At 48.3% G+C, this 144179-nt stretch overlaps 1 protein-coding gene and 1 long non-coding RNA gene across 3 annotated transcripts; one reads left to right on the forward strand and one right to left on the reverse strand.

Moving 5' to 3' along the window:
* Positions 1-20737: 20737 nt before the first annotated feature.
* Positions 20738-94550, reverse strand: LOC138516952 (uncharacterized). Of its 2 annotated transcripts, none has more exons than XM_069632431.1 (9): positions 94226-94550; positions 81667-81990; positions 74382-74639; positions 71281-71400; positions 66000-66098; positions 65729-65845; positions 30732-30815; positions 30139-30267; positions 20738-23523 (listed from the first exon to the last, which is right to left on the reverse strand). In XM_069632431.1, the coding sequence occupies exons 1-9, from the start codon at positions 94299-94301 to the stop codon at positions 23471-23473; spliced, it is 1260 nt and encodes a 419-aa protein (XP_069488532.1). In that variant the 5' UTR covers positions 94302-94550; the 3' UTR covers positions 20738-23470. The 2 variants fall into 2 exon arrangements, 1 of the variants encoding a protein (XP_069488532.1); XR_011282332.1 differs by lacking the exon at positions 20738-23523 and adding an exon at positions 61182-61279 and having other exon boundaries at positions 30239-30267.
* A 1-nt stretch (position 94551) lies between these two features.
* LOC138516953 (uncharacterized) lies at positions 94552-102228 on the forward strand. Its single transcript, XR_011282333.1, has 2 exons — positions 94552-94773; positions 101736-102228. It is a non-coding gene; the product is annotated as an uncharacterized lncRNA (long non-coding RNA).
* The last annotated feature ends 41951 nt before the right edge of the window (positions 102229-144179 follow it).

Genomic DNA, 144179 nt, shown 5'->3' on the forward strand with positions numbered 1-144179 from the left:
TAAGCGATGTGTCCTGTCCTGCCTGACTTGTCAGGCTTCTGGCAAGTCAGGTGGTGCCACAAAGGCCCACTTAATTCCACTGCCCATGGTTGGCCGGCCTTTCGAGAGAATCGTGGGTCCTTTGGATCCTCAAACTATCTCAGGGAACAGATACATCTTGGTGATCGTAGACAACACCACAAGGTACCCTGAGGCTGTCACTCTAAAGAGAATCAAAGCCCACATGGTTGTGAATACTCCGATTTGGATATTCTCCCGTGTTGGATTCCCCAAGGAAGTCATTTCTGACAGGGGATCAAACTTCATATCAGTGCATATGAAGGCCATGTGGGAAGATAGTGGAGTCACCTACCAGTTCTCTAGCTCCTATAATCCACAAACCAATGGGCTTGTTGAGCGGTTCAACAAGACCCTGAAAGGCATAATAGGTGGCTTGGAAGAGCACATGAGGAGAAAATGGGGTATTCTCCTATGCCTTCTGTTCGCCTAAAGGGAGGTGCCACAGAACAGAGTAGGGTTTAGCCCCTTTGAGCTTCTGTTAGGACTGTCAGGTTTCCTTCCCCTATTCAGGCTATTTTCCTTTATTCAAGTTTCTTTCTCTTTATTTCTCTTTTATTATCCTTTTTTAGTTTAGCCTTGTGTGGGTGGGAAGTTTTCTATTGTAGTTGGTTTGGCCTTAACTTCCTGATTCAGAATCCTGGTTCTGACCCAAGGCAAAATGGAGTTTCACAGTGACAGCTCTGATTGGTTAGAAGACACTGCAGAACAACAATGAACATTCTAAACTGTCACTCTTTGCCTTTCATCATCTAAACCCCAGCTGAGAGGACGTGTGTAGTGGCTGCTCCTGCTTAAGACTTGGGCCTGGTGGATTTTATCCTTCAGGCGCTAGCAGTTGAGCGGCTACTTTCTTGGGGGTTTCAGGAGAAGTTCTCAGCTGTCAGGAATGCAATTTGAAGACAGGAAACTCTGAAGATCTTTAGGAAATCGTTCTGGAAATAAGTGACTTTGTTTAGAGATTGTTAGACTGCCGCTCTGTTTATCTTAAAGACATTTAAGTGAGAACTCGTAAAATGTTTTCCTTGAATTTATATTTTGAACTGTTTGAGTGCGCTTGAAATTTAGCGTGAGGTTAACGGGTGAACGCTATTTGTTAAACACGAACTACGTGTAATCAGAAACTAACCATTGAACCTTTGCGCGTGTGAGTTTCAGCGCGTGTGCTTCCTGGCAAGAGAATTCAACTGCGCGTGTGAGTTCCAGCGTGTGTGCTTCCTAGCGCGAGAATCTGTTCGCCGCGTGAGAACTCTATTGCGCGTGCGTTTTCAAGCGTGTGTGTTTCTGCGCGAGAACTCAATAGCGCGTGTGATTTCCAGCACGTGTGCTTTCTTAAGCGAAATTCAGTCCGCGTGTGAACTCTTTGGCACGAGGTTTATAAGGCGCGTGTGAATAGGCGCGGGAGTTCAACAGCGCGGGTGAATACTAGCACGGGTGTTTCTGCGCGAGAACTCAACAGCGCGTGTGCTTTCTTACGCGAAATTCAGTCCACGTGTGAACCTTTTTGGCGAGAGGTTTATAAGGCGCATGTGAATAGGCGCGGGAGTTCAACAGCGCGGGTGAATACTAGCGCGTGTGTTTTCTGCGCGAGAATCCGTTTGCGCATGAATTTTGCTTCGCGTGTGTTACAAGCGTGTGTGTTTTCTGCACGTGGACTTTTCTTACAGTGCGCGTGTTCTTCTGCGCGGGAAGTTTTCAACGTGCAAATCTTCTGCATTGAGATCATCGGCGTGTGTGCTTTTGCACGTGTTTCTTCAAGAATTCTCAAACTCTATTGAATTGTAAAAAGGTTTTCGAAACTAAAGACAAGTTTGAAAGAAAAAGAGAAAATATTAAAGACAATTTAACTGGACAATTAGTTAACTTTGGAAAAAGGCAAAGAGCAATACTTTCCAGGTTTGCCCAAAATAAGAAGTTTTTGTGAATTTCAACAGACTCAAGTAAGAGAGATTTTCAGCTTCTTAACAAGCTTCTCTAAGAAATTTAAAGAGAAGAACCAGGTATGATTCTTACTTATTAGTTAAGGATTTAAAGTCTTTCCAACTATAAAGGTTAAGTAAGTAATAAAAGGATTTGTACCTGCTTTTCTTGTATCCTCTGCAGGTTTAGCCTTGGTTAGCCTTGACACAGTCAGCCTGGTGTTGTTATGTTATCCACTTCCCCCTTTCCCTTTGGGGTGTAGTTTACAGAGCTGAATTAATATCTAGTTCTGGGAATTACATCTCAGGGGCATTGTCGGGGGTTCAGCAGCTTCCGCGGACACAGGACCTCTCAGCCTGACAAGGACACCCTGTACAAAGTACCCTCAGTCTAGTGAAGGAGGGATGGGAAAGCAAACCCTCATCCCCTACACAAGATGTGGTGAACTATGTACTCGTCCTTTGGTCTAGAATGGCAAAGTACATGGAACAGTCAACCAAGAACCTAAAGGCCAGTCAGGAGCTGATGAAGCACTCGCACAACCAGAAGGCCACAGTGACAGACTATTCTCCAGGCCAGTTGGTGTGGATTGTGGAGCCTGTCAAACCCAGAGCCCTTCAGGACAAGTGAACTGGGCTTTACTGTGTGCTAGAAAAGGTCATTGAGGTGAATTATTTGACGTGAAAGGACCTAAACAGATGTGCAGGGTCTTTCACGTCAAACAGCTAAAACCACATTTTAGCTGGGATGCCTTTGTCATGGGATTAGTGACAGACAGCAAGACTGAGGAGGAGACCGATCCCCTCCCAGCACTCCTGCACACTGAAACCACAGGTGGGATAGTTGAAGGTGTCAACCTTGAAACAGACCTGTTAGAACAGCAACTGACAGACTGTTGCAGTTTACTGGAACAGTTTGCTGGCCTTTTTTCACTGACTCCAGGTCGCACAGATTAGTGCGCCCATGATATGGACACTGGAGACAGTAAGCCGGTGAAAAGCAGGATTTACTGGATGTCTGATAAGGTCAGAGACACAATCAAAGATGATGTCTCCAAGATGATGTCCCTAGGAGTGATAGAGCCATCCCACAACCCCTGGGTTAACCCAGTGGTGCGGGTTCCTAAAAAGACCAGTGGTGGTAAGACTGGAGTCTGCTTTTGTGTGGACTACAGTAGGCTCAATTCTGTCACACAGACAGATGCTCACCCCACTCCTCAGGCAGATGAGCTCATTGACAAGCTCAGTGCTGCCAAGCACCCGAGTACCATTGACCTCACAGCAGGGTAATGGCAGGTCGGCCTGACAGACATAGTGAGAGAAGTTAGCATTCTCAACCCAAGAAGGACATTAGCAATTAACTGTGATGCCCTTAGGATTGCAGAATGCCTGCACCACTTTTCAGAGGATGGTTAACCAGGTATTTGTCTGGACTGGAACACTTCAGTGTCCCCTAGACAGCATTGCTGTGTTCAGCAACACAGATCACTTATCCCAGCTAATACAAGTGCTTCATGTACTGCAGAATGCAGGTATGACTATCAAGGCCACGAAGTGCCAGATAGCGCAGGGCACTGTGACTTACCCAGGGCACTGTGACTTACCTAGTCAGTGAAGGTAAGAAACATCATCACGAAGCAAAGGTACAGGCTGTGAAGGAGTGGAATATCCGCAACACAGACACACAGGTGAGAGCCCCAACAGTTCTCACTGGGTACTACCGGTCATTCATCAAGGGTAGGGACATTGCCATGCTCCTGAATAATGTAACTGCCAAGAAGATGTCAAAGAATGTATCTTGGAGCCCCGTCTGTCAAACCTCCTTTCAAGATTTGAAGGATGGATTGTGCAGGGTGCCAGTTCTGAAAGTGCCAGACTATGGTCAGCAGTTAATTTCCAGACGGACACCTGTGAGATTGGAGCAGTGTCAGCACAGCTGAACTCTCAAGGGGTAGAGCAACCAGTCGCCTACATTAGCAGGGGATTAAAGGGAAAGGAACTGGGCCATTGTTGAAGAGGAGCCCTACGCAGTCGTGTAGGCAGTAGAGAAGCTGAAACCCTACATCTTTGGGTCACACTTTACTATCCAAACAGACCAGCAGCCTCTTCGATGGTTAATGGCCATGCAATGGGAGGACGCAAAGCTTTTGTGTTTGGCCACATCCCTACAGGGATTAGATATGGACATCCAGCACAAGTCAGACCCCCAGCAATGAAATGCAGATGGCCTCAGCTGGTATATTCACCCAGATGACGAACCAGACCCTCAGTACGGTGGTGGTTCACATTGTGAGGCTGAGGAGGCATTTTAGGAATTTGACCATTCACACGGTAGGTGTGCACTCGCCTGGGCTTTAAAAACATGTTTTACTTGAATAGAATGATAGTCGACCGACCTCAAGAAAATGTGTGGGGGCTAATCCACACACATTTTCCTATCCTGACAGTACGACAAACGCATGGCCACAGCGTACAGGCACAGTACACCTGTCATATTTAGATGGGATATGACAGCCACAATGCATCTCCAGAAGGGGGAGGACCAAATCTTCCCCCTGCCATAGCCAGCCTGATTAACTAACAAAGGCACATGGTTCCACCCGGCCCTTTTGTTGATCCCTGCAGCTGTTGTCAGTGATTAGCATACCAATTAGAGGGTACTTCAAACAGGCCAACATGGGGCCTGGCTGCAGAGGTTAGCAAAGGAGACAGAAAACCCCAACAATGTTTCATATGTAACTGTCAACCTGAAGCCATCTCCCAGCATATATGACAGTGAGCTGTCATGTCTGGGACTGTGTGTTTACTGCAGTTCACCCCGCAGGGGGACCCGTTTCTTAAGGTACAAGATTGTGGTTTGTAGGAGCCAGAGAGTCTGGTCTCACTGCAGCTTCAAGGGAGACCTGCCACTTTAATTGGGAACCACAGAGATCCATTAACCAGAGAGACCCTTTAATCCACAACAGAAAGGAAGATGGGTGGGACCCACACCTTTACCTTTCCTGTTGCAAAACACTCTGGCTAGGACCTCAAGCATACAGGAGATTGTTGGTGGGGACCACATGATTGGTGCATTAAGGTAGGCTTAGCCTACACTAATCGCTGTGGCTCATTTCGCTTTAAAAGAGGGTTGAGCCCCTCTTTTGGCAGATCATCTGAAGACTTTGCAAGGAGTAGCTAAAATAACTCCTAATTGCACCTTGGCTGAAGGTTCAGTCTGCCTTTCATCATCCTCCAGAGAAGGACGGCCAGGACCTCCAAAGAGGAAAGCAAGATCCCTTCCCTAAACATCTCCCAGGGAACAGAGGGAGATAAAGACCTCAGGAGGAACCTCCAGCTGCTCCAGAACTGGTACCCAGCTAGCACACAGTGTGCCCTGTTGGGCTATGCAGCAAGCTTCCTAGGTAAGAAGAGTCAGAAGGTGTCTAAACCTACAACAATGGACAAGGCAGCTGCCTGCAACACATTCCTCAGCTTTGGGCTATCTGCCTTAAAGGAAGACACAAGCCCATTGAAGACCCTGTTAGAAGATCCTCGAAGAGCATCTACAGACGTCCTCCTTAAAGGACATTTTCGAAGCCAGTCGAGTTCCTCGAGCTGAAACCGACTGCAACGCAGACCGTTGTCAAGCTGCAATCAATTAGAGACATCTAATATGTCTCAACCAGTGCTTCAGAACCGCCTACCAGCACAGACAATTCCTGACCCTGAGCCGCTGTGTAAGTCTGCCTGCAGCCAGCTGACTCCCATCTTGTACTCTGTCAGATGCCAGCAAAGTGCCCAGAAGCTGACTCCACTCCGTTGAGCATCAACAACGCCTACAGCACAAGGTACATTGTGGTTCTGTCCCCCTGCTCTGTCCCGGAAGGCCCCTAGAGACATATTAAGCCCCATTGCGCTCTTTCTGCTGAAGCCAAATAACTTTCAACTGTTGTGGGTATTAGCCATACCTACCCTCCTGTTGGTATCCAGAGTTCATTCCATTTCATTCTTTGAAACTGTCCTCTTAATTCCTTTACAGCGTGGGTTGTATTTTGTAGTTTTGCCAGAATTGTTTGTTGCGTATAAATAAAGTAGATATGTTTGATAAAAGGGACTGTGCAGTCTACGTTGTATCATTGGGTACTAAATTGTATTTTCGCTGTGTTGCAACTAAGTAACGATTCACTAGCTAAGCCTGCCATTCCGTCCATGTTACCAAAATTGGACAAGGTGGTTTATAATTTGCTTGTTATTCCAATCTGTTCCGATCCTGATGGATGTACTAGAGGTGTGGAGCTAATTGATGGTTTAGAAACCGATATTCAACCCTGGGCCACTAGTGCCCTGGAGGTTGATTCGTCACACCGAGTATAGTGTATGTATCAGCGATAATTGTGTTGGTTGAAGTTGGCATGTTTGGGACGTTCATAAGGACGTTTCTGTAGGTCTATGACAGATTTGTGGAATAGATTGATGGTGGGATTGGTAACAGTAGGGATAAAGGTACTCTGTTGCCTAAAAGTGCTTTCTTCTCAGAAATGAAAAAAAAAACATTTTTTTTCTCTCGATTTGATAGATTATTACAAGTTAGCAGAAAACGAAAAGTGGCAACATTGCCATTTGGAGGAGAGAAAAGGATGAAATGGCATCAGGCTAGGAAGTGGGGAGGGAGAAGGAGGACACGATGTGAAATTAAATAGAGGATCATCTCACTTTCTGGAAGGCACTGAAGACTTGGCTCTTTCCTTCTGCATCCTTATTGGGTGGGGTCACCAGATGAACCTCCTGAGGAGACAAGACAGCACCTCGCCTGCACAGGAAGGAGTTCACTCAATGCATATAATAAGATCTGCATAACTTCACTGTAACTAGATATAAGCCTTGATTCACTGGTAAATATGGCAATGGGACATAGCTGTGCCCTCCCCGGGCATGGTCTCACACACACACACCTGCACTCATCTGCAATAACCACTGCCCGTCTTCACAACACACGCCAGTAGACAGCAACTGAGTCCCAGGAAGAATGCGGTCCAGCTGTGCACAGGACTAGTCATTCTCCTTGACTCGTTTCTCTCCTGAGAGTCCATCACAGCACCCATTCACTTTCCAGCTATCCATGGTTCACTATCAGGGCCTTAGCCGTCGCCTACCTATCTTAGTACTGGCTAGAAACGCCCATCACAGCACCCATTCACTTTCCAGATCTCCATGGTTCACTATCAGGGACTTAGCCGTCGCCTACCTACCTTAGTACTGGCTAGAAACGCCCATCACAGCACCCATTCACTTTCCAGATCCCCATGGTTCACTATCAGGGACTTAGCCGTCGCCTACCTACCTTAGTACTAGCTAGAAACGCAGATCACAGCACCCATTCACTTTCCAGCTCTCCATGGTTCACTATCAGGGACTTAGGTAGGTAGGCGATGGCTTAGTACTGGCTAGAAACGCCCATCACAGCACCCATTCACTTTCCAGCTCTCCATGGTTCACTATCAGGGACTTAGCCATCGCCTACCTACCTTAGTACTGGCTAGAAACACACAGGCCTTCTAGAGTCCTTCCTCAAATTTCACATCTCGACCTTCAGTCCTCAGGGGCATTCACCCCACATCGCTTTGAGGCCATACCAATTGCAGTAGGCGCTATACAAAAGCCATGTAACATAAATGCAAGCTCTCCATTATACTGTTGAAATCCCTACTTAACAGATAAAAGCAATGAAAATCATGGGTTGGTGTAACCGAGTGCCTTGCCCGACTGGACTGCTAGGCTAGTGGCACAGGGGGCGAGCCTTGCCGGACTGTGGGAAACCTGGCAGAGGGGGCATGCCTTGCCGACTGTGGGAAGCCTGGCAGAGGGGGGGCGAGCCTTGCCGGACTGTGGGAAACCTGGCAGAGGGGGCATGCCTTGCCGGACTGTGGGAAACCTTGCACAGGGGGCATGCCTTGCTGGACTGTGGGAAACCTGGCACAGGGGGCATGCCTTGCCGGACTGTGGGAAACCTGGCACAGGGGGCATGCCTTGCCAGACTGTGGGAAACCTGGCAGAGGGGGCATGCCTTGCCAGACTGTGGGAAGCCTGGCACAGGGGGCATGCCTTGCCAGACTGTGGGAAGCCTGGCACAGGGGGGCATGCCTTGGCCGACTGTGGGAAACCTGGCAGAGGGGGCATGCCTTGCCCGACTGTGGGAAGCCTGGCGCAGGGGGCATGCCTTGCCAGACTGTGGGAAGCCTGGCAGAGGAGGCATGCCTTGCCAGACTGTGGGAAACCTGGCAGAGGAGGCATGCCTTGCCGGACTGTGGGAAGCCTGGCACAGGGGGCATGCCTTGCCAGACTGTGGAAAACGTGGCAGAGGGGGCCAGGTATCAGCCCAAGCGTATGCAGGATCGGTCCGGGGTAGAATGGGGAGGAAGCCCGGCTCACTTTCACTGTGTCTGCATTGCTTTGCTAGAGAGTGCAGGAACCCACCCTCCACCTATGAAGATGCCAGGAGACTGCAGCATCAGGTTTTGGAGGGGTTCATGACGTTCTCAATCCTGACCCAGAAGTCTGAACCGCTAAATGAAAACATGCAAGTATCATAGCGATCCTAAAGATAACACCATGCTTGGTTACCCTCCAGTTTTCCCGGGCAAGTAGCTACCTCTCCCTGATACACCAACCGTACACCCCAATCCAAGATGGCCACCAGGGGTGAAATGGACAATGCACGTGAAGTGGGGCGGGGTGGGGGAGGGTTGTACATCTATTTATAAAAGGCACAGCCCAGTTCAGCAGAGTTGGGTGCAGGAACAGGAGACTCGTGTTTGAAAAAGGTTGGAGAGGAAAAGATGAGTTGGCTAGAGAGACTTTGGTGAAGGCTGGAGAGGGACAGCGAAGGTGGTGGCCAAATCGAGCTGGATAAGTGACAGCAGGAGAGAGGAGGTGGAGGTGGTGGTCTCTACAGAAGGGAAGGAAAAAGGTGGTAAGATCAGTAGGGCCAGAAGCGGTAGTAGTAACAGGAGTATCACAGCTGAGGAATTGGTATAAGAAGGCGAAATACTTGGAAGATGGTGTGGTGAGGAAAATAGCTCAAGGTTACTGAGAAGCAGTGGTAGTGGCAAGAGCTTCCCAAGTGGGTAAAGGTAGTTTGGTGGCAAAAAGAAAAACAGCTTAAGGCGTATCAGTAGGAGGACTGAGTTGGGTTGTGCAAGGATGAAGGTTGCTGTAACAAGAGGAGTGGTGATGCCAGTGACCGTGAGGAGGTTGAGCTGGTTGACAAAGCCATCATGAAAGTGAATAATCCGAAAGTGGATAGCTGTGCCTGGTATGAGGAAGAGACTATTATGGCACAAAGTAGTAGTGATAGTGATGAGGATGACTGGCTCCAGAAGGAACTTGCTAAAGGGGATGGCAGGGGGGAGAAATGGCAAGGGAGCTTAAGAGGAGAAATCCAGAGTTTAGAGAAGAGCCATTGAGTGGTGAAGGTCTGCAGAGTGCTTATGGGGAATCCTATCTGCAGGCCAAGAACACATGCAGAAGAAGCAATGACACCAGAGGCCGCGGGCAAGCGAGCCAGCTCAGCCCTATGCTGGATCAGTGGGAGGGAAGAAGTAACGACAACAGAGGCCGTGGGCAAGCGAGCCAGCTCAGCCCTATGCTGGATCAGTGGGAGGGAAGAAGTAACGACACCAGAGGCCGCGGGCAAGCGAGCCAGCTCAGCCCTATGCTGGATCAGTGGGAGGGAAGAAGTAACGACACCAGAGGCTGCGGGCAAGCGAGCCAGCTCAGCCCTAGGCTGCATCAGAAGAGGGGAAGAAGTAAGGACACCAGAGGCCACGGGCAAGCGAGCCAGCTCAGCCATATGGTGGATCAGTGGGAGGGAAGAAGCAATGACACCAGAGCCAGCTCAACCATTTGGTGGATCAGTGGGAGGGAAGAAGCAATGACACCAGAGGCCGCGGGCAAGCGAGCCAGCTCAGCCATATGGTGGATCAGAAGAGGGGAAGAAGCAATGACACCAGAGGCCGCGGGCAATCAAGCCAGCTAAGCCATATGGTGGATCAGAAGAGGGGAAGAAGCAATGACACTAGAGGCCGCGGGCAAGCGAGCCAGCTCAGCCCTAGGGTGGATCAGTGGGAGGGAAGAAGCAATGACACCAGAGGCCGCGGGCAAGTGAGCCAGCTCAGCCATATGGTGGATCAGTGGGAGGGAAGAAGTAACGACACCAGAGGCCATGGGCAAGCGAGCCAGCTCAGCCCTAGGGTGGATCAGAAGAGGGGAAGAAGCAATGACACCAGAGGCCGCGGGCAATCAAGCCAGCTCAGCCATATGGTGGATCAGAAGAGGGGAAGAAGCAATGACACCAGAGGCCACAGGCAAGCGAGCCAGCTCAGCCCTAGGGTGGATCAGTGGGAGGGAAGAAGCAATGACACCAGAGGCCTCGGGCAAGCGAGCCAGCTCAGCCCTAGGGTGGATCAGTGGGAGGGAAGAAGTAACGACACCAGAGGCCGTGGGCAAGCAAGCCAGCTCAGCCCTAGGGTGGATCAGAAGAGGGGAAGAAGCAATGACACCAGAGGACGCGGGCAAGCGAGCCAGCTCAGCCCTAGGGTGGATCAGTGGGAGGGAAGAAGTAACGACACCAGAGGCCGTGGGTAAGCAAGCCAGCTCAGCCCTATGCTGGATCAGAAGAGGGGAAGAAGCAATGACACCAGAGGCCGCGGGCAAGCGAGCCAGCTCAGCCCTATGCTGGATCAGTGGGAGGGAAGAAGTAAGGACACCAGAGGCCACGGGCAAGCGAGCCAGCTCAGCCCTAGGTTGGATCAGAAGAGGGGAAGAAGCAATGACACCAGAGGACATGGGCATGCCAGCCAGCTCAGCCCTAGGTTGGATCAGTGGGAGGGAAGAAGTAAGGACACCAGAGGCCATGGGCATGCGAGGCAGCTCAGTCCTATGGTGGATCAGTGGGAGGGAAGAAGTAAGGACACCAGAGGCAGTGGGCAAGCGAGCCAGCTCAGCCCTAGGGTGGATCAGTGGGAGGGAAGAATTAACGACACCAGACGCCATGGGCATGTAAGCCAGCTCAGCCCTATGGTGGATCAGTGGGAGGGAAGTAGTAACGACACCAGAGGCCCTGGGCAAGCGAGCCAGCTCAGCCCTAGGCTGGATCAGTGGGAGGGAAGAAGTAAGGCAAGTGAGCCAGCCCAGCCTTAGGGTGGATCAGAAGAGGGGAAGAAGTAACGACACCAGAGGCCATGGGCATGTGAGCCAGCTCAGTCCTAGGGTGGATCAGAAAAGGGGAAGAAGTAACGGCACCAGAGGCCATGGGCATGCGAGCCAGCTCAGCCCTAGGTTGGATCAGTGGGAGGGAGGAAGTGTGGACATCAGAGGCCATGGGCATGCGAGCCAGCTCAGCTCTAGGTTGGATCAGTGGGAGGGAAGTAGTAAGGACACCAGAGGCAGTGGGCAAGCGAGCCAGCTCAGTCCTAGGGTGGATCAGAAGAGGGGACGAAGTAACGGCACCAGAGGCCATGGGCATGCGAGCCAGCTCAGCCCTAGGTTGGATCAGTGGGAGGGAAGAAGTAAGGACACCAGAGGCAGTGGGCAAGCGAGCCAGCTCAGTACTAGGGTGGATCAGTGGGAGGGAAGAAGTAAGGACACCAGAGGCAGTGGGCAAGCGAGCCAGCTCAATCCTCGGGTGGATCAGTGGGAGGGAAGAAGTAAGGACACCAGAGGCAGTGGGCAAGCAAGCCAGCTCAGCCCTAGGGTGGATCAGTGGGAGGGAAGAAGTAAGGACACCAGAGGCAGTGGGCAAGCAAGCCAGCTCAGCCCTAGGCTGGATCAGTAGGTGGGAAGAAGGAGCAACACCAGAGGCATGGGCAAGTGAGCCAGCCCAGCCCTAGGGTGGATCAGTAGGTGGGAAGTAGTAACAACACCAGAGGCCGTGGGCAAGCAAGCCAGCTCAGCCCTAGGTGGATCAGAAGAGGGGAAGAAGTAACGACACCAGAGGCCATGGGCATGCGAGCCAGCTCAGTCCTAGGGTGGATCAGTCGGAGGGAAGAAGTAAGGACACCAGAGGCAGCGGGCAAGTGAGCCAGCTCAGTCCTCGGGTGGATCAGTGGGATGGAAGAAGTAAGGACACCAGAGGCTGTGGGCAAGCGAGCCAGCTCAGTCCTCGGGTGGATCAGTGGGAGGGAAGAAGTAAGGACACCAGAGGCAGTGAGCAAGCGAGCCAGCTCAGCCCTAGGGTGGATCAGTGGGAGGGAAGTAGTAAGGACACCAGAGGCAGTGGGCAAGCGAGCCAGCCCAGCCCTAGGGTGGATCAGTAGGTGGGAAGTAGTAACAACCCCAGAGGCCGTGGGCAAGCAAGCCAGCTCAGCCATAGGCTGGATCAGTGAGTGGGAAGAAGTAGTGACACCAGAGGCTGTGGGCAAGCAAGCTCGCTCAGCCGTAGGCTGGATCTGTAGGTGGGAAGAAGTAACGACACCAGAAGCCCTGGGCAAGCGTGCCAGCTCAGCCATAGGCTGGATCAGTAGGTGGGAAGAGGTAAGAACACCAGAGGCCCTGGGCAAGTGAGCCAGCTCAGCCCTAGGGTGGATCAGTAGGTGGGAAGAAGTAACAACACCAGAGGCAGTGGGCAAGTGAGCCAGCCCAGCCCTAGGGTGGATCAGAAGAGGGGAAGAAGTAACGACACCAGAGGCCATGGGCATGCGAGCCAGCTCAGCCCTAGGTTGGATCAGTGGGAGGGAAGAAGTGACACCAGAGGCTGTGGCCAAGCGAACCAGCTCAGCCCTAGGGTCTATCAGCAGAGGGGAAGAAGGAATGAAACCAGAGGCAGTGGGCAAGTGAGCCAGCTCAGCCATAGGGTGGATCAGTAGGTGGGAAGAAGTAACGACACCAGAGGCCGTGAGCAAGCGAGCCAGCTCAGCCATAGGCTGGATCAATAGGTGGGAAGAAGGAGTGACACCAGAGGCCGTGGGCAAGCGAGGCAGCTCAGCCATAGGCTGGATCAGTAGGTGGGAAGAAGTAACACCACCAGAGGCCGTGGTCAAGTGAGCCAGCTCAGCCCTAGGCTGTATCAGGAGGTGGGAAGACATACTAGTGAAACCAGAGACCTTGGGAAGCTAGCCAGATCAGCCCTAGGCGGATCAGTAGCTGGGGAAAAGGAGTGACACCAGAGTTCATGAGCAAGCAAGCCAGCTCTGCCTTAAATTGGATCAGTAGGTGGGAAGGAGTGACAACAGAGGCCGTGGGCAAGTGAGGCAGCTGAGCCATACGCTGGATCAGTTAAGGGGAAGGAGGAGTGACACCAGAGGCCGTGGGCATGCGTGCCAGCTCAGCCCTAGGCTGGATCAGTAGGTGGGAAGAAGGAGTGACGCCAGAGGCCATGGGCAAGCGAGGCAGCTCAGCCATAGGCTGGATCAGTAGCTGGGAAGAAGTAGTAGTGAAACCAGAGACCTTGGGTAAGCTAGCCAGCTCAGCCCTGGGCTGGATCAGTTGCTGGGGAAAAGGAGTGACACCAGAGGCCGTGGGCAAGCTAGCCAGCTCAGCCCTAAGGTGGATCAGTAGGTGGAAAGTAAGAACACCAGAGGCCGTGGGCAAGCTAGCCAGCTCAGCCCTAGGGTAGATCAGTAGGTGGGAAGAAGTAACGACACCAGAGGCGTGGGCAAGTGAGCCAGCTCAGCCCTAGGGTGGATCAGTAGGTGGGAAGAAGGAACGACACCAGAGGCCGTGGGCAAGTGAGGCAGCTCAGCTCTAGGGTGGATCAGTAGGTGGGAAGGAGTGACACCAGAGGCCGTGGGTAAGCAAGCCTTTACTTGGTTGGATCAATAGTTGGGAAGAAGGAGCGACGCCAGAGGCCGTGGGCAAGCAAGCCAGCTCAGACCGAGGCTTGATCAGTAGGTGGGAAGAAGGAGTGACACCAGAGGCCATGAGCAAGTAACCCAGCTCAGCCATAGGCTGGATCAGTAGGTGGGAAGAAGTAACGACACCAGAAGCCGTGGGCAAGTGACGCAGCTCAGCTTTAGGGTGGATCAGTAGGTGGGAAGGAGTGACACCAGAGGCCGTGGGCAAGCAAGCCTTTGCTTGGTTGGATCAATAGGTGGGAAGAAGGAGTGACACCAGAGGCCGTGGGCAAGCAAGCCAGCTCAGCCCTAGCCTTGATCAGTAGGTGGGAAGAAGGAGTGACACCAGAGGCTGTGGGCAAGCGAGCCAGCTCAGCCCTAGAGTGGATGAGTAGATGGGAAGACTTAACGACACCAGAGGCCGTGGGCAAGTGAGTTAGCTCAGCTCTAGGGTGGATCAGTAGGTGGGAAGGAGTGACACCAGAGGCCGTGGGCAAGCGAGCCAGCTCAGCCCCAGGGTGGATCAGTAGATGGGAAGAAGTAACGACACCAGAGGCGTGGGCAATCGAGCCAGCTCAGCCCTAGGGCGAATCAGTAGGTGGTAAGAGGTAACTGTTGTGATTCTTTTCCCAAGTAGCAGGTAGCCTGCCTGTAGTAAATGCATGTAGAGAGAGCTCTCTGATGCATCATGTTCTATATGATGTCATAGAACCTCGCTTGCTGTGTTTCTTGTTTATGTTCTATTCATGTCAGTCGGAGAAGTTACAGACAGGAAGGGAACTTCTGCGTTTGCTGGGGGTCTTTTCCCATTTATTAGCTATAATAAATACTTCCATTGAACCTTACCTGTCTCCTCCTGCGTCTTCATAACAATAGCGACGAGGATGGGATCGGGAGGAGACAGGAGACCCCCAGCAGCACTGCTAGCAATCCACTCCGCCCCACCCCGGCGTTGAAGCGGCGGCCTGGAGAGAAGCAGAGCGGCCATCCCTGCGGCGTGAACGGCTGCCCCTGCGTTGTCCCTCGCGGGCTGCTCCGCTAATCCCCGGTGTCGAGCAGCCTGAAGAGCCCAAATAGCAGAGCCGCCGATAAGCTCTATTGTGCCCCTGCCGTTGAAACAGCGGTCCGGGGAGAGGAAGAGCGGCTGCCCCTGTGACGAGAGCAGCTGTCCCTGCGGTGTCCCTCACGGGCTGCTCCACCATTGCCCGGCGTCGAGCGGCCTGCTGCGAGAAGGTTGCTTCGTGGTTCTACGGCAGTCCTGAGAGCGGTTTCCCCGAGTGAGACATCGGTACGGGAGGAAGCAACCCAGTGTTCGGTAGGCAGCTCTGCTCTCCCATAGCGTCACGCGGCCGCCAAACTGACTTAGCAAGTGCCGGCGATTCTCACAAGTAAGTGTTGTCTCCCATATTTACGCCGCAACCTGCAGTCCATTCCCCAACCGCGTTTTGTGCCCTGCCCGGACACGGAAACCTGAGGACCCGAAGATCGTTTTCCTTCGCTAGAGTAGAGGGGAAGCCAGAGTGACGTCGCTTACCGTAAATAATCTTATAGAGGCGCAAAGCAAACAGAACTAAAGGACTTCATGTTCGGTAAAGCCACTTTCTGAGGCGCAAAGTGTACGCTTGGGAAGGCACGAAGTTTGCTGTGGTGTGCACACATATGGGAGCATGCGTCTTGGTCCAATGACATTCGCAAAGTATTATTGAGGAATTTATTACCACGAACCCTGTTGGAGGCGCAAGGCAAACATGGAGGGAAGCGTCTGAGTCACAGTGGTGTGCTAGCATATGAAAAGGGGAACTTGAAAGGAAGCATATAACGGATCCCAGTGAGTTGCAGTGGGACGCAGCGTGAACTTTGTATCAAAGGATCACGCCTACTGGATCCTACAAGCATAAAGCTATGGCAGCTCTACCAGGCATAGCGGGCCCACCTATATTCATGCCGACCCCAGGAGCAGCAAAGATAGCGTGGCCTCAATGGCACAAGGGGTTTATGCACTATATGAAAGCTGCCGGTGGAACGTCATATTCCAGCGAGAGAAAAGAGGCATTATTGTTACATTTCCTAGGATACGAGGGTCAAAGAATTTTTGAAACCTTTCCTCAGCAGACTGGTGATGGCAGCGGAATGAATTTGAATTGGCCTTAGTGAAGCTCGACAAGCACTTCACCCCAAAACCAGTACGATCCTGGAGCAATACAATTTCCGCATGCGAGTACAAGGCCATGGGGAATCCGTTGAAGATTACATGACAGCACTTCACCATCTGGCTCTGACATGTAAGTTCCAAGAGGCATTTGATGAAAACATCCGCGATCAGTTCATGACCCACTGTCGATCCAACAAAATACGGGAGGAACTTTGGTTAAGAGATGAGCCGAACTTGGACGAAGTGCTAGACCTGGCCAAGCGTGTAGAACATTCCCTGGCGTGTGTAGCCAAACTCTCGAAAACAGAGGGAGGAGAGCCAAAGGAAAATAAGTCAGAAATATTAAATGTGGGTGAAGCGAAAAACAAAAGAAGAGGAAGACACAAACAGACGGGTTGTAGTAACGCTGAAGAAAAGAGGAATCAAGAAACAACACAGAGAAATGAAAAGAGACGATAGAAAAGATGAGAGACTATGCTCTCGCTGCACTAGTGCATCACATTTTGCGTCTTCTGTAGTGTGTCCAGGGCGGAAAGCTGTATGTACCAAGTGCAAAAGGAGAGGACATTTCACGACGTGCTGCAAGAACTACCAATTTGGCCAGGCAGACCAAAGAAAGGTCCGCTATGTAAATGAAGAAGACGGAAGGTCGTCAGAAGACGATATAGTGATGCCGTTGCAGAATGTTATTGTCAATACTGTCAATGTTGCGACCAATGGTGAAAGCTCAGATGATTGTGAACGTCCCTATGCTGTGTTGACAGTGAATGGATGTAAGGTATTGATGATGGCTGACTCTGGGTCAGAAATTACTCTATTGTCCAGGAGTGCATTTGAGACTGAAATGAAGGGGGTGTTGTCAGCATTGTCAGAACCCAACATAAATCCTGGTGGTTATAACCAGGATAGAATTGAGTTACTGGGATATGTGTGGAGTAAATTCGAGTTCAAAGGACGCAAATGTGAAGGCAAAGTGTATGTTACCAAGAAGGGCCAATCATTTTTGGGATGGAGAGAACAAAAGAATCTTGGCATCAGACTTGATCCCAACCACCAAGAACAAGTGTAACAAGTATCAGAAATGTCCCCAGTTTCCAGCAAGTACGCTTCAGAGTATGGTAGGGTATTTGATAAGACGTTGGGAAAAGTGAAAGGTTTTCAACACCAAATAATATTAAGTAGGGGCAATACGCCCGTTGCGGCGAAGCTCAGACCGGTGCCTTTTGCCCTACGGGATAGTGTAAAGAAAGAATTAGAGAAGTTGTTGATGTCGGGTGTAATCGAAAGGGCTGGGGGGGTTGAGTGGGTCTCCCCAGTAGTGATTGTCAAAAAGAGTTCAGGAGATCTGAGGTTGTGCATAGAAATGCGCGAGTTAAACAAGTGTGTGATGGTGGACAGGCACCCTCTGCCCAACATGGGTGAGATGTTAACCATGGTGGGTGTGGGAAAGTATTTTTCGAAACTTGCTATGACATCAGCTTATCATCAGGTCGAATTGGAGGAAGCATGTAGGAAAGTCACGGCTTTTGTGACGCATGAAGGAGTGTTCCAATTTAGTAGGATACCTTTTGGGTTGGCGTCAGCCTCGTCAGTGTTTCAGAAAATCATGGATCGTCTTGTGAGAGGAGTGAAAGGTGTGTTCTGTTTCCAAGATGATGTGTTAATGAGTGGAGTGACATTGGAAGAGCATGATAGGAATTTATGTAGGGTGTTGAAGATATTTGAAGAGAGGGCCATTACATTGAGAGAAGAGAAATGTAAGTTTGCTGTGACAAAAGTGGATTATCTAGGTCACGAGGTATCGGGCGACGGTATTAGACCCAAAGAAGATATGATAAATTCTATAAAGAATATTGAAAAACCGAGTAAGAGTGAACTTCGCTCTTTTCTTGGTATGACTGAGTTTTACCAAAAATGTGTGGTGAACTATGCAGACAAGGTGCAGGAAATGAGAAAGATTTTGAGGAAGGGTGCCGACTTTGTATGGAATCAACAGTGTGACCTGGAATATGCCAGAATAAAGGAAGAGATAAATATGGCTCATCCTTTACGGTGCTTTGACACAAGAAAACCATTGATCATTACAGTAGATGCGAGTGAAGGTGGACTAGGTGCTGTGCTATCTCAGAAGCAGGAAGATGGGTCGGAAGAGGTAATAGCTCATGCATCAAGGGGTCTCAAGGGAGCGGAGTTGAGGTATTCGGTTCTCGAAAAGGAGGCCTTTGCATACTTTTGGGCTGTTGAACGCTTCAGAAATTTTGTGTGGGGCGTAGAGTTTGTGATCCGACGGATCACAAACCTTTGAAAGCGATCTTTGAAAATAAAGGCCTAGACAAGGTTTCGCGTAGAGTAGCAGGCTGGGTCACCAGGATGCAGACACATTGTTTTAGAATGGATGTTATACCCGGAAAGGACAACATACTAGCTGACAGTTTATCAAGGGTAAGAGTAATTGCTCCGGATGTTGTGGAAAATGAGGAGATGGAATTGGTGTTCGTGAACACTGATGGAATTGTATCCAAGCAAGAGTGGTTGGATGAGATGAAAAGAGATGATGCAATTAGCAGAGTAATTCCGTATGTATTGTCCACATCATGGCCCAATAAGTTGGAATTGGAGGAGGGGGTGAAGCCATATTGGGAGATGAAAAACGAATTATTTGTCGCCAATGACATTTTGTTCAGATGGGGAAGGGCAGTGGTTCCTGTTGGGTTGCCGAAAAATGTGATAGATCTAGCACATAGTGGTCACATTGGAGTTACCAAAACCAAGGGAGTATTTAGAGCCGATTATTGCTGGCCGGGTTTTGATAAGGAAATTGAAAAATGTTTAGCTGATTGTCAGCTGTATATTAAGAGTGGGAAGGGTGTTGTGGCTAAGAAACAGCCATTGGTGGATGTTGGTCTCCCATCAAGGATATGGAGTGATCTTGCCATGGACATACTAGGCCTGGTGGATTTAGGTTATGGACGTGAAAAGTTCATTGTTTTGGTTGTGGATCTGTTCTCCAGGTGGGTAGACTTTAAAATTGTGAGAGACATCACGGGAGAAAGCATGATTAAAGTATTGCAGGAACTATTTGCCAATGAGGGTTTGCCTGAAAGCGTGTTGACGGATAACGGTCCTCAGTTTGTAGGTGGAAGCTTTGTAAATTATTTAAGGAAGTGTGGGGTTGGCCACAAAAGGACTTCTTTATACCATCCAGAGACAAACGGAGTAGTTGAAAGGATGAACAGGTGTGTGATGTAGAACATCCGTATGGGAGAAGAGTGTGGATTTGATAAGCTAGCCACGATACAAAATAGGATGTGGGCTTTGAGGATGGCGCCACATTCCACAACTGGTATGTGCCCTTTTGAACTCATGAGGGGCCGAAAGCCATATTCCCTAGCGTTTCCGCCATGGCTTGGTAGGAGCAGGGAGACGGATGTAGTTATTGAAGAAGTGAGAAAGTCACTAGTGAAAAAGAAGACTGAATAGGTCATGCATGAAAACAGGAGGAGAGGAAGGAAAGAATTGCATGTGGTGTGTGGGGATTGGGTCAGGATAAAGAAGCGGGTTGTTAATAGGAAACGTGATTCTCTTTACTCAGATCCGGTCAGGGTTGTAGCAGTCATGAAAGGGTCTGTGCGCGTGGCCGGAGGGCAAGTGTGGAATAAAGACAGAATTGCCACGGTGAAGAGAGGTCATGTGTGAGGTGGTTCGAGAAGGAGAAGAGTGCTGTTGAATTAATTTGATGTTGAATTAATTTTAAAAAAAGGGGAAGATGTGTTGTGATGCTTTTCCCAAGTAGCAGGTAGCCTGCCTGTACTAAATGCATGTAGAGAGAGCTCTCTGATGCATCATGTTCTATATGATGTCATAGAATCTTACTTGCTGTGTTTCTTGTTTATGTTCTATTTATGTCAGTTGGAGAAGTTACAGAGAGGAAGGGGACCTCTGCGTTTGCTGGGGGTCTTTTCCCATTTATTAGCTATAATAAATACTTCCATTGAACCTTACCGGTCTCCTCCTGCGTCTTCATAACAGTAACGACACCAGAGGCTGTGGGCAAGCGAGCCAGCTCAGCCCTAGGGTGGATTGGTAGGTGGGAAGGAGTGACACCAGAGGCCGTGGGCAAGCGAGCCAGCTGAGACCAGTGTCCGGCATGATGGATAATGAAACCTCTGAGAGCTGCCCGTCCATGTAGACTAGACCAGTGTCAGCCAAGGAGGTTCAGGTGTACAAAAGACGTGAAAATATTACTTTGGAAGCAAAATTGCAGCTGCATGCATGTGGACACACTGGCGTGATGAGCAGCTGCTGCAAGCACATGCCTGGTTCACAGACCAGGCACAGAGCTATGTGGAATGCTGCCAGGTGCTTTCAGGTGCCTGGCAACATTACGCCACTCAAATAGAATGGCTCCTGCTTTAATTTAGGATGCGCTATGTCCCGCACAGAGATGGGAGTCACTTGCGCCCACCGACAACCCCTTCCTCAACGTGTAGGTTTTCTGGGTGAATCAGGGATAGCAACAGGCACAGGGGTGGAGGCCCAGACCCCCCTCACATCTCTGAGAGTTTGCGCCTGCATTTAACCCTATGTGGCCAGAACTGCTTCCAAATTCTCCATGGCGGGCCTATTAAGTGTGACTTGCGTGGACAGCGAGGTACGAGACTCACCTGCCGACTTATGGAGGTGGCGGTTGCATAACGACCCCCACAGCCAACCTTATTAACATACAAGAATAATCTCAGCATTCATTTCGGACACAGAATAAAATTGATCATTCAGTTTCTTTGTTTTACATAGAAAAATAGATTCAATATATTTTTTTTATTGTTGTTTTTGATGATACATCTTTACACCATAACAAAAAAAACTTTTTTTTGTCAAAAACAAGAAATATGCACACGTACAAAAAAACATTTTTACAAAATTTATATTAAAATTTAAAATGTTCTTGCTACAAACTTAGTTAAAACAAACAAGAGTATACTAATCTCTTGCAATATTTTTGTATTATGCATATTATGCATACAAATTTCTATAAATAAAAAAAAGCAGAAGAAATCTAATACAATAAGTTAAAGCCGTACAGTAAACAGCACCTGTGCATTTCTGGGGACTGGCTAGGACCGGCGAGAGAATTCTGTGCTCACATTACAGGTTTATGGTATTAAGATGTTCAGTTCTATCAGAAACCGTAAAGTCCAGCTTATAAAAATACAGATGCCTTCCATTTAAAATTGCCCTTTTTAAAATCCCATGGAAACATGGAGTGGAGGGGGGAGGTGGGAGGGTGGGGCAGGGGAGGGGAGGGACGGCAGTTTATTTATGCAGATCTGTTCGGTGGCCGGGGCAGTGAGAAGTGCAAAGTAGTGCAAACACATTCAGCAAGGTCACATGACCGGGGGTTCTGCACGACAAGAAGTAGTGGGTGGAGGACCAACGCGCAAGGAAGGACAAGAGTACATAGCAGTGTCATCTACAGTCATGGGAGGGGGGGGCTAAAGAGGCGCGCAGCGCTGCAAGAGGATGCCTAGTTATCAATATGGCGTGCGCCTGCAGAAGGGGGGGGCCTCAGGAGAAGCGGGTGGCCACTCACAAAGACAGAATGGAGCAAAAAAGTGCTTTACGACCCTCCACTCAAAATCGGGGAATCGTCGTTGGAGCTCTGTGGGAAGTAGAATATTTGGTCTTCGGTGGTGAGCCTCCCACCCCCGAAATTGTTGATTAAACGGAAAAACATGGGCGATTTCTGGCAGACTCAAATCGTTTCACATTTCATAATACTTTGGTCATTTTGAAGTGAGCCTTACATGGAAAATAAAATGCTGCAACCACACGGCTGTCAGGACTCTGCGGCACTGGTCATACTTTATAGGGGTGAAGCCAGGCAGGTGGTCCTGACAGCTGTGCAAAATGCCTGTCTTGGGTTGATTAAGCTATGCGTAAAGTAGCACTGACCTCGAAGACCAAGACCATTTCCCGGAGAAAAAGGGTCCCATTTCGGCTAATTTGCATACCCACGATGCCTTGCTGAAGGTTTGGGTCTATTTGACCTAAAACATTGGACCTAATCACATTTGATCTAATTCATTTGACCTTTTGTTCATTCTAAAATATGGGGTGGGAGACCACCCGCAAATCCCCCCCACTTCCCATAAACCTAATCTATACCCTTACCCAGCCACCTATATATATTTAACTAAATTTGACCGAAAAAAAAGATCAAAAAATAGTTATCAAATGTTTTAGGTCAAATGTTTTTTGGTCAATTATGCGAATACCTTGCCGAAATGGCTTGGAACTGGAGGTGGACTTCCAGCGATGGCTACTAGGTGGCGCTGTGGAGTGTGTGACTTGGCTCAAATGAACTAGCCTTTCAACAATACCTGCTACACAGATACAAATCCCTCTCTCCATCCACCAACAGTGCTCAACTATTGTATAAAATAGTAAGCTCAGTGCTGGTGCCATCCTGTTCTAGGATATGATATATGATATGGCATTTATAACGCGCCTAGACACAGGTGCTTCAAGGCGCGATGAGGCAAAGGAGGGGGAACAGAGGGAAGACAGAGACAACGATCTTACTAGGCCAGGTGACATTGAGATCCCCTAAGAGCGGGGGAAGGGGAAAAGTGCGAGGGCAAGGGGGCAGTGGGGTACATGGGATTGACAGTAAAATAAATAGAATACATAAAAGCAGTAACTAAAAAGTGTGGCCAGCTGGTGGCAAGTGCAAGTGCAGACAACGGGTGTCAAGTGCTGGGGGGGCTTTAGGGGTACAGAAAACAGTCCCCACGTGCAGGTTTAGCCAGGGGGGCAGAGCACGTGTGCAACTGGCAGGGGAAGAGGACCTGAGCCCGAGATCAGAGCCCAGGCCTTGAGCTAAGTTCACGCTAGAGGCGAAACAAATAAATGATAATAAATACATACACAATACTAATACATATGTGTACAGGTGAACATTCAAGCTTGAGAAGAATATTGCGTTGTGGAACATCCAAAGGTCGGGGCAAGGACTGGTTTCCAGAGGATCTGCGGACTGGGGGGCGGGGGGGAGCACTTCCCAGAACACTTCCAGGTTACTTGGTTTTCATGCAGTCTCTTACTATTGAGGGAGCTTTTGGGATGAACACCCACAGTTTGCATGATTTAGAGACCGAACACTCAGAATCCACGGTACTTATAATGCTTGAACGGGCGCAGCCCCACAGGCTCTCCACCAATAGGGTCCATGAATCGGTATCGGAGGGAATGCCTTGTATTCTGGGCCTTTACCATTAGCAGAGCACTCAGTCGGCAAAGTGATCCAAACAAGGACCTACTCCAAGTCCACTTCATAAGGCCGCCATTTGCGACGCCGCATTTACTGTCCAGCAAGGCATCCCAGGGAGAGTGGGCGAGAGGCAGTGTAGGAGCAGGGAGTCTCCAAAGTTTTAATGCTGTTGGCGTGATGCCATCCCCTGCAGGTGAGCTTACAAAGCTGTGTTGACAGTCCCCTTCAAAAGTTTCTCTCCCATCGCTACATCCTCCTGGTTTCAATCAGCTGGTGAGGGGTTAACAGGACCCTCGAGGAACACTTCTTTTAGCCCTTCGAGAGAGGAGAAACAGCAGAGTTAGTACCGGCCGCTAGGAAGGGCCTTGGAAGGCCGTAGCAAATGAAGGAATATGGTATCTACACAGAGCTGCAATGATCCAAGCTGAGAAGTGGGACTGAGAAGTGGGACTCGCACACTATGCTGGGAAGTTTGATCCCACACACATTGAGGTTTGGGTCTCTGAATTGTCCACAACTAGTCCACCTCTGACCCAAACGTTATCCATTAAGGTCACTTCATAACACCACCATAATCGGTATACACGCATTTCGCCGACCGATTTTTCATCGCCAGATTTTTCATCAGCAAAAACCCATCTTTTTTAATGATTATTAAAGTATGATTATTAAAATAAGAGGCGGGTTTGGGGGGGAACCCCCCGCCAAAAAATGAAAAAAAATAAAAAGATGGGTTTTTGGCGATGGAAAATCTGGCGATGAGAAGTCCCACGATGAAAAATAGGTCGGCGAAATAACGTAGAACCCCATAATCATATCACCACTCTCTGGGCAGGGTCATCGTAAGCACTTTTGGGGCCCTGAGCACGGACATCTTTGGGGCCTCCCTTCACCAAACCAAAGTAATTAATTGATCAAGAATATCTGCCTCCTACCCCCCCCCCTGTCGCAATAACAACCGATAGGTTGATATGCTGCCTCACAGCATTACAAATGAGGTTTACTCCTTTTAAGTCTCCTTACCCTCTTCATTCTTGCTCAAATCAGAATGATAACGAAGTACAGTTTGAAGGCCAACATTATCAGTCGACGAAGAGGTTACTTCTGTTCCAGCATAGATTCAGGAGACATTATCAATAGAATCCAGGAAGGTATGCAGCCTGTAGTATTAATGCAGGACTGTATGTAAAAGGTAAACGTAACCCAGAATAGACTGAGAACTCGCATTTGCTGCCTCACAGAACGCAAACGTGCTCAAGCATGGATAGAGGAGAGCAATTGGAAGGAAGGAGAAAGCTACACATCCCATAGCATGGATAGTGGATGTAGACTAGAAGCTACCAGGAAGGTGCTTTTCCAACAGTGTTGCCATTAGATATCAAAAGAAATAAAGTGCCTGTGGTGTGCAATATATCAATTCTCACTATTCTAGTGGAAGCAACACTACAGCCAGTGACACCACGAGTGAGGCTGTTTTGAAGATCATACCCGGAGAAGGAAATCACTCTGAAGGGCTGACAATTTTGAAAGGTTCAGGGACTGGCCATTTCGAGAGGCTAGGCAATACATGATTACATTAGATGCCCAGCATTACACACACTGGGTAAGGGGTGAATCTGGGATTTGTGCCAACTCTGCAATTACTGCATTTGAACACTTTCATTACCAATTATTACCATGAACTAAAATAATCTCATTTTATAAAACTGACTTGGAAAGTACACCAATCACATTGCCAAACATGACCATTTTTAAAAAACAAAATATTATAGAAGGGTGTAACGCCGAATGATTCATCCATCATCAAGAGATGTATATAAGTACCAGCACACCAATCAGTGTGATTTAACAGATTTAATCTGGGGTTGTCTTGCAGTTTAAAGCTTTACATAGTTCCAAAACACTGGCTTGTGAAATTGTCATTTATAAAAGTGCAGAAAAACCTTTGACTTTTACAAAAATGCCAAGTGTTTTTGTGTGTCAAATGAGCAGACTTTAAAATATGCTTGTCCGAGTCCTACAGCATCTGGTCCGCTCCCTTCTGTCTACCATCCCTTCCACTCAAATGGCCTACATAAGAAGAAAGATCAAGTGGCAGCAAGATGGCCGCCACCGCCGTGGCTCACGCTGCCTAGCAACTAAAGCAGCATACTCTAACGCTCTGATTGGTCCTTTGTGTGCATTTCCTACCGCCGGAAGAACCGGAGGCGCAAGCCGGTGGCCCGCCCACCAAGGCCCGGCTCCTAAGGCTGTCTGCGGGCTGTCCGCAGATGGAGGCGGTCATGTGAGTACTTTGGAGTTCATCCAAACAGGACTAACCTGTTTACTGTGACCTAGCCTAAAAACTTTTCGTTACAAACAATTAAGACTGCATAAAGTTCATCCGATTCATTTGATCCTCACAGGGAATGGCAGATGCAAGCTGTTTGTATGCTCTCACATTATCCTATCTTATTTGACGTTAAATACATAGCGCTGTAACAATCTATGTCCATTCGCCCACAATAACGTGACACAGTATGGATCACGTTACCATTACCCCACTTTTGCATGAGTAATTCTATCTTTGTATGTAACCAATCTATCACTGCGGAACGCCCCCGACAATAAGTATATGGTCATACTGAAACGTATTACTCTCGCTCTGCCTACCAAACTTACTACTATGCGAAGGAACTGTTCATCGCCATACCTGCCTTACCTGAATACGTGCTACATTGATTATTAATTATCCACCATTAGCCTCTCATGGCACGCACAGGATGTAAATACACTTGCTAGTCATCTTGCTCACAGCCATATTTCCTTTATCAGCCTACATATGACTAGGAACAACTAATATTGTACACTGCTTACTGCACCTATACCTGTATTGTGGACTGGGCTGTCTTGATCCTGCAATTTAATCATTGTGACACGTAGGCTGCCTGTTTGATCACTAATTATGTTCATAGACAGAGACTATGCTAACTAATTCTATTAACAATGCCGAGATTGTATGAAAATGCCTTCTGTGCTAGATAGTCACACTACCTTACTACACCTGTTCCTAGGTCCTAATCTACAAATAACCTATAGCGAGAATGTCACCTCAACTATTACTACTTTTAGGCCTCTATAACATTGTCTACGGCTGCACCACACTTAACTCAGTGGCCAGCACAACTATTGTCAAATATCCACATATGGATCACCAACATCATTCTAATACACCGATCATTAAGTTAACAATGACAACTAACCTACCATCTTCGATAGACATCCCACCAATAACGTTCTTAAAACCTTTCGTTGACATGTCACCCTAAGTCCACTTCACTCACCCTCTACTCAATACCAACTATAAATATTGCAATACTCCTCCTCATCAAAAAAGCTTTCATAAGGCTCACCCCATCGAATGTGTGCTATTTAAGTCTGGTGAACAAAGGAATCTTACTTCTTTAGATCAGGCAGCCTTGTGGGACCCCTCCAAGGTGGGGGCCCTGGGCAAGTGCCCCTTTTTCCCTCGCATAAAAACGTCTGTCTCTGCGATATAGCCAATTGACCACATGGGTGATCACATGGGAGAAAAACTACAATTCTGCGGATAGCCGGACCACACTCAATAATGCCTCGATGCCCACCTACCAATAATCTCCATTCAGAGGCGTTGCTAGGGGGGGGGCAGAGGGCACTATAGCCCAGGTCTTTTGGTTGTAACCTCGGATTGAAGCTCAGGGGCTAGAACCACAAGGCTAGCTAGACCCCAGTCCCGACATTAGTGTAGCCCCGGATAGAAGCTCAGGGGCTACAACCACAAGGCTAGCTAGCACCCAGTCCCAACAGTCCCGACATTAGTGTAGCCCCGGATAGAAGCTCAGGGGCTACAACCACAAGGCTAGCTAGACCCCAGTCCCAACAGTCCTGACATTAGTGTAGCCCCGGAGTGAAGCTCAGGGGCTAGAACCACAAGGCTAGCTAGCGACGAGTCCCAACAGTACCGACATTAGTGTAGCCCCGGAGTGAAGAGCATACAAACAGCTTGAACAGGGGCTAGAACCACAAGGCTAGCTAGACCCCAGTCCCAACAGTCCCGACATTAGTGTAGCCCCAGATTGAAGCTCAGGGGCTACAACCACAAGGCTAGCTAGCGACGAGTCCCAACAGTACCGACATTAGTGTAGCCCCGGAGTGAAGCTCAGGGGCTAGAACCACAAGGCTAGCTAGCCCCGAGTGCTGACATTAGTGTGGACCCGGATAGAAGCTCAGGGGCTAGAACCACAAGGCTAGCTAGCCCCGAGTGCTGACATTAGTGTGGACCCGCATCTTTTCCAGACCTAGCAACACACCCGTTTCCATTTAAGTAAATTGGTGATCCTTAAAGCAGAAAGGTTTCTTAACGTGCCCAAGACTTGATTGTTACCAACACTGCTTTCCTCTCCCCTTGTTATCGAAGGAATTTACTCCCAAATAAGCATATACAAGTGTAACTTTAATTGTGAAACTATATGTAACCATTGGAAACATGATCTCCTTTCCCGGATATGCCTTCTGCAGCTTATACACGCTCCCAGCTACCGCTTCAGCCAGAGGACCATGAAGGCATCAGGGAGAAGGTTTACCTTCATATTTTGCCTAACACAGGCTCATAAGAGAGGGGGAAATTTGGGAGGAGGTACGATCAGCAGCCAAGCTTAAGATGTGTGCAGCATTAATGTTCCTACAATCAATCCTTATCACCAATCTATTCCGCCTAACTTTCAGACTCCCCATGTGTCCAGCTCAGATTGGGGAGTTTGAGGTTCTGCTATACGTGGCTTTTCCAACCCTTGATCCGAAACCAGTATCTCCCTCCTGCATCAAGGGATGGCATTACGTGATGAGGGTACTATATGTAACCTGTATCCTCTGTCAAGGAATGGCATTACGTGTTGTGGGTACTATATGCAACCAGTATCCTCCTCCTGCATCAAGGGATGGCATTACATGATGTGGGTACTATATGCAATCAGTATCCTTCTCCTGCGTCAAGAAATGGCATTACGTGTTGTGGTACTATATGCAACCAGTATCCTCCTCCTGCGTCAAGGGATGGCATTACGTGATGAGGGTACTAAATGTAACCAGTATCCTCTGTCAAGGAATGGCATTACGTGTTGTGGGTACTATATGCAACCAGTATCCTCCTCCTGCGTCAAGGGATAGCATTATGTGATGAGGGTACTATATGTAACCAGTATCCTCTGTCAAGGGATGGCATTCCGTGTCGTGGGTACTATATGCAACCAGTATCCTCCTCCTGCATCAAGGGATGGCATTACATGATGTGGGTACTAAATGTAACCAGTATCCTCTGTCAAGGGATGGCATTACGTGTTGTGGGTACTATATGTAACCAGTATCCTCCTCCTGCGTCAAGGGATGGCATTACGTGATGAGGGTAGTATATGTAACCAGTATCCTCTGTCAAGGAATGGCATTACGTGTTGTGGGTACTATATGCAACCAGTATCCTCCTCCTGCGTCAAGGGATTGCATTACGTGATGTGTGTACTAAATGTAACCAGTATCCTTTGTCAAGGGATGGCATTACGTGTTGTGGGTACTATATGCAAGAGGGGTTATGCACGAGGTTTACAATTAGAGTCTTAGCAGTTAGAGGGTAATACCTCTGATATAGGTACTACATGCAACCAGTATCCTCCTCCTGCGTCAAGAGATGGCATTACGTGATGTGGGTACTAAATGTAACCAGTATCCTCTGTCAAGGGATGGCATTACGTGTTGTGGGTACTATATGCAACCAGTATCCTCCTCCTGCGTCAAGGGATGGCATTACGTGATGAGGGTACTATATGTAACCAGTATCCTCTGTCAAGGGATGGCATTACGTGTTGTGGGTACTATATGCAAAGCGTATCCTCCTCCTGCGTCAAGGGATGGCATTACGTGTTGTGGGTACTATATGCAAGAGGGGTTATGCACAAGGTTTACAATTAGAGGCTTAGCAGTTAGAGGGTTATACCTCACCCCCCAACTGTCGCAGGGAACAGTTTTTCAGTTGGCATTCGCGTTGGGTAGAGACATGGCATGACCATGGCATCTGGGAAGATAACTCCGCAATCTTTGTGCTGGATGCCAAGGCGGCTTGCAGTTGATGCAGTCACAATGGAGGAGGACATGGGAAGAAGTCTCACGGGCAGAACATGCCACCCACCACCACTGAGACCATGACCCTCCAATAGATGGGAAGGCAGGGTCGCTTCCAGGGGGTGCCTCTGTTATGAGATTAACCTGGCGCCTTAAATACATGAGCGAGGGGAGCAAGAGAAGCTTTGGCCCAGTAACTTTCATTACTGACTCCAACTAGGAGACCTGGGTTCAAATCTCAACTTCCTCTCTACACCACACTTGAGTGATCTTGAGGAGACCCCAACACATACCTGCCTGTTCTCTGGCCCTCCCAAAATGGGAGCACTCAAAAACATGCTGATTTTAACAAACAGCACAATGTTTTTACAAACCCCCATCATTTATGATGTGGTCATTTATGGTGTGGTGTTGTGCTAATCCGTTTCCCTAGTTGTACCATGAAGAGTAAAGTAATGGAATAAAAGGTTATTAAAATGTTTCTTTGCAATGGCGGTCATTGGCCTACAGGTCAAGCCAAACACAGCATGCAAGGCTTCCATTTGTGGAGTTGTGACTGGAATCTTGGAATCCTGACCTAATGCGCTTTCATTTGGAACACCCCCGGACCTAGGAAAAGCAAAAGCTACTTTAGAAGTAGGGTTTCCCAAACCAGCAGCAAACCATACATGAGATGACGCAGTGTGTCCGTTATGGGGCGCACGTGACATCACATATACCTGCATCTTGACTCATGGGGAGGGAGTATTAAGGGGGGGCGGACTGCCTACCCTAGAATGACCACTAAGCGGCACTTACTGTCATCACTCGGCGCGTGCGCCCTGCAGCAGCAGCAACACCACATCACAACACAGACGATCACTGGCACTGCAGCCGCCAGCCAGATGGCCCAAGCAAAGTGTGGGTGTCTTCCACAGGCACTGACGTCTGCAAAGATGAAATGGCAGGGGTTACTGATGCGCACACAAACACATTCCAGGGGCTCATTGGCTACACACAGCCTCGCTGCCAATCAAGCAAAACACGGTAGGAGTGGCTGGGCAGCGACACCTAACCTGCTAACCAGAGAAACAACTACCGCTGCAGGCTTTCCAGTGGGGGGATTCGGGACCCGGAGTAGCTGTGAAAAACGTGGAGTAATAGGCAGCCCATACTATATGTCCTATGCAGAGGTGGCACAGGGGATGCACGGGGGGGGGGGGGTGGAGGGGATGCACTTCATATTGCCCAGAACCGCAAAATATAAGACACTTCTGCTTCTAAAAATCAGGCAACGCCTCGGTTCTTCTGACTGTCTTCTCTAGCATGTTAATGACTGCAGATCTGCCAGGAAGCGCCTCGAAGCAGCATGCAGAGTGCAAGAGGTCCGCCCATGTGATCTTCGTACTTACAGTTAATAAAATAGTACAATAGGGTGAACCACGATCCACCCCAAACACTGAAATGCAGGATCATTCGGGGGGTCTTCAGCACATCTGAAAAAGGGGGCACAGACAACAATAAGGGCAAATAAAGGGAAAACATGACAAAGAGCATCAGTGAGAAGGTTCAAGGACAATCCCTCAAAAAGCAATCATGCGAGCAAGCAACTGAGCTAGAGTGAGAGCGTCAGGTAGCAGGCAGGCGTGTGAGAGAATGAGAAAGCAATAATAAAGTGTGAGTGGGCCGGCAAGCAAGCAATAGAGTGAGAAAGCATGTGAGAGCAAGGACAAGCGTGTGAGTGAATGGACAGGCAAGACTGAGCAAGCATGAGAGGGAATGAGCAAGCAATAATACAGTGTGAGAGTGGCCAAGCAAGCAAGCAAGCAATAGAGTGAGAAAGCATGCGAGAGCAAGGACAAGCGTGTGAGTGAATGGACAGGCAAGACTGAGCAAGCATGTGAGGGAATGAGCAAGCAATAATACAGTGTGAGAGTGGCCAAGCAAGCAAGCAAGCAATAGAGTGAGAAAGCATGCGAGAGCAAGGACAAGTGTGTGAGTGAATTGGCAGGCAAGACTGAGCAAGCATTTGAGGGAATGAGCTAGCAATAATAAATAGAGTGGGCAGGCAAGCAACAGACCGAGAAAGCAAGTGAGAGCAAGGACAAGCGTGTTCGGGAATGGGAAGGCAAGAGTGAGCAAGCATGCAAGGGAAGGAACAAGCAATAATAAAGCGTGAGATTGGGCAGGCAAGCAAGGAATAGAGTGAGAAAGCATGTGAGAGCAAGGAGAAGCATGTGAGTGAACGAGCAAGCAAAGTTTGAGAGTGGCAAGCAAGCAATAGATAGAGAAAGCATGTGAGCATAGATAAGCGTGAGAGTGAATGGGCAGGCAAGACTGAGCAAGCATGCGAGGGAAGGGGCAAGCAATTAAGTGCAAGTGTGGACGGGCAAGCAGGCAATAGAGTGGGAAAGCATGTGAGAGAATGGGCAAGCGTGTGAGTGAATGGGCAGGCAAGACTGAGTAGGCATGAGAGAGATTGAGCAAGCAATAATAAAGTAAGAATGGCGGGCAAGCAAGCAATAGATTGAGAAAGCATGCGAGAGCAAGGGCAAGCGTGTGAGTGAATAAGCAAGCAAAAAAAAGTGTGAGAGTGGGCAGGCAAGCAAGCAAGCAATAGAGTGAGAAAGCATGTGAGCATAGACAAGCGTGTGAGTGAATGGGCAAGGCAAGACTGAGCAAGCATGTGAGGGAATGAACAAGCAATAATAAAGTATGAGAGTGGACGGGCAAGCAGGCAATAGAGTGAGAAAGCATGTGAGAGAATGGGCAAGCGTGTGCAGGAATGGGAAAGTAAGAGTGACCAGCATGTGAGGGAATGGGCAAGCGGGTGAGTGAAGAGGCAGGCAAGATTGAGCAAGCATGCAAAGAAATAAGCAAGCATTCATTTTTTTTCTTTTTTTATTTATTGTGTTTTAGTCAAATTTTGCGGCTCTACACAACATAAAAACACATTCTTTCTAATTTACAATCTCTTAATAAAATATATAAATTATAACAGATTAGCACAGATTAAGCAAAGTTCACTATAAATCAATTAAATGAGGTCCAACCTAAGGTTCATAGTACTAGTACATTTAGGACTTAAATTGTTGGCGTCTCTCGTGTCCCGCAATTAGTCTTTCCCAAAAATGGTTTGTTGAGAGCCAGGCAAAATTATCCACAAAATTAACCAAACACTGTTCCCTACATGATATCAACAAGTGACGTAGGGCCTGAACCACATTCCCCCCCACACAGATTGCACCCAGCAGAACCTGTTGCAAGCCTATCTTCAATTGACTGAATCTCCCCCGTTTTCACAAAGTTGAGGTGGACTCTCAAAAATTCTATTCTTAATCTTTGATTAGGGAAACATTTCGGGTAATCCACAATTGACAGGGATCCATGGACCTTCAAACCCTACATTAGAGTCATCGTTGAAATCCGGTCCATTCTAGACATAGCTTGCTTAACACCAACCGGTCTCTCAAGCAGTTCAAGCATTGAATGATCACACTGGTCCAGGAGTGAACCACCATGTCCACATAATGTCAATAGAACCAAGTTTGCACCTCTATTTATCTCAACTCGTATATCTTCATAGAGAATTACCTTAGCAGATGTCATTATTGATCAGCAAAGTTTTGTAAGTTTCCAATCCATGCACAACTTCAGACACTGAAGTCCCCACTCATTTCGCAGACTTGCTATCGGACAGCTGCGAATGAGAGGTTGTTTCCAGGTCATACAGCAGGGACGGGATTACTTTTGCTTAATAGTAAGTAATCCAAGGGCATATTGGGAATTTACAAAAGGAACTATGAATCTTCTTCATTTGGGCTATGAGGGGAATTATTTTATAATTCAGCTCTGATTCCGGAGAACAACGGATTTGAATTTATCGTGCCTTAATACCCAGATACGTCAGTTCATTAACTATAGGGATCGCCTGTTTTTGAAGGGACCATTTAAATATAGGCCAGTTTTGCCTGGGTCTCTTAAAGACAATAATGTTTTTTTTTTAAATATATTTTTATTCTTTAAAAAAATAAAAAACATCAACTTACACACAGAAATAAAATGCCAGCCGGTATCCGACCACATAAATTACAACATATGCACAGTTATTGGCAGTGAATACAAAAAGCCCCAATCACTCTTAACCCTCACCCCCACCCCTTTATCAACCATTAACATTAGTACACACCAATTAAAATCATGAAGTCTAGTATAGCAAAAGAAACCTTCCCCAGATCTTCTCAAACAGAGATAGTCTCTTCTCTCCTATATATGACTTTCACAAGGTCTGCCAATCCATGCATCTCTTTCATCCACGCATTCATTTCAACAGATGTTTTAGACTTCCAACTAGCCAGAATTAGTTTCTTTCCAATCATCGCCTCACAGAAAAAACATTTCCTCCGACTCATCAGACCCCAACACCAAAGTTTTAAAGTCGTAGTCAATACTTTCCTCAAGCACCTTGCCACAAACCATACCAAACTGCGGCCAAAATCCTCCCTCTCAAGCAGTCCCACAACGTATGTTCCAATGTCCCTGTCTCATGAACACATACCCAACACTCATTACTATCAGACAATCCCCTTTTTCATGAACGTTCAGGCGTCCAATAGATACGATTCAGAATTATTATCTGGCATGACCTTACACCTAGGCTCAGTGAGCAGAGTTTTATATTCTGACATATATTCGACCACTGCTCAACTCGAGTTCGCATCAAATTCTGCTGCTCCAATCCACTCTCTGACCATCATTTCCTTTATACCCTGAAACAATTTGATGTTAAATTCTGCTGGCTAAACCCCCCCCTACCAGATTTGGGGTCATTGACAAAAAGATCTGTATCAAGCCTGTTCCTCAGCACTGCCAAGCCCACTGCTTTCCTAAGTCCTCGATAATCCATCATTGAGAAACCTGCAAAATTCAATTTTTCTTGAAACTCTCTGGCCGTCAGCCATTTCCCATCCATAAAAAGATCTGCAATCCACCTCACTCCACTCAAGAGCCACTCCGACCAAAAGATAGATTTACCCGCGATCTTGATTCTAGGATTCATCCAAATCGAAGACGAGGGATCCACGAGGGATCCATTAAGGCATCTACCTTCAACACCTCGCACAATTTCCTCCACAAAACTCTTAAAGCTTCAGTCAAAGGATACTTCACACTTCCAGGGCCACAAGCCGTCGTCAAAACTGCTCTAGGCGCTAGAGGGCCATTGCAGCTAGTCTGCGCATCCGCCCACTCATCTGAGCCGTCCTTAAAGGCATGGTCTAGTAAAATCTTTTATTGTCCCTACGGGTCGGCCATGTTTTTTTAAGCCTAAGTGGCTCAATTTTAGAACACTTTCCTATGGACCTTACCCGAGTTTTCGTCCATTAAACTCATGTGAAAACAGGCACCAGGGAGCCGCCATTTTGTGATAATCCTATCATTTCCCCCATCGCCCTGGCTGACCTGCTTTTGCAGCACTAAATCATATCCCCCACCCCTGAGTCTGTCATCAGCAGACTCGTACCGCCCATTTCCCAACGCCAAAGCACTTCTTGTGTCAACATTCGCTGCGCTTCAGCTAATGACGTGTCGCCATGGAAATGGCAGGACGCCTCTTTCCTCAATAAGTATAAACAGACCGATTCACAACACACAGCAGCAGATTTTCGATTCCATTTCTCTCTCTGGTTAAGAGTATTTTGTGACTCGTTTCTGTGCTCTGGTCAGCTACCTTCGCCGCTTGTAGCCCGTGTGAACACCTGTACCATCTCGGTAAATTATTTTACTTTGTTTACCACACAATGGCTACAATACTGGCCTACATGTACGAGCCCGAGTATACTGAGGAGGAACTACTGGAAATGGAAGCACGCGAAAACGATGGGGATTCGGACGGCAGTTGGCAGGACGAATCAACAGATGAAGAGCCTGGGCCTAGTCGCATGGACGGCGTCTCCACCTGGTGCACATGCAATCAGTGCGAACTAATGCCAACCGAGGAGGAGAACTGCCGCTGCCGAGAAAAATCGGGATGCCTGGCCTACATTTCGGAAGGCGAGCTACGACTGCAATGCATCACCGAGCTGCCAGACTTCAGGGCAGCCTGCCTCACACGGGCCGTGTTGAGGATAATGATGGTGCTTATGCACGAACTTCGCGCAACTGTTCGTCCTCGTAATCCGAGAAACGTGTAAGTATACTTGCTTGTCATGCCACTCCGATTTCATGTTCTTCTACTATATCCAAAATTACATCTACATATCATTGTAATGCATGTAAGTCGTTCAATAGTGTGCATTGTCTAGATAGCATTTGTCCGTGCAGAATGCCATTAGTTACAAGAATTGTCATTGACAACAAACGTTTATTAAACTTATCTTGGTCATTTAAAAACAGTTTGTTTCATTCCTTTTCACAGGTGGTACAGGCTGGTGGCCTATCGTTCCTTTACATGGTGGCTCCACGGGAGGCTCTGGCACCGCGTTCGAAGAGTGATACCTGCCTGTGCGTTCTTGCCATTAGAGAAACGTTCCCGAGTGACAGCGGTCAGTACAGGGGATTTTCTCTCGCTGTGCTGCAATCTGACCTGTATAATCTTTAAAGTCTTGTATTTTTGTGTCATGAAAATAAGATACAAAATAAAACACCACATATATTTTAACAACGGTTGTTTCGATTTTTTAAATGAATCAAGTGTGTCTCCATTCAAGGATGGACGTCAGACATCTGTGCTCCGAATGGGTGAAGGTCTGGTCGCTGTGAAGCAGGGTGGTCACTATCTATCTAAGCTAACATAACATATTCTCGATAATGCAAGCACTAAATAACACTTGTTCAAAGTCTTTCAGTAGGTTATGTCTCTATAAAAGTCACACATATATCTATACTAACAATTACCATTGGATTATACAGGCCTTAGGGTCTTGACCACTATAATACACCGGTTGAAGTGTGGGTCTGTGCTCACAAGAAACTCCGGTATGTGGCATTTGTTATTGATAAGCAACGATATACTATCAAAGGCGGTTCGCGCCAGTGGATGAGCGCTGGCATGGGGGGCTGTCAGGGGCGCGAAAGGCCAAGGTGCCAAACTGCATGTACACTTCAAAAGGTATCCCATGCCAAGGGGCCATCGGTCACATGGCCTCCTCAGACCCCGTGTCTCCAGCCAGGCCTCCCCTTGAAGCAGGCCGCCCCCCTAAGACCACGACATACATACGTCATTCATTCACAGACGCACCCCTGTTTCTAATACTTTATAAACCACTTGATATGTCTCATGAGAACATCTTTGTGCTTTGCAAGTCAACTCCTAAATGCGCTACCTGGCAACCACTGAGATCTACGCTAATCTGCTCGTCATCGTGCTATCCGTGAACTTCTGTGACCGCTTAGAGCAAACCCATCAGTGTGCTACCTGTGGACACCCACCTATTCTCCTGCAACATACTGCTCTGCTTGCTGAATCCAACTGTTTGTTGGTCAAGGTAAGGCCATGTATCCTAGTCATATTTCGCAGATTTTTAAATTTCTATCTATTTGTGAGTTGAGTACACAATAGTGCTAGGTTCATTGGTTTCATTGCTATTGACTTGAGTTTCCATTGCTATGCTATCAATAGATCTATTTATTTTCATCTGTGTCTATTGTCATCGAATTGCATCCTTCGGGGGTCCAGTCTATAATGTAAGCATGTTTCCTTCTCGTGCAAGACAGAACATCCAAGGGACGAGTCACATGTTCAGATTTTAGTAACATCATTTATACATTTCTGCAACTTATGCAAATACTAAGCCACACATAATGAACTGGCATAGTTCCTGCGACCAAAACAAACCTTGCATTGATCATTGTATGATTCATTTACTTTTGTATCAAATCTTTATTCTTGAAGATTGTATAAAAATGTCGATATTTACTTTTCAGATTTATCAACAATGCCTGCCTGTTTGATTAGCGGTTGCCCTTCGAAGACCCATGCTAAATCTGAAGGCACTACAATGCATGTATTCCCGAAAACTGTTGATCGAATAAGAGAATGGGTCAGACATTGCAGATATCCACTGGATGAGCTGGGAAGTAGAGTCCAACAAGTCTTACAGGACAAGAGGGGTGATCGATACCGCATCTGCAGCCGGCACTTTTCCTTGGACATGTACACAACATCTTGGGTAACAAAGAAGAATAAACAGCAAACGACACGGAAATTGCTCGAAAATGCTATTCCCACTCTTTTCGTCCACATTCCGCCACCGGTGAGTCAAGTGTCCGGATTTAGCTTTAGGTCTTGCGGTAGTGTGTAGGTAGCCGAATGGATTAATTGATATTGTAGGTGTTCTATCCTTGTAATAATTTCGATATTGACATGAGTGTATAGTTTTTTGAATAATAACATTTATCAATATATTATTTTTCGATTTCATAACCCACAAAGGCAATATATATATATATAGGAACAGGGAACTGTGCTGTATTGAGCATTTTTCAAGTATTCTGTCGCCTTACATGGCTATTTTTAATATTGGCATTTCATTATCAATCATTAATTGACCTTTACAACTTCTTGACTATCCCTTGAATCTGAAGCAAGAACATTCTACATCCTTGACGTGGTCGCAGTTATTAACCACTTTTAGCGCGTATCAGGTAATCTTACTAGGCTAATCAGCTACATACTTGTTTTATGCATGTCAAGTAATATTTTATTCTATCGTGTAATTATTTTACCGAATGTTTGGTTAGTGCTTTCCAATTGATATACACCTTAGTTATCGTCCACTGGTGTTTGTTTTCAGTTATAATTAGTGTTATCCATACTAATGCAAGTACTGTCTTTCAGGGAGATGCTGAAGCGTCCGCCACATCTACAACATTTCTAGATGTTCTTCACTAGCAGGAGGTATGGATACTGACAGCTCCATCGAGCGTCATCATCAGAGCTGGAATTCTTGTCGTTTGATTGTTCTACACAATGTTTCATTCGTGGTTAGCCGTTGATATGTACCTGTGCTGTTGACCCCAGGTGTGTTTTATGTTTTCACTATTGTAATCCTCACTAATGCAAGTACTATGTTTCAGGCAGTTGATGGAGCGTCAACCCTGCACTTGATGCAGAGCCTGACATTCAAGTAATTCCAGGGGAAGTGGAAGCGGGACCATGCGTATACGAATCGGTGCAACAGCTTTCGGAAGTGCGCACTACATTTGCAACATCCATAGATATTCTTCAGCAGCACGAGGTATGGATACGGACAGCTCCATCATGCGTGATCATATAACGTGATTCCATTTGCTATACTTTCTTCCCTATTAACGCAAGTGCTGTGTTTCAGGGAGACGACGAAGCTTCCACTACAATCGCAACATCCAATTTAGATATTTAGATTTTCCTTGATTCTTTTAGACAATGCATCATTTGTGGTCATCTCTTTATATGTACCTGTGCGTTCGACCCCAAGTGTGTGTTATGTTTCCAATATTGAAAACCATACTAATGCAAGTACTGTGTTTCTGGGAGATGCGGATGCCTCCTCTCCAATACAACCATTCATGGCAGTCCATGCAGAGCCATAGGTATGGATACTGACAGTTCCATCGAAATAGATCATCACTGTTCGAATACTTGTCGTTTGATTGTTGCACACAATGTTTAAATCGTGTTTGGCTATTGAGATGTACCCGTGTGTTCGTCCTCACGTGTGGTTTATGCTAACAATATTTTGATACATAGTAATGAAAGTACTATGTTTCAGGGAGACGATGGAGCCTCATTCCGTGCTGTCTATGCGGATACAGAAAATATAGTTGTTGCAGCGCAAGAGGAAGGGAGGACATTCGGAAACGAATCGGAGCTACAGTGTGCAGATATTGAAGGTCGGTTCAAAAAAGTTGCAAAGAAAAAAAAACAAAAAAAGTTAGTTACAAACAGTTCATAACTTTTTTTTAAAGTTTGTGCTGGGGACTATTTTATGTTTTTTTCCAGTCAATTGGACTACACTTTATCTTGTGTTTAAACTGAACATCCCTTTTCCAATCTCTCCTCCAGTTACCCGTGGGTGTCAGAACTATACATACACAGACAGTGAAGCGAATGAGAGATGTTGCTTGCCAGACCATGTACACTATGGAGGAACTATTAATTGAGGCGAGGCGTGTTCAGGCTCGAGATGCTCATGTCCAATGGCCAGAACATGAATTAACTGTGTTTGGAGACTACAGCAAAGTTGCATTGGACCATTGCTACTGTGCGACCGCACCACCACAAGAAGAGGTTATTGAATGTATTGATGATAGCTCTGAAGTAGTTGCAGATCAATTCACACAATCTGCACCCGCCAAAAATTTGCCACCCAAAACCCTGTCGACATTGTTGTGTTCTCCCATCAATGTCGAAGTAATAGATGTCGAAATGACAGAATGAACCAGCCGCAGCATCCATAGACGCATCAGAACTTGATATCAACGATATTACTTTCCAATGTGTTGAAATCTCCGCAACGTCACAGGCCGAAACAACATTGACGCAGGAAGACAGTCTAATGAAAGAGAGCAAATACATTGTATTCGACAGTTGTTTGATGGAAATTATAAGTATGCTGAAATGTGTGCATTCCATTAGAGGGAAAGTATGTGGGAAGCCATTGATTAATGTGACTCGTCAAATAAAAGGCAGTAACGTCAAAATAAATGCCGCCTGTAGATTAAATCATAGGTTCTCATGGTCTGCACAACCGATGCTGGGGAAACTGCCAGCAGGCAATCTACTGTGTGCAGCTGCATCACTTTTTAGTGGCTCCAGTTTTAGAAAGTTAGAGGCTTTCTTTCAGTTTGTGGGACTCCATTTCATTTCTAAAGCGCTGTACTACATATACCAACGTGATTATCTGTTTCCGGCCATAAGTGATGCTTGGAAAATTGAACAATTGTCTCTAGCAAGTACATTCGAAGGCAAACGATTCAGGCTAGCCGGTGATGGACAGTGCGACAGCCCTGTATTTTCTACCAAGTACTGCACCTACCACTTTCAGGACATGGATAGTAAGAAAATTGTGAGTTCGTTGGCCGTGCAGGTAACACAATGTACATCGTCAGTGGCCATGGAGAAACTAGGATTTATAAAATCAGTGGAATATCTACAATCAAGGGGAATGCACATCGACCTCATAGCCACGGACAGACACGTTTCAATTGCCAAGACAATGAGAGAGCAGTTCCCACATATTAAACATCAATTTGACGTATGGCATCTTGCTAAATCAATCAATAAGAAAATCTCGGCTGCAGGAAAAAAAAAAGGTTTTGAAAGTATTTTGCAGTGGTCCCATTCTATCACCAACCATCTTTGGTGGAGCTCAAAAACTTGTGAAGGGTCAGTGGAAATACTACTTGAAACATGGCGGTCACTGATGCACCACTGTACCAACGTTCACCGCTGGACAGCAAATCAACATTTCCACCAATGTGAACATGGCCCTTTGTCCCCATAGGAGGCACGGAAGAAGAAGTGATTGATTCCATCTTCACCGACACACAAAGCCATTGAGAAGATTGTTTTCGACAAAACTATCAAGAGATTTGAGAGGACTGACAGAATTCTGTCACACAGGAGATTTGGAGGTGTTCCACAATATGTGCCTAAAGTACAGGCCAAAGCGCTTGCATTTTAGCTTTCGGGGCATGAAACATCGCACTCTACTAGCGGTCTTGGCCCATAACAGCAATGTCGGACGTGAACAATCTAGGACTAGGGGTAAAGTAAGGATGCCTCGCTACACGAAGGTGTTTTCAAAACGAAGTAAGCAATGGGTGATCAAACCAGTCTATGATGAAATGCAGTTCGAGTTTGTGAAAGGCCTTATTGTTGCTGTGTTAGAGAAGCACAGATATGGAATTTTGGACGTTTCTGTGCAGAGCAGTGATCCATTGCCACCGAACATTGCCACTGTGCCATGCCCACCCGAAGCAGAGCTGGTTGTGAAGAACAAATCCCGGTTTAAATAATTGCAATACGATTGTCTTTTTGTAAATAAATATTATTGTACAGTGTACCTTACCCCTACCTTCACCATCATGGGTGGCGAACAAGCTGGGTATCATCTTTGAATTCTCTATATTCACCTCATATATGTGTATGTATATATTTTTCTTATGTCTCATCTCATGTAAATGTAAATGCTGCGCACTGCTGCGCACTGTTAACAGAGGGGAGGCTTGCGTATTGCAAATAATAAAAACAAACAATCAATAAATCTCACTTTTAACTCAACTCCTGTAGTACTTTATACTTTCCCTGACCTTCCGCCAAAAATTAAATGTCTCAATTTGGGCTGCAAAGCTCGCAGACAACGGGGACAAAATTGGGGCACTTAGAACGCGCCCGCCAAGCGGGCCGTGGCATTTGGGAGAGAAGCCAGTTCGCATTTGCACATTGAGGTGCACTACATAGAGCGATTCTAAACTTCAAGTTCTCACACATGCCATGATGTTGCAAATAATGAATGCGAAGGACAGCGGCTTTAATTTTCAGCTCGCGCCCAGACGAGGCCCACAAGTCGCACTGGAAGTATAAGGGTCTATTGTTTTTTGACAGGGACCAGGCCGAAAGAACTACATTTGAAGGGGGTGCGCAATAATGTAAGAGACGATAAGGCAGAAAATTCAGAAACTAGACCGAGTTTCATTTTAGTTTAGTATACGAAAAATCGTTGTCAAGAGCACGGTCCGTTTTACAGACTGCATTACGAAGAGACACAATGGAAATTTCAAATATAATGCAAGTAAATCTTTACACGCTTTTATACCGGAATGAAGATTTAATGAATGGATGCATGAATAAATGAATGAATGAAGAGCTAGGAAAAGCAAGGAAAAAGTCTTCGTAGTGGGCACATGGGCATGCAGGTCGACTGGTCTCACCGATGTTGGTTCTTGGCCCAGTCACTTTTCCCTGCACTGCCTACCTGCACTACGGGACTGTCTCTGTATCCTTCAGCCCCTTCTCCCGGCATTTACCTTGCGCTTGCCACCAGCTGGCCCCATCATTTAATTTGTATTCAACTAACCATGTACAGCACTTTTACCCCCGCTCCCCGTTCCCCATGCGCGATCAGAAAGACACCTGGCCTAGTAGGATCGTTGTCTGTCTGCCCTTGTTCCCCACCTGCCTCGTCGCGCCTTGAAACACTTGAGTATAGGCGTGTTACAAATGCCATATCATAGATCATATCTTTCCTCACGCATGTAGACTAACTGTCGTTTCTCATTGTGTGTTGGCCTCGATTTATTTCGTTACTTTTCACATTGATTTTAGAGCCATACTCCATTGAACTATCCTTGCAAGCAAATAGTTTCTGATCGGCTGTAATAAATAAAATGAGTAATATTAATGAAGATCGGCTGGCGAGACTAATTATAATTTTTTTTTTTCATAACAGGTATTTGCTCCCCTTCTGCTACTGCCATCGGTTTGAGACACCAGCAGATGGCTTTTACAGTAGACACCTGCAGCTTCGTGTGAACAACTGGAGCACACTGACAATTTTATGGGACGATCGCCAAGGGCCCACATGCCCTTACGCTGTACTAGTGGCTAGAAGCAACATATCAACCTTTACGATGGACTAGTGCCTAGTTGATGGAACAGCCTTGCGGTTCACCGTGCTTCCAAAGTGCTTCTTTTAACGAAAAGCAACACCCTGTGTACCATGGCGGATATAGATAAAAGAAAATAAATGGCTTTAGGAGTTCATATGGCAAATGCTGAATATTCTCTAAACATTTAATGTCAAATAAATGTACTTTAAAATCAAACAGCAACACGGTACATTTGGTAAAGTACAGTTTCATATTCCGAATTGTGGCGCGCTGTGTTGTGAGATGATCTGTGTTGGTTTCCGGGTTGTGTGGAGTCGCGTAGAAGACGACTGGGCGCGTTTGCCTACGCAGCACAGTAACGTCACGGAGAGAGGCGGGGAATATGAATGTTTGGATAATGTCAGGCTCAGGGGCGGGGGAATTGTTTTAGTGCCGCAGAAGGAGGTCAGCCAGGGCGATGCGGCAAGTGATAGGATTATCACAAAATGGCAGCGCCCTACTGCCTGTTTTCGCGTGCGTTTAATGGACGAAAACTCGGGTAAGGTCCATAGGAAAGTTTTCTAAAATCGAGCCACTTAGGCTTAAAAAAATATGGTCGAACCATAGGGACAATAAAAAATGTTACTAGACCATGCCTTTAATAAACCGTACAAAAATATGTGACCTGAACAGCAGATGATAAGCCCTAAAATTGAGAACTCCTAACCCCTGCTTCTCAAGTGGAAGTTGCAATTTCCATAGCTTCAATCTGGGCAGCTTATGGTCCCAAATGAACTCTTGTATCAGTCTATCTATTTGCTTCCAGAATTTTGGATGAATGCTCAGCACATAATTGATCCTTGGAGTCACAGTCATCTTCAAACCATTAACTTTCCCCCTAAATTCAGAACAAACTTCCCTCAAATTCTCGCTTGCATAATCCATAATATTGGGTGTCAACCAGACCACCAGATACCTCCTTCTTACGTCAAATTGTATTAGCAAGTGATTCCACATATCTCCTCCAACTAGAGCTCACCCTACATAACTGTAACCAAAACCATGATAGCTCCGGACCCGGATTGTTCATATAGAGTCAGTAGGTTAGGCCTTTTCCATGTACCACCCCCACCCCCCAAAAACTCCCCCCATCATAAGCCATCATACGTACATCATCAACAAAGAGCATCATTATATTGAGGCCTTAACTCGTCCATATCTGAAAATGCAGCTCAAAGCAAAAGCTGCCCTAGAGACGGTTCGAAAAGAATGCGAGTGATCTGACCGCGGCTAATTTGGCCGCGGTCGGAACATTCGCATGAAAAAGATGCGAACTACCAAAAGTTTGCATCCTTCTCATGCGAACACACGTACTACGAGGGCTGCAGGGGGTGTGAAATATAGTGAGCGAAGTGTTGCGAGGGACACCCCCACAGTCTTTTTTATGATACTTACCTGCAATGCTACCACCAAAAGGTACAAACTTTTGGTGGTAGCATTTTTAGAACTTTTGGTCATTATGACCATTTGGTCGCGGTAAAATCGACCTAAACTGGTCGAAAATTCTAAAGCCAGCCTCCCACCTCCCAGCTTCCCCCCTTGTCCATTGAAAAACCAAAGCAGCTAATGAGCGAGATTCTACCCAAAGAAACTGTCCGCACCACTGCAATGAAAAATATTAAATGAAAATATTAAATATTTGGGCAAACCGGTAACTAGCAGAAAACATCTCAATGCAACTCAGGTAGCATTTTGCAATACGTTGCATTCATCCACAATCAAGCTAGCAGAAAAAAGATGTTGTACCGAATTGTATATGAGCATGGTCCATAGCCCAAAACTATGTACATTATCAACATGCTCCAACAGCTACCTTAACTTGTCCAGTTCCCAAGAATGCAGCTCGCAAAGCAAATGCAACCTTGGATATGTTTAAAAGCTTCTGAAATCAACCTCCTGCCCCACTTTCCCCTTTTGACCATTGTTATACAAAGCAGCTAATTATCATGCTTTACCCAAAGTGACTTACTACATCTCGACATTGTAAACATTAAAAATATGGGCACAACTAATATTACCAACAAATAAACCATTCAGAGAAACTCGGTAAACATTTTGGTAAAACAAGTCGCCATTTAACGTTTCGCAAAACGTTACATGCAACCGTGTTCAGACTAGCACAAAAATGACATTGGAGCTTGATATAATTGGACCATGGTACATAGACCAAAAATAATGTACGTTTCATCATGTTCCATCAGCTACAAGTCAAAGACTATTCCCAGTAATTCTTATACAATTCACATCTCCCTCACCACCCCAAGATGTCAGACATGTATTAGCAATGTCAATGGGGCAGATGGGGAGCAGGTGCAAGTGGATCTAGGTCACCTGGCCCAAGCCCCGCCCACCTGGTGCCTTCCTGCCTGCTGCTCTTTTAACCCTACTTAAGGAGCCCTCCAGCCTCTTTTCCTATGCAGATGGGGAGCAGGTGCAAGTGGATCTAGGTCACCTGGCCTACGCCCCGCCCACCTGGTGCCTTCCTGCCTGCCGCTCTTTTTCCCCGACTTAGCAAACCCACCCACCTGGTGCCTTCCTGCCTGCCGCTCTTTTTCCCTACTTAAGGAGCCCTCCAGCCTCTTTTCCTTTACAGATGGGGAGCAGGTGCAAGTGGATCTAGGTCACCTGGCCTAAGCCCCGCCCACCTGGTGCCTTCCTGCCTGCCGCTCTTTTTCCCTACTTAAGGAGCCCTCCAGCCTCTTTTCCTATGCAGATGGGGAGCAGGTGCAAGTCGATCTAGGTCACCTGGCCTAAGCACCACCCACCTTCTTAACCCTGCCTCTTCCTTCCTGCTATTAACTATTAGATCAAGGGCGTCTCTCGCCCAAGGGTTGACGGGGAAAAGGGCAATTCCTGTTCGGACCAGGAGGACCCAGGGCCCGACCCCCTGCTTAGACACAGGTAAGCATGCACCAACATGTGTTACTCCCTCTGTCCCCACAGGCCATCCCCACCCCCTCTGGTCCCCCCGTGATGTTCCCTTGTGCCCCCACCCTTCTCACACACAGGTGTTGCCTGTTTTGCTCGATTCTTCTACCCTGCTCCTCCTCGCCCGCCTCCAGCCTACTTCTGCAGGAGTCTGTCCTGATACATTCTGGTTTCACCATCACCATCTCGTGGCCAATGTTGAATTTGAATTTTATGGACTTCATTGTTTCACTGTGCGTCACCCTTTCTGAACTCTCATGCTGGACTTCCTTTGCATCTTGTACTCATGGTGGCCATGAATCATGCTGTTCCCATCTTCATCTTGTATCCTGGCTTGCAACATTATGTGTTACTACTGACTTCTGCAATTGTATTCACTCTCCCCTCTTGCTTCTCCACTCTTTTTGACTGCTAACTCTCTGTTCGCTCCTCCTTTCCCTTCTCCCTTTTTCTATCGCCTCCCCTTAATTTCTTCTATGCACTTACTCTATCAGAAATGCCCCTGGACCCGGTATGATAGCAACCTCATCTGTCTCCTCCCCCCTCCCCTTACTGTTTTTTTCCTCTGCATCTCCCCCCCGTACTTTCTGAAATGTCGTCAGGTCTAGTATGATAGTCGCTTGTTTTGTTCCTCCCCTCCCTTTCTGCACCCCTCTCCCTCACCTCTTATTTTCTCCGGCTCTACCAGAAATGTCGTCAGGCCTAGTTCGGTAGTTGCCTGTCTGTTTCCGTTTCCTTCCCACTCTCCCCCTCCCTTCCTTATCTATGTCTTAGCTCTTGCGCTATCTGAAATGTCGTCCGGCCGAGTACGATAGTTAATTTCACGTCCTTACTGTTCATGGCCTGTAAGAATGTCATTGTATTTTCCCTTGTTCCCTCCCTTGCCTTGAAGCGCTTTGAAACACATTGTGATAGGTGCTATATAAATAAACTATCATATCATATCAATAAAAAAATTAAAAAAAACAGGGAAAAAATTATAATAAAAAATAAATTGAAAGTACTTCACAAAAAACCCATCGGAGGACGTCCGATGATTCGCGTCAGTATGCAGGAGAGGATTCAATCTCGAGCGACCAGTTCTGCGCCCATACCTCTGACCTTCAAAATTCGCTGGGCCGTCACGAGTGCTTGGGAAGCTATTGCCTACTCCCGAAAACTGCCAGGAGAAAGCCACCCATTTTCCCGACAACTGAACAATACGATAACACAGATATTCAACAAGTTCATCTCTTCCGGAACAGATACCAATGCACAGTACATAGATGTAAACTTCAGCAGCAACCTTCATATCATGGAAAATAATTCTGCTGATGTCATCACGACCATCCTCACGCTGTAGGGTCCTTTCTTCCAACTAACACATGCATTCTTCAGTCAGTATCCAATTCTTAAATAACATTAAAAAAGGCACATCTGCACATCATAAAAAAATAAAGAAAGAAAGTACCAGTGGAGGGGCCGGGGTGAGAGGGGAATGCACAAATAACTTAACTACCAGATTAAGGCTCCACATTGGATGATGTCTTCACAGAGTCCAGCCAGACCACTGCCTCATTAGGGTCTAAAGTAACTTTCACGCCCTCAGGCAGATACAAAGACAGGAGGTTGGCCCCATTTAGAGTCGCGTTAACCCCCAAAATCTGAGCCTTGTCCTTGGCATTTTTGAAAGCTCTCCTAATGGCAAGGGTTTCTTTCGGGTAGTCCGGATATAATGAGATAGGTTTACCATTAAAATAGGCATTCCCTTTGTTCCTTGCAGCTTTCAAAATATCTTCTTTCATCCTGGTGCTCATAAGAGTGATTAGGAGCTGCATAGCTTTTGGGCCTCCTTTTCTCCCAGCCCTGTACACCTGATCAATGTCAGCAATGGTGATATGTTCAAAACTGAAGCTCTCTCTCAAAAGGGCTATCACCAAGGTCGATAAATCCTCATTGGTTTTCTCACAAACCCCCACAAGTCTAACATGTTTGCCACTCAGTTTCAAATCCAACTCCAGAGTCCATCCTTTTTCTTTCTGCAGCTCCTCTCTCAAACTATTATATGCTCTAAAACTGCCAGCGCTTTCAGTGCCCATAGTGGTAGAGCCACTCTCTAAGACAGAAACTTGAGTGTCCATTTGAGAGACCTTCAAATTAAGCTCTGCCATAGTAGACTTCACCTCCACTACATTCTGGGGAACCTTCATCAGGAGAGAGTATATATCTTGAGGGCTTTCGATCTCATCCATCTCTGGAGTTTGTTTGGATTTCTTAGGGAATCGGGTTTTCAGCAGTCTCAATCTTCTTCTTTAGGTTCATAATCCCTTTATAATGGTAGATGCAGGAAAGGGCCAGGAGCTACAGGATTAATCTGTTGCCTGCATTCTGGAATTCCATCAAAAGACAAGAATTTTAGATTTGGCTGGATTTACCTGTAAGTCGTTCATCTCAGCATATAGGCCAAAAGCAGTCAGAAGATGTTGCAATCCTATGGGCGAGTAGTCCAAAAGGACAATATCGACCGCATATGCAATCCATTGAATGAACCTCTCACCAATTTTAGGACTCACCATGGATTGACCCCCAAGAGCCTTAGGTAAAGGTTAAAAGAGGCAGCGGGCCAAAATGCACTCCTGCCTCACACCTCTTTCCGTTTGACCCTCCATTGACAGATCTCCCTGTGCATTCAGTTGGACTTGAAAATAAGAATCTTCATGAAGGCTATTATGGCCACTAGGCCTTTTGGAATGACCCCAATGAGAGCTTGGCCCAGACACGTTCCCTATTGATTGTATTGAACACCTGGGACAAGTCGAGCCACGCTTCATACAGTATGCGCCCATTTTTCTCCACCGATGCTTGAGAGATAATTGATATTACTAACCCATTAAGGGACCTAGAGATACCTTTACGGAAGCCTGTTTGTAACTTAGGCACAATATTCTCTTTTTTTATCCACTCCAAGTGTTTTAGGACTACAGCAGCAAATATGTTCGCGTCCACATCTAAGAGGGTGATCGGGCGATAGTTAACCGGGTCAGCCCGATCGCTCGTCTTATAGATATGAATAACAATTGCAGTCTTCCACAATGAGGGAATAGTAGATGATATCAGAATGTCTCCAAAGAGAACCACAAGAATCGAAGCCCATAACTCGCTATTCGATTTTAGAATGGAGTTAGTAAGACCATTCGGTCCAGGGGCTCTCGAAGAGGAGGATTTTCCAATAAGATCTATCACCATGTCCTTGTTTGGGACTACTTGCCATTTGGGACTCGCTATTTCTTTGCCACACACCCCTTCCGTTCGCTTATATTTAGCCACGAAATAATTACACCATACAATGTCTGGGATCAGCAAGCAATAATAAAGTGTGAGTGGACAGGCAAGCAAGCAATAGAATGAGAAAGCATGTGAGATCAAGGACCAGCGTTTGCGGGAATGGGAAAGCAAGAGTGAGAAAGCATGCGCAGGAATGGGGAGGCAAGAGTGAGCAAGCATGCAAGGGAATGGGCAAGCAAGTGACAGTGAATGACTGTTAGCTAATGAGTACACAAGCGAGTAAGTAGGTGTATAAGCCAGTGAAGGAGTGATGTGAAAGGATGAACCAACACATGAGAGGGGTACGATACAACAACTTTTAATGACAAACACAAGTGTCTTGGTGGAATGAAGTCCATAGGTTATTACAAGGAGTACAAACAAACAGGATATACTTCTCAGAACGGTGTGTGTTAGGATGGGTCTACTATAGTTATGTATACTTTTATGAATAGCAATATGAGCCCTCCCTTAAGGTGGTTCCATGTAATGTCCCTACAAAAATATCGCCATGCAAAAAAAAAACAATTGCCGAAAAATGGCCGTTTTTTGTGGGGACATTATTACATGGAACATTGGGGGACACCCCGGCAACGCCCGTTGCCCCTGTCCCCATATATAAGGTCACCCAAATAATATCGCCACAACCTTTTCCGGGCAATATTATTTACGGCGACCATATATATGGTGATAATATCACCTGATACCCTTAAGGTCCTGTGCCAATTGTCCAGTCTCTGGACTACAGCTACTTGTCCAGCCCTTGGGAGATAATGGTAGAATGTCAATATATCCTAGTGTGCCAAGAAAGACGAAAGCGAACACTGTACTAAAGGTCTCACGATTGGTTTGCTCAGAATATCGTATGGACCTTGATGCACTTTGTGTTCTGGTGTAAACGAGTATCTAACATATTGCTGGCAGCTTTCCCTTTTTAAGCTTGCCTCAGTATGTGGCACGATACCCTATCCCCATATATGGGCTTAGAACAGTAACAATTTAGGGGCATAGCTTTCGTTTCATCTAGATTTAGCTTATACCCTGTGTTAGGTAAGATTTTCATATCAATGATAAATCTTTCTGACCTGTGTCGACCCCAGAACCTTCTGCTTTACTGGTGGATTATTTTTCCCTACCTCAGTGAGTGGGAACCTTTTTCCACACTCTTAGAATCATTTATATTTTTATGGGTGTCATTTTTAGACTCTCCATAGTGTCCTTTTAATTTTATTCACTTTGACAACTTTTGGTATATACCTTTTTATTGCTACAGGGTTGCCCTTTGGGCTCCCCTTTTACTTGCTCTGGCTATCCTTGCGAGAACTACAGTTCCCAAGGGTAGAAAGGATATGTCTATCCCTTCTACATTTTGTTAGGTGAAAACCAGCACACCTGAACTTATGTGGAGTGCTGAGGAGATACAATGTATCCCCTTTCTCACTAACTCTAACAATTCTGTTACAGGGACAAGCTTACCTTTAACGGCTTGTGGCAGAGAACCCTTTTACAAATTTGGTGTACTTTTACCGCGGGTTGTTTTCACAACTGCAGTAAAGTCACCCAAGGGGGCCCATTTTACCAGAATGGCCCCGGTCTTCTATCTTTTGCCATTTCAGTGTGCCTCGTCCTTTCTTGTTCCTTCTCCTGGCCTCCAGGGTGGGAAATTCCTTTGTGTGATTTTTATCTTCGTCAGGAGACCTTCGGTCAATCCCGCCCAGGCTCCAGAGTGTCTGAAGACAGGAAGTGAGGGAGGAGTCCAAAACTTTGCACCACTTTCTCTTCTGAACTGCCTGTGAGAATCCAGTTCAAACTGGGAGGCTTGAATGTTGCATGCCTGTGTGATTGACTGGGTTCCTGCATAAAAGTCAGATTCTGAAAGTTGGAGGGGGTAGTCGACCACTGGAACCAAATCCGAAGAGGAAGATGAAGAAACCATTTCCAGCGACTGCAGAGCCTGCTGTGGAACTGGAGCCAGCTGAAGCTCTTCCTTCCAATTGACCTGGGGACTCAAAACAACAAACCTGACCTAGTGCCTAGTGAGATCCACTAGACCTAAGAAATCCTCATTTTGAGCCATCCCACATCGTGCTGTGACCTTGCAGGGATGCAATACCGATATACCCGAGGACTTTGAGCCATTGTGCTATGCACGGTCTTCCGAATCGAGTTAAAACTTTGGTGGCATCTTGCTGGAACTCCAGACACGATTTGAGTCCTAAATGTCCCCTCACTGGGACGTTCAAAGTGACATGAATCCGACCAGCGATATTCAGTCTTCTTTTGGCTCCTGAAAAGGGCGCCAAAACCACTGAACCACATTGATCCTTGCTTCAAGAGTTTTTTCAGGGTCCTGTCTTCAGTCATCACGACAAGGAATTCAGTGTACAGGTGTTTGCCTGCAGATCCTGAAGTCCTCCTGCTGCAAACACTTCTCCTGTGTGGAGGTACTGTGATGGCTTTGGTATTACTTGCCTTAAGTCTCCTGTGATTCCTGTGTAGCTTTGGGGTGTTTCCTGTGATTGGGAGTCCTCTCGTCCAGTTCACCAGGACCTGCTGTAATCCATCTAGGGTGTCTTTTCAGAAGCCCCTGGACCTCCAACTAACTCTGAAGTGAAATACTTACTTGTTTGAACAGTCTTCCATAGAAACTCTGACTTTTGCAATTTAAGGACCTGTCCTGACCTGCCCGTTGGACACTAAACCCTAGTGATCCCCCTTTTGCCACTGAGAACACTCATGCTCCAACAATAGGGAAAGACTTCTAAGGAATGGCCCTTTTGCTTAGAAAAGAGAATACGTGTTTAAAAGTTTACTTACTTGTACAAGAGTTGGCTTGTAACTAACTCTGAGAGTGAAAAGTTACAAAAGTTCTTACTTACCTTGAACGTGTTCTTCCATTCTGAAAAGTACACGTAAGGTTATTTTACTCTGTTTACCCATCAGTCTGAAAAACAAAATAAAATGAATCCCAAAAGACGGAATGAAATTCTTTTCTGCCCCTTTGACTGTATATATATGCGTGGGGAAGAGCCCCCATCCCCGTTAACCCTCACCATTTTGTATTAACATTCCCCCCTACCCCACACATATATATGGTCAAATTGTGCATCCCAAATTCTGTCTTTTGGGGTTTGGTCTTTTCTTCCTCGATCTTTTTGCATAGTTGCCTTTTACTCACCTGTGAATTGTTTGTGCCTCTTCCCAATAGTAATGCTGTTGGCTTTACTTAACTATCTCTTTCAGAATATTAGTGTGTAAGATCACCAATTGGGTTTTGCTTTCCCTAGTCTGTTTTATACAGATTCTAAAATAATCTTAGGTCTATAGCTCCTTGGAAAAGTATATGGGTTTTACTTACCTGGGTCTGCCTTGTGCCATCCTAAATTAAGTTAAAGAGTTTTTGCTTACCTTAGTCTGTTTCCCACTGATCTGAAAAGAAACTGCAATAGTATATTACATGCTTAGGTTTTAGTTACCTTTAATAGCTGTGTACTATACTTAATAAGTTACTGAGGGTTTTACTAACCTACGTCTGCCTGGAGTCATCCCAAAGTAAGTAGAGTTATTGCTTACCGTAGTCTGTGTTCCACCAGTCTGAAAAGCAACTGTAATTGAATATTGCACCAAAAAGGTCTTACTCACCTGGTATATCCTGAATGTAGTTGGAGGTATATACTGTTCCTTGAATCTGTGTTGCACAAGTCAGAAAAGTAAACTGGGTGTCACTACATGGCTGACAGGGTCTACTACCCTCGACTTACTGTAAAGTAATCTAAACGTAACTAATGCTTTTACTCCCCCTGAATAGGTGTGGCCTATACTTAGTGTTTCACAAGGTCCGACTTCCCTAGAATTAATGTTAGGTGTTCTAAAGAAGGTTTATGCTTTGGTCTGTGTACCTTCAAGCATAGTGGTGTGTTTTTATAAATGTGTTTATGACTCTATGACCAGTACTTACCCCAAGACTTAACTTGTCCTAATAGCATTTGAAATAAACCTTTTATTTTTTATAATACTTCTGGTTGTAATTGTTACTATTGAACCCCATGGTATGCTTCAGGTTCTTTTGTACCTTCCTACAGCCTTCTCTCCCTCTAAAATTAGCCTGGCTGCTCTGTCTATGCTACCATGAACTCAGGTGGTACAGCCTTATACTAAGAGTGGAGTCTTGTACTGTCTCAGTTGAATGGTTTTACTAAGCCCTTAGTTGGACTTCAGTAAAACTGTCCTAACAACCCGATACTGCAGAATATTGAGTGATTTCTTCCAGAAAGGGCAGAAGAGATGTTACTTGATTTTCTATGTATGGCAGTATATCATCTGCATACGCCAATGTTTTGACTCTAAACTCTGGAGTTCCCAGCCCTTTCATTAAATCATTTAACTGAAGGCAGAGTACAGTCTCTGGAAATAAGACAAAAATAAGACAACCTTGTTTAGTAACTTCAGATATGAAGTATCTGGAGAATTTGCCATTCACGTATACTGAAACTTTGAGATGCTGGCTAGTGTGTCATGTATCCCAGTAGATCATCTGCATACGCCGATGTTTTGACTCTAAACTCTGGAGTTCTCCATGCCTTTCATATCATTTAACTGAATGGCTAGTGCGTTATGATAAACGCATCTTAGTGTGCGGCCAAATTCATGCCAACTCAACGCCTTCTCTAGAAACAGCCATCCAACACCATCAAATGCTTTCTCTACATCTAAGGTAACCACCGCCCATTGCTTGTCTACAGTTTTGGCTAGGTCTGACACATCTCAAAACAGGGTGTTGGCCGCAGATAATCTGCCTTTGACGGAGCCAGTTTGATCCTTATAGATCAGTTTGGGTCACACACAACAAGGCTCATCCCCTGCCCCGAGCCTCCTCAGTGTTGTGTGCCATCCATTGGAGGAGCAGGAGCCCCTCCACTGCAGGAGCAGTGCCCCCGCTCTCTAGGTGAGCCTGGGGTACCATCCGGAAGATTAAGGTAGGTCTTTGGGCTTATTTGCTGCTATCCGCTAAATGCAGCTTCATCCATCCGACAACTGCAGAAATACCACTTAAATCATGCTTTGTTCACCAGATTCCGTGAAATCAGTGTTCGCTTTTTATTTCTGATGAAAACACCACATTTTGCCTATATCCTTTCTGTGCCTCCATTGCAATCCACGTGGCACAACAACCAGCCTAAAATGGCCGATCGCAACTACGCCTCTGCAGCCTGGGTCGGACTTCTCCAGGTACTGCAACTTTTGCTGTGACTGGCCCGTAGCCCCTTTTTCACAGCCAAGCCTTCGCCGGCAGGCGTACACCGGCCCACCCACGAAGGCACACACAACAAGGCTCAACCCCTGTCCCGAGCCTGTCCAGAGCCAACAGAGGCCAGGGCCACGAACTCTGCCCGTTTGCCTTCAGATCAGCCACCACCATTCATCCAGACTACTAACATTCCTACTGGTAACCATCATGTCAGCTCCCGAACACAAAGATACTTAAGGCACTTCACATACGGTACTCCTTCCCCTGGGTGGCCCCCAACTGCTGAACTTTTGCTTCCTCTCTAGTTTTGTATCTCTGTGCATATCCACGCTACCATGCCCATTAATATTTGCCCCACTTGGGTCTCTGCCCTAACCTATACATAGTACAAGTCCAGCCTACATTGCACTATTTCACTTGCATTACTGTTTTACCCTGAGACTGGTTGTATTATCTGTTGCCTTTGGTTACTCATGGTCGCTATAACACTGCTCCCAACAACCAATGTATCCACTAACCTGTACAACAGCTGCATCGCCGCGCCTAGTCCGCTACGCTTAGCAACGGTATTTAAGTCTTAGTCAATAGCCTCTCAGGGATGCACCGCCTTGCTAATTAACCCAGCTTTATAGCGCCGTCACCATTCGACATGCCCGCAATATTTGTACTACTACCTGCCCACTACTATCTACTTTCGTCGGTATCTACCTTGTTTGCACTGCGTCTCTGCTGCGCTGACAAGGCTGGTTGCTGCATGATGTAAATACACGCAATAGCATTGTCGATCCTAACTATCTACGTCTACGCTGATCTTAGTCGCCTATGCCCACACTATAGTTAATATACTCACGTTGACCCTAACCTGTGATCTCTGCGACCACCTTGCTAACACTGCCCATTTTATGTTCAGCCTGATGCTTCTGTGGCTACTCTGCTAGCTTTTTCCTATATCATGCTTAGCCTGTGATTAATGTGACCTTTTCGCCAGCATTGTCCATATTACGCTCAGTTTGTGATTAGTGACCTTTTTTTGCTAGTTTTGCCCACATTATGCTCAGCCTGTGACCTGTGTGACTAGTCTGCCTGCATTGCCTATATCACGCTTAGCCTGAGACCATTCTGCCTGCATTGCCCACATTATGCTCAGCCTGTGATTTTTGTGACCACTCTGCCAGCTTTGCCTATATCATGCTCAGCCTGTTATTCATATGACCACTGTGCCAGCATTGCCTAATCCTTGCTAAACAAGAATCTTACAACTTGTGCATTACCCAAGCTAATTCCAATACTAAAGAACTGTTCATAATTCTTAAAGAAATAGAAACACCCACCCAAGCCCCTGACACGTGCCTTAAGGAAAAAAACTGGTGCACCAGCATTCAGAGCGCCCTAGTTAATAAAATAACGACCCTTTAGGCCACAATTCATAATAAAAAAAGAATCCCTCCTCCGCGCCTCCAATCCTAACAATATTACCACCTCCTTACCCCCGAACAACCTACCTCCTGCCCCCTCTGAACGGCCTACACCCCTCTTCAACTTCAAGAAAGTATCCACTCTAGAAGTTGAAAAAGTCATCCTAACTCTCAAACCGTCTAATTGCCACAGTGACCCTTGCCCAGCACAAATTATAAAGGATGCTGCACAGGACCTCTCCCTATTCATAACTAAGCTTATAAATGCCTCATTCTCTACCGGCACCATTCCCAACAACTTGAAACAGTCTTGGGTCCTCCCACTCCTAAAAAAACAAACTCTTGACCCGTCCATTCCCACTATCACCCCATTACTACAGTACCGTTCCTGCTTAAAATCCTAGATAAGGTAGCGTACCTCCAAATCCAACAATATCTGGAATGTAACCACCTCCTAGGAGTACGTCAGTCAGGTTTCAGACCGCAACACAGAACGGAAACTGCGCTGATCGACCTTAAAGCACAAATAGACACCCTTAGAGACAATGGTAACACAGCATTACTTCTGCTGCTCGACCTCTCAGCAGCGTTTGACTTGGTTGACCACAAGACTCTGTCACCACCTGGACTCTGCTACCCACTTCTCACAAGAAGCCATAGGTCGGATCCAATCCTTCCTAGACAATAGAACCATGCAGGTCTTTGCACCCTCAGCAGCTGCGGACCCTATACCCATTACCTGCAGTGTGCTCCAGGGCTCATGTGTTTCACCCACCCTGTACAACATCTTTACGAAGCCCCATTTTGATGATCTAGATGGCCTGGGTATCACCTACACTAACTATGCAGATGATACACAGATCCTCATCCCATTGATGGGAGATTAGAACAAGGATTTGGCCTTCGTAAATAGAGTGTACCTCATCATCCAGGCATGGATGGCATCTCATGGACTATGCCTGAATGATGACAAAACTCCTCATTGTCGGCACCACGGCAAATCTTAACAAATTGGGCCATCTCTCTTCTAATTTCATTATAGAAAACAACATCACAGTAGCCAAGGAAGTTAAAACTCTTGGTTTCTACCTAGATTCTACTCTCACTTAAAAAAAACAAGTAAATTCCATGGCATCGGCTACCGCTTACACTTGTAAGCTAATCAGAGCAGCTAAGCCATAGCTTACACCTAATAATTGCATTACTCTAGCAAGAGCTCTGGTATTATCTAAATTGGATTATTGCAATGCCCTTTATGTCGGGAGCATCAAATAAATCACTAACAAGATCCAGATCTTACAAAATAATGCTTTGAGAGCAGCTCTCAAAATTCCAAAGAAAGCACACATATCTGACTTCAGAAGATCCAACAACTGGCTCTCCACTAAAGATAAAATCTCCCTCAAATCAGATTCCCTGACTCATAAATGCCTACACTTGGCCGCCCCACTGTACCTCACCACTAGATTCTTGGCACAATCCACTAACCAGCTACTGCCAACCTACTTCGAGTGCCTAGATTTAAACGTATGAAGTCTGGCAGTAGTAGCTTCCCGGTCAAAGTTGCCCAAAATTGAAATTCACTCCCACCCTCCTTAAGGGAAGACATGCCCTACCTATGCTTCAGATCCAACATTATCCACTGGATCAAGGTACACGACATCTGACTCATCACTCTATGATCACACTACTGTCCGCCATTACTGTATAATAACTGTTGTTTGATGTTTACCGCCAGCACATGTTCATTTGTATGACAATTCTCAGTGCTGTTCTTAATGTATTGTAATGTAACACACAGCATTGTAACCCAAGCTGGACAATCCTCTTTTGCTTTCTGCGCCCCAATACCCTTGGGTCTGGTGCACATTATAAATAAATAAACAAACAAACAAACAAAGGGTTGAGTCTTAGAGCGAGCCCCGTGGCATGGATTTTTGCCTCTGTGGTTACCCACAAAACGGCCTGCCATTTTTTGGCATCAAAAGGTCTTTTCCAGGTTTAGGGAGAACAATAATCATGGCATAAGAAGGACCATTAGCACTAGACTTTGAAAACGGTTGGCAATTTCGGGACGAGCAGGTCAGCAAAGGTATATTCACAATCCATCAAAAGGCCATCTGGCCCTCTGGCTACCTCTCTCTTCAGTATATTTATGGCCGGTCTGATTCGGGCCAATTCGTCAAGAGATTACTCAAAGTACGCATCAAGATGCGCCGGGGGTGGGGTGCATATAACACTCCACAAATTTGTCTGCAATGTATTCATCTTTTACTAATGTGGAACCCTCCACTACCAATGCCGCTACTTTATTTTTCCGATTTATAGCATTAAGGTAGGATGCCAAAAAAAGTGCTTTCAATTTCCGAACCGAGGGGGATTTTATATAACCCCTTTCCAGCATTTTTATGGTTCCAGTGCTTCTTAGTGCATCTTACCTTGACACTTTGTTCTTTCGTGCCACACAGTCAATAATATTCACCCTAAGCGCAGCCCTGTAAGCATCCCAGCTTATCGTAAATTGAGTGGGCCAGACTTCTAAAGCAAAAAGAATTCCTTCATGAAGTGATCAAGTCTCTAAACTTCGGGACTCTTAGATGATCATTTGACGCTCCTAGAAGGGGATCCCCCAGTCTAGTGATGTGAATACTGGGGCATAGTCTGAGATTACAAGGGAAGAGATCTCCACTGTGCATACAAACTTTACTAACCCTCTGCTGAGGAATAGGTTATCTATCCTAGAGAATAAGGCAGGTCACTTGTGAATAAATTGTGTACTCCGTATCTGATGGATTACAGAATCTCCAGACGTCCACCAATGTATTCCTCTGAATAAATACCTCAAAGGACTTCTGCATCTTAGCGGGAAGGAATTTGCACAGACTTCCTGTCAAGTTGGGATCCACCGGGAGGTTGCAGTGCTCTCCCAGGAGTTTGCAATCCCCTCCCCTCCAGTTATTATAAATGAAGTTGTATTGCATTGGACACACTCATGCCAGGATTCTGGGTCAGCTTAGCTGGGCCCATAAATCTTTAGAAATATTAGAGTGTTGTTGACCAAGGCTTCCACCCACAGCCATGTACCGCATTCATCTGCTGTGGAGCGAATAATGAAAGAATGGCGACCCCAGCCTTGCGGCCCTTAGCCACAGAGACGCAAATCTGCCCCACCTATTGGCCCTTAAACTCATACAATCTTTTTTGGGGGAGATGATTCTCTATTGAAAGAGAACTATGGACGCATCACATTTATTCAAATGAGTGATAACCCACTGTCTTTTGATGGGTGCTCTTAGGGCTTTTACATTGCAAGTGACAATGTTAACCCTCTTTCAACGACAGTCCTAATGATTACTCACTATACTGCCTCCAGTAAATGGGGGTTACGTAAATGTATTAACCCCCTACCAGATGGTAGGTGAGCACTACCATACACATGTGTGAACCAGGTTGGCATTTCAGATTCCATGATCCACTGTAAGCAACTCGGAAAGTAGAAAGAGACTTTAAAAAGAAAACAGAAAGAGCGATTCGCAAGGTGGTAAAAGAGCGATAAGCAGTAACCACTAGCAGGTATGAACAGGATCTCTCCAATGTGTTTTCCCCAGGGAGGGATCTCACTATGTGGATCCTGGTAACTACTACCACACGACTGTAAACTCCTGGGACCAGAACCATGCCCGGGTAGGGCAGAGGAGCATGGAGGGGTGAGAAGGGAGCAGCACCTATTCTTGAGACACTAAGGTACAGTTTGCATGTAGCTCCAATCGACACGCCTCGGCTGGCTCATCTAGGTGTGGGCAGTTAGGCCAGCTCCCTTGGCTTGGCTCAGGTAGCAGGATTTTTTAAAACTTTTTTTATATCTTTCTTTATTGATTTTTAAATGAATACAACTTGACTGGTTACATCATTTCACACGTTTCCAAGCAGTATAGAAATATTCATTGCAACTACACCTCCCCAATACAACGCCCCCAGACGAAACCATTTAGCCTCCCTTCTCCCATGTCTCCAAATTTTATGCGCTTTCACGGACATCCCCTTGCTGTATATATTCTAGAGACATACAAATATCAATATCGGATATCCATTTCCTATATTTAGGCCGCTCAGGGATTCCCCAGTTCATAGCAATGTTACTCTCGAGGCCCAGTGTTATTAAGACATATTCCAGAAATGGCGGATTTGTGAACAACCCCACAGGTAATATAAAAATTTAAAATAATTCCCTCTTTCATCCCACACCTTAAACAATTATCATTTTCAGTACGACACTTGCACCGCAAGAGTGCAACACGGGGATAGTAGAGAGTCTAAATATAGCAGAAATTGCAATCTCTCTGGGGTACATCAGGGCCTCCAGCCAATCCTCCGTCTCAATGGGACCCACATCCACCTCTCATCGGTAGATAGCTCAGGAGTCGCAAAAGAGGATATGGCTTGGTATAGTGTAGACGCGTCTTTGCTTGTGATATGTTCCAGTAGGATATTCCTCCCTGGTGGGGAGCATTGCAGGTCTCCCAGTGTGTACATAAGGCATGGGATATCTGTATGTAGGGTTATCTTTCAGTATCAGGCAGTCCGTAAGTTCGTTCGAGCTCAGCAAAGGATTTAAGATTTCCCTCTCCCACCACGTTGTTCAGTGTCTGGATATTGGCAGTGATCCATACCGTGAACATTTCAAAATTTACTTATTTCTGGTATCTGTGCTTTTCCCCAAAGTTGTTGCACCAATGTCGGTTTGTTATCCCATCCAATATGTTTGGGAGTGTCCCTCCATATCTGTATCATGTGTTGGGTCATCTACATGAGGAAGGTTAGACCTAACCGCTTGAATAGGATGTACATGGGTTCCCCCCCCTCCATGCTCCGAAACTCTTCCCCAATGTGGGGCAGACGGGGGGGGTCCCCATGGAGCCAGTCATTGATAGTCGCCAATTAACAAGCCCAGTAATAGCTTTAGATATGTGGCAGCCCGATGCCTTCCTCCAATATTGAGCACTGTAGTGTACTGGGGGCCAGGCATGGTGGTCTACCTCCCCACAGTAGTTCTCTAAGGGCTCTGTCGATCCTATTGAACTGTTGCCTAGGGATCAGTAGGGTTTGCAAAATATACAAGTATTTGGGTAGTGTCAGCATCTTAAACAGGGCGGCTCTCCACAGCAGAGTGAGCGGGAGGGAGTTCCCATGTATAACATCTCACAGGAAACGTTCTGTAATAGGATGAAGATGATGTGATAGAAACCTTGCATGGTCTACACCGGTGTGAATGCTCAGATAGTGAAAGCCTTCCTTCTCTACCTGATATGGACAGCTGGGAGGGAATGCTCGATACTCACCTTATTTATTTTCATTTTTTTCATCTGTTACACGCCCAGACCCTGGGGTATCACGGCATGGTTACTGACAGCTTTGGCTTTGGTAATACATTGTACATCTAAAAGAATACATACATTATTTACAAGCAAGGATCATACATTATGCTTGTGAGCACGATTTACATATTCAGCAGATGGACATTATGCTAATATTGGTTAAATAACCAGGTTTTGAGCAATTTTTTTAAGCCTGTCAAGGAAGTCTCTTTTTTGATGTTGATGGGGTGGGAGTTCCATTGTCTAGGGGCAAGGACGAGGAAGCTACTGTCCAGTGCTCTAGTATTTTTGTAGCGGGGGATCACTATGAGATGATTGTCATTGCATCTGAGTGATCCGATAGGTTTTTTTTTCTGTAGGTCGTTGTTAAGGTAAAAAGTGTTTTAAAGATAATTCTGGCTTTGATGGGTAACCAATGAGTATCCTTCCTAATCTTAGAGATGTGAATTCCTAATGCTGCTCGTAAAACTTTATTTTGCATAAGTTGCAATTTGCTGAGATTGGTGTTGGAGGTGCCTAGTAGTAGTAGATTGCAGTAATCCAACTTGGATAAAACCAGAGCCCTAGCCACGGTGAGGCAATTAGTGGGTGCCAGAAATTGTCTGCTTAGTGAGATTAGTTTAGATGTATACGCAGTGGATGATGAGAGGGTGCTAATGTGTTTGGTCATGGTGAGGTTGGCGTCTAGGTATACACCTAAAGTTTTTACTTGCTTGACTACTGGGATCAATGTGTCGTCAATATTGATAGAAGAGTAGTCGGCATGGAGGGCGGATATTTTATATTGGGATCCCACAATGAGAACTTCTGCCTTCTCGTCGTTGAGACAGACTATTCAGAGCCATCCAATTTTGAATGATGGTGTATATTTTATTTTTGGTCAATGTGTCCTGATCATAGTTACCCGAGAGAGGTATAAGGATCTGGGTGTCATCTGCAAAATTAGTGTAGATGACACCCATATGGTCTAATGCCGAGAAGAGTAGCTTTGTGTAAGTATTATAGAGGGTTGGAGAGAGGCATGATCCTTGGGGTACCCCGATGGGGACTGGGATAGGATCAGCAGCTTCTTTATTTGTGGAGACTCTAGAGGTGCGTTCGGCTAGGAAGGATTTCACCCACATAGTGGCATCTTTACAGAAGTTGAAATCATTGGCTAATGAGCTACACAGTTTATCGTGATCCACAAGGTCAAATGCTGCGGATATGTCTAACAGCAAAAGTATGCAGAGTTTCCCTGAATCTCATAGTGTCCATCTGGATTTTAAAGTCCAGCAGGCATGTTTCCGTGCTAGGATTTGGCCTGCAACCAGATTGTCTGGTTCCAAGGAGCTGGTTTTGTTCGAGGTGGGTTTGGATTTGTGTGTATGCTAGTTTATCAATAATTTTGAGTAGAAATGGGACCGTTGTTATTGGGTGATAATTGGTAGGCTTCTTTGATGCTGGCTGGGACTGTGGTAGTGTTGGAAGAAGCGTTGACAAAATTGGTAATAGTGGGGGTGAGGGTGGAAGCACATGCTTGGATTATTTTAGCTGGGGCATTATCCCCTTTGTAGTTGGATGCTTTTAACTTGGGGATGGTATCAAGTACTAGTCCTCGGGTAACCGGGGCAAAGTAGACTAGGGCGTTAGTGTTTTTCATTGGGGGTGGTGTGGAGGTTAATGATTAGAGCATTTTTGTTTTGTAGCAGAGCGATTTTAGCAGCTAAGGCATCTTATATGGTGGTGCACCATTCTTAACTGGATTTGGCAAAGGCCGTGGCAGGGGTGGGATTTTCTTATTCTCTAAGGATAGAGAAGAGTTCTGTCGGATGAGGCATTGCTTATGCGAGTGTTATAGGCGTTGGCGTTGTGGGTGATAATAGCTGTTTTATAGATTTTGTTGGCATCCTTGAAGGCGTTGGCAGAGTCAGAGGTAGGACGTTTAATGTGGGCGTATACCTTTTATAGGGAAAAGTATAGACTTGCTCCAAATTACCCAGAGCCCCCTGAATGTTTCTTATTCCTGTAATCACTGTGTCATGATTGGCCAAGCGCGAGTTGTCGTACCTAAACATATCAAAGGGTCATCAGCATAGAGAGAAACCCTATCCTCCAATCCCAAAGGCCAACGAAAACGGACCCAATTTGGATTTGTTCCGAGTTGTGTGGCTAGCGGCTTGATGCCCAAAGTAAAAAATAGGGGGGGATAGCGGGCAGCCATGCCGTGTGCCCCTGCCCAATGAGAAGGCTCTGGAGTTTGTTCCATTTACTCAGTTATCCACCATCGGCAATGCATATAATAGGCAAAACCAACTGATTTTCCCTGAATCACATTCTGCCCATAATTTCACATATATTTTCCCACAATACAGAGTCAAATGCTTTTTCGAAGTCAACCAACAGGAATGCTAAGAGATCACTGATGAGAGGCATTTTCCATTGGCAAATGTAATCATCTGAGATTCATGCAAGTAGACTTATCCATCATGAATCCACATTGATCTGTGAGAACGAGAAACAAGATCACTGGTAGCAAGTGGCTCCCGAGCACCTTAGCCAGGATCTTGTACTATATTTCCAGAGTTCTGGGGTAAGATGCCTCTACTCTTGCGTTGATGGAATAAGTTATATAAGGGGGTGACTACGTTCGTGCTGAATGTCTTCCACACCATCATCGGCAACCCATTCGGGCCCAGCGTCTTCCCAGACTGGAGTTGTTTGATGATGGCTACGATTTTGTCTTCCATAACTTTGGCCTCCAATTGCAGTTGTTGTTCTGATAGACAGCGGAGAGTAAGGCTGTCAAGTATAGTAGTATCTCGCTGTCTGGGGACACCCCTTGAATCTCAAAATAACTACTCATAATAGTCAGCAAAGGTCTCTGCCAAGTTCACATCTTCACTGACCAGGTCTCCCCATTTATTTTCCAATTCTCCAACTTGCCTATGGCACTCACCTCTTTATTCAAGCCAGGCGAGCATTTTACTGTACTTATCCATTGCTTCAATAAGATGGCTATGCTTCTCCCAGTGAGCCGGTCTCGTGTTGTCCAATGAGACATTACGAAATATCGCCCTGGCCATTAGGAGTTATTGGCGAGTTTTGAGGGAGCCCGATACGAGGTACTCTGCTTCCAGCCATGTAGCCTCTCTCTCTGCATATGTAACCCTTTGCAGTTGGGATTTCCTTTTAGCAGAGATCCATAAGACCATGTCCCCTCTAAGTACCGTTTTGTATCCCTCCCATAGCGTTACTGGACTATCTACCGATCAAGTATTAATATCAAAGTACAAAGTGCTTCATTCAGGTACTTTTAACTTCTAGCATTAACAGTGCGTGATCTGATATACCTGTAGCTAGAAATCGCACAACACAAGATATATCCTGTTTGGGCAGGAAATAGTAATCCAGTCGTGACATGGAGGCATAAGCCTAGGAGTGAATTGAGAAACCGTGTTCCTGTGGCTGTAGTTCTCGCCAGGGTTCGCCCAGGCCCAGTGAAGTTGAGAAGGCCAATAATCATGTGGGTACACTGGGATTCCTACCCGGAGATGCGTGCGGTCTCGGGTCACATCCATCACGTAATCAAAATCCACGACAGGATCCACAGATCTGCATGGTGGAAGCATAATTTGTATGTCATCAACCAATTCAATGGACAAGAGTGCCCCACAATTCTCTGATCAATAAAACGAATCTAGGGGAACTCTCGTCCATTGATTTGGTTGATGACGTACAAATTATGCTTCCACCATGCAGATCTGTGGATTGTGTGGTGGATTTTAATTACGATCTGGGGAATAGTGTGCATTCCGATCCTGCCAGGTGTGTCTCTGTAAGGAGAGCTATATCCGTGGAGTGTCTGTTGAGGAATTGTCAATTTCCTGAGCTTAATACCAGAGACCAGGCCATTCACATTCCAGGTGAGGAACTTGAGCAGCCTCTCTGAAGTGCTATTTGCTTTGAGTTGCTGGGTATGACTGGGGACTGACAGCCTCATCCCTAAGGGAGGGGAGGTGTACGTGTGTGGGGACAGAGCCGAGGGCACCCACACTCTAGGGGACTGAAATAAGATTACTGCATACATGCTGCTAAACCTGAGCTTTTCAGCCTGTGTTTGTGGCTGCAGGTAACTGTGCATGGTCTCAAATCTCCCCAGAATACTGTATTTTGGTTTCAGGAGAGACACACTAAATCAAATGCACACCATTAAGCTTTTAATGTGCTTTATAGTGGAAGTCACTATGTGCATGCTTCAGCATTTCGTTTGTAAGAAATTTGAGGGACAGGGCGAACAAGTTATTTTCTTACATAATTATATTTTCTAGATCCCAAAATATGGTCAAATGCCGGAGCCGGGACTTTATGGTTAGTCTCCTGGGTCTACAGTGTGCATCTCATGCAGGAAGCGATGGTGCAGGAAACAGTGAGGCATGGGTTGTGGGGGGACATTTGGGTTGACATGCATGCTCTGTAATGGGTAGTGGAGGTTACAGGGTTGCCCCTTGTGTTGCTGCTGAAATCCTCACCTTCTGTGCAGCTGCACATCTCCTTAGGCTTCAGCTTTTGCCAAACGACGATCACCAACTCCACGAAAAGGCAGATCACCAGAGCCGACATGAAGATTGCATTGAACACTGGATGACCTACAAAAAAAAAGGATTGCTTTTGGGAAGAGGATCCAACTAAATCACCTAGACTGACAACCTAACGACACAACACCGTTTCTGCAACACAAATCATGGGCAGTTGCACGGTTCAATAAATAGCCACGTTCACCGGATAACAAAGTAAACACACCGTATGCAGCTGGAAAGGCATGTCCAACAATGGTGGAAATCAGGGAGCAGAACAAGTAGAGGGCCCAGCAGGCAACTGCACATACATCATTGACAGGACCTGTGACATGAAAAAAAAGAAAGCAAGAGGTTAATGTGTTTCTAACATTACCTAAAAGAAATAACTCTGCTCCCCATCAACCTGACCGCTAAGATTCACGTACATCAAACGTAAAGTGTACTAGGCCACATCTGGCTGTTCCAGCTGCAAATGTAATGCAAAGCTGTGAGACCTGTGGTCCCACCCAGCAATTCTGGGCCCAGGCCTCTGTATTTCACTGTTTCCTAGTATGTTTTATAGCCCCTCGTTTATATTTTGTCTTATTGTATTGCTTCATTCCATGGCTCTTCAGCTCGCACATCGCTATAAATGAAATGCATTAAACACCAATACACCATTCCGAGACAACAGCCAATAGGATCGCTCAGTGATCGAAGTGGGTGGGAGTGGTGCTCCTTTTTTTATGTTTTACTGATCCTGTACTTTTATTTTAAAAAGAAACCGTTCCGAAATGGTTTCGTTTTAAATTAAAAGTGTAGGAAGAAGTTGAAACTTGCACTTCAGTGTACTGCACTGAACATTTTGTTAAACAGCAGGTGTGTTTGTTTAGGGCAGGGGTGCACAACTGATTTTGAAAGAGGGCCGAAAGTACCTAACATGATGGCTATAGAGGGCAGCAAAGTAAATGTTGGTGTGGCGGTAGGGGAGATGGGGCGTGGCGTGGCAGGCGGATTTTGCCCCATAGCCCCCACCCCTCAAGCAAACACTATGCCCCATGGCTCCCACCCCTCGTGCAAACACTATGCCCCATGACACCCACCCCTCAAGCAAACACTATGCCCCATGGCTCCCACCCCTCATGCAAATACTATGCCCAAGGCACCCACCCCTCATGCAAACACTATGCCCCAAGACACCCACCCCTCATGCAAACACTATGCCCCAAGACACCCACCCCTCATGCAAACACTATGCCCCAAGACACCCACCCCTCATGCAAACACTATGCCCCAAGACACCCACCCCTCAAGCAACCACTATGCCCCAAGACACCCACCCCTCAAGCAACCACTATGCCCCATGCCACCAAGCATGCACCATGCATACATACTCATACAGACCCCAAACCCCCCACCCCTGCATACAAACTGACAAGCATACACCATGCACCCATACAGACCCAAACCCCCCACCCCAACTCAGCACACAAACCCACAAGCATACACCATGCACCCATACAGACCCGAACCCCTCACCCCCAACTCAGCACACAAACCCACAAGCATACACAATGCACCCATACAGAGCCGAACTCCCCACCCAAAACTCGGCACACAAACCCACAAGCATACACCATGCACCCATACAGACCCCACCCCCAACTCACCATACAAACTCACAAGCATACACTATGCATCCATACAGACCTGAACCCCTCACTCCCCAACTCACCAAACAAACTCACAAGCATGCACGCATACAGACCCGGACCCCCACCCCTACATCTCAACATACACTGAATGTGCACACAACAACAACAAACACTCAGGCAGACCCGACAACACCACCCCCCTGCCCCAGCATTTCAACATACACCTCACTTAGACACAAACACATTCAGGCAGACCCGACACTCACCCCACCCCCGCATCTCAATATGCACTGCACTTGCACACAAACACATTCAGGCAGACCCGACACACACCCCCCCCCCACCCCTGCATCTCAACATACACTGCAGACATACAAATACAAACATACAAACACACCCATACACACCCGACACACACCCCACCTCCACATCTTAACATACATACAAAAACAAAAAACAGTCAGGACCGACCGAGAGAGAGAGAGACACACACACACACACACACACACACATATCCCCCCCCCACCATGTACTTACCCAGACGTGCTGGAACGCTGGCAAGGCTTCTGGCACTACGGCTGGCGTGGGCGTGACAAGGCTGAAATGCCTTCCAGCATCAAGCCTTACTGGCCATGCCAGCCGTAGTGCTGGCACTCCATTGGTGCAGCACACACGCACTACGTGGCTCATAGGAGCTGCGTGGTTAGTGTGCACTGAACCAATGAGGGCCAGTGTTTTGTCTGGCCCGGAAGACAACAAAGACTTTCCTAATGGAGAGCGGCCGATGCTGCTTGCGGGCCGCCCTCCATTAGGAAAGTCTTTGTTGCTGGCGGGCCGGACAAAATGGCATGGCGTGCTGCAACTGGCCCGCGGGCCGTATGTTGTGCACCAATGGTTTAGCGGTATGTATGGCGGGTGAGAGGGGGCGTGGCGATGGGGTTTGTGGAGCGTGGAGGCAGGCCAGCAAGGAACATAGTTTCACTACTTTTTATACACTTCGACCACTGGTGCGATATTGTGAGGCCTAAAGCCATTAGGGCTGCAGCCACAGTAAATAAGCAGATTCTGCCCTAGGACCGTGATGCTGGGAAGCAGTGTGGTGGCACCCTGCTCTAACTCAAGAGGTTAGCACTTGGGATGCAGACAGGTGGAAAAATACTCTTGGGAGAGCAGCACGTAGCCCAGGTTACTGCAGAGGTTGGATATTATATGAAGGCCCTCAGTACACGATTATTGATGCGAGCAGCAGGTAGCCCCAGGTTACTGCAGGTGTTGAATATTATCGGAAGGTCCTCAGCACATGATTCATGATGCGGGCAGCAGGTAGCCCAAGGTTACTGCAGAGGTTGGATATTTCTGGAAGGTCCTCCGCATGCGATTCATGATGCAGACAGCAGGTAGCCAAAGGTTACTGCAGAGGTTGGATATTTCTGGAAGGTCCTCCGCATGCGATTCATGATGCAGACAACAGGTAGCCAAAGGTTACTGCAGAGGTTGGATATTTCTGGAAGGTCCTCCGCATGCGATTCATGATGCAGACAGCAGGTAGCCAAAGGTTACTGCAGAGGTTGGATATTTCTGGAAGGTCCTCCGCATGCGATTCATGATGCGGGCAGCAGGTAGCCCAAGGTTACTGCAGAGGTTGGATATTTCTGGAAGGTCCTCCGCATGCGATTCATGATGCGGGCAGCAGGTAGCCAAAGGTTACTGCAGAGGTTGGATATTTCTGGAAGGTCCTCCGCATGCGATTCATGATGCGGGCAGCAGGTAGCCAAAGGTTACTGCAGAGGTTGGATATTTCTGGAAGGTCCTCCGCTTGCGATTCATGATGCGGGCAGCAGGTAGCCCAAGGTTACTGCAGAGGTTGGATATTTCTGGAAGGTCCTCCGCATGCGATTCATGATGCAGACAGCAGGTAGCCAAAGGTTACTGCAGAGGTTGGATATTTCTGGAAGGTCCTCCGCATGCGATTCATGATGCAGACAGCAGGTAGCCCAAGGTTACTGCAGAGGTTGGATATTTCTGGAAGGTCCTCCGCATGCGATTCATGATGCAGACAGCAGGTAGCCAAAGGTTACTGCAGAGGTTGGATATTTCTGGAAGGTCCTCCGCATGCGATTCATGATGCGGGCAGCAGGTAGCCCCAGGTTACTGCAGAGGTTGGATATTTCTGGAAGGTCCTCCGCATGCGATTCATGATGCAGACAGCAGGTAGCCAAAGGTTACTGCAGAGGTTGGATATTTCTGGAAGGTCCTCCGCATGCGATTCATGATGCGGGCAGCAGGTAGCCCAAGGTTACTGCAGAGGTTGTATATTTCTGGAAGGTCCTCCGCATGCGATTCATGATGCAGACAGCAGGTAGCCCCAGGTTACTGCAGAGCTTGGATATTTCTGGAAGGTCCTCCGCATGCGATTCATGATGCAGACAGCAGGTAGCCAAAGGTTACTGCAGAGGTTGGATATTTCTGGAAGGTCCTCCGCATGCGATTCATGATGCGGGCAGCAGGTAGCCCAAGGTTACTGCAGAGGTTGGATATTTCTGGAAGGTCCTCCGCATGCGATTCATGATGCAGACAGCAGGTAGCCAAAGGTTACTGCAGAGGTTGGATATTTCTGGAAGGTCCTCCGCATGCGATTCATGATGCAGACAGCAGGTAGCCCCAGGTTACTGCAGAGGTTGGATATTTCTGGAAGGTCCTCCGCATGCGATTCATGATGCGGGCAGCAGGTAGCCCAAGGTTACTGCAGAGGTTGGATATTTCTGGAAGGTCCTCCGCATGCGATTCATGATGCAGACAGCAGGTAGCCCAAGGTTACTGCAGAGGTTGGATATTTCTGGAAGGTCCTCCGCATGCGATTCATGATGCGGGCAGCAGGTAGCCCAAGGTTACTGCAGAGGTTGGATATTTCTGGAAGGTCCTCCGCATGCGATTCATGATGCAGACAGCAGGTAGCCCCAGGTTACTGCAGAGGTTGGATATTTCTGGAAGGTCCTCCGCATGCGATTCATGATGCAGACAGCAGGTAGCCAAAGGTTACTGCAGAGGTTGGATATTTCTGGAAGGTCCTCCGCATGCGATTCATGATGCGGGCAGCAGGTAGCCAAAGGTTACTGCAGAGGTTGGATATTTCTGGAAGGTCCTCCGCATTCGATTCATGATGCAGACAGCAGGTAGCCCAAGGTTACTGCAGAGGTTGGATATTTCTGGAAGGTCCTCCGCATGCGATTCATGATGCGGGCAGCAGGTAGCCCAAGGTTACTGCAGAGGTTGGATATTGCTCCGCGATCCCACCAAATGGAATTACTATTACCGCCACTTGGTCCAGTGGTATTACTGCTGGATTAAAAGTGGTGGCGGTGATAGGCGGTGTTAGTCCCCATTCATTAGAGTCCACAGGGGACTTTGGCGAAAATTACAGCTGCTGATTTTGTTGGTTTTGTGGCGGATTTACCTCCAGATTTTAGCTGGAGGTGAATCTGCCAAACTCATAGTTGGGCAGTGCGGTAATGCAGCAGTCACGGAATTACTGCCAATGTTTAACGCAGTGGCCAACTTGTAATGAGGCCGCTTAGGTCAGGCCTTCAAAGTGAGACCAAGGAAGCGAGATCCCTAGAAATGGAAGAGGACTGTAAAGGATTGCGGTCACGTCTGATTTGTAGAAACTCGGTGTGTGCCCGCTTAATGGACACTGGTATGATCTATGTGTCCAGGGCTCTAATGCAAATGCTTGGAAGAAGAGAAAAGGCATTTTGGGCACCATCCATTCGGAATATGCCGAATTCCTTGCTTAGATTGAGCCAGGATAACATTGATCCTAAGACATTGAAGACACATCTGGCTGGAGTGTCGACATATAGACGAACTTACCAATTGGAGTACAGTTTCGTTCTATGCTCCCCGGACACATCATGGAGCAGCACTTGCTTATAGAAAGAGGGAGACTGAACACCAAGGCAGCGATGAGGAAACACACGACACAGAGGATGGCTGAGAAAAGAAACAAGATCAAAGATTACTAAGAAACTCCTTCCTCCCAAGTGTATGCTGCCATAATTGCACTGCTTCAAACATTGCCCTGATGAATTGGTACGCACCATGCTCTCGTCGCTGGAGGGTAGGCAATAGGAAAGAGAGCAGAGATGCATTAGAACAGTAAGGCTCAATGGACCTGCATGCTGAAAACTAAAAGGTCCCCTCCTGTTCTCTCCAGGTCATAACAGTGTGTCTAGACTCTAGTGCTACTAGCAGCACTAGACATTATCGCTCAAAGTCTCACATGAAAGACAAACTCTCAGATTAGTGGAGAGGGTGTAGGGACAGTGTAGCACCTTGAGGCAGGACTCAAGGACATGGGCAGACTGGGAGGCCTGAATTGCTAGTGACCCAGCTCACTTATGCCGCGATCATTTTAACCAGCTAGAGATCTTGGTTATCTTCTATCCATCTGATCCACCCAAACGCTTCCACCCCATCCATCTGATCCATCCCAACGCTTCCACCCCATCCATCTGACCCATCCCAACACATCCACCCACATCCATCTGATCCACCCCAACACATCCACCCACATCCATCTGATCCATCCCAATGCTTCCACCCCATCCATCTGATCCATCCCAACGCTTCCACCCCATCCATCTGATCCACCCAAATGCTTCCACCCCATCCATCTGATCCATCCCAACGCTTCCACCCACATCCATCTGATCCACCCCAACACATCCACCCACATCCATCTGATCCACCCAAATGCTTCCACCCCCATCCATCTGATCCACCCCAACACTTCCACCCCCATCCATCTGATCCACCCCAACACTTCCACCCCCATCCATCTGATCCACCCCAACACTTCCACCCCATCCATCTGATCCATCCCAACGCTTCCACCCACATCCATCTGATCCACCCCAACACATCCACCCACATCCATCTGATCCACCCAAAAGCTTCCACCCCCATCCATCTGATCCACCCCAACACTTCCACCCCCATCCATCTGATCCACCCAAATGCTTCCACCCCCATCCATCTGATCCACCCCAACGCTTCCACCCACATCCATCTGATCCACCCAAACGCTTCCACCCCATCCATCTGATCCATCCCAACGCTTCCACCCCATCCATCTGATCCACACCAACGCTTCCACCCCATCCATCTGATCCACCCCAACGCTTCCACCCCACCCAAATGCTTCACCCCAACACATCCACCCCATCCAAACGCTTCCACCCACATCCATCTGATCCATCCCAACGCTTCCACCCCCATCCATCTAATCCACCCCAACACATCCACCCCATCCAAACGCTTCCACCCCATCCATCTGATCCATCCCAATGCTTCCACCCACATCCATCTGATCCACCCCAACGCTTCCACCCACATCCATCTGATCCACCCCAACGCTTCCACCGCCTTCCATCTGATCCACCCCAACGCTTCCACCGCCTTCCATCTGATCCACCCCAACGCTTCCACCGCCTTCCATCTGATCCACCCCAACGCTTCCACCGCCTTCCATCTGATCCACCCCCATCCATCTGATCCACCCCAACGCTTCCACCGCCTTCCATCTGATCCACCCCCATCCATCTGATCCACCCCAACGCGTCTGCCCACATCCATCTGATCCACCCCAACGCGTCTGCCCACATCCATCTGATCTACCCCAATGCTTCCAACCCAGCCATCTGATCCACCCCAACGCTTCCACCGCCATCCATCTGATCCACCCCAACGCTTCCACCCACATCCATCTGATCCATCCCAACGCTTCCACCCCCATCCATCTAATCCACCCCAACACATCCACCCCATCCATCTGATCCATCCCAACGCTTCCACCCACATCCATCTGATCCACCCCAACGCTTCTACCCACATCCATCTGATCCACCCCAACGCTTCCACCGCCTTCCATCTGATCCACCCCAACGCTTCCACCGCCTTCCATCTGATCCACCCCAACGCTTCCACCGCCTTCCATCTGATCCACCCCAACGCTTCCACCGCCTTCCATCTGATCCACCCCCATCCATCTGATCCACCCCAACGCTTCCACCGCCTTCCATCTGATCCACCCCAACGCGTCTGCCCACATCCATCTGATCTACCCCAATGCTTCCAACCCAGCCATCTGATCCACACCAACACATCCACCCCACTCATCTGATCCACCCCAACACATCCACCCCATCATCTGACCCCACCCCAACGCTTCCACCCCATCGATCCGATCCACCCCAACACTTCCACCCCATCCACCTGTGGGCTCCCCCCGCCTCCCATGAGCTCTGCAAAATCAGCTCCTTTACCCAGGCCACCCGATTCACATTCCTGCCCTAAACACATTGTTTCCACCCATCTCATAGGCCAGAGTACCTGAAGAACCCCCAAAAGCACAAGCTTGCATTATATACGGTTCTATTACGCCCCAAAAGATCTCAAGCTATATTTGAGGAGGTCCGTGTGCTGACGTGAAGCACAGGAGACATGGGTCCCAAAAGCAGACTGATGCTTGCATGCCTTTCCTACACCACGGGCAACCAAGCTGCGGCCACAATATGCAATTATACGTCATTCATGTGCTTGGACTTCAAGCTTCTGAGATCAGGGACGACTACATCTACGCATGACAGGGATCCGGTGCATGCTGGGAATTAAAAGGTACCCACCCCGGCTCACGAGCTTCCAAGTACCTGTATTTCGGACTCCTCTGCCCGGCAGGTAACGTTTTCACATTCCTTAAGTTCGTGCATGGAAGCGAAGATCCCTCACATTGGTCAATATACAATGAGGGACATCTTATGATTAAATAAAAAAAACGGGCAAAAGCAACTCCCTCATCAGCAGCGAGTTGGAAGACCACTTTTGTTGCCAAAGGGCTTGATCACACATATGAAAACATGTAGTACCTACAGAAAAACATGTTTCTAACAACTCAAAAATAAGAAATAACTCACCGTAGCCATCATGTGCAACAGTGAACTGACTTTCACGTTTGCTTATTGGGTTACTAGCCACGCAGGTGTAGGTGCCCTGGGAGTCTGCAGAGATCTCTAGTACAGAGCAGTTACCCACATGGGTGAAATTCTGGGTCACTTCAACGCCATTGATCAACCAGGTGATGTTAGAGACGTCGCCGGAAGCTTCACACGTCATCCGGAGGCTGCAATCAAGACTGGATACGGTTTTCTGTGCATCAATTTTAGATATAGGATCTAAGATTGTGGAAGAAAAAGACACATTCAACAATCTACCCTAAAATGCCTCTTCAATTCTCATGTGGCGTATGTATATTTAGGGCAGAGGAGAGGCAAAACCCCCAAAATCAGGTCTGCTCCTACTCTTGTTAACCACGTGAGCAGTTGCAGGAATAGGGAGCAGGTTAAAGTGCTCCAATCAAAGTACAGCTAGACTGGGAACCTAAAGCAGCCCTGGAAATAAGGTCCCATATTGCAGCGAGCAAACCACACCACAAAGGTTAGCTTGGACGGGCGGTCGGGGTTGTGAGGTGAGAAGCAAATAAATAGTTCTTCCACAATATTTTTATTTCTGAAAAGACAAAAAACAGAAATTGCAAAAACAGGGTATTTTCCAACTCATTTTTATACATACATCATAACTATGTCAGGTCTGAACTGGACGGCCAATGTAACACACGAGGAGCAGGACCATCAATTTGGCTGGACGCTGCCCAACGGCACGGCATTGGGAACTGCAGAATCCAACCTCCCCAGTATCCAGTAGCGTGTCCCCATACATACAGCCTGTCCACCATGGTTCAAATCACCACCCCGCGCCTCCCAGGAGGGATGAGGCAATACGCCCTCTTTAACTCTATCCCAAACCCAGTAAACAGGATTAAGGAGTATTGCAAGCCGCCCCTTGAAGCACAGCAGGTTCTCAAGACCAATTCAGACACTTCCACTGGCAATCGGATACAAACAGAGATTTCCTGGTTTGGGACTGAGAGTTGAAACTGTATAGGGTGGGAGGGTTAGCTGTATATTTTATTGTTTATTTATATAACGCCTCTACACAGGCAAGTGTTTCAAAGCACTCAGGGAGGGTAGGAACACGGGGGAAAAACCAACAGCCAAGAGCCCATGAAACTCTGAGGTTGAGACTAGGGTACGTGCAGAGGGGGCCACTCAGTGTCTCCGTGCGTTGAGTGTGGCTGGGGTGTAGGGCACTGAGGCAAGTGCGAGAGAACTGGCGGGGGTGCCGGGGATCAGCGAGTCTCCGAGGTACACCAGGTAGCCAGTCAGCATGCTTTAAGGAATAGGAGTGAGAGAGGGAAAGGAGAGAGAACTTGGTTGGCAGGGTAGAGGGTGAGAGAAGGAGGAGGAGAAGAAGGTGGTCTTGAGGAGTTCCCAGCATTTCAGGAGATACGGTTCAAGAGGTAGGGCGGCAGAAAGGCTGTTCAAGATGGAGGCACCTGCTGAGGATAAGGATCTCCCACCCAATCTCTGCTTAAAGAAACGGCTCACTCGCAGAAGGTTGGAGGTAGATGAGCTGAGGGCTCGTGAGGGACAATATTTAGGTAGGCATTGTTGCAGGTAGGTTGGTCCCAGTCCCAGGAAATCCTTGTGGACAATGCAAAGGGTCTTTAATTTGATACTTGCAGCCACGGGGAGCCAGCACCGGAGAGATGTGCCCCTAGGCTCGAGGCTCAGAATACGTCTTGTGGTTTTGCTCTGGATGAGTTGCAAAGGGGGCAGGGCAGGAGAAGGTTGAGGAAGAGGCCACTGCAATAGTCCAGCCTGGAGAGAACCAGGGCTCTGGTGACAGCGACCCTCTGGGGGAAAGTGAGAAAGGGTAGAATACCCCTGAGGAGGTGTAGTTGATAGTTGGATTTTTTTGTGATGTCTGATATGTAAGAGGAGAAGGAGAGAGTGGAATCATAGATGCCCCAAGGTTTCTTGCTTCGCAGGTGGGTGTAGGTGCAGGTCCAACTGAGACCAGCCAGAGTGAAAGTAGGAAAGAAAGGAGCAGGGGTCCTAGTGCAAATGATCTCAGTCTTAGTGGTGTTGAGGCAGATGTCGTTTGCAGCACACCATGACTGAATAGCTGACAGTCAGATATGAGCGAAAAGGAGGAGGCGGCCGAGGGTAGCCTGAAAGATAGTTGCATGTCATCCGCCTAGCACTGAAAGTTAGATGCGAAGGTAGCAATCACGCATGCCAGGGCAGCCATTTAGACGTTCAAGAACCGGGGGGGATAGGTTAGATCCCTGGGGAACGCCACAGGTTGAGAGAGAGATAGTTGAGTGAAAGACACTGAGTTCCACCTTGGAAGGGCTGTCAGAGAGGAAGGAGGTTAACGACGTCAGAGCCTAACCTGTGATTCCCAGGGTGTCGTGGAGATGTGCGATCAGGATGTTATGGTTAATTGTGTCGAAAGCAGAGGAGAGGTCAAGGAGAGATATGAAGATATTGTCAAGATTTTAGAGCAGGTCTTCAGGAGTGTTCAGAAGAGCCGTTTCCTTGCCTCTGGATGCTCTAAAGCCAGAATGATGGTCATGGAGACAAGCAATGTTTCTCCAGGAGTTTTCCCAGGAAGGGAGTGATGGAGATAAGGCGGTAGTTTGCCAGAAAGGGTGTCGGCAGATGGTTTTTTGAGCAAAGGGCGCACAAGGGAGTGCTTAAGAGAAGTTGGGGAAACTCCAGTGGAAAAGGAAAGATTGCAGAGATTAGCCAAGGCTGGGGCGAGTGAGTCAATGTTGTCCTTAATGGTATTTTGAGGGGCAGCGGTCCACCTGTTTGGATGAAGCCGTCATAGATCGGAACCTGTCTGGTAACCTCATCCGGTGTGACAGGTGAAAGAGAAGAGAGGGTGGGGATGGGGGGCAAGGGAGACTGGTGTCTGTGAATGCTGTGGTGTGGAAGAGATGGTGGCAAGGACGTCTAGGGTTTTTGTAGTAAAGTGTGCAGCCAGGCCAGAGCAAAGGTCCTAGGTGGGTGTGATAGACAAAGATGCAACTGTAGAGTTTGACCTTGTTTGATCCGCGGAGATGCAGGCTTGCATAAAGACTCTTTTCTTGGTGTGGATGCAGAGTCGATAATGCTTTTCAAGGAGGCGGCTGGCCAGTTTATCAGATGGTTCGGCCAACGCATTCCATTTCCACTCAGCTTCCCTACATTTGCGCTTAAGGGCAGCCAGGTTGTACCAAGAGCACCACTTTTTGTAAGGATTCAGTCGGACCCTCATGATAGGGGTAAGAGTGTAAAGGGTTTTGGAGATAGAGCGATCGAGGTTAGTGAGGGTTGCGTCAGGGTGGAAGTTAGCCGAGGGAGTAGGTGGAGGAGAGTAGGAGGAGGCAAATGCAGCCACTGTCACTTTTTTTCATGGGTCTGGTAGCATTGAAGCCCATGGCTGTGCCGGATGTATTACTGCAAGATGAGAGGAGAGCTTAAGGTGTATAGAGAGAAGGGAGTGGTCAATCCAAGAAAGGGAGGTGTGACGGATAGAGAGAGGGATGTCAGTGGAGATGAGAGCATCCAAGGTGTGGCCCACGAGTGTTGAGAGTGGCAATGTGGAGCAGCTTGCCATCTTTGAGGGTCTTCCTTAGGGGGGGGCACAGGGAACAGTGGTCTCACCAGAGGGGGGCAAGAGGGCCAGAGGGACAGTGGAGGGTGGCGAAGGTTCCAAGGCCGACAAGGGAGCCAGGACAGTAAAGTAAGGCAAGGCCACCTGTACAGTGGAGGAGGAAGGCGCAGAAGGCAAGGGAGCCTGTGCAGAGGCGGAAGGCACAGAAGGCAAGGTAGCCTGTGCAGAGGAGGAAGAAGGTGCAGAAGGCAAGGTAGCCTGTGCAGAGGAGGAAGAAGGTGCAGAAGGCAAGGTAGCCTGTGCAGAGGAGGAAGAAGGTGCAGAAGGCAAGGTAGCCTGTGCAGAGGAGGAAGAAGGTGCAGAAGGCAAGGTAGCCTGTGCAGAGGGGGAAGGCACAGAAGGCAAGGAAGCCTGTGCAGAGGAGGGAAGCACAGAAGGCAAGGGACCATGTGCAGAGGAGGAAGAAGGCGTAGAAGGCAAGGGAGCCTGTGCAGAGGAGGAAGAAGGCGTAGAAGGCAAGGGAGCCTGTGCAGAGGAGGAAGAAGGCGCAGAAGGCAAGGGAGCCTGTGCAGAGGAGGAAGAAAGTGCAGAAGGCAAGGGAGCCTATGCAGAGGAGGAAGGCACAGAAGGCAAGAGAGCCTGTGCAGAGGAGGAAGGCACAGAAGGCAAGGTAGCCTGTGCAGAGGGGGAAGAAGGCGCAGAAGGCAAGGGAGCCTGTGCAGAGGAGGAAGAAAGCGCAGAAGGCAAGGGAGCCTATGCAGAGGAGGAAGGCACAGAAGGCAAGAGAGCCTGTGCAGAGGAGGAAGGCACAGAAGGCAAGGGAGCCAGAGGGGGAGGTAAGATTAGCGAGGAAGAACCCTGTGAAGAGAAGAAGGTTGGGTTGAGGACCCTTAACCATGATGGTTCTGTTAAAATAGACATCAATGATGACTCTGGAAATGACGAAGAGGTCAAGGAGGACCTCCCAGTGAGTGCCACTATTAATGGGAGAAGAGACGAAAGCAGAGAGAAAGCCGACCATGTAGCGAGTCCATAGGTCAGGTGCGTTACGAAGAAGAGGATGTCTGCAATAGGAAGGCCTGTATTGGAGGCCAGAGTGTCCTTCGTAAGTTTCTTCCGGTCAGATTTAGTGATAGGAGAAGGATAGGAGATAGTGAAGCCGTTGGACAGGAGATATAGATCGTGCCATGGTTGGCTGCAGTGAAGGTGCAGTATACAACTTATCAAGTGTCTAAAGGAGTAAAGAAAAGTTCTCTTACCTCGGGTCAACCTTCACAGCTCCATTTTAAAGAGCATTATTTTTGGTATGGTGGGTGATTCAGAAGCAGACACCCACTAGTGGCATTCTGCTGCTGAGCAGAATGTAAAGGACAGGGATGTAGGGTGTGGGCAGGGGAGGATAGAAAAGTCTGCCTTGGTAAAAAAAAAAAAAAAATTGAAAAAAAAAAAAGTGTGGTGTTTTTCCTCACATGCCTATGGAGAAGTCATGTTTCGGTTTTTATGGAAGCATGCCCTACTCTCCAGGTCTTCTGAAGTGTAGCCATGGTAAGCACTGCGCGGACTCAAAATAGTGCCTTTGATTAAATGAGAAGCGATCACAAGAAGGTTGGTACACTGAACCAGCAAGCAGTGTAATTCGACACAAGCAAACATGCAATTCGCTGGTCACTTTTCTTCAAAAGAAATGCTGTTCAAATTGACCAGAACTGATCTTATTCTGTGGCAATTAACAGAAAAATCTAATTGCTGAAAGGGGAACTCCGGTAAAGCATTGGTGTATCTTGCAAACGATGAAGCAGGCCTTAAAAACAAAAACATTCTTCACCACACAATAGAGCTTGCTATTTTGGCCAAGCATTTAAGAATCTTACAGGAAAGTCTTAATTCTTGGCTCTATGAAGACGATTGGGTTTAACCATGCTATCAAGGTGCAAAATGTAGGCTGTAAAACAACCCTAGAACCAGATATCCTTATAGAAATTTCAAAAACTGAGAGAAAACTCTAATGTGTGGTACCTGACTGACAAGGATCTCAAAATCGGTTTTCCTCGAGGTTGCCATAATACTAGGTGACAACTGCAACATGCCAGATATCAGCAAGAACGTAAAGGGCATATTGTTTCTTCATGAAAAGGATGCCGTTTATCTAAACTTCCTTGCCAGACTCTGGGAAAATATTATGAAGGCTTAAATTGAGGTGTATTACTTCGAAAGGCTTATCAGATCTTCAGCCAAACACGCTTGTGCCTCGAGTTTGCTGTAACGCTTTGAACTAGGACATGTCAATAAGTGAAAATGAAAAGACAGAGGTTTCATGCAAGCATTAGTTCTTCTTGGTGGCAGAACATTGGAAAACCTTTGGAGGTTCAGGAACCCAAGATGTCGGTCACACTGAACAAGTCCAGTGTTTCCGGCTCAGATTCTAAAACGGGTTTGCTAACTATTGCCTGCACAATACTCAATGCTTTCATATAGTTCAAAAGATCTTTTTTTATGCAAAGTGATTTACATTAAAACAAGGAAGGATGAGGTCCAAAGTTATTTGTAAACCAAAGCTAGTTTTCTATTTTGCAATACTGCACCACAATACCCACGGTACAAATGTCAACCATGTCACTTTTCCTCACTGGCCAGATGGGAGTAGTTTCTTACCTGTAACTCCATTTCTCCAGCGTTGGTATCTTTCATGGATTCACATGCTGTGAATATTCCCTGTCGTCACCCTGATGACGGGGGAGTATTTACAGTATGTGAATCTTTGAAAGATCCAATGCTGGAGAACAGGCACTCCAGCAGTAATGACGGTAGGGTCCCTTCACGGACGAGTGGCTGGACATCAGGTTCCATTGAGAGGCTCCTTACCGCCAAAATCATTTGCAGCTACTGCCAAGCTGTCTGGTGGCAACTTCTCCCGATTACAAGTGGCGGCAAGGTGTCCCAAGGCCAGCCTCATCCACAAAAGGGAGCATTTGATCCGCCTATTGACTTTATAGCGGTAGTGAAATTGCAACAATAAAGTGTTCTTGATAAATATAATAATACGCAAAATGCCTAACACATAAGGCATCAGCAATGACATTCCCTAATGGTATTTTCTTCTTTTATCCTGAATTCGGCTACAATTCGCAGAGTTCAGCTGCAAGATTTCCTTTTTCTTGCCATAAAATTTGAAATCATTGACACTTTAGCCAGAGGTGTCTGTGGTTTATTCGGAAGGGGACTGAGGGGGCGCTGCACTAGTTCCTAGTGCACAGCACAAGAGAAGATTGGCAGCGGCCAATGGACCAAGTGGTGTAGTGGGCGCCTCAAGTGGGACCATCAGAGACCCTGCTCCCCATTTAAGAAGGATGATCACCTAGGATAGATTGGTGGGTGTTAAAGCTTTACACTGGGGACGGAGCTGGTGAAAGCAGGCGAGGGTGATCTACGGGGTGGTTCAGGACTGAGGTTACTGTGTTCAGTGAAGCCAGGACCAAATGGAGGTGCATATTGTCATCCCAGCCAGGTGTTTCCAAAAGGGCACATCATTTTAGGTTTCACAAGAGACGTGGCTAGTTCGGTTCCCTTTTGGGCTCCATATAATGTTAGTTCGAGCCCTTCTAGGATTCATGCCCCAAGTGATGTCATGGCCAATCATGAACACTGAGCAGAAAGACCCCATGAACGCATGCGATGCCAGTAAACCACCCTACTTACCAAGAACAGTTACTCTGACGCGTTTCTCATCCTTTAATTTCAGTTGCAGAATGTACAGGCCGCTGTCCTCATGGGTGGCGTTGTGCAGCACAATCGAGGCGTTCTTGAAGAAGCGGACTCGCCTCTCATACTGGTGCTGTATTTCCGCCTCTGCGCTGCCATAATGGTAAGACAGGATGCTCTGGCGTTGCGTATGTCCCATCTTCACCATGTTCCACTCCAGATACCCGTGCCCTTCCAACGCCATCTCCACCCCTGGGATAAGGGTTTGCAATCCACGTTCAGCATAGACCTGCTGCTCCAAGACAGGCTTCTCTGCAGCATCTGGGGGTGGGGGCGGGGAAGAATTCAGAAGAATATGTTGTTGAGTTTCGAGGTGCAAATTGTTCATACTATTGGAAGCCTGCTTTCATTAGAAGGTAGCCTTGCTACTAGGCCTTGTGATATTCAGACATTCAAGTGCAGTGAAGAGATGTGTGGGAGATAGGGAAGGGTGGAAGGGTGGGGGAGGGTGCAGGGTAAGGATATGTGCTGGTGGGAGCCAGGGAGGGAACTGCCAAGGGGAGCCATGGGAGGAGGCCACTCGCTAAGTACTAGGTCGGAGGATCCCACGGGTGGGATGCGCAGCCGCCGGGCAGTGGGCCGGCAAGGGCAGTGCAGGTGTCGACTGGGTAAAGGGCTTGGTAACCTGTGAGATTCATGAAGGACCAGGCCGCCAGTCTCAGCTGCAGTGGGGTGATTAGCAGGGAAGGGAAAGAGGTGGAGAAAAGCAGAGAGTTTTTAGAAGTTTCCGGAACTTAAGAAGGACCGGCTCAAGTCTGAGAGGGGTAGGGAGGCTGTTCCAAAGAGAGGCAACAGCCGAGGAGAGAGACCTGCCCTCCACTCTCTGTTTGGAGAAGCGTATTGACAAGCAGAGAGTTTGAGTTAGCAGGGAAGTATTTACGAAAGGAAGGTTGGAGATAGCGTGGTCCCAGGCCCCAAAAAGCCGAGTGGATGCTGCAGAGGGTCTTGAATTTGATCCTCGCTGCCACCGGGAGCCAGTGGAGAGATTTCAGGGCTGGAGAGCTACGGTCCCAGGGCTTCAGGCCAGGATAAGTCTTGCAGCCCTATTCTGGATTAGTTGAAGGGGTGTAGGGAGGAAAGGGGGAGATATAAAGAGGCTGTGTCAGTAGTCCAGCCTAGAGAGGACCAGAGCTCCGAGGACGTTGAGCCTCTAGGGGGAAAGTGAGGAAAGAGAGAATGTCTCTAAGGAGGTGGAGACGGAAGTGGCCCTTCTTGGCAAGGTCCACGATGTGAGGGGTGAAGGAGAGAGTGGAGTTGAAGATGACCCCGAGGTTTTTGAGATAAGTTAGGGGTGGTGAGTGGTTTAATTTAGGGCTTACATTTTATCCTTACATACACCTATAATTTGTAAATAGCATGGAGTTTTGTCACCTCCAGGTGAAGGGGGATGGTAAGACAGGGGCACCCATTGCAGGACTGTAAATGAGGAATGGTGCAGCCGTACTAGCATGACAGACAATATTAATACACTAGGAAAAATCATTAAAAAACACATTTATTTCACTTCATTTTAAAAGTACAATAAAACGGTTTAGTTGAGCCTTGCACTGTTGATTAACGGGAGTATTCACTAACTCACAAAAAACAGCATTTAAAAGGTTTAACGTCCCCTCACCTGGATTATGATACGGATCCATTTTAACCCGTCTTTTGTAGGTTTAAGTTGGCTCACATCCCTATATTACACAGGCCTTATTCAAATAACCTCAAAGATTTGTTCTTCTTGTTGAAGAGTAGCACCAAACCTATAACATAAACCTTCCCATGTATCAAACTATGAGGGATTACTGTTAAAATTATTTACGAACCTGCGAAAGCAGGTGGATACATATTGGCCGGTTATCAGGGTAAAGAGGTCCAGGAAGGTCTTGGCTTGACAGAGATAGTGAGAGGTGATGGGGACAGTGAAGAGGGAACTTACAATAGGATGGGCTTTAAGGAGAGGCGGGTGATGGGGAGTGGATTTTATTTCAGCTCCGTGAAATGTGGAGTAATTAGATGCAGGGAAATCTGGGCACTGTTAGAGCAGTACTTTTAATCCTGCGGTCCCACAAGGCGGATGTGACTGATTAATTAAAAAGAGAAATTACTGCCGTTACTGAAATTAGTGCCATTACTGTTAAAAGATGACAAACCAAACGCTGGATACCCACACTTTGTACAGCGCTCGGCTGCCCTCAAGCTAGGTCTGCACTTTAAACAAAAATAAAAATAAGGTATTTAGAACTGTTTGAGTGCTCTGATGAGGTGTAGATACATTTATTCTGAAGGATGATAAGTCTGCGTTCAAACCCTAAGGGGACCCGGAGGACAGGGGGCGGATCCCCTACCTCCCCATGGGGCTGTTGTGAAGGCAGAAGGTAGGTGGGGCCTCGCTACCAGTGGATGATAACCATGGGCATACTTTTAGGGGGTTTTGGTGTTTGTTGTCCCCCCTCTCAACTGTAGTGGCACACCATTTTGTCCCACTAATTTGGCAGTGGACCCTTTCATTTAAATGTCATGTCCCACCCCACCCCCAACATTTTCAGTAAATTACTCCACTGGTGATAAACTGCAGACAGCATTGCAGGAGGGGCAGCCCCAGCATGCAATGATGAGAGAAGAAAGCCAGTGGGCAGGGTCTGGAGTGCAGCAAGCCCGGCTATCCCCAGCATGCAATGATCCGAGAAGAAAGCCAGTGGCCAGGGTCTGGAGTGCAGCAAACCTGGCTATCCCCAGCATGCAATGATGAGAGAAGAAAGCCGGTGGCCAGGGTCGGGGGTGAAGCAAGCCCGGCTATCCCCAGCATCCAATGATCCAAGAAGAAAGCCAGTGGCCAGGGTCTGGAGTGCAGCAAGCCCAGCTATCCCCAGCATGCAATGATGAGAGAAGAAAGCCGGTGGCCAGGGTCGGGGTGAAGCAAGCCCGGCTATCCCCAGCATGCAATGATGGGAGAAGAAAGCCGGTGGCCAGGGTCTGGAGTGCAGCAAGCCTGGCTATCCCCAGCATGCAATGATGAGAGAAGAAAGCCGGTGGCCAGGGTCGGGGGTGAAGCAAGCCCGGCTATCCCCAGCATGCAATGATCTGAGAAGAAAGCCAGTGGCCAGGGTCTGGAGTGAAGCAAGCCTGGCTATCCCCAGCATGCAATGATCCGAGAAGAAAGCCAGTGGCCAGGGTCTGGAGTGAAGCAAGCCCGGCTATCCCCAGCATGCAATGATGAGAGAAGAAAGCAAGTGGCCAGGGTCTGGAGTGAAGCAAGCCCGGCTATCCCCAGCATGCAATGATGAGAGAAGAAAGACAGTGGCCTGGATATTGAGTGAAGCAAGCCCGGCTATCCCCAGCATGCAATGATGAGAGAAGAAAGCCGGTGGCCAGGGTCGGGGGTGAAGCAAGCCCGGCTATCCCCAGCATGCAATGATCCGAGAAGAAAGCCAGTGGCCAGGGTCTGGAGTGAAGCAGGCCCGGCTATCCCCAGCATGCAATGATCCGAGAAGAAAGCCAGTGGCCAGGGTCTGGAGTGAAGCAAGCCTGGCTATCCCCAGCATGCAATGATGAGAGAAGAAAGCCAGTGGCCAGGGTCGGGAGTGAAGCAAGCCCAGCTATCCCCAGCATGCAATGATGAGAGAAGAAAGCCAGTGGCCTGGATATTGAGTGAAGCAAGCCCGGCTATCCCCAGCATGCAATGATGAGAGAAGAAAGCCGGTGGCCAGGGTCTGGAGTGCTGCAAGCCTGGCTATCCCCAGCATGCAATGATGAGAGAAGAAAGCCGGTGGCCAGGGTCGGGGGTGAAGCAAGACCGGCTATCCCCAGCATTCAATGATGAGAGAGGAAAGCCAGGGTCTGGGGTGAAGCATGCCCGGCTATCCCCAGCATGCAATGATCTGAGAAGAAAGCCAGAGATCAGGGTCTGGAGTGAAGCAAGCCTGGCTATCCCCAGCATGCAAAGACCTGAGAAGAAAGCCAGTGGCCAGGGACTGGAGTGAAGCAAGCCCGGCTATCCCCAGCATGCAAAGATCTGAGAAGAAAGCTGGTGGGCAGGATCTGGAGTGAAGCAAGCCCGGCTATCCCCAGCATTCAATGATGAGAGAAGAAAGCCAGTAGCCAGGGTCTGGAGTGAAGCAAGCCCGGCTATCCCCAGCATGCAATGATCCGAGAAGAAAGCCAATGGCCAGGGTCTGGAGTGAAGCAAGCCCGGCTATCCCCAGCATGCAATGATCTGAGACGAAAGCCAGTGGGCAGGGTCTGGAGTGAAGCAAACCCGGATATCCCCAGCACGCAATGATCCGAGAAGAAAGCCAATGGCCAGGGTCTGGAGTGAAGCAAACCTGGCTATCCACAGCATGCAATGACGAGAGAAGATCTGGAATTAAGCAAGCCAGGCTATCCCCAACATTCAATGATGAGAGAAGAATGCCGGTGGCCAGGGACTGCGGTGAAGCCAGCCTGGCTATCCTCAGCATGCAATGATGAGAGACGAAAGCCAGTGGCCAGGATATTGAGTGAAGCAAGCCTGGCTATCCCAAGCATGCAATGATGAGAGAAGAAAGCCAGTGGCCAGGGTCTGGAGTGAAGCAAGCGCGGCTATCCCCAGCATGCAATGATGAGAGAGGAAAGCCAGTGGCCAGGGTCTGGGGTGAAGCATGCCCGGCTATCCCCAGCATGCAATGATCTGAGAAGAAAGCCAGAGATCAGGGTCTGGAGTGAAGCAAGCCTGGCTATCCCCAGCATGCAAAGACCTGAGAAGAAAGCCAGTGGCCAGGGACTGGAGTGAAGCAAGCCCGGCTATCCCCAGCATGCAAAGATCTGAGAAGAAAGCTGGTGGGCAGGATCTGGAGTGAAGCAAGCCCGGCTATCCCCAGCATGCAAAGATCTGAGAAGAAAGCTGGTGGGCAGGATCTGGAGTGAAGCAAGCCCGGCTATCCCCAGCATTCAATGATGAGAGAAGAAAGCCAGTAGCCAGGGTCTGGAGTGAAGCAAGCCCGGCTATCCCCAGCATGCAATGATCCGAGAAGAAAGCCAGTAGCCAGGGTCTGGAGTGAAGCAAGCCCGGCTATCCCCAGCATGCAATGATCCGAGAAGAAAGCCAATGGCCAGGGTCTGGAGTGAAGCAAGCCCGGCTATCCCCAGCATGCAATGATCTGAGAAGAAAGCCAGTGGGCAGGGTCTGGAGTGAAGCAAACCCGGATATCCCCAGCACGCAATGATCCGAGAAGAAAGCCAGTGGCCAGGGTCTGGAGTGAAGCAAGCCTGGCTATCCACAGCATGCAATGAGGAGAGAAGATCTGGAATTAAGCAAGCCAGGCTATCCCCAACATTCAATGATGAGAGAAGAATGCCTGTGGCCAGGGACTGCGGTGAAGCCAGCCTGGCTATCCTCAGCATGCAATGATGAGAGACGAAAGCCAGTGGCCAGGATATTGAGTGAAGCAAGCCTGGCTATCCCAAGCATGCAATGATGAGAGAAGAAAGCCGGTGGCCAGGGTCTGGAGTGAAGCAAGCTTGGCTATCCCGAGCATGCAATGATGAGAGAAGAAAGCCAGTGGCCAGGGTCTGGAGTGAAGCAAGCCCGGCTATCCCCAGCATGCAATGATCCGAGAAGAAAGCCAGTGGACAGGGTCTGGAGTGAAGCAAGCCCGGCTATCCCCAGCATGCAATGATCCGAGAAGAAAGCCAGTGGCCAGGGTCTGGAGTGAAGCAAGCCCGGCTATCCCCAGCATGCAATGATGAGACAAGAAAGCCAGTGACCAGGGTCGGGGGTGAAGCAAGCCCGGCTATCCCCAGCATCCAATGATCCAAGAAGAAAGCCAGTGGGCAGGGTCTGGAGTGAAGCAAACCCGGATATCCCCAGCACGCAATGATCCGAGAAGAAAGCCAGTGGCCAGGGTCTGGAGTGAAGCAAGCCCGGCTATCCCCAGACTGCAATGATGAGACAAGAAAGCCAGTGACCAGGGTCTGGAGTGAGAGTGGCCTCAGGGCCACGGCTAAGTCCAGATAGTGGGAAAGGTGGGAGAACAGGGACGATAGTGGACGAAGTGGGGGGTAGGGGGATAAGCAGCTGTGAATGGTTCCGACAAGAGGACAGCAAAGGCATGAAAGCAGGCATCAAAGTGTACCAAAGAAAAACAAATAAAGGAACTCCGGTTCCCTCTACTGTCAGCCCCACCCCAAATCCAGACTAAAAGAAACACAGCAAAATGACCAACATTACTTTCAGCCATTTACCTCCACAACATTCAGCTTTATTCACCTCTCTTTTTCAAATCACCCACTGTTCATACCTCTAGAGCAGTGCTATGCACACTATGGGGAGTGGGACCCCAGCCGGGGAGGGGGAAAAAAAAAATAATGGGGACCAGGAGAAAAAGCTGGTATAGGATGGGACAGGCACGTTTGTGCATATCCCATCCTACCATGGCCTCAGTCACACATGCTCAGTGTGACAGGGCCAGGCCTAGGGTCAGTGGGAGTGGCTGAACCAGGAAATAGACATCCTGGAAGCGTGCGCTCTATCCCATTCCAGCGAGGGCGCTTCTAGAGTGTTTCAATCCAGTCGCAGGAACGAAATGGAACAGGATTATACGAGGTAAGGAGGGATACCCTTGGCTTGTTTGTGGAAAAGGTGGGGAGGTCTTCTGGGTTGTTTTTGAAGTGGGTGGGGTAGACCTGGGGTTATTTTTCTAGAGGGTCGGGGGAGCCCTGGGGTTATTTTGGAGCAGGTGGTGGCCCTGTTACGAACCATTCACAACAGTGGTCTTTTCTGCGCCGGTGGCGCTTCATGCCGTCTATTCACGCCGTTTCTCCCAAGATGGCATTGCAGGATCGAATGGAAGGCTGGATCCCTTTCCATCCATTGAGAAAACTACGCCTGGTGCTTTGATCACGTTACTTAAACCTCCGGAATAGAAGACTCAGCGCATTGCTACTGTTGTCGGTGGTCACGCTCCGTAAGTCTTCGCTTAGGGGAATTCCTGGTATTAGTATCCGAATTGGTTCTAAGCTTCCACCTCCTTACTTTATTGAAAACTGTCCGTCTATCCTCCTCTTTCTTTCGTAGACTGGCTGCTGCCAATCACCGTCACTCTATTAAGTTCAAGAGCTCTTTACCGTGGAAGTCGCCTTCAGACCTGCTTACAGTCCGTAGGTTACATCGCCTCACCATTAGATTCACATTTCTACACACAGGAATCCCCACGCAACACTTACCTCTTATTGTTTCTCTCTCATGTCTATTCATTAGGAATTCCCGAACTACATCTCCCATCATTCATCACGGGAATCTATCTTTAACATCCATTTTCGTACGCAGACTGGGTAGGTGGAATCAAAGCCCTTACATTTTCCTACAACCTGTCCTCTCTTTGTACATCACTGACCCTGTTTTCTTCCTCTCTCAAAGCTACCTCCGGTCCCGAACCTCTCAACAATCCCACTTCCGAGAAACGTCATCGCCATCGGCGAACTGCAGGATAGCTTCCTGGAGAGACCTGCTTGCTGATTTGTTTCCACATCGAGGCTGCGGCAGAAGTCTTGTCAAGCTCAATTTAATTCAGCGCTCTCAAGCCGCCCAGGGTTTTTTCCCTTAGCAAAGGGTTTCCCTGAAGCATCCTCCATTTGCCGAGTCGGAGGCGACTGGAGGGTGTAACAGGTTCATTCTTGCTAGCCACATCTCTCTACTGAAGACAAGGTAGGAAATCTCCAGTTGTTATGTTGTGGTGAAGAGAGCCAATGAGTTACCACAGTTACAATTAGCACGAAAGTTAACAGGCCGTGGGATTGTTTTTTTGAGTGGCACGGGGAGCCCTGGGGTTATTTTTGGAGAGGTGGGGTCCCTGGGACTATGCAGGCTGTGAGGGTAGGGGGAGCCCAGGGACTATGCAGGGAGTGAGGAAGGGAGGAGCGGTCCAGGGGGGAGATCCTGGCCAGCTCATCCAGGATGGGCGAGGGGGCGTCTACCCAGCGTCCCCCTCACTCATTATGGAAGAACCGAGGAGTCAGCCCAGTGAAACACCGAGCGCTCCCTCAGCTGCTTTTTCTAGCTGAGGGGGTGCTCCTGGGCTGGCTGAACTGTCAAAGGGAAATGCGGTTTCCCTTTGACAGTTCAGTTCCCCAGCTGCACATGCTTAATGGGCCATGCAAGGCTTGCAGCGTTTTGCTTTGCCAGCCTTTCATAGCTCATTGGAAATGTTGGCTGGGGAACTGCATATCTGTATGTGCGAGGGGGGGTGCTCCTGTACCTCCTCGCACATACAGACAGAGTAGGCTGGAGCTGGGTGTCAGCACCCATGCTCCGGCTCCTGCACGCATGTGCAGGAACCAGGAAGCTCTTGGTTCTCGATTCTTGGTCATGATGCAGGAGCGCTGGGGAGGAAACTTCAGGACCAGGGCAGAAGGTATATTTATGTTCATTTATTTTTTATTTATGTATGCTTGTGTTTTGAGTGAGTGTATGGTGATGGGTGCTCGTGTGAATGATAGAGTGCTTGCTGTGTTAATGTGTGTGTGTTGGTCCGTGGAGCTGATTTTGATGAGTGGGGCAGAGGGTGAGGGAGGGATGTAAAACAAAGGCATTTGTTGCACAATCCCCCTACCCACCAGCCAAAATGAGCTCTCCTTCTGAGGTGCTATGGAGCCAGGGATGGTATTTTTATTTTTTTTACTGGACATCTATCATAGATGTCCAGTACAAAATACCATGCCTGCCCTACTGTGCCCCCAGGCGCCAATTGCAAACTGTTTGGCTTTTTACCCAATGTTCTTTTTTTTCTTTTTAAAAAAAAAGTATTATGAAAAACCAGACTGTGTTTCATCACCTAGTCCCCTGGGATCCCGTACTCAGGTGGGCAGGGAAGAGCCATCGCTATTGGATCCCAAACATGGGGGTGGACAAGGGAGGGAGGATCACCTTGGTACGGGCTTCTGGGGGGGTGGAGGGGAGACACCCTATGGCGAGACAGGATATTCACTGCCTCAGTTGCTGTCCACATCCCGGTTTCAGCATTTAACCAAAGTGCGTGATCCTGGGCAAATCAATTAATCGCTCTGTATCTTATTTGCAGCTCTAAGTGTTTCACTTCATAGCTTATGTTAATATATCATGCAGTTTAAATTTAAATTAAAAAAAGCCTAATGACTGTAGAGTTTCTCCCTATATAATAATAGTGCAATTTAGGTATTTTGCACCACAAAGTTATTTGCCACTTGGCTTACTTATGGCAACTTATTCGAAAGTCACTTCGCTGGGGACTCCAAGTATCGAAAACTGTTGATGCTCCTTCGATGTCCTTTTCTGTAGTCATTTCTGTTGGTGCAATTCATATGCAAATTAGGAGGCTTGTATGCATTTTGCTCCAGAGCGCCTGGACAAGGCTCTAATAGACGAGTTTCCTGCATCTGTAATAATTCTAGAGTTTTATTTTTTTGTTGGGTTAAAATGCCACCTGCCACTAATGTTACCAAAAAAGTAGGTTGGGGCAGGGGTGGGCGGTTTGGGCGCGCGAATGAGACCGTATGAAATTGCATACACTGCATTTGGAGGGGAAGTAGCAGGACTTTTTTCGTGGCTCGCCCCCCATTCTTGCAAGGCTGGATACTCCCCTGATCCTCCTACCTGGGCCACTCTCTCTGCAGTGCTGCCTGGCGTTGGCCCACATGGCACACACCCAAAGGGCTGCAATACACAGGGCTGCAATGCTGCCGCCGGGGACCGCTACAGGCACAGCAAATGCAGTGAAGAACGCACTATAAAGGTGCACACAGGACAGCGGCACAGTGGTGAGGGTCAGCAGTCAGGGTCCAGGACTTGCCATTGCTACCGCATTCATACGCACGTATGCACAGCTGGGTGAAAAGGCAAGTCTTGCCCCATGCCCTGCCTGAGGGAGTGAGGGCACAGTGAAAAAAGACCCCAATTTGAATTTCAACAATCGGGCCGGGCGGCTGGAGATTGTTGAAATTCAAATTGGGGTCTTGGCGGAAAGCCCGCTCCGATAAAGGTTTCTCGGCCGAGCCCCACCAGCTTCGCCGAGGGAAGCAGGGGGCTTGGTGATCTAATCTGCTGTCCTCCTTTCCCCCCAGACCTGTCCCTTTGTTACGCTGGTGCAAGGAAATCATTTTGAGAATGTGGCACAGTCTCTATCAGAGGACAGATCACCACATCCAAGGTTCCCGACACCTGCTGTGAGCAGAATGGAAGCATTGCATGCCCATTGAATTGTTTGACAAGCAAAGAACATATATAAACGTTACACTGGGATAATAGACTAAAAGGAAGGGTTACAAAAGGTTGTGCTATTGTTTGAGGTAAGTCTGTAAAGTGCAAGACGCATTTCACTTGGAATAGTCTATTTTGTAGTTTTAGGGGAGATTGCATGCAGTAAGTTTAGCAAACAGGGTAGCAAGGGAATGTGGGGAGCCCCCTATTAACGTAAAATGGCCCATCTATTCCCATTCCTGGGCGCTGCTTCAGGTCACAAGAAAGGTCAGGATAAGCTTTGTCTTTTTGGTCAGCGCTCTATACGCCGCTCAACTGCCAGTAAGTCTTTATGCAACTTTATGCAGTCCACCGCCAGGGAGTAGAGTTCCTAAAGAAAAAAATAACCAACTATCACCCGACAAGATCACTCAGATCAAGCAACGACATGCGCACAATAGCAAAACCTTACAACAAAAGAAAACTCGGAGGATCATCTTTCACTCACCTGGCAACCTTATCCTGGAATAACCTACGCAACACAAGGGGTCATTTGGAGTTCAGAAAACTACTCAAAACCTGGCTCTTTGCTCCAGATTCAGGAGGAAGCAACCAGGAAGAAAGGACCACAACGAAACCGCGAATACCCGTAGGAAACCATAATCCCTAACCTGCCCCTCATTATAAAAGCGGGGGTAGGTGCGCACCGCCCACCCAGGCCTACACGCCACCAATCCTAAAGGTTACTTGGATAGGTAGGGACAACCCAGCAGGATGGGCAGTAAGGGACAAGTCCTGTGACCAAAACTACACCTGCCGCAGGGCAGGGGAAGTAGCGGAAATGAGTTGGATACACAAGCCACTGGGGCCACACAAAAGAGAGCCCCGACTACGCAACACGCCTGCCAACTAGGCTGTCAAAGTAGAGAACCAAACACACAGGATAATAGGAAATCGACGAACACTTGACCATTGATTGATTGGTATTTTTTTCTATTGCGCTCGTACACAAGTGTTTCAGAGCGCGACAAGGCAAGGGAGGGGAACAAGGGAGAACAAAACAGCGATCCTACTAGGACCAGTGACATTGAGAACGCGCAAGTGCATGGGAGAGGGGGAGGAGGAGAAAAGTGGATGGAAGGGGGAGAGGTGGAAAGTGCGAAGCAGAGGAGAAACAGATAAATAACAAAAATTTATAATAAAAGCAACATTATAACTGTACCTTAAAATGTCAACTTTCCGCATAATAAACATACAGAAACTCACACAACCACCTCTCTGCACAGCAATCCGCACGCACTTCACCACATTGCAACAACAGACTAACAACACATACCCCGCCACAACACATGGGAATTCCCGCACGATTAAAAACCGTATTTAAGCTCAGCGAATGGTGCAAACCGAACTGAAGCAGCCAAGAGGACATCACAACTTTCACTTGACTTTTCCCACTACACTCTAACCCCCCTCCCAGTCTCCCCCTGTCTTGACACCCTCCTTTTTAGATCCGCCAGAGCGACTGGGGACCACAGCAGTAGTGACGGTGCACGGTCCAAATACAATTAACATAACATAAGCACACGTGTGTACCTTTTATCACTGCTGTGCGAGTGTCCCTTACGTGTGGGGCGGGGAATAGGGTGCTGGGGCCCTCCTTCTCTCTCCTCCCCCCAAGAACTTGCATCATACCATGCGAGAAGGGCTTGGCCCACGGCCTGGTGTCAGCTGACTCGCACCACGTGCTCTGTGCTTACTAACATAGAAACGCCACCACACCAGGGTGCATGGCATACAAAAGTATCATTCACCCAAGGACCAGTGGCGTCGCCAGGAATCAAATTTAGGAGGGGCACAGAGGGGGCCAAAGACAAAAGTAGGGGGGCCGCCTAAGAAAGGTAATGTGTGACGTCACAGGCACTCCTGCAGAGAGGCCCCCCACCCATCAGAATGCAGGCACGAGACCATTCAGTGACTAATGGCCCAGGCAGTTTCATGGCTACGTTCTGATGGGGGGGGGGGGCTGCGAGCTGCTCATCACTGCTCTCTTTGAGACAAAAGGAGTATTGCCTTCTGATCTGCAGACATTGGCCTCAGTGAGTGTCACAAATAATAGCACTACCAGAGAACACAGTCACTGCTCGACTTAGGTAGGTGGGGCACATGATTTCAGGGGGGTGCCCCCCAGCCCCTACCCTCTAGCGACGCCACTGCCGAGGACCCCTCCTATGCAAGCGATGAAAGGAAGGAAGGAACTACACAAGGGTCACGCGTTGGTAATGAGGGCCAAATGCTGTACCCTGCACCCTACCCCTCGCCCAATACCTGCGGCGGGCCGGGTGAACAGGAACCCCGCCAGGAGGAGGAGGAGGCAGAGGGGGCCCTGCTGCTGGCTGCACATGGCTGGAAGCCCTCCGTGTACTCGACGCTGCTATCCTCAGACCCTCACGATTCCCGGCTGCTTGCGACTGATGCGACAGCTGAGATGATAAGTATGGGAAGCGCTCCTCACATGACTATCCGCGGATTGGCTGGACAGGTGTGTCGTGGTGGGGGCGGCAGGGGGGAGGGCAGGCCTGCTCTCATTGGCCAGGCGCCTCAGCCCACAGAAACCTGTTCCCGCGAGGAGTGTGCGAAGGACACTTTCCTTCTAGTTAGAAAGTCCCTAACAAGCTTTTCTCCGATCATGGGCCCCGGGCCCCAGGCCCCAGCCTCGTCCTCGTCCTCTGCTCGCTCCTGTGTCTTGCAGCCTTTACCGCTGGGGATGCTCTGGACTGCAACTCCCATCAACACTAGTCAGTGTTGTCATCCGTGAGAGCTCATGGGATTCGTAGTCCTACATATCTGGAGAGCTGCTGCAGGTTGCAGATAATGTAAGTGGTCCTATGCGCTCTCGTGCCCATCATGTTGGCCTCGCTGGGCATGGCTCTGTAAGAAAGGAGGGCAGGGGGTGTTAGGCGGGTAGCGGGAAGGCAGACGCAGAACCCTTTAGTGTTGATGGGTGCAGGGCGGGAGCACCCTTTGCCTGCGTGATGATATGATACATTGTTTGTGGTTGGTACTGATTGGGAAGGTTAGCCATATGGGCAGCCTCCAGATTGTGGAGTGCTAGATTCGTTATTTATAGAAGATGGGTAGAGTCTGTATCAGATAAGACCCAGGAGATCATCTATAGGAGTGTGGGAGGTGTAAGGATCCACCATTTTTTTAAATGTATAAAGCGCACAACGGCCCTTGGGCATCGTGGCGCTGTTACAGTATGCTTACTTAGTTGCGAGATGGGTAGACGATCATTTCAGTGGTGAGGACTTAGTTGAGGGATGATGGGGTGGAGGGTGGGGGCGAGGGACAGGCAGCTTGCACAATGGCCGACTGCCGCTTAACAAAATACATAAAGTAATCCTTTTTTTTAGCCCCTCCCCAGCAGACAGATGAGCACGCATCAGCCATGCGCACTCAAATAATGATTGGGACTGGTGAGGGAGAGGTCCCAGCTAACTAGCATCTTTTGGAGACTGGCAGGACTGTTCCCGGGTGAGCCCTGGCCCACTTAAAGCCTTGTTTCACTACCCTTTTATGGTGGCTCTTCTCCCTTTCATCTCATACCTACCGAGTATCTTGGGTACTTGACCCCCTCCCCTGTCTGCTGCTTGGTGTCTCCATCCATACTAACCCTCTGTCAACCATTAGGTCCTCCTTTATAATTTTATAAAAGCCTAAACTATGGACATGGGAATAGGAGATATGAAGAGCCTGGCATGTGAGGAGGGACACACAGCCTGCCTATGGTTGCTTATTTGTACCCACTGTCAACACCCATAGCAATGCTAAAGCCTGTGTGATATGTCACCCCCCCACCCCAGCCCACAATGCTGCCACTGCAGACTTACTGTGGTGTGCCTCACAGATTCACCAGCAAGCCTGGGCTGTGCAGCTGATTGGCACTAGAGGGAGCATGACATGTGACCTCACCGGGGTCAATGATTGGCTCCCCCTTTGAAGTCCCGCACACCACCACCGATCCCTGGGGGCCGTGCTGACAGGAGAAGTCCTTTTGGTTTCTTTCTTCGTTCGTTTTTTAAAAAATATTTATTGTTTAACCTTTTTTGTCCGTTTTTGGAGCTGGGTAGTTTGGGCCCTTTTTTCCTGAACTAATTACTGAGATATATGGAGCTTCCACAAAACACAGACACAGCACACTGCCCCTCCACATATCCACTTCACCACACACTGATTGCCACCCGCACAGATTGCGCACTCACTTCCACTACAAACAATGCTCCCCACACACATACTGTGGCACTGATCTTCCCGGACTCAGGCCTACTCCTCCTTCGAGTGCCTAGTCTCACTCTCTCCTAAATCTTCTCTCCTCTGTCTATCGGCCACCAGGACAGTCCACTCTCGTCCTCTCGGAATGGGCTGACCTGGCCTCCTCTCTACTTTCCTCCTTTTCCCAACTCCTCCTGCTAGGAGATCTCCACATCCATCTGGACTCTCCTGACTCATCAGGACATTGCCGCAACCTATGCGATTCTCTCTCCCTCTCCATCTTACCGTCTGGCTCCACACACACACAGCGGGCCACACTTTGGATGCTTTAATCTCTACCGACATCCCTCTCTCTAGCCCCCCCCACTTCCTCTCTCTCTTGGATGGACCACTCTCTCCTCTCCTATCGCATCGACACACCTGGCGCGACCACTCTGTTTCAAAGTCACCAGACCCATGAAAAGAGTGACAGCAGCTGCCTTTGCCTCCACGTACTCTCCTCCTCCTACCCCTACAGTGGACTCCCATCCTGACACATCCCTCACTAACTTCAATCTCTCTATCTCCAACACTCTCAATACTCTTGCCCCTGTCACGAGGGTCCGACTGAAGCCTTCCAAAAAGTGCAACTCTTGGTACGACTCTGATCTGGCTGCCCTTAAACGCAAGTGCAGAGCAGCGGAATGGAAATGGAATGCATCAGGCGGATCATATGACAGACAGGCCTGCCCCCTCCTTCAAAGGCAATAACTGACTCTGCATTCTTAAAACCCAAGACACCCTCTCCTCTCTCACTTCCACACCACATCATACACCAACACCTCTGGAGCCTCCCTCGGCCCCTCCACCACGTCTCCTCTCTTCTCTCACTCCCATCGCACCTGATAAGGTCGCCAGGCAAGTCCGGTCTATTATGGCTTCATCCAAACAGGTAGAGTCCTGCCCCTCTAAAACCACTAAGGACAAAATTGACTCTCTCGCTCCAGCCTTGGCTGATCTCGGCAATTTCTCTTTTTCCACTGGAGTTTTCCCAACCTCTCTTAAGCACTCCCTTGTGCACCCTCTGCTTAAGAAACCCTCTGCCGACCCCTCCATTCCGGCAAACTACCACCCAATCCCCATCACCCCTTTCCTGGGTAAACCCCTACAGAAGCTGGCTATCTCCCAGCTCACCCTCCACACTGAATCTGCTGGTTGCCTCCACAACCAGTCTGATTTTAGAGCATCCAGAGGCACGGAAACTGTTCTTCTGAACACCTGTGAAGACCTGCTCTCAAATCCTGACTCTAATTCTCCCTCTGTCCTCATTTTCTTGACTTCTCCTCTGCCTTTGACACAGTAAAGCACAACATCCTGATTGCACGTCTATGTGACACCCTGGGGATCACAGGTTAGGATTTGGCATGGGTAACCCTCCTTCCTTTCTGACCTCCGATCCCAGGTGGAACTTGGGTCCTTTCTCTCTACTATCACTCTTTCAACCTGTGGCGTTCCCCAGGGTTCTAACCTATCCTCCTGGTTCTTCAATGTCTACATGGCTACCCTGGCACGTGTGATTGCCACTTTCATCTCTAACTTACAGTGTTATGCGGAAGACATGCAGCTCTCCTTCAGGCTAGCCTCAGCCACCTCCTGTACCTCACTCATATCTGATTGTCCGCAATTCAGTCATGGTGTGTTGCAAATGACCTCTGCCTCAACACAAGATAGATTGGGATTGCTTGCATTGCGACTCCTGCTACAGCTTTCCCACTCTCACTCTGGCCGGCCTCCCTTGGCCCTGCGCCCGCACCCAGCTTCGAGGCAAAAAACATTGGGGTCATCTCCGATTCCACTCTCTCCTTCTCCACTCATATTTCGGACATTTCTAAAAAGTCCAACTACCAACTGCACTTCCTCAGAGGTATTCTTCCTTTTCTCACCTTCCCCCAGCGGCTCACTGTCTCCAGAGTCCTGGTTCTCTCAAGGCTTGACTACTTCAAAAGCCTCTTTCTCAACCTCCTTGCCTCTGCTCTGCGCCCTCTGCAACTCATCCAGAACAGAACCACACGACTTATCCTTGGCCTCAAGCCCAGGGAGCGCATCTCCCGGCACTGAAATCCCTCCACTGGCTCCCCGTGGCTGCAAGGATCAAATTCAAGACCCTCTGCATTGTCCACAATGTTTTCTGGGGCCTGGGACCTACCTATCTGCAGCAATGGCTACCTAAATATTGTCCTTCACGAGCCCTCCACTCATCTACCTCCAACCTTCTGCGAGTGAGCCGGTTCTCCAAGAAGAGATTTAGAGGGAGATCTTTATCCTCAGCAGGGGCCTCCCTATGGAATAGCCTCCCTGTCGCCCTCCGTCTTGAGCCTGATCTCCTTAAGTTCCGGAAACTCCTTAAGACATTCCTTCTCTCTCCCTCTACCCTGCTAACCTCTATCTCTGCTCTATCCCCCCCTCCCTCCTTTTCCGCACAGCATGCTGACTGGCCGCCGGGTGTACCTCAGAGTCTTACAGGTCCCTGGCACCCTTGCCAGTCCTCTCGCACTTGCCTCCGGGCCTTGCACTTGCCTCATTGTTGCTGCACTTGGTCAATGACCCATGAGAGGGGCATCTCTCAGCACTTACCCCAGCTTTTGACTGACTGGGTGCACTTGGACACCCCCCCCTGCACTTGTCCTCCCCCCTCCATTCTCCTGTACCGTCTGTGCACTTGCACGATCTGAATGTATGATGCCTTGAAGATCGTCTGTCTTCCCTTGCCCCCCCCCCCACCGAGTATTGTTGTCCCTCAGTCATCAGACCTATTTGCTGTTATCTCCACTGTTCATTGTATCATTTGCACTTACTCTGCCTGTGCAGATTTGTATCGTTCAGCAAGTCAAGGGCTCTGAATGATTGTTGTTTTTTCCCCCTTGTTCGTTCCCACCCTCCTTGTGCGCTTTGAAACACTTGCTTTGTGTATAGGCGCCTTACAAATAAACATTACATACCATACCTTCCCCACACACAAAGCTCCCCCCCCCATGGACTGCGCCACCACTCACACTGCCCACACTCATTTTCCACCCTTGCAAACACTGACCCTTTTTTCACACACATCACCCCAACCCTCCGACTGCCCCCTCCAAACTCATCCCACACATGCACCAACTCAGAAACTGACCACTGATGCTCCCTCCCACGCACACTGACCCCACTCCTACACACACTGACTGCCCGACATACATTGCCCTTACACACTGTAAACTGCTCCATGCACATACTGCCTCCACACTGTCCCCTCGAAAACTGGAAGAATGCCCCATATACACTACCATCATACACACACTTCCCCCACAAACACACACTGACTGTCCAATGCCTACTGCCCCAATACATGTATTGCACCACTACACAGTGACCTCTGCACACTGCCCACCCACACATACATTACCTGCACACACTTACACCCGGCTACACACACACAATGCCCAAACATACATGCACCGACTGCCCACTAACACAAACACTGGCCATACAACGAACACTGCCCCACCCACATACTGCTATCACCCACACAATACCCCAAACATACTGTCCCCACACATGCACACTCTCCCCCACATACACTGCCAACAGATATTCTCCAGAGACACACTGGCCACACAATGCATCTCCCCACCCTGTCTCCACAGCTTGCCCCTGCATACTTCTCCTCATACTCATTCACCAGCATCTCACATGTATGCATTGCCCACTAACACAGTCACATACACTGTCCAAATGCACTGCCCAACACATACTTCCTCAACAAATACAGACACACTTCACAATACACCCACTGACCCCCCACACACATTGTCCCCCACACTCACACTGTCCACCACACATTGACATGCACACACACTGCCCCCCACATACACTCACTGCTAGAACACACCAACACTACCACCACACACTACATCACCCCCAACCCCTCTCACAAACGGTTCACCCTTCACATACCACGGATCCCCACTGACACATTGCCCCCACATCAGGCACTGTGCCACAAGATCAATATCACAAAAAGGCAAATGGTTACCCCTTCCTCACCAACACACCTGCTAACAGTGGTACCCTTCCAAAGCACATGGAAGCATTACACTTGCAGCATTACATCATCCAAAAAGACCTTGTGGGTCATTACGAGCTTGGAGGTAATGGAAAAACGGTGCCGGTAAAGGATCACCGGCACCTCATACCGCTCTGGGCTATTCCAACCCAAGAACCTGTTATTAGAGGCGCCGCTAATAACATTGCCGCTCATAGCGGCATGGGCGGGGTCACGCAAGCCTTCAGGCCGGCAATACCGGGATGCCGCTAACAGGAGGACAGCACAAGTCAGGCGGACATGCAAATACTGGCATCATGAAGGCGCTAATACGGGATACCGGCATGCCGGCAATACCGGCATCGTGAAGCACCCGTAAACTGCTATGTTCAGTGTTCCCAACTGCCACAGGTGCACACAATCAGCACAGGTGGAGGCAATGGAGTCTGGGCCAGCACAAAAGGAGCACACCCACACATCCCACCCCTTCCCACACCAAAATGATTCCACTAGTAGTATCAATACTGGGGCTGGAGGACATGCTTGCATTGCCACACCAGCAACAACAACAGCAGGCACCACAGAGGAGATGCAGGAGGAGAAGGCGGGTGAGACAGGCCCAGCATGCACCACCAGTGCAGCCAGTGGTATCGCGCAAGCAGCCCCCAATCCCTCGCATCAGAGCCAGTCCATTCAACCTAACCCCTGAGCAGATCCACACCCTTTACCGTCTGGACCAGGACACCATCACCACCATTGTGCACATGATACACAACGACATTGTCAGCCTCATTGAAATACGCACCGCCATCCCCTCTCTACTGAAGGTAGTGTCGGTGCGCCACTTCCTTGCCACAGGCACCTACCAGCACACAGTGGGGCACATGCATGGCATATCACAACCCTTATTTTCTCGCATGCTGAACCAAGTGCTGGATGCCCTCCTCAAGCACACAAGGGACTACATATCCCTACCACGGACTCCCCAGGAGATTTCTGATACAAAAGTTGGCTTCCACGCACTGGCAGGCATGCCAAATTGCATAGGTGCCCTCGACTGCAACCACGTGGAGTTGGTGGTCTCGCATGCCATGGAGGTGGTGTACCGCAATCGCAAGCAATACCACTCCATCAATGTGCAGATGGTATGTGACGCCAGCAAGATCATCACACATTGTTGTGCCCGATATCCCGGATGAACTTATGACTCAATGGTCCTGCGGAACTCCACGCTACCACGCTACATGGAGCGACATGCAGGATGACGTGCCTGGCTGCTTGGTAAGTTGCATGAGCAACATCAAGGCAGTTTACAGCGTGTATCATCTTGAAGATGCAACCCACACCATAAGTCCATGGCACAGAACACATTGAGGGCATGAGAAATGTGTGCACACAACCAGGGACATGTGCATGTGACTATTAATTATCTGCAGGCATGTGTGACAAGTACAGCTGTCCATCATGAATCGACTAACATAACTTTTATTGCCTCTCATGCAGGTGATAGTGGCTATCCCTTGAAGCCGTAGCTCCTCACCCCTGTCCGAGACCCGCAGAACAGGCACGAGGAGGACTACAGTCGTTCCCATACCTGTACCCGTGTGGTCATCGAGCAGACCTTTGGCCTGTTGAAGGCACAGTTTCGCTGCCTTAGCCGGTCGGGTGAGGCACTCCTCTACAAGCATGAGAAGGTGGCCAAGATCATCATGGCATGTGTCATGCTGCACAACATGTGTATCCGACGGAATGTGCCCCTGCCCCCTGACATTGAACTGCAACCACCTGGTGATGATGAAGGGGAGGAAGAAGATGTGGGCGCACATCATAGCGGTGCCGATGCACATGAAGGACGTGCTAAGCTTCAGTCAGTGATTGCACAATATTTCTAACACACATGGGTGCAGAGGGTGACAGGAAAGTGGGACAGAGGGCACTGGGTGTGGGAGTACATGTACACTGCACTGTACATCAATAAATGACACATATGCAATAAGGAATATCCACTGAAGTTCTTTTTTTTTTACACAACGTGTATTAAACTGTCCAATACAATTAATGCTCAAACCCTCCACCTCACACACCTTCTCCCCCCGCCCCCTCCCCCCACAACTCCCCCACAGACCCTCGCTGCCCCCCCTCCCCCAACTCCCCCACACACCCTCTCTCCCTTCCCCCTCCCCCGACAACTTCCCCACACACCTTCTCCCCTCTCCCCCTCTCGCCACAACTACCCCACACATGGTGTCCAAGCAAATGCTTCATGTGTCCGCATCTATTGCCTTAATCAGGCTCCCCCATCTACAACCTTCCACTTCCTGCACATGGTGGCGGCATGTCCAATCGGCGCGAGGTGCACGCTGATCTGCATAGGGGGCTGGTTTGGGTGGAGCTGGATGAAGAAGGGGTGAACGCTTGCTCTAGTCTGGGGGCCGGACGCTCAGCTCCCATGGAATCCGCAATGCGGGAGAGGACCTGCCTCAATGCAGACACCTCCTCGCATAATCTTGTGGTGCTTGCCTCAATGTCCTGCCTCAGGGAAGCAGTGTTGTCGCGCCGCTCCTGCCTTGCCTGGGCACTGTCTGCAACAAACTGCCTCACTAGGGCTGTGAGCTCCTCCTGGCGCTGCACTGCGTGTCCTATCTGCTGCACCCCCCGCCTGTACACCGGTGTAGCTGGAGGGTGCATGTGTGACAACCCTAAATCCATGTGACTCCTATGTGGGACTCATGCTCCCTTCTATGGCCTCCCCTCCAGACTGCTCTGGTGTGGTGTCATGGTAGGAGTAGACAGGTGTGACCTGGGGGGATGGTGCGGGACTTGGTGTTGCAGGAAGGTCCGAGGAGTCGCCTTCAACAGGAACACACACCTGGCCCTCCGCATCATCGTCTGTCTGGGGTGCCGTGGCTGCCGCCTCCCCAACAGTGCTGTTCTCTGCTGAATGTGCCCCATCACCCACTGTCTCCTGTGCAGGTGACACAGGTGTTGTGGGGACTGTGGCAATGGGCCTTAGCGACACCAGTGTCGTGGCATCCTGTGCTGTTTGAAACTTCAGTGCCTGCTGTGGCTTGTGTGGGCCTTTCGATTTGAAAGGCCTGTTGCCTTCATCCCTGGCCCTCTTCCGGGGAGTAGTTGCGTGTGGGGGTGAGTCCCAGGCCTCACTGTCAGGATCTGAGCCTGTGGGGGACCAAGAGAGGGACAGCATAAGTGATGGTTTGACAAGCATCATGCATACATTTGCATTATTGCTCCTCTACACATCAGGGGGGGATTAGGCAGTGGAGTTTTGAAGATCACGATGCTTGCTATATGGGTGGAGCATGTAGGCATCCGTCAGGGTCACTCATGTTGGAGCTGGCGTATGCCAGGTGACATGCATTTCTGTTGTGGACTGCGTGCAGTGTGACTTATGACATTTTCATATTTGTTTGGTGTGTGTCAGGTATGGCATTGCCATGCCGCATGCATGTGAATGTGTCTGTGCTGCGGACGGCCTCTAGGCAGGGATGTGTCAATGTGTATGTATTGGGCCATGCATTACCTCTTTGGACGGACAAAATGGTGGACTATCCTCATACTTTGCATTATAGTGTTTTCTTAGGACACTCACCTCCATCCGCCGATGAGTGGCGCCACGCTCCATCTCGCCCACACCTTCTATGGCCTCAATGCCAATCGTGCTGGCGCAGATCTCCTCCCACCGGCTTAGCTTTGTGGGTGAGCTAGGACCACCGCCAGTAGCCTTGGCCTGGCCTGGCCTGGCTCCGGTTTGCGGACAGAATGTTCCTGACCTGACCCTCAGGCTTGGAAACGGACCCCATGGCCACCAGACCCTTTGAACAGTCAAGAATGTGGAAAAACCCTGGCCAAGAACAAACACGCCAGGGTTCCTTTTCAACACTTCTGTCCCCACCCTACCCCCGAATGATGCCACAGAAAGCTTGCGGACATCCTTGATGGTGTGGGCGGTGTTGCCTACGGCACTGACTTTCTGGCCAACAAGTTGCCAGATCTCTTTCTTTTTTATCTGTACCTCCCTCTTGCGGCTGTTTGCAAAAACAACCTCTGCATTGTCTGCCAGTGTCTCTGCCAGCATAGTCAGTTCATCCTCATTGAAGCGCTCTTTGCGTTACCGGAAAGCACTTTCTTTTACAGCCTTGGGCATGATGCAGGTGTTGATGGTAGATATCTGTAGACAGAAAAAGGCTCCAGATCCTGTGTGGTCAGGATGGCAATGGATTGTGTTTTTCAAGATGGCTGTCATGCTCTTTCCCGTTCCTGTGCGATAACGATACTTCCGGTACCGCTTATTTACAGGCACTGCTATTAGCGATCACCACTGATAGTGGTGCCCGCTAATGCTGTATCCATTGATGCTGGTCACTTTATTAAGAGGAGGATGCCGGCGGTTGTGCTGTCTGTGCTTTTCTTGATGCCGCAAAGGGCAATTATTTGGACTTTAGCGGCATGCTGGTAATGTCGTTACCGGCATGCCACTAAGCTCGTGCACGTGAACTCGTAATAGCCCTCTATTAGCTGGCTCTTTACTACATGGACACAGTATTTGCTCCATGCCGGTAAGGACGGTTACTTATCTCCAACCTCGTAATGACCCCCCTTTTCTCTCATAAACAAAAATGTATTTATTATATTATCATAAAGACAAGTATAACACAGTATAAATTCATACATAAAACATTGACTCAATACCACAGTTCATTCACATCAGTGATAACATTTACCAGCATTACCTAAAACATTGCAAATATCAAAAGACAACTTTTGGTGTCTTGGGGTTAGTAAGTGATGTGGTGTGAACATTTCTAACACACCTGCTTTTTTAATGCAGTCCGTCTCTTATTCTGCTGGTTCTGACATATTCAATTAACGTCCAAAGCGAGTGGGAGAGAAAAACAGAGTCCGCTCATTGACAAAGGACCCTGAAAAAGAAACTAAAAGACAGCTGGTTTTCGCTCCCACAAGCATTTTAATGTTGGGGTGAGTGTTGTGAACAGTGATGTGAGCACCAAGCCATGCACCTGTTATGAATTTAGAGATTCACACATACAATCCTTTTATCACAGATTTGCTTATCCAATATAGAGATCTCTGATCACTGTTCTAGTCCTGAAAGGCTCTGTGATTTAATGCAAAGCGTACAGGAAGCCTCACTGGTGCTATCTGTCCCCTTTCCCACTCTCATAGAGGTATTTTGAAAGAGTAGAATAAGAGTGTACCAGACATGTCTATCTTGAAATGATAACCTTCCATCAGAAAATTCATATGGTTAGTCTAGTATTGCTGCTTGTGAAATACAGGTGAGGTGGTACAAATAGAACACCTGCAACACAGGCCCAGTGGGCCTTCAGACACAGGTAGGCTGGTCACACTGGAGTGTGCCAGTATGGACAGTTTGAAACTGCATTCAGGCAATGGCCTTCCCTAAGAGCAAGTGACAGAAAAACCATTTGCTTGGACAGCAACAGCTGTTTTCACATTAGAATTCGTCTGTAAAGTACTTGGATTACAATGTAATGAAACCAGTTTCTTTTACACAGCAATTATTTATTCATTCTCAGGATGGGTTTCTTCGCCCGACACATAGGTATAGTTTGGGAGTGACGTGTGCCAGTCGGGGGAGGAGGCACATTCTGGTGTTTCGCCCTGGGCACCAAGTTGGCTAGAAACTGCCCTGGTTGGAGGAATATCCTCCTGTTTGGAGCTGGCCCTGTGTGTTTACTGTTTGACGTTAGGTGCTAGGAATGCATTCCTCAGTCTCTTTCCTCTGTCTCCTCTGTCTTTCTTTTCAGTTACTTGTTTTTTTTCTTCTGGATCGCTGAATGGGGCCCCTCCGTGCGTGTAATATTCGCACACAGACTCTCAGTAGACACACACATAAACCCCTTCACCACGGTCGGTGACTGACCATAGCCAGCCACTGCAAGGTTTATTTGAGAGCATATCCGCTCTTATGAAATGACTGTAAAGACACCGTTGCTAGGCAGGGGAATCCCCCCCCCGGGGCTTCCGGGTGCATGCAGACTTTTTTGAGAAGGGGTAGGAGCTGAATATGACATGTGGCATGTGGCATGTGGCACATGCCACAGCATGCCACCAATCGCTGGATTGGCTGATGTAAAATGTACAGTTTAAATGATTTAAAACACATTCAACAAGTGAAAAATACCCTCTCAATCATTGCGGGATTGTTTTATATTAAAACACTTTCAGCAATTGCATGGTTTAAAGCAGTTATCATGCCATAGCATGTCGCCAATCTCGGAATAAGCTGATGTAAATGTACTCTTTAAATGACTTCAAAGACATTAAAAAAGTGAGTAAATAGCCTCACACCCATTGTGAGATGTTATAAATCAAATTTAAAAAAAAGAAAATAAATTCAGACCCCTCCCTAGAACTCCCTACCTCATGCACTGTAGTCGGATGTTCTACCAGACAAAAGGGTCTGGTAGTCCCTTTTCAATGTCAATGTATTCCATACGTGGCATGCAACCTAGATATTTCTTTATATTACCTTCAAATCAGTATTTTCCTAGGTTCAAATAGTACTGAAGGCATCTCTCCTCTAATCCTCTTGTCTTATATTAAATTACTTTCAGCAATTGAATGGTTGAAAGCACTTGGAACGCCAGCATGCCACGGCATGTCACCAATCTCAGGACTAACGGATGTAAAATGTACTGTTTAAATTACTTCAAAGACATTAAACAAGTGAAAAAATAGCCTCGCAACCATTGTGAGAGGTTATAAATCTAATTTAATAATAAAAATAATTCTGTCAGTGCACTTGAACTCTGAACCTATTGCGTCATAGCCCTGGATTCTACGTCAAGACCGAAGGCTCGTATTATGCGTAATCTTCACTAAAACTCGAGCAGCAATATTAACAAAGAAAAAGACATTCAACACAACTCAAAGAAAACCACAATATTCTGTGACAATGTAGTCTTTGCAGTTTTAAACTATTGCCCTCATGCAGGACACGTCTCCTAGTCCGCCAATGATGATGTTACATTCCTATCCCCTCACGTGACCTTCTCCCCACTTCCACTTTATTTTCCTTCGAGTAGCAGATAAGTACTATTTTGATTTGCTTGTGTGTGACTGATTGACTGGCTTAATGCGTTACTTTAGAGCGCAGGGAACACATAGGATTGCAGAGTACCTTTTCCTGTTCTTGGTTAATGGTTTGTTTACAGGAGGCAGCACATAACTGTGGAACAACAACTGACGGGGAAGTGAAACGGTTATGCATTCGGAACTCATGACAGTTCCAGACGTTGCAGTTCTGTCTTCCCGTGTTCAGTAAGGCAGCCGGTTGATTGCTATGTACAGCGGACCATCTGCATTAAAGGTATCCAGCAACGGCCACAATGAAAGGGAACTCTGCAGCCCTGTGACAATGCCACCTACGGGCTGGAAAAACATACCACACCCGCTGTCCCGATTGTGCTGAGGTGACTTATAGGCAGTTCCGAGTTTACTTACAGTGCTCCACATAGTAAGCGGTGCATGGGCACTGCCCGTAGTGACCAATGAGAGAGCACGTCACTAAGTGGAACGTGGCAGAATCAAGAATATGTTAAGATATACAGATTTTCTATTGTATTGTTTGCATTGTATTATATTTTGCATATGTTTATTTGAAAATGACAAATATGATTAAAATAAAAATCTTGAGGTTGGTACAGCACACAAGTATTGCTCAACACAGGCCTATAATATATTATACATAGCTCTCAACGTTTTATGGCCTCATGGTGAGTGAAAACAGCTTATTTTGTTTTTGGTGTGTGAAAGCCCATTGACTTTTATGAGCAGGTAAGAAGCTTTGCGGGTGAGACAGCTGCCTGGAGGCCGGGTGTATGACTATATTAATACAGGTGGAAGCCCAAGACTAACTCTGCATGGGGACAGGCCCCAATTAAGCCTATGAGTCACCTTGCGGCAGGTAGCTTTCTGTCTCCTGTGCATTAGACAATATGGCCTGGGTGGGAGGGGAATCCTATGACAGTGAGTAAAGCAGAGAAGGGCCTTCAAACATTCCACAGGTTTCCGGTGGGGGGCAGGCTTCCCCTACGCATCCATTTCTGGAAGGGAAGGTTTGTGGACCCCTGTATCCTCCCTGTAGTTTCCTCGGGCAACTGTCCTCCATTTCCTCTTTCCTCGCCTCCATTCCCACATATTTGGATGGTAACTCTTCTGGTGGAAATCTGCTCGTTCATTGCGAGTCAGGCAGTGGAGGAGGTTCCAGCTTCACAGCAAGGCATGGGCTTCTATTCCCAGATATTCGCCAGACAGTAAAAGAACCAGACTGGCCTCAAACATTTCTCTACCCCTGCAAAATTTCAAAATGATTACTCAAGCACTCATTGCAGAGATACTGTGTGGGGGAGACTTGATGTTCTCTCTGGATCTGAAGGATGCTTACCTGTACGTCCCGATTTGGGAGACACATTGTTCCTTCCTAAGGTTCAGGGGAATGGGCTTTCACTTTAAATACAAGGTCCTCCCTTTTGGCCTCAATTTGGCCTGAGTGTCTTTACAAGGCTAATGATCTTGGTAGTAAACCTGCTCAGGGCGGAGGGCCACCGCCTTTATTCATACCCCAGTGACTGGCTAGTTCGAGCGTAGTCACCCGAGGCAGTACATCGTACAGTTACAGCACTTATGCACATGCAATACAATCTGGGGTTCTCTATCAACCTCAATAAGTCGCAGTTACTACCCACTCAGTCCTTGACATTCCTGGGGCTAATTCGGGATACAAGGGTGGAGAGGATTTTCCCCTTGGCAGACAAGATCACGGCAATCAGGAAGGCCACAAGACATTTTCTCAGCAGACCAGTGACCTCAGCATGGTGCTACCAACACCTGCTCAGACTAATGGCGGCTTGTCTCCTGGCTGTGCCACATACAAGACACAAAGACACAAAATGAGGAGGCTGCAGCTACATTTATCAGCCTTTTGGAATCAGGAGACGGGCTCCCAGACAGCTGTAGTCAGTATACCACAGCACCTCCACCAGGACCGGGTGTGGTGTAGTGCAGAGACCAACATGTTAGCAGGCAGGCCGTTCAGGCAGCCTTTTCCGGAGGTCACCATTACCACATACTCGTCCCTAGAGGGATGGGGGGCTACACAGGACAACCACAGTGTCCATGGAGTATGGTCACGGCAGGAACAGCTGGAACACAACAACTGGCTCGAGATGATGGCCATCTGGCTGACCCTCAAGGCGTTCCTCCCCATTGTCAACAGAAAGTCGTCTGCATCCAGACTATCAGCTCCACCTGCATGTATTACATCAACAAGCAGGGAGGTACCAGGTCCCCTCCGTTCTGCCAGGCTGTCAATCAACATCTGGGAGTGGGCACTGTTGAACAACATTCACTTGTCAGCAGTCCACCTTCTGGGGGAATCCAACTTGGAGGCGGACAGGCTCAGCAGGTTGGGGGATGACAACTATGAATGGCAGTTGAACGAAGAGGACCTGAGGGGGATCTTCGACAGGTGGGGTCGCCCTCAGGTAGACCTATTTGCCACTATGAGCAACAGGAAATGCTACCAGTTTGCTTCCTGGCTGGAGCAAGGCAGGGGATCTGTGGGGGATGCGTTGCAGATTCTGTGAAACGACTTGAATGCACATGCTTTTCCCCCCACTTCGCTGATTCACAGGGTCATCTGCAAACTCATCTTGATAGCATCATGGTGGCCTGCAAGACCTTGGTTCTTGGATCTCCTCCGACTGTCGGATCAGCCTCGGCTACACCTCTCGTTGGGTCCGGCCCACTTACTCTCCCAGAAGGGGGTACAGTGTTCACCCCACTCCACAGAAGTTAGCCCTGGCAGCGTGGCTCCTGAACAGGACACCCTGAAGCACCTACACTTGTCACAGGACAAACAGGCTATCATACAAGCGCAAGAACTGATTTGACCAGGAGTCAATACAGGAGCAAGTGGACGAAGTTATGTCACTGGGCCAAGACAAACAAGATCGATCAGCTGACATTCTCACTGGACGCTATGTTATCGTTCTCTGCGCATCTGGCTCACTCAGGTGTGTAGGTAGACACCTGCCGTGCGTATCATAGGGGCCTACAAGAACTCTGAAGATTACATCCTCTCCTCCTCCAATCTGGTGGTTAAAAGCCAATTGGCGGGTCTGACCAGATTATATCCTCCTGTCAAATGTCCACACCCGGTCTGGGACCTTAACATTGTGCTGGGTGCCATGCCACACAAACCCTGTGGCGTCAGCATACATCTGGCTGGTTACTATTAAAACTGCCCTACTGGTTGGCCCTACTGGTTGGCCTTACATCAGCATGCCAGATCAGTGAAATTCAGGCTCTGGTGGCTTCAGAGCCTTATACCTCATTTCACCGGGACAAGGTGGTGCTTACGGCACATCCTGCCTTTCTCCTTAAAGTTGTTTTCTCCTTTCACATTAACGAGGAGATTGTACTCCCAACATTCTTCGCTGACCCAGATGAGTCTCAGAGGGTACTGCACTGTTTGGATGTCAGGCATGCTCTAAGATTTTATTTGGACAGGACAAATAGCTTGCGTAAATCGGATGCCTTGTTCATCTCTTTTGGTGGGTCAAAACTGGGCTGACAAGCCCCCAATGCTTCCATAGCAAGGTGGATGGTTATGGCCATCCAGGAGGCACATGAGGAGCAGCACAGGGCTTTGCCAGCAAACATGCACGCCCACTCCATCAGAGCCAAGGCCACGGCTTTCCAAAGACACGACGTTCCGTAGCAGACAATCATCAACGCGGCTACTTGGCCTTCCCCATCAGCCTTTTGCAAACACTACTGCTTGGATGCCAGTGTCAGGTCGGACGCAGCATTTGGCCAGGCAGTTTTCAAGAGTGTGTTTACTTAGAGGGGCAGCTCTCCTCACCAGGGCTGCATTCGGTTGCAATCGCCCATACAGCATGGAGGAAAGAGGACGGGCCGTAAGCGTATTTATAAATCCCTCACCGTAGAGACTAATGTACTCCTAGTCCATAGTCCCCTTTCCTCCATGCATCCCACCATCCTGCCCCATAACATCACAGTGTCATTAGGCAATCATAATATTGTCAAAGAGTCAAAGGGGACTGATGAGTGGCGCCGGTGGGCGGATTCAGGGCAGCGCATGCTCCCATGACCGCGCACCAACGCACTTCTAAATTTAAAGGGGAAGACCATGTTTTCTGGTGAAAAAGGTTCTGTTTCCCGTTCGTAGCGAGGGACGCCCATACAGTATGGAGGAAAGGGGACAGGACTATGGACTAGGAGTCTGTTAGTCACTACGGTGGGTAACTTATCATTTACTTAGTACAGCCAGACTGGCTATACTTTCTTCATGTGGCATAGCATTTTTTACTGGCTGGGGGTCCCTGTATGGTAATACTGACATATATTGTGCAGCATGTGTAGGCACACCATGCATGAACATATTTTAAATACTAGCATATGCTGTGGACAAAGGCATAATGAAAATGCATTGGAAAATGGTCCTGTGCACTATTGGTCACTTGCATCTATTGGGGTTTGTCATGTGCTCCCATACAACATTGATTTGATTGCAGTGTGCCATGTTATCCAAATGTTCCCAGAAGGTGCTGTGAAATGCACAATTTTATGCCATTATTTTAAACATTTTCTTCCCCCCTCTCCCCGAAAGCTCTGTTGTTTGGTTTGTGGTGCCTCCCTGCATATTAGGAACAAACATGTATGCCCCTTCAGTTGAAAAAATGCCCCAGTCACCACTGATCCCGATGGCTGTATAAAGATGCCTGCTTGGCGTTCGGATGTCCTACGTCACAGCTTTGAGCTAACAGAGCCGTGTAACACGCTCGTGCATTGCTCATTATCTAGTTTTGTTTGTTTGCTTAAATGATTGACCAGCCCGTGCTGGGGAGGTGCAGATAGTAAACAGCGAGTGCAAAGTGCATAGCTTCTCAAGATGGAGGACACTGCAGACACGCGTGGCAGGCCGCGCCACTGCTAGTATCCATGGCGACAGAAAAGTGCGCGAGAGCTGGCAGCTGCACCTACAGATAACATTGCCCCCTGCAGCTGCATCACACTTCCTAGAGTGATGGTGTGGTGAGTGTCTGCTGCAAATAGTCCCTGCAACCCCAACATGGCTACTGTTGCATGTCACCCCTCCTGGGGCACATGATACTGCCCAAGGATCTATGTATGGTCACATGGTAGGAACCATGTGATCAAGGTAATAAATAGAACGCGCTGTTTCTGGCTCTTCAGTCAATCCTATCCTGACTCCGGTGTCGTTCTTTAAAAGAACCCTGCTGGTGCCTCACTGTGTGCAGTAGGCCCAAGGAAGAAGTTGGTGCGCCTGCTGGGTAGCATTGTTCCCATCAATGGTATGGGCCATGTGATCGTGCCTAAAGGTGCCACCCCGGCCTGGGTGCCCCCAGAGCCGTGGCGGCGGTGAGCTGGGTGCCCCCAGCCCACTTGTGGTGGTCCGGTGACCCGGGGTTCCCAGGGTGATCCCTGGGGTTTGGTGGCCGCGTGAGCGCCGCCCCCAATGGTACTGTCGGGTGATCCTGACAGCCATGTGGCCCGCACCAGTGACCCCGGAGCGGGCTACAACAGCTCCCATTCACAAATCGGTTCACTGAAAATGAGGGGGTAGCAGGTACATTTTTCTAGGGAATTGTGCAATTAAAGCAAACAGGGGTCTACCTTATCCCCAGAAAACGGTCCCATGCTGGCCTATCAGTACGTCCCTTTAGGCATTTCCTGTCGCCCAATCCGAGCGCAGAAAAGCAGGCTGCAGAGGTGAGCATTAAAAAGCTACCATCAAATAATAGATTAGGTTTTCATATAACTTCTGCCACCATGCCGCAAATAAGTTGCATAAACACAATCTCTCAAAGGCTGAGTTAGCCCTGCTGTGATTCAATCCCTTGACCACCTGTTGCTCAGATGCAGAACTCAGCAGTCAGTACTTAACTCGCTGAGCTACCTCACTGCCCGCAAGGGGACTGCTGTTTAAAATGTTTTTCCTGAGATAGACTGGCAGGTTACCAAGTGCTTTCCCTCTAACTTTCAGAGGCCGTGTGAAGTAACGGGAAAACCGGTCAGGTAGGTAAAGGTAAGCTTTATTGCTTGGAAACGGACCCCATGGCCACCACACCCTTCGAACAGTCAAGAATGTGGAAAAACCCTGGCCAAGAACAAACACGCCAGGGTTCCTTTACAACACTTCTGTCCCCCCCTCTCCCACACCCCCCAATGATGCCACAGAAAGAAACAAGATAAAGAAGTTACAAAAACCCTAAAGGGAAAAAAATAGTGAAAAGAAGAGACAATGGGGAGAAGGTGACTCACTTTCACACACCCCACCAGACATTTGACTGGAGGCAACCTGATTCTAGGAATGCCACCACTGCTTGCTGCTTCTACCACTGCACCAGGATAAGACTCCACAACACTACCCCCTTGCGGGGAAATCATGGAACCACGTGACCCTACTAAATCAAGAGCTCTTTATGCAGATTCTGCTGCATAAAGTACATGAAAGAAATGCTTATGCCCAGAGGCGTTGCTAGGGGAGCTCAGGGGCTACAGCCAACAGGCTAGCTAGCCCCCAGTCCCAACAGTCCCGACATTAGTGTAGCCCCGGATAGAAGCTCAGGGGCTACAACCAAAAGGCTAGCTAGCCCCCAGTCCCAACAGTCCCGACATTAGCGTAGCCCCGGATAGAAGCTCAGGGGATACAACCAACAGGCTAGCTAGCCCCCAGTCCCAACAGTCCCGACATTAGCGTAGCCCCGGATAGAAGCTCAGGGGCTACAACCAACAGGCTAGCTAGCCCCCAGTCCCAACAGTCCCGACATTAATGTAGCCCCGGATAGAAGCTCAGGGGCTACAACCAACAGGCTAGCTAGCCCCCAGTCCCAACAGTCCCGACATTAGCGTAGCCCCAGATAGAAGCTCAGGGGCTACAACCAACAGGCTAGCTAGCCCCCAGTCCCAACAGTCCCGACATTAATGTAGCCCCGGATAGAAGCTCGGGCTACAACCAACAGGCTGGCTAGCCCCCAGTCCCAACAGTCCCGACATTAGCGTAGCCCCAGATAGAAGCTCAGGGGCTACAACCAACAGGCTAGCTAGCCCCCAGTCCCAACAGTCCCGACATTAGCGTAGCCCCGGATAGAAGCTCAGGGGCTACAACCAACAGGCTAGCTAGCGACGAGTCCCAACAGTCCCGACATTAGTGTAGCCCCGGATAGAAGCTCAGGGGCTACAACCAACAGGCTAGCTAGCCCCCAGTCCCAACAGTCCCGACATTAGCGTAGCCCCGGATAGAAGCTCAGGGGCTACAACCAACAGGCTAGCTAGCGACGAGTCCCAACAGTCCCGACATTAGTGTAGTCCTGGATCTTTTCCAGACCTAGCAACACCCGTTATGCCTCTTTTTACGTCCTGTACTCACTTCTCAGAACAAAGGACATGCTGTTTTGGTCACTTCCTAACTGAGTACAAAACTGTGACAGCAGATGTCTGGTGGAAATATATGCCAAGTGGATCAAAAGCATCGATCCTAATAGGGGCAGTTGGCTTTTATAGGATTGTTTTGGAAAAAGCACTTGCTAAGAGAAGAAACGAGGATAACTTGGAAACCTAAGCTAATTGACCAAGCTGTGATAAATTTGGAAGACGGTCGATTGAACTTTATGAGGAGACACGGCCATTTGCTAAACGATTTTCTTGTAAACTATAAAGCAAGAATAAAAAATAAATTAAAAAAAACCAACAGAATTCTGTTTCAAAGCACCACAAGGCTAAATGGGAAGGGAGCAGGGCAAATAATAACAATGGTAGAAACAGTAAGTATACAATCATAGTCCTACCAGACCGTGTGGCTTTCAGACAGGGGTTACTACACCCCGTCACCAAATTTATTTTCAGCCACTACAACAAATCACCCTTGAACATGTGTGGCAGCACTCAACACCTCCTCCCTCAAGGAGTTCAACCCCTGCCTATACAGGATGAGGTGATAGTGTATGAAGAAATAATTTGGGTCAGCCCATGGCGCCGCCCCACAGATATCCTGAATGGGCACACCCGAGCATCCGCCCAGTACGCCGCCATCCCTCTGGTCGCTGGTCTAGAGGCTTGCAAAGGAGCCTGTGCCACTGAATAGGCCAAAGCAATCGCTTGCCGAATTCCCTCCAGTTGGATGAATGAGTTGCCTGCATGGCCGTCCAATACGCCTAGGCATTATGGTCCGCAAAACGGCCCCCCAGTCGAGGGTTGTGTCATGATGCCCGCTCCCGGGGAGCCGGTTCAAGCCCGGCGTCCCCGAAAGCGGACATCCAGTCCCCAAGGAAGGACCCAGCAACCCCATATAGGGGCCCTTTGGGCAGTGTCCTGGCGCCTATGGCGCCAGGCTCATAAAAGACATCAGTCCTGGCGCCTGCTCATTATGGAAGTGCTTGGGTGCACTTACCTGATGCAGACCATGCTGCAGGATCCCGGCCTCCTTGAGGCCTGAAAGGAACTACTTTACCTGTGGGACTAATTTACCATCCGGGCGTGGTCAGGGAAGGATACATACCTGATTGGAGGAAGGATACATACCTGGAACTTCTTCTAAGGCTATTTAAACCCCACCCGAACAGCCACACGTGTTTCGCGTTGTTCTGCATCTAGCAGCTGGACGCTCACCGTGTCTGCTCCTGCATCCTGACTTCTGCCACGCCTGCCAGCATCCTGGATCACCTGCAAAGGAAGAGAAGAAGAGAACAGAAGAAGCAAAAGGCCTCACCTGCTAAATCTGCATCCCAGAGACATCTCGCCGACAATCCTGAAAAGGAAGACTTTAATTTAAAAGCTCATTGCGTCGATCGCTGCAGCGCCGCATTCCACTCACCTTTACAGGGCGCCTCCATGTTCAGCAGCGATCATCCGGATTCGCAGTCACGCCCCAGCGCCTAGGGAGAAAAAGACCAGAACAAAAGGTGAGAGAGAGAAGAGAATAAGGAAAGCTAAATCTCCATGTTAAGACTTACCTGTTGATTCATTCCCTCTTCATTTTGGGTCCGCGCCGCATCCTGGCATTTCCGGACCCCGGCCCCTAAGGGGAAAAAGAGACATCAGCGTTAATGAGCGAATGAAAAGACATTACCAAAAAACGCTCATTAAAGACTTACCTGATTTCTACAAGAATTTCACCTCTCATCTCGGGTTGGTGCCTTTTCCCCGGCATTCCGTACCCCGGCCCCTATGGGGAAAAAGACACTAGCATTAGTACATTAATGCATGGACACAAGGGGAACCTCTTATCAAAAAACTTACCTGGAAGCCAAGCAAGTTTGGTTCTCACCAATCCGAAAATCCAGTGAAGTAACTGGATACCAACGCGCCCCTGCATCAGAAGCAGGATGGAGAGCTCGTCCTTCCAGACCCTAAGGTGAGACGCTACGAGAAATCACAGAAGGGTTTCAAGGAGGGTGAGAGGGGAAAGTGGGAGGCCGATTGCATTACCCCGCAGACAGTTAATCCCCTATTTTTGCCTACAGAAGGATACTTCTGCGAGCCAGACAAGCCAGATTTGGGGGCCCGGTCCAGTCCTTCTTCCGAACCCTGCGCATCACCTAGAAGAGGTCACAGCAGCGCGAACCAGGCCAGCGCCTCCGTGGGAGTCAGGTGAGCGTAACAGGTTGTGGCAGCGGAAATCCTTGCAGAAGATTGTCCCTTTCCAGCCACCACAGAAACTGTGCCCTCAGCTCCGGAGTAATTGCAATCCTGGTCTTGTAACCTTGAGAGTCTGTCCTCCATGCAGCAACGGTGCAAGTCAGACATCAATGGCCGAATGTGAAGTCTCACCCACGGAACCACAAACACACAGGCCACCATAGGACCTTGCACCCTGAGCACTTCCTGGCAGTAGCCCAATCCTGGTATAACAGACACCCAAGGGATGCTGGAGGCGGACTGCCATATCCAGCAGCCGTCGCACCATGCCCAGCACCATTTAAAAGCGATCCCCAATGTACTGAACGTTCAGGGATGGCTGTGAGAGTGCTCCACAGTTAGCATAAACCCCAGCTCCTGCAGCACCCTGCATGCGATGCCCCTGTGCTCCAACAAAAGTTCTCTAGAGGAAGCCTTCAGTAGCCAATTGTCCAGGTGCGGGAAAACCTGCCCTCCCCTGGCATGAAGGTGTGACACCACCGGACCCATCACCTTTGTAAACACCCTACAGTATTGATGACAAATAGAAAAGCCTTGAACTAGAAATGCCTCCACTGAACGAAATCCTCTGATATTTCTGATGTGACCATTTGAATGGGTACATGAAAGTAGGTGTCCTGAAGGTCCAGCGATGCCAGAAAGTCCAACACTTCAATCAAGGGAGACATCCTCTGCAGACTTGTGGAGAGACGGATGAATGTGTCATCAATAGCGCCGGCCCCTCTCTGCCTCTGTGCCATAGGAATGAAAGAAGAGCATAAGTCACGGCGTCTGCCCCCTCTCCAGCACCATATCGCAAGCACGAGAGACGGTACTCATTGTTGACAATCCTACCAGACTTTCACTGGAACGACCGAAGAGGAGATGAGTCTGCAAGTTCTAGCAGACATGAACATGCTGCAACCACAGATGACGAAAGGAAACAGACATCTTTGCTGAAACGAACACACGTAGATGCGTTAGACACGAAGCAGGTACGCACTCACCATGAAGTTATATGGACACTAGGTCAAACTGCATTTAGACATGAAGAATGTTACCTGAATCAGTAGACACTAGAAACCACATACTAAATATATGTATGCCGAAATGGAAGACACTTAAGAATACACATAAAGCTTGCTTAACGCAGAAACACAACAGTGACAAGCAGACATTTTGGATAAAATGGACAGCGCACATAAATTAAAACATATTTTCATGAATGTTGCTCGGATTCCTGGATCCGGGCATCTTTTTAGATACGGTTGCATCATGCCTCATTTTCTTGTTTCTGCTGCAAGATCCTGATGAAGTTTTAACCGGGCAACTTCCTCTTTTGTCGTTATGCAATCTTTTTGTTTTCATTTTTTCTTTATTGTATCCAGAGTAAAGAACAAGTCTTTCCAACTCCTCAAGTACGGTTACACATTCCTTTTCCCAAGTCTTAATTAGAGGGGTAGTACCATATAAAAGTTCCTGTCACAGAATTTTGCTGTATAGGCGCCTAACAAAAGCTCAATAAAAATAAAATAAAAATAAAATAAAATAAAAATAAAAAAATAGGAGCAGTACTCTGGTTGGTCTGCGCTGTTATTCATGGCCATTTGTGTACTGCTATATTTTGTATGCCTCACAAGTAAGTACTGGGGCGAGGCCTAGAGATGTGGAATAATGAGGCAATTACTTATGGGTAATTTTCATTACTCCTAGTCCTTCTCTTCCTCATCACAGTGTTTGAAAAGATGGAATGCCACACCTGTCACCTCACACTCTTCGGGCAGGTGTTAGTTTACTCACCTACCAGCCCCACTACTACCACACGCCCATACATATCAGTCCCCTGTAGGAAAGATTGACAGAGGGCCCCGGATAGGTGGATTTTAGGGTGGGAGGAGTTAATGGCTAGCACAAGTAGGACTTGTAAATACTTAAGGGACAAATGTTCCATGTACTGTAACCTGTTGACATTACTAATCAACTTCTGTTGTAAATGGTGGGCTTGCTAAGCCTGTTAGAATGATACTATCTCAGTGGGAGGCCTTGTGCAGCCAGGGCTGTCTGCCTTTGAGTGGGGCAAGTCAGAGCTGTCAAACCACCCCCCGCCCCCTTCACCTCAACCTCCCTGTGGGCATTTGTCCCTTGATTGAATCCGACTCTGGTGTTTTTACTCGAGATGAGAACGCGAGAGGTTGAGAGCTGTGGATTCCTGGTGTGGATGCTGGGACTTCACAAGGCACTAGGAATTATGAAAATGACAGGTAACTGGTGCAGGAACCTCCAAAAGTGTTTTGTCCATGTTACTCGTCATGCAGCTCATGAGTTTAGTAACCCATACGGACCCCAGGAGGCGATATTGTGACATACTCTGACCGCTGCAGATCTACGGCTGAAAGAAGTGACGCATACAAACTATTTTGGGAACCTTGTTCCTGTTTCTTACTTTGGGCAGGCGGCACTCATTGTTTATCTAGAGTTCATTCCTTGGCCCAGAATTAATTGCATTGAGTTCCAGTGGGAAAGCAGAATCTATGTCAAGACAGGAGGCTTCATATTATGCATTATTCTTTACTTCTGACAACCACAGCAGCAAAGAAAAAACGTTACAAACAAAATGTTTGATCAACAGAAAACTGAAAAACAGAGTTTCAAAGTCAATGCAGGGGATACCAATCATCGAGGCCACGTCATGCCCTGTAGCGGACCAATGGGCAGGGTAGCGGACCAATGGGCAGGGACCCGCCCCTATATAATTCCTTTACTCCAATCCCAACTCCTCTTTCTTTGATGCTGACGCCACAAGCTAAGTCACTCCTTCTAGTTGTGCCTTGTTGCTAGTCAGCAGTTGTTGTTAATGATACATTGGAGCACTGTATGTTATATAGCTATTAGTGACACGGTCACGTCATTCGTATATTTTGTTAGAGTCATTTTTTCCCTTTCATGTAATTTGCCTCAGTTACATTGTACACTTGAAAGTGTTTGTGTGCGACCGCTGCTTTATTTCCTTATCCAGCGGTAACGGTCGCACACACACAGTGAGCTCCGCCTCAGAGCGGGGAGTCCTGCTGTCAGGCCCGACACGCGCAAGCCGGTCTTTTTTGTTTAGTGTGTGTGCGCAATGAGAGAAGCTGAATACGCTTCAGGCCGGCACACACAACCTCTTTGTAATTGTGTCACAACACGTTGGGCCTCCCCTCTCCAGAGGGAGTTAACAACATTAGAGACCCGCCCAGGCTGAAGGTGTGCTGACAGCCTGCTGGGCTTCAGGCTTTGCCTGGAAAATATTGCGAGGCATTCCACTTATGTTCTGCTACGTGCCACACCCTGCTAGTGTGAGCAGTTTGGATTTAGCCTACTCATCATTCCTTTTGTTATGGCAACGTGTGGGCCATGTATAATAATGACTTTAACCCTTGTCTGCTGGGCTACTTGTGAATACAAAAAAGTAAATATACACAAAATATGTTTTTCTTTTATTTAACATTTCCCCAAATTCTGTTCTTGTCTTGTCATGGCTACTAGAGGGTCTGAGGGGCCCTCTTCCACTGATGTCAGCACTCAGGTTAGGCCTTCCAAAAAAAAATAATAAGTGAGAGGTTGGGGGAAGATGTAGTTAATAGCATATAGGGGAGCCATCCCTTCCTAACCAGCCATCAGTGGCTCAGGTGATTCAGACGTCCTTAGACACTGCTCTTCAGGATCTCAATTCCACGTTGGCCTCAGCCTTTGATAGGCTTATTAATAAGACCTCTGATTTTCACCCTTCGTCAGAGGAGGGTGCTTCTATACCCGTACAAGTCCCCCGTAAGTGTACAAAGAAGACCAAGCATCTACAAGGACGGCTCAGTCCGCCTAGTGCCCCTAATCAGGTCTCACCCCCAAGGAGGGATCAGAAGCGTAAATTGGAGGGGTCCCAGCAGTCCCATTCAGTTCCCGCTTCCCAGGTGGCTCGCACTGCCCACTAGTGCCCCTTCAGTCCACATTTCGACTACAGTTCAGAGGATTCAGACTGACATCCAAAAAGGCGCAAGAGAAAGGAAAACCCAGTGATCCCTTCCCAATGGCCGGTATTAGATGTCAGTGGGGTTCCGTTCTTCGACCCAGCCCTTATTCAGCATCCCTGGTCTGCAGAATGGCACCCCCTGGGGCGCTGTATCCTCCTTTTTAAACTATTGGGTTAGATGCCCCTTACCCGAAGAAGAGAGAAACAAATTACGTTCCGAGTGCCCTAGCACGGTGGTGTCATGGGTATCAGGCAGGTAGTTGGGGCAAGCTGGGTGGAGGCTTGGCAGGCCTGGCATAGTCACACAAAGAACCCATAGCAAATCCCTCTTTTCATTCCTTCCTAGTGTTCGTAGTAACTTCCTGGTTACCACTTCCTGTTACCAAACAGGAAGTGCATGATAACTCATGAGTTCTCTAGTGTTTGGGTGTAGCTGGCTATATAAGCCACACCCAAGATTCTTCCAGTGCTTCGTGTTGCTTACTGTGAGCTGTATCAGCAATACACTTGCCGTGCTCTGGCCAGCATCTGCTTACCTTCTCCGGATTAGTTGAACGAGCGGCCAAACCCCTGTAAGAAAGAAGAGACATTATTAATTGCTCTCGCTCCAATAACGCGGACACTTATTTCACTGCGCTCTCTACGCGGTGCATACTTACCAAAAGCCTCTGTGCAAACATACCTAACCACCAAGTCTCCAGTAGCGCTGAACCCGGACTCGAGGCGCTAATACCACATAATTTCTCGTGCAAGGGAAAGGGAGACATTACCGGGCGCGCTCGAATTGAAGGTGCTGCGCAAACCTACCAGCAGCTAGCTTCTACACTCAGCGCTACTCACCCACAAAAATACTGGCAAACAAAGACAATACGGACAATTTTGGACACTCAACATTCTCCGTGCAACGTTCACTTGTGGGAAGGACTTTCTAGCCAGTGAAGAAACTGGCGCCTTGAACTCTCGGCCTCGCTGTGAAGGCATAAAACAGCATTTAGCATCTGAACTCAGCCCACAGACATTGGCACCAATCACATAAGTGAATCGCGCCCTTGCAAATGCAGGATGGAGTGCACACCCTACTAAAGATCAAGGTATTCCTCCGGGTGAAACAGGAGAAGTGAAGACTCGGGGTCAAGGGAGGCTCATCCATCGCTCCTGCAGAGACACAGGTGAGTGTGACAGGTGGTTCCAGATAAGGTGGCTTTTACCCCTGACATCGACCAGTCAATGGTCTCCTTTTTGTCCGAGAAGGAGAAAGACCACAAGAAGGGGGTGGACAAGGCCTGGAGGAGTTGCCAGGACAAGTTGTTGGATGTGTTGGGGCCGGTGACCAATATTTTTGAATTGGCAGAGGAGGCGGAACTTTCTAATTCCCCTATTGATGTACAGGCCCTTCGGGGCTGGATTCAGAGAACCGTATGCTTGCTCGGCAATGCCAATGCTGCAATCTCTAGCTCGTAGTGTAAGTCCCTCCTCATGCGGCTTGATTCCAAGTTGGCAGACATGGCAGAAGGGGAGGCGGGTCATAAGGCTCAAGGCAACTTGTTTGGTGACAGATTTATCAAAGACCTATCTGCCTATGTACACACTTTCACAGCATTAGATAAAGCTCAGGTCAATATAAATAAGGTCTTTGCCCCTAAGGGTTTTGATAGGGCCAGAAGAGGTAGAGCCTGCTCCTCTGGCCATTTCTCCCAGGGCTCTACCCACCCCCGGCAATATGCATCAAGAGGTGCACACAATTCCTCCTCTGCTCGAGGAGTACAAGCTGAGTTTTACCCCATGAGGGGTTTCCACTGGGGAGGACGTACCGGCAGGGGTGCTGGCAGAGCGAGAGTTGCAACAGTTAAAGGTTTCTTCCCACAAAGATTTGGGAGGCACGTTGGTCAGGTGTCTTCCTCAATGGGAAACTCTCACCTAAGATCTCTGGGTGTTGCAGATGGTGAAGGGGTTTCAAATAGAGTTTTGTTCTCCCCCTTGTCAGCTAGTGTTCGACAAGGACAAGAAGAAGTAGATAGATGCAAAGGTCAGAGACCTCATTTTCAAAGGGGCAGTTGTCCAGGTGTCCTTCACAGCCTCCCTGTTTTTGAGCACAATATTTCTGGTCCCAAAGCCCGAGGAGGGATTTCACCCAGTCATAAACCTGCGAGCCCTCACCTCATTTGTAGTGTACCAATTCAAGATGGAGGGAATTCACCTACTCAGGGACACCCTTCTCCCGGCGGATTGGATGGTCAAGATAGACTTCAAGGATGCGTACCTGGTAGTCCCAGTCTTTCCTCCACAAGGAGTTCCTACAGTTTCAGTGGGGAGCTCACACTTGGCAGTTTGCCCCCCTTCCGTTTGGCCTCTCATCAGCCCCCTGGTGCTTCACCAAGTTAATGAAGCCGGCGATAGCTCACCTCAGGTCCAAAGGGATTCGAAATAATAATTTAACTAGACGACATACTTCTGCTAGCTCAGAGTTCTCAGATTCTTCAGACTCATCTGGGAGTAACAGTGTCTCTGCTGCAAACATTGGCTTTGTTATAAATGTAAAGAAATCCATATTCCAGCCGACGCAATGTATCCAATTTCTGGGCTTCAATATAGATTCCAAGCTCCGCATCCTTCTCCTTCTGGACTGCAAGCTCTCCAAAATATGGAAGGAGAAGGGTCTCCTCCACAGGAAGGGGAGGGTCTCCCTCAGGCAGCTAGCCAGGGTTGTGGGGATGTTGTCAGCCTCCATCCATCTTTCCGGTCCCTCTCCATTACAGGGCGTTACAACGCCTCAAGACCAAGCACCTTCGCAGAAGTCTGTCTTACTCGCAGTAAGTGGTTCAGTCTCCTGAAGCCAGGCTGGAGCTCCTCTGGTGGCTCAGGTACCTGGATGCCTGGATTGGCAGAGCGATTTTTGGTCCCTCTCCGGACGTCATCTTGGAGTCCGATGCTAGCAGAGCGGGCTGCGGGGCCAGGATAGGGCAGGTTTCCTCAGGCAGAAAGTGGTCCGCTTCAGAGAAGCAACTACATATCAAATGTCTGGAGTTTTAGCTGGCTCATTTGCAGTCAAGTGTCTTCTCAAAGATCAGGGGAATTGCTGTGTCCTTCTCCGGATGGACAATATTTCAGCGGTTCGATACATCAATCATCTTGGGGCAACCCGGTCCAAGGCCCTAGCAGATCTAGCGAGGGAGTTCTGGCATTTCTGTCTGGATCGGGATATTCTGTGGAAATCGGAGTATCTTGCAGGGGTCAACAACGCTGTCATGTAATGGAATTCCAGACATCTCCAGGACAGGAGCGAATGGATGTTAGACAGTGTTCTTTTTGTCAAGATCTTGTCTCTCTGGGGTCCGATTCAGGTGGATCTCTTTGCCATGAGACTCAACGGCCAAGTTCCCAGGTTCTACAGTTGGAGGCCAGATCCCAGTGCGTTAGCAACCGACGCTTTCCTCCAGGATTGGTTGGGTCCTGTTTCCTATGCCTTCCCTCCCTTTGCCATGAAAGCCAGAGTGCTAGTTTAAGTGCACAGGCAGGCGGCAACGCTGGTGTTAGTAACCCCCTTTTGGCCTTCTCGGGTGTGGTTTCCAGCCCTGTTGGAGTTGGCTGTGGATATTACTCGGTCCCCATATTAGCCATGTTATTATGCCTTGTTTCAATTAAGAGGGTTTCTGATATTAGGGCGTTGGATGTGGATAACAAGGGGTTGAACCCTCAGGGGGTTACCTTCTTTGTTTCCAGGAGAACTAAGTTTTTATTTTCCTCCTTTTCCTATCCAGATTTTCCAGATAATTCTAAGTTGTGTGTGATAAAATGCTTAAAATGTTTTGGGTTGAAGACAGAGGCTCTTCGGCCTCCTAATACCTCTCAGCTGCTCATTTCCTATAGGAAACCCCATAAACCAGCATCCCCAGCCACGTTACCCAGATGGATTAAGTGGCTTATGAAAGAAGCAGGGGTTGACATCTCCTCTTTTGGTTCCCATTCGGTTAGAGGCGCAATGACCTCCAAGGACGCTTTCCTGGGGGGGTAGCCTTGAACAAATTTTGAAAGCAGCCGATTGGTCAAAGGAATCAACATTCGAAGCATGTTATCACATGCGTATTGTTCATGTTGCAATTAATGTGATGCAAGGGCTTTAAACTTGCCTAATATGAAGCCTCCTCTCTTGACATAGAATGGTAAATCCCCCTCACTAACATGAGAGGGGGTTTAGATTCTATCAAAGACAAGGAGGCGAGTATTATGCCAAATTTGTTTGTTCTTACAGCTTCGGGGTGAGATGGCCCGTTCAGGAACAGTCCTTCACAGTTACAAGATGCAGTGAGGTTGAGATCCTTTGAACTTCGTATGGATCCTGTCTCTGTGCTACATCATCTTGTCTTTACAGTGGGTGTCTGATGCAAGAAAGAGGAATTGGGATTGGAGTAAAGGACTTATATGGGGACGGGTCCCTGCCCAGTGGTCACCTACAGGGCATGACCTGGCCTTCATGTTGCATTGGGGGGTGCCCCTGCATTGACTTTGAAACTCTGTTTTTCAGTTTTCTGTTGATCAAACATTTTGTTTGTAATGTTTTTTCTTTGCTGCCGTGGTTGTCAGTAGTAATGAATAATGCATAATACCGCCTCCTTGTCTTTAATAGAATCTAAATCCCCTACACGTTACTGTGTCACCCTGGAGGGGCGGCGGCAGAGCTGCTGGTGTAATGTCATTTAATGCTATTATTAACATTTCTTTCCATAAGTGCATTTGTACCTCAAGACCTGTGGTGTGGGGCTGGAGAGTTTACAGGGCCTCATGGGGCAAAGGGACCTTGTAGTTTGGGGCAGAACCTGCAGACTCAATTTTTGAGGCCAGCTAATATAGCATGCAGCTAGGGGCTGATGACAGTGGTGCACCCAGACGTTTTTCATAGGGGTGGCAGGTGGGTGGGCAGTGGTTGGGCCAGGGTTTCCGTTGGGGGGGCAGCATTTTTATAAGGAGGGCCATGGCCCCATTTGGCTACCCCTTGCTGGCGCCTCTGGCGCCTCCGGCAGACGCTACCTGCAGGGCCCGGAGCATCTGGACAGACTACCTCTGATGTGTGTGCCACAGAGGTCTGGGGCTGGGCCAGGGCTGGCAGGCAGGAAGCGCCGGGGAGCGGCCGTGCAAATACAACACTGACACAGGTGCTCTGGTGTCAGAGCGGAGATTGCCCATTGCAGGCTTTCTCCCTCGTGTTTATTACCTTGCCCACGTGGACATCACATCCTTCTCCAACTTTAGATGAACAAAACAACTAAACGAATGAAGCAAACATGTGAACTCCTCGCCCTTGTGGTAGTCTTTCTTGGTACCTTCCTGGTCGCCAGACTTGTGCAATCAGACTTGCACACGTTTGTAGATGCCGTTCAGGATGTATCCTTGGAGTCTGGTGGAGGGTACTAGCCTCCTCCAGAGTGAGTATCGTTCTCCTCGCCCTCGGTGCAAGGAGACTGGTCTGGGCACGCTCTTGTCATCGCCACTCGGTACCAGGGTTTCTGGGGTTTGTCTTTGCTTTGTGTCTCCGGCTGGTGGTATCAGCTGAGTCGATGGGGAGCTTGGTACTTGGGGTCTTGGTCCTCTCGAGATTCTTCCCACAGGGTGGGTGGTGTCCATTTGAAGTGGGACACATTCTGGGTTACTGTCTCAGGCCCGCACATCGCTGTGGCTAGCCCGTGCTCCCAGTGAGTGATGGTCCAGTGGAGAGATTCATAGGGGAGGGTCATCTTTCCTCTTGGTGCTCTGTACTTTACTAACACTGTTTCTATTTGGACGCCACTGGGTGTGGCTGAACTTGCTCTGTCTTCCTTTGCATTATGTTCTTGTCTTCGGCGTTCCATATGTTCTAGGTCTACCTGAGGAGGTTGCCACGAGTGGTGGAGGGGCACTCCCGCTTGGATGGGTACCCCAAACAACAGGGCTGCTGGGCTGACCTGTGTGGCTGCATGGGGTGTTTGACGGTAGGAACTAAGGAACCTGTACAGTTCAGGGTTCCATGGTAGTTTTTTGTCTTTTGCGATCCTCACTGTTTTGTTGATGGATGCCATAAATCTTTCTGCATCCCCGTTGGCCTGGGGCCAATAAGGGGTGATGTGGTGATGGCGGATTCCCATGTCCTCGATGAAGCGTTTGAACTCTTTGCTTGTGAACGGCGGCCCGTTGTCACTCTTTATTGATGATGGTATGCCATGGATCGAGAACATCTTTTCCAACGCGGTGGTGAGGGAGACTGCATCTGTCGAGTTGACTGGTTCAACTTCTGGATATCTGGTGTATTCGTCGATGACTACAAGGAGGTAGGCTTCATTGGCAATTGTGCAGATGCCGATGCTTACTGCGTCCCAGCGATGTTCGCTTCTTGGGGGACAGGCCTTGGGTTCAGGTGGTCCGAGCCGGCAGGTAGCTAGGCACGCTGTGCAGGTTTCTAATAGTCTAGTAATCTTCTGTTGTATCTGCGGCACCCACACTGGCGATTTGAGGAAGGCCTGCGTATTTACGATCCCCTGGAGGCCCACGTGCGCAAGTTGTAGGGCCCTCTCTTGGAGGTTGGTGGGCATTACTATGTGATGGCCTTGGAGGATGAGGCCTTTGAGTGACACGGGCAGTTCATGGCGTACTCCGAAAAGGGCCTGTATAATTTCCTGTGCTTGAAGTGTTTTCGGGATGACCACAGTGAGGAATGTTTTCCACTCGCCGGTTAGGATCGCTTTCTTGGTCATTTGGAGACAGGGGTCCTTGTCTGTTTCTTCCACGATTTTGTCGAGTTTTATGGTTTTGGGCTTGGCACAGGCTATGACCTGGCATACATCCTCCTTGGCTTCTTCACGTTCTATTGCTGTGGCAGGTCGTGGGTGTCATGACAGAAAGTCTGTCGGGTTATAAGCTCCGGCTCTGTATTGTACCTTGAGGTGGAATTGTTGCAATTGAAGCATCCAGTGCTCGATCCTGACTGGGGGATGCAGTGCTGATCATTTAAATATCGGGACCAAGGGCTTATGGTCTGTCCATACCTTCACGGGGTGCCCAAGGATATAAACATGGAAGTGCCTGCATCTCCATACGATAGCTAGGGCTTCCTTTTCTATATGTGCGTAGGTTCTTTCGGTCGGGGCGAGTGCTCTGCTGGCGAATGCGATGGGGACAATCATTCCGTCACGGTCTGTCTGGGTGTGAACAACTGCGAGGCCTACAGGGCTGGCATCCACCAGTAGATCTGTCTTTCGTGTTGTGTCAAAGAACGCCATGGTGGCGTCACTGGACAGTGAGTCCTTGATCTTCTGCAACGCATCTTCCTGGGTTGCTCCCCATTCCCAGGTTGTCTTTGTGAGTTCCCCCGCAGGCGGTTGGCGATGTTGGCCAGATCGGGATGAATCGCCCACAGCATGTTGCCATACCTAGGAAGATCCGGACTTCCGTTGCTGTGGTCGGGGCTTGCACATTTTTAATGTCTTCTACCTTTCCCAGATCTGGGGATACTCCTTTTTCATTAAAGACATAGCCGAAGAAGCTCAGTGTGGATTTCCCAGATTAACACTTTTCTTCATGTAGCGTTAGCCCAGATTCTTCTAGACGCAGTAGGGTGGCTGCTAGTCGGCTGTTGTGTTCTTTTTCGGTTTGCCATAGACCAGGATGTCTTCGCTGACATTTGTAACCCCTGGGAGGTCTTGGAGTACTTTGTGTATTTCATGTTGAAAAACCTCTGCGATCAACAAGATTCCAAAATTGAGCCGGCGATATCTTCTCAGCCCAAGGTGTGACGAGAACATCGGAATATATCTTGATTCTTTTGACAGGTGGAATTTGATGGTAGTCTGTCCGGAAGACCATTTGCTGAAGACTGTGACGCCTGTCAGGTCCACTATGAATTCATCCACTGTTGGAGTTATGTGTCTTTCTGACCCGATTGCCACGTTTGGCAGGCACATGTCGATGTATATGCGCACTGATGCATATGCGCACACAGGGGGTGGGCCAGGTGGTCTTCTCAATTATCTGGATGTCCTCAAGCTTATTCAGCTCTGCTTCTACTGCGGCCCTCGTGTGGAAGGGGACCCTTCGGTGTCGCACCGCTCTCGGGTTTACTGTGGGGTTGATGTGGAGCTTTACTGTCCTTCCTTTGAGGCATCCGATGCCTTTGAATAGCTTTCTGTGCTTTACGAGTAGGTGATCAATTTCCTTTGACTGGATTGCGAAGTTCAACTGTATGAGTTCTATTCGTTCGGACAGCTGAGCAATGTCTCAATTCCTGCATCGACAATGTAGATGCGAGTCTTGAACTCTTTCCATGATGTGTGAGAGCAGTCTTGAAATACCCTATGACTGGGAGGGGCTTTTTACAGCCATATGCAAATAGCTGGTCAGGTCTCCGCTGTGGTCTGGGGTCAAGCTTGTCAAACCTTGTGGTCAGCATGACATTTACCGTGGCCCCGGTGCCGATCATCATCTTCATGGGGATGTCTCCTACGGCGACTGTGCAACTGCGGCGTGATCTGCCGTTGTTGGTCTGCCTGCCGTGTGTTGGTTTGACCGCTGATGATATGTGGATCTTCTCTCGTCTGGGGTTTCGGTGCCAGTTGGCGTGAATAGGGGACTGTTCCCTGCTTGACTGTTCATCATCGCTGCTGCTGCTGACAGTGTCTTCTCCCTCGATTGCTCGGGGCTCGTCCCTTCCTGGTCTCTCGGGTCCTGTCGGGTTGTCTTGAGCAGAATGTTTGTGCATTTTGGGGCCTTGTGTCTCTCCTCCAGTCTAGAGTTCTCCTCTGGGGTGAGTGGTTTTTGGCCTCTGGGAGTTTAGGCACACTGACGCGTAGTGGTTGACCTTTCCACATTTGTAGCATGTGGTGCTGTATGCAGGGCAGGGTTCTCCTCTGTGCTGTTGTCCATCGCACCACAGGTGATTTATGGGCTTGTTTGTCATCTGCCCTTTTTGGGGCTTGTGTTGCCGCAGGGCATTGATTGTGGTCATGCTGTTGCGTGGCGTTTCCTTGTCTAATGGCAGGTGACTGATCATTTGCTCCATCTCTGCCACATGCTTGTCGGAGGAGAGGCCATGTAGGACCTGTTGTCGTCCTGCAAATTCTTTGTCTTGGAAATCGCATCCAATGGCCCTCTCCCGCACGCGGCCGTGCAAGTTATTGATGCTCTCCTGTTGGTGTGTTCTAGCTTGGCTCATTTTAAACTGCTCGAAGTCTGGACTGACCTGGGGTTTGAACTTTCTCGTGAGGTAGTCTTTCGCTGTTTCATAGTCGTCGTCTGTGCCTCGGTTCGGGAGTACATTGAATAGCCGAAGTGCCATGGTACCAAGATTAAGCATGAGGAATGTCCTTTTCTTTTCTTCCGTGGTGATGTCGCGTGCCTTGAGGGTCAGTTGAAATTGCTAGATCCAGAGCTCCCAGTGGAGCCCTTTGTGGGGGCTGAATGGCTGAAAAGGCTGCATGAAAGTTCCTTGTGTGGGGTCAAGCCATGTGTTGGTATCAGGATTCTGGCCCTGCTGCCTTGGTGGCATTGCTGTGGGGTCATCTGCCATGGTATGTGGTGCACAGAGTGGCGCGTGTGCTTGGCGGGTGTCTTGCACTACAGAGCGGTGCCTTGACTGTTGCTACCTAGGGGCTCTGATGGGTTGGTGTTCTGTTATTGCTTTGGCCCTGACCTGTGTTCAGTGCAGTCTTAGTTGCAAGGCTCCGAGGTGGGGCCTTGCCGGTGGGGCCTTGCCGGTGGGGCCACCAGAAGGGTTTGGGCCCAGTGCAGCGTGGTTATAGATGGCAGTGGGGGCATGGGTCGGGAAGTGCTGTCCGGCTTTGGGACACCTTTGCTGCTGCAGAAAGGAGCTCCTCTGCCTGTAGAGCGCTTCTTGCTGCTTGGGCCTGAATAGGAGTGTTGTCCGGGGCCTGGCGCTGAAGGCTGGGGGTCCAGCGCGTGGATGAAGTGCAGACAATGAGGGATGTTCCTTTTGCAGGCACGGCACACTTACTTATTTATATATTCTCTTTTCTCGTCCCACGCGATTGTCTACCGAAGCCCAGGCACCTGCTGGGGAGGGCGCAACGGAAGTCAGCAGGCCCTAGGCGGTGCCAGGGGCGTGGTGCCGGAACGTTGTGGCTCTCCGATATGCGTAAGCGTTTTACTGATGCCCAGGCACCGGGGGGTGGAGAGGGCGCGAAACGGGTCAGCTGGCCCTGGATCTGCCAGGTCTGCCGTGGTGCGTGGGGCCGTAACGGGTGGGTGTCTGCATATCCCACCTCCTCGTTGCCAGTGCACCATGGAGGTCAGGGGCTGGGCCAGGCCTGGAAAGCGGGACGCGCAGCGAGCAGGCGTGCAAGTACAACAGTGACACAGTTGCTCTGGTGTTAGAGCTGAGACTGCCCCTTGTGGGCTTTCTCCCTCGTGTTTATTACCTTGCCCACGGGGTGTGTACCACGTGGACATCACGCTACCCACGCCTAGGGACAGTCCTGCCACTGGCTGCAGATTGCAGCATGTGACTGTCAGACCTGCAAGGCTGTTGTGGCATACTTGCCAACCCTATAGATTTAGGCAGTAGGCTACCGCTTTCTAAGCACTCCAACCGCCTACAGATTACCCTGTCAAAAACCACCCATTTATGAAGGCTCCACTAGGCCTGGCTGCCTTAGGCCGGGAGCAGCATCCTCCAATGTATTGAAGGTGGGCGTGTTAATGACCCCATTCATTTTGATTGATGGCATGCTGCTGCCTGCCGTGAAACAGTCACTCTCTGCCCTGCGCCGCAGCAATGTGGACCGCGCCATGTTGCCTTCCTCAGATCCGCTGTGTTTGTTCACACCTCTGAGCCGGTGTCTCACTAGCAATTGTCAGGCTTCTGAGGGAGCACTGGATCACCAGCTGGAACTGGGATCCCGAAGGCTAAAACATCCTGAATTAGTCAGTTGGTCAACCAACTGCAGCAGGTGAAGGTGAGCTTTTGTAACCTCTTCCAGCTCCCACCCAAGCATTGTGAGGCTGGGTGCAATCGTCAACACATGAGCACACCTAATATTCTTCGTCTCACAGTCATCCTCAAAGCCTTATAATCACTGACTAGAAGCCATCACATGCCAAGAAGACGCCATCATACCCACTGCTATGGGGACTCCACTTTTTAAATTGGCCCTGCCCAGTCCTTTTATTCGCATCAGCTGAAAACGCGCAATTTGCTCACACTCAAGACTACAACGCCCAGAATGCATTTGTATGTTAAAGTGGTGCCTAGGTTTCCCAGCTGACAGGAACAAGTTGTGTTTATGTCAGCATGGGTTATCTTCATGTTGCTATAGGAAATGTACAGTAAATATCAAGCCCCACCTTTTCCTCAATAATAAGAGTAGGATCCCTGCGGCTGGCGTGGGAAGGGCGTTTATTATCCTTTGAAAAGAGATGTAATGTTCTGAGGGTGGTGTACTCTTGCTCCCCATAAGCACCTAGCCCTGGGCTCAGTCCCGCTGAGCGCGCGGCCAGGTCTCACCAGGGAAGGTATTCGGAAGATATAGATGCAGATTTAGGCCTTTTTAAATAGTCAGACTAAAGGTATCCTAATGAGGGGAAACAATCCCTTCAAAAAGCATGTGCTTGACAACGGGGAAACCGGTGTGAAACCTCTCTATACTGGTTATCAGTAACAGGCCTGAAGGCTGATTGGCCAAGGTGCTTGCTGTGCCTTGGGGTGGGGCCATGGAAGGCCTTTCGGTAAGCTTCTGGTTAGACGGATTAACCCAAATGGCACATGGAATGGGCCTGGGTCCAATGCCGGGCATGGGCGCTTTCAACTGCATGCAGAGGCATGTTGCAATTATTTGGCTGGCTTTCATGGGGCAGGCTTGGTCTGGGAACGACTGAAGGTTGCGACGCCTGGTGGCGCGATGGAAGAACCAGAACTGCTGGGCAGGAAAGAGGTTGAGTAACGGGTTTAATCAAAGTGCATTTTGAAGGTATGCGAAAAATATTTAATACCTTCATCCATTAAAGTACTTGTCCTTTCCTCGTCCTTTCCTCTTTTCTCCCCTGACGAAGTCGCTAGACAAGTCTGATCTATGAAAGCCTTGTCAAATCAGGTTCATCCATGTTCCTCTAAAACCATCAAGGACCACATTGACAGCTTAACCTTCATTCCAATTCTGTTGGCTGCCTTCATGACCACCAGTCTGGCTTCTGAGCAGCCTGAAACATGGAAACTGCTCTCCTGAACATCCGTGAAGATCTGCTCTCCAACCTTGACTCTAACTCTTGAAGCCGGTACCAGGAAGAAGGCCCAAGGAAAAAGGCCCTGTTCTACCCTGTGAGCCTCATTTATCCGCTCACAGAAGGGTGAGAGGGCTGGTGCCCTTCCCTGCCCCTCACGACGACGTCTCACTGGAGTGTTCCACTCCTGCAGAGCAGGCCTGCGATGCCTGACCATCACACATCTACCATCTACGGCATCAAATCATCTGGTGAGGCTAAATCATGGCTATCTAGCCTCCTTGTACCCAGCTGCACCTGAATGCTGAGCCCCGTCGCCTCCCAGAGCATTATCTGTGCATTTGCACACTCCGGCACAGGAGATCCACCATTTTGTCCCAAGACCCTGCCTGATCCCAAAATGGCGGCCGCAACACGGCACGAAAACGAGGCTGCCGTTAGTTGCTGAGCAACCAGCTTGCTCATACACCAATCCTGTGCACCGGTAGGCGGAAGCCGGTACCAGGAAGAAGGCCCAAGGAAAAAGGCCCTGTTCTACCCTGTGAGCCTCATTTATCCGCTCACAGAAGGGTGAGAGGGCTGGAGCCCTTCCCTGCCCCTCACGACGACGTCTCACTGGAGTGTTCCACTCCTGCAGAACAGGCCTGCGATGCCTGACCATCACACATCTACCATCTACGGCATCAAATCATCTGGTGAGGCTAAATCATGGCTATCTAGCCTCCTTGTACCCAGCTGCACCTGAATGCTGAGTCCCGTCGCCTCCCAGAGCATTATCTGTGCATTTGCACACTCCGGCACAGGAGATCCACCATTTTGTCCCAAGACCCTGCCTGATCCCAAAATGGCGACCGCAACACGGCACGAAAACGAGGCTGCCGTTAGTTGCTGAGCAACCAGCTTGCTCATACACCAATCCTGTGCACTGGTAGGCGGAAGCCGGTACCAGGAAGAAGGCCCAAGGAAAAAGGCCCTGTTCTACCCTGTGAGCCTCGGGACGCCAGGACTAGGCGACCTGATTATGCCAGGTGGCAGACCTGCTTAAACCACCTCCCACACTGCCTGGATGCTATATACTACTATCGCACCTCCCACACGTACCAATGATCGACACAACACTACTCTGCGTGTCGCTCCCTACCGCCGGTAGGCTGCCTGCTAGGAACTGCACGGCCTACAAAATCTAGCATTGCTATACCCTTCATGTTACTGCCGATCGCTTTTAAGCGCAAGTCTATTTGTGTAAAGCACATGCTTGAAAAAGAAATACTATGCCGCATACTTTCATGAACATTCCATTTGCTCATAATGCTAAACTTTACCTAATAGACACATGACTTGTATGCATGTGCACAACTCTAGTGTTATGACATTGTGTGAATGTACTCACTGCTCTTAAATCAGACAAAACCTACCTGCCAATGTGTATTTGCTAAAGGAGCGTGACCTACCCACACTTGATCAATGTGATGTCTACATAGTATGCTGTATTATATTGTTGCTAAGAATTAACAAGCAACTATTGTCACACCACATGGATCAGCCAGTTGTGCCATTAGACCCTATATCTATAGTCATTAGACTCTAGGCTTACTACCTTTAGAATACACTTTAGCTTTGCAGCTTTAGGCACGACTCGGAACTCAGTTGCTGCCCTCCTGCACTATTAGCTTAAGTGTCCTACCCGAACCCAGGCGATGCCTAACTCCTCTTCAGCTTACGTACTATTCTGTACTTAGATGCTGCCACACTAAATCAGGTGTTGTGCCCTATGGTCGCCTACAGACCACATTTGATTGATTTGTGTTGTGCCTTATGGTCGCCTACAAGACCACATTTGATTGATTAGTGTTGTGCCTTATGGTCGCCTACAAGACCACATTTCATTGATTTGTGTTGTGCCTTATGGTCGCCTACAAGACCACATTTGATTGATTAGTGTTGTGCCTTATGGTCGCCTACAAGACCACATTTCATTGATTTGTGTTGTGCCTTATGGTCGCCTACAAGACCACATTTGATTGATTTGTGTTGTGCCTTATGGTCGCCTACAAGACCACATTTGATTGATTAGTGTTGTGCCTTATGGTCGCCTACAGACCACATTTGATTGATTAGTGTTGTGCCTTATGGTCGCCTACAAGACCACATTTGATTGATTAGTGTTGTGCCTTATGGTCGCCTACAAGACCACATTTGATTGATTTGTGTTGTGCCTTATGGTCGCCTACAAACTACACTTGATTGTTTAGTGTTGTGCCTTATGGTCGCCTACAAACTACACTTGATTGATTTGTGTTGTGCCTTATGGTCGCCTACAAGACCACATTTGATTGATTTGTGTTGTGCCTTAGGGTCGCCTACTAGACCACATTTCATTGATTTGTGTTGTGCCTTATGGTCGCCTACAGACCACATTTGATTGATTTGTGTTGTGCCTTATGGTCGCCTACAGACCACATTTGATTGATTTGTGTTGTGCCTTATGGTCGCCTACAGACCACATTTGATTGATTTGTGTTGTGCCTTATGGTCGCCTACAAACTACACTTGATTGTTTAGTGTTGTGCCTTATGGTCGCCTACAAACTACACTTGATTGATTTGTGTTGTGCCTTATGGTCGCCTACAGACCACATTTGATTGATTTGTGTTGTGCCTTAGGGTCGCCTACTAGACCACATTTGATTGATTTGTGTTGTGCCTTATGGTCGCCTACAAGACCACATTTGATTGATTAGTGTTGTGCCTTATGGTCGCCTACAAGACCACATTTCATTGATTTGTGTTGTGCCTTATGGTCGCCTACAGACCACATTTGATTGATTTGTGTTGTGCCTTATGGTCGCCTACAAACTACACTTGATTGTTTAGTGTTGTGCCTTATGGTCGCCTACAAACTACACTTGATTGATTTGTGTTGTGCCTTATGGTCGCCTACAGACCACATTTGATTGATTTGTGTTGTGCCTTAGGGTCGCCTACTAGACCACATTTGATTGATTTGTGTTGTGCCTTATGGTCGCCTACAAGACCACATTTGATTGATTAGTGTTGTGCCTTATGGTCGCCTACAAGACCACATTTCATTGATTAGTGTTGTGCCTTATGGTCGCCTACAAGACCACATTTGATTGATTTGTGTTGTGCCTTATGGTCGCCTACAAGACCACATGTCATTGATTAGTGTTGTGCCTTATGGTCGCCTACAAGACCACATTTGATTGATTTGTGTTGTGCCTTATGGTCGCCTACAATACCACATTTGATTGATTAGTGTTGTGCCTTATGGTCGCCTACAAGACCACATTTGATTGATTTGTGTTGTGCCTTATGGTCGCCTACAAGACCACATTTGATTGATTTGTGTTGTGCCTTATGGTCGCCTACAAGACCACATTTGATTGATTTGTGTTGTGCCTTATGGTCGCCTACAAGACCACATTTGATTGATTTGTGTTGTGCCTATGGTCGCCAATAGACCACATTTGCAACCCCTGCTTACTAGCAACACTGCCCACATCATGTATTGGTGCCTATCTACTCTCATCCACCTACTGTATATCTACACTAGACGTTGGACTAGTCAACCTAATCCATTTCCTAGTCAAGACACTTACACCTGCACACTCATGTTAACCACCACCCTCACCTCGCGGCCTATCACCATGACACCTGCTAACCCGTATTTGGATGATCCAGCTCTCTGGATACGCCACTTTGCTACCAGACCAACACCTAACCAACCTTGTACTACGGCCATTAGAAACACTAGATTGAATTCTAGAACTAGCCCACCTACCTTTCCATGCTCCCACCACCCTAGCATTTTAACCAGAAACTTTAGATTAAGAGCCCGCAGCATGAAACATTTGCATACTGACCACAACCCTGCCAATTCGACCACTGACTCAGTCAAGTTAGCCCATACCCATTTGCACGACCTACCTGTACCACCTGAAAAATCTTCCCAAAAAGACAAACTCATTAAAGCAGCTCTGGTGAATGCTAGGTCTCTTCCTGCCCATGCTCTCGACATCGCTGACCTTATATCTCACGAAAAGCTCGATCTCCTCGCAGTCACGGAAACTTGGCTTAATGCTGCCTCCGGTCCATCTCTGGCCCTTGCTATACCTAATGATTATGCTATTATTAGATGCGACAGAAACACCACTCAAACGAAGGGAGGTGGACTCGCCATGATATTCAGAAATACATTCGACATCAAAGTCATCCAGGACTCTCAAATCCCCTCTGCTGAATCCTTGTCTATTAAGCTACCTCTATCACCTAACCACACGGCATCTTTGCACCTTATTTACCGACCACCAGGTCCCATTTCCTCCTTTATAGAGGACATTGCATCACTCATAACCACAGATACCAAACCCAGCTCTCAAACGATCTTACTTGGGGACTTTAATCTTGGTTTTAACGACCCTAAGAACACTAACGCCCATGACCTAGCTAACACCTTATCGGATTTGGGTCACACGCACATTATTCACGAGCCCACTCATATCAAAGGCAGAACACTGGACTGGATCACTCACCTCAATTGCTCTATTGACCTTCTATCCAATGACCCATGCATTTGGTCGGATCATCACATAATAACCTTCTCTATCAAAGCCAATACACCTCACCTGGCGCCTATCATCGCCCCAGTTACCAGCACGAGAAATAAGAAAGATATTACACCTGACAAACTCTTACCCATACTACTCCCCATCCTGAACAATATCGACTCAGAGGCTGACCCCACAGTCGCAGTGGATATCTACAACCAGGCTATACTTAAAGCACTGAACTCCATTGCCCCCCTAAAATTGCGGAAACCCAAACCACAGCGTCACCTTAACACTTGGTTCACGCCGCAGCTAAGAGAATTACGCAAAGCTAAGAGAACCGCAGAGTCACATTGGAAAAAACATCCCACAGCATCCAATAAGACTGAGCTAACCCTAGCCTCCTCTACTTACAAAGAAGCCATCTTTATTGCTAAAAAGGACACATATAACAAAAGGATTACACAAGCGGAATCCAACACAAAGGAACTCTTTAAGATTTTGAAAGAACTAGAATCCCCCATTGCCCCCATAGACAAATATGTTACAGATGCACTATGGTGTAGTAATATTCAGAAGGCCTTATTAGATAAAATAGCTCGCCTACAATCTAAAATCAACGCAAAAAAATCCCTGCTACTTGCTGACCCGGACTACAAACAATTACCTAACAAATCACCTACCTTTATGTCAACTTGTAAACCTTTCAGCTTCTCACCCCTCTCAATCTGGGAAGTAGAAAACATCATCAGGAAACTTAAACCTTCAAATTGCCAAGGTGATGCCTGCCCTGCCCCGATCATCAAAGCTGCTGCGCACGACCTGGCACCATTCATAACCAACCTCATCAATGCCTCCTTCAAAACTGGAGTAGTGCCTGATAACCTAAAAGATGCGTGGGTCATCCCACTCCTTAAAAAACCTACTCTTGATCCAGCCAACCCGTCTAACTATAGACCGATAACAACTGTACCTTTCTTATTAAAAATACTGGACAGAGCAGCCTATTTACAAATACAGGCCTACTTAGAATCAAACAATCTCCTAGGACTTAGGCAGTCAGGTTTCCGACCGAGACACGGTACGGAAACTGCATTAATAGATCTCACTACCCAGATCCAAATCCTGAAAGACAATGGTAAACTTGCACTCCTCTTATTGCTTGATCTGTCAGCAGCTTTTGACCTGGTCAACCATCAAACACTCTGTCACCACTTGAAAACTGCAGCACACTTCTCAGACGCAGCCACAGCCTGGATCAGTTCCTTCTTGGCGAACAGAACCATGAGGGTCTTCTCTCCCACTGATTCTGCTGAACCTTCACCAGTACCCTGTGGAGTCCCGCAAGGCTCCTGAGTGTCCCCGACACTCTATAATATATTCACAAAGCCCCTCTTTGATATCCTTGACTATCTGGGTGTCACATATACTAATTACGCGGACGACACCCAGGTACTCATTCCTATCTCGGGGAACTATGAAACAGACAGCAAAACCCTTAATGAAATCTACTCAGTAATTCAAGCATGGATGGCACATCATGGACTTTGTCTCAATGACAAAAAAACCGAGTTGATCATCCTTGGCACTCACGCCAAACTCAAAAATCTCAATCCCGCATTTAAATCCTTCACCATAGATGGCAATCTCATCCCCGTGTCAAATAACACCAAAACCCTTGGGGTTTACATCGATGCCACCTTATCCTTCTCCAAACAAACTAATGCAGTAGCATCATCAGCCGCTTACACCTGCAAGCTGATCACTGCATGTAGGCCGTTCATCTCCTCACCCAATTGCATTACTCTTGCTAGAGCATTAGTCCTATCCAAGATAGACTATTGTAATGCCCTTTACTTAGGCACTAGCCACAAAAATATCAACAAACTGCAAGTAATTCAAAATAATGCCATCAGAGCTGCCCTCAACATCCCCAAAAAGATGCACATCTCGGAGACCAGACGCAAACTACGTTGGCTTCCAGTCAAGCACAGAATATCCCTTAAAACTCTGGCCCTTACACATAAAGCCAGGGCCAACCTTGCACCAGCCTACCTCACCAACCAACTTACACCTTACACTTCTTCAAGACCACTTAGAGCAGCACAAGCTAACACTATGTCCATACCGAGATTTAAACTTCATAACTCGGGTGGTGCTAGCTTCCCTGTACAAGCCTCTAAATTATGGAACACAATACCTGCGCTTTTGCGTGCAGAACCTTCATTTAACCTATTTAAACATAACACGAAGTGTTGGCTTCACAACATGGACTCTATGACACCCTAACCGCCTGATCCCAGCATGATCGACTGTCACTGGCACACTTTTGTAATTAATGTACTTATACTAGACTATGTATATATGCATTTGCATGACTAAGTTTGTACCCACCTGTAACTGCAATGTAACGTAACCCTTATTGACTGCTTTCAATTGCAACTGTAACCAGATCTAACTTATGCGCCCGTATGCCCCTGGGCCTGGCTGCGCTTTATAAATAAAATAAATACAAATACAAATACATTCCCTCTGTCCTCATCCTCCTCGATCTCTATTCTGCCTTTCGACACGGTCAACCATACCATCCTACTCAACTGTCTCTGTGAAAACCTGGGTATCACTGATCAGGCTCTGGCCTGGCTGACCTCTTTCCTCTCAGATCGACCCTCCCAGGTCCAACTTGGGTCCTTCCTTTCATCTATCTTCCTCTTTATCTGTGGTGTTCCCCAGCGGTCTAACCTCTCGCCCTGGCTTTTCAACCAATACCTGGCAACTCTCGCCCACTGCATTGCCACTTTCTGCTCAAATTTCCAGTGCTACACTGACAATACTCAACTCATTTTCAGGCTGTCCTCTGCCACCTCCTCCCCCTCTCTCATCTCTGATTGCCTAACTGCCATTCAAGATTGATGTACCACCAATGATCTTTGTCTGAATGCCAGCAAGACGGAGATCCTCCTCATCGGCACACCTTCACCATCCTTTCCCCTCACTCTCTGGCTGGCCTCCCTTGGCCCTCCTCCTAGTCCCACCTGCAAGGCTAAGAACCTCAGGGTCATCTTTGACTCCCCCCTTTCCTTCTCCGCCCACATCTCTGAGGTCTCTAAAAAGTCAAATTTCCATCTGCACATCCTCAGAGGTACTCTGCCTTTCCTCTCCTTCCCCCAGAAGCTCATGGTCTCCCAAGCTCTGGTTCTCTCTAGGTTGGACTATTGTAACAGCCTCTTTCTAAATCTACCTGCCTCTACTCTCCGCCCTCTGCAACATATCCAGAACAGGACTGCAAGACCTGTCCTTGGCCTCAAGCCCTGGGATCGTATCTCTCCAGCTCTGAAATCTCTCCATTGGCTCCCAGTGGATGCAAGGATTACATTCAAAACCCTCTGCATTGTCCAGAAGGCTTTCTGGGTCCTGGGTCCAAAATACCTTCAGCTATCCCTCCGCAAATACCTCTCCTCTTGAGCTCTTCACTCCTCTATCTCCTACTACCTCAGGGTCAGTCGTTTTCCAAAGAAACGAGCTGGGGGTAGATCTCTGTCTTTGGCTGGGGCCTCCCTCTGGAACAGCCTCCCTGCCACTCTAAAACTTGAGAACCATCTCCGGTTCCGGAAGCACCTCAAGACCTTCCTCTTTTCTTCTGCCTTCGCTACCCTCTCCCCTGCTATGTTCTCTCTTGGCACCGTGCACCTGGCCAACCTCTGTCCACCGGGCCCAGGTTCCTGCTCACCATGCCACCCTCCCGCACTGCCTCCGGGCACCCCTTGAACTCCGGTCTGTATCTGTACCCATGCAGCGCCCCACTTTTTTCTTCCTGCACTTATCAGACCTATCCTGGCTGCTGCCTTAAACCCAGCACTTGCAAATTGCTGGCTGCATTACCACTGTTTGTTTCCTTTATTATGTATTTATTATTATTATTCTGTTTCTCCTCTGCTTTGCACTTTCCACCTCTCCCCCTTCCATGCACTTTTCCCCTCCCCCTCTCCCATGCACTTGCACGTTCTCAATGTCACTGGGCCTAGTAAGATCGCTGTTTTGTTCTTCCCTGTTCCCCTCCCTTGCCTCGCTCTGAAACACTTGTGTACGAGCGTGATAAAAATAAAATATCAATATCAATAAAGTACATTAGCGTTGCAAGACAAATACATTTCCAATGTGGTATGGCGAAATGTAGTCAGGCAATGTGGTCATGTAGTCCATATTGCATATTCAGTAGCATTATGTGTCTTAAAGAATATTTGTCATGCATTGTTGACAAATACCTAAGTCCATTATCTTTTTTGTAACTGTTTGATAACCCAACGCAGCCCCAAATGTCTGTCACTGCCTGAGCTCTGCTCTGCTGTAAATACATACAGTTGGTAGCTACGCTGCAAGCGTCGTCTGAGTCTCCAATCAGAAGTCTGAGGCAGGTTGGTAAATCACTCTGTAAGTTTGTTTAATGACATCAGGGGAGTGACGGCATCAGGGCCTTTCGACCTTTTCAGTTCAGCAACTGCTCCATAGAATCCAAGAGCATGCATGCTTCCTTTTACAAAGTATTATAGATTGTAATGTGTCCACAAGCTTCTAGCCCTCTTCCCTTCTTGTGCTCACCCTTTTTCTTTACTCATATCCTGATGCACACTCACCCTCATCCTAACTTCCATGGTTGGGGAGGTGGCAAGATGGATTGCCCCCCCCCCCCCCCCCCATCTATCGCAGAGCCCGTTTTACAACTTTGATCTATACAGCTAGCAACAGGGGTGTTGCTAGGTCTAGACAAGATCAGGGGCTAAGCTAATGTCTGGGCTGGCGGGATTCGGGGCTAGCTATAGCCTTTTGCTTGTGGCCCCTGAGTTATATTCGGGGCTACAACCAAAAGACCAGGGGCAATAGTCCCTTTTGCCCCCCTACCCCCTAGCACCGCCTCTGGCTAGCACACGAATGGGCATTCGGCTTTATTGTGTCTTTTCCCTGGAGACACTTTCCAGAAATAGCGCAGTCCGAGGTCTGGGGGCAGGTTGCTGGAGTGCTGGGTTTCCTTGATGTACTGCCCTTTGTTATGAGTATTATTAAATAGCAAGTTTATTAACTCGGGGCACAACTGCCAAATGTCATTCACAACACATCAGCTTCAGCAATATTGTGCGTGTGCCACGCCAAGAAAGAATTGCTTTTTTAAATGACCTCCAGTGGGGTTTTTCTAATCCCAAGTACATTCTCACACATTAGCAGACAGTGCTTGGGTTGCAGGGGGGCATTCCGCCAGAACCCTGCTTGTAAAATACATTCCGCAGGTGCTCTTCCCGAAAGCCCTGAGGATAACTGTCAGGTTTACAAATCTGGGTAAAACTAGAGAAACCGCGAAACAACAGCAGCACGATTGCTGGTTTGGTTTGAAACACAAAGCATATCTTCCTTTTCTGGTATATTTTGTCAAGAATATATGGTAAATTATTAGTTACTTTGTAAGTTTGTTTAATAACCACAATGGTCAAGGAAGGGACGGCGTCAGTGCCTTTCCACCTGTTCAGTGGCAAGGGGCTATGCATGAACCTCAGAGGGCCCCCCCAGAAACTGCGACATGTCTTTTAACACAACAATACATTTTTCTCTGAATTACTTTGCTTCTAGGGCTTTAAATATGCACTTTGCAGCCTGTGATGTCACACCCTGTCATTTCATTGGGTCGAACTGGTGTGACATCACTTCCTGTGATGTCGTCATTATGCTAATCACTATTTTTGAAACTTTCGGATTCTGCAGATTTTTGGTCACAGAATGTTGGCATGTATGTGGTGGTGCTGTCTTACTTGCACATACATGAAAGCTCGTGATTAAGCGCTAAGCTATCGGGCTCAGGAGGGGAAGCTACAAACGTGCTGAAAATGCAATTTCATTGCCTCATTCCACTTACCCCCAAAACGTGCATGTGAGAATAGCAGCACCCCTTCTTACACACTTTAACTGGACTCTGCATCCTTTGGCTCTTTTTGGACTACAGTTCCCATCACCCCCATGCCGATATAGTCAATGGTGAGGGATCATGGGACATGTAGTACTAATCATCAGGTTGGAGACCCTTGCTTTTGAAGATGGGGTTTTGCGGTCTCTTTGTTAAATGGGGCTGGTTTGACAATTTGCTGGGGCTGCCAGTCCAGGTTTGAAGTGGGGCGTACGGTTGCCTTTAAGGGTGAAAGTTGCAAAGTGTAATTTGTTCATTTTCAGAGCGAGTGTTTGAGTAATACCCGGGGGGAAGGTTTGGGGAGAATCTGTTATTGCACTTTAAAAAATATTCGTTCAGTAACACTGGTCAAAACTACTAGCTGTGCAGTGAAGTTACTCATCAAACTGGTCACCTTGGCCAAAACAGGCGGGGCTGTCACTTTGGGCACTGCCTTATAGGCCAGTCCGAGCCTGGCTCAGTCCAGTCCTGCCTTCCCGGGGAAAGGGATTCTTATAG

The sequence above is a fragment of the Ambystoma mexicanum genome, chromosome 6q, assembly GCF_040938575.1.
Source record: "Ambystoma mexicanum isolate Mex_15411 chromosome 6q, UKY_AmexF1_1, whole genome shotgun sequence".
Taxonomy (NCBI): Eukaryota; Metazoa; Chordata; class Amphibia; order Caudata; family Ambystomatidae; genus Ambystoma; species Ambystoma mexicanum.

Coding starts and splice junctions, on each gene's coding strand:
- LOC138516952 (XM_069632431.1), bottom strand. CDS start 94,301: ATGTGCAGCCAGCAGCAGGGCCCCCTCTGCCTCCTCCTCCTCCTGGCG. Junction 66,099..71,280: donor ACGAAACTGTACTCCAATTG/GTAAGTTCGTCT, acceptor TTCATGTCACAG/GTCCTGTCAATGATGTATGT. Junction 30,268..30,731: donor ATTGTACTATTTTATTAACT/GTAAGTACGAAG, acceptor TCATCTTTGCAG/ACGTCAGTGCCTGTGGAAGA.